This window comes from Pongo pygmaeus, chromosome 2 (assembly GCF_028885625.2).
Source record: "Pongo pygmaeus isolate AG05252 chromosome 2, NHGRI_mPonPyg2-v2.0_pri, whole genome shotgun sequence".
NCBI classification, from domain to species: domain Eukaryota; kingdom Metazoa; phylum Chordata; class Mammalia; order Primates; family Hominidae; genus Pongo; species Pongo pygmaeus.
In genome coordinates this window covers 72,785,484-72,929,365 of record NC_085930.1, presented here as the reverse complement: position 1 = coordinate 72,929,365, position 143,882 = coordinate 72,785,484, and the positions used below count along the sequence as shown (strand labels likewise).

General features: G+C 42.6%; 3 protein-coding genes and 1 pseudogene across 3 annotated transcripts; 3 read left to right on the top strand and 1 right to left on the bottom strand.

Annotated features, from left to right (window-relative positions):
* Positions 1-1,065: 1,065 nt before the first annotated feature.
* LOC129033631 (nucleolar transcription factor 1-like) lies at positions 1,066-3,912 on the bottom strand (annotated as a pseudogene).
* Positions 3,913-34,982: 31,070 nt separating this feature from the next.
* LOC129034004 (heterogeneous nuclear ribonucleoprotein H-like) lies at positions 34,983-36,446 on the top strand. The gene is made up of 2 exons (XM_054483326.2): positions 34,983-36,244; positions 36,295-36,446. Exons 1-2 carry the CDS (start codon positions 35,006-35,008, stop codon positions 36,412-36,414), a joined length of 1,359 nt encoding a protein of 452 aa, XP_054339301.1. The 5' UTR covers positions 34,983-35,005; the 3' UTR covers positions 36,415-36,446.
* A 7,166-nt stretch (positions 36,447-43,612) lies between these two features.
* Positions 43,613-102,190, top strand: ARL8B (ADP ribosylation factor like GTPase 8B). The gene is given in 8 exon segments (XM_054481537.2): positions 43,613-43,780; positions 43,782-43,943; positions 91,843-91,923; positions 93,480-93,553; positions 93,983-94,076; positions 95,336-95,403; positions 95,662-95,732; positions 99,926-102,190. Coding segments are annotated over 8 exon segments (732 nt in total). The 5' UTR covers positions 43,613-43,648; the 3' UTR covers positions 99,976-102,190.
* Positions 102,191-108,918: 6,728 nt separating this feature from the next.
* EDEM1 (ER degradation enhancing alpha-mannosidase like protein 1) lies at positions 108,919-141,166 on the top strand. Its single transcript, XM_054481997.2, has 12 exons — positions 108,919-109,628; positions 116,502-116,574; positions 120,833-120,936; positions 122,998-123,169; positions 124,211-124,394; positions 126,316-126,490; positions 128,410-128,530; positions 129,350-129,520; positions 131,414-131,487; positions 132,349-132,445; positions 134,526-134,729; positions 137,026-141,166. Exons 1-12 carry the CDS (start codon positions 109,120-109,122, stop codon positions 137,113-137,115), a joined length of 1,974 nt encoding a protein of 657 aa, XP_054337972.1. The 5' UTR covers positions 108,919-109,119; the 3' UTR covers positions 137,116-141,166.
* The last annotated feature ends 2,716 nt before the right edge of the window (positions 141,167-143,882 follow it).

The window sequence follows — 143,882 nt, the reverse complement described above, 5'->3', positions numbered from 1 at the left end:
GACGTGCACCTGTAATCCCAGCTACTCAGGAGGCTGGGGCAGGAGAATCACTTGAACCCAGGAGGTGGAGGTAGCAGAAAGCCAAGACTGCGCCACTGCACTCCAGCGTGGGCAACAGGGCGAGACTGTGTCTCAAAAATAAATAAATAAATAAAAATTTAAAAAAGAAAAAAATGATATGTGTACATGCATATGTGAGTATAGATGTATGTGCATGTATGTGTAGACGAAAAGCTATATAATAGTTTATCTCTATAATAGCACTCATCACTGTGTTTCAGGAGTCTGTTTAATTGACTCCCCACCAAACAATGAGGCCCTTAGGAGCACAGTTGTTGCCTTATTCACCTGGTATATATATATATATGTATATGTACTTATATATATATGTGTATGTATGTGTATATATGTGTGTGTGTATATATATATATATACTTGGTAGAAAATGTCTCATTGACAACTCAGAGCTTACAAAATATATACATACACCTATATAAAAAAAACTTCTGCCCTCTCCCCCATGAGTGGTTCTGGAGGGAGTAGCTGAGAGGGTCATCAGGACAGTGCCTATTTTCTCAAAGACACCTCCCTCCTCTCCCCACAGGTTCCCTGCTTCCAATTCTAATTCAGGGGTCTCAGTGGCAGGCCCCTTGGGGAAGAAAGGGGTCCTCCCCAAGCTTCCACCCCATCTTGCATTGGGCTGCAGGTGTGGAAGGGCTCGCTGAACTCTTTGTGGCAGCCCCACCCCCGTCCCCACTCCCCCATCCATTGTCCATGCTGGAACCGCAAGTGCGGAAGTGGGTAGGGTAGGCCCAGCTGGTCTGGGGCTGGCTCAGTCTGATGGTTGCACTCCCTGGAGGACCCCCAGGGCTAATGTCTCTGAGGTTGCAGAGTGCTGGCCTGGACTCCTCCAGCCTCCATCCCCATTTTGTTTAAAAAAGAAAGGAAGAAAGAAAGTGGGGGAGGCCAGAGGGAAAGGAATAGACATGGGGGAGAGACAAAGGTGGCCAGCTGGGGAGGGGAGCTCCTGGGCTCTCCCTGGCTGCCCCAGGGTGGGGCTGAGCCTCAGCTGGATTCAGGGTCTGAGGAGTCCCCTGAAGAGGAGGAGCTGGAGCTGCTGCCTATGGACTCATCTTCATCCTCATCATACTCCTCATTCACATCCCCTTCCTTGCTGCTGGACTCAGAGGAGTTCCTGCCATCCTCAGAGGAGTCCCCATTCTCATAGCCAGGCATGGTGGCATGTGCCTGTAGTCCCAGCTACTTGGGAGGCTGAGGTGGGAGGATCACTTGAGCCTGGGAGTTGAGGCTGCAGCGAGCCATGATTGCACCACTGCACTCCAGCCTGGGCGACAGAGAGAAACCCGGTCTCAAAACAAAAACAAAAACACATGTACACAAAACACCTTCTCATGAGTGTACCACAGCTGCTGGTTGGGGTGAGGGGTGGGCTTCTTGGAGATGTCTGACTTCTTGACATTCTTGATTAAGTTGGAATGATCCTTCCTGAAATGGGCCAGGTTTCACACTTTTTCTCCATCCTTGTCCTCATGGCCCTCGTTCTCTTTATCATCCTCCTAGGACTCTGACTTGGACTGCAGGATTGTTTGTCTGGACTCAGAGGAGTTCGAGTCCACAGCTTGGTCATGCTCTTACATTTATCAGAGATATACTCTTTCTAGGCTCTGCGGTCCTGGGGACAGAGACCCTTAACCCAGGCGTCCAGGTGCACCTTGTACACTTTCACTGCTCATTGGCCAACTTTTTGTAGTGCTCCTTCTGACTCCAGGAAATGGCTGCCAATTTCCATCCACCGTGAGCTCTGTCTGTGGCAGGTGTTTCAGCTCCCCATTGCATAGCAGTTCCTGGAAGAACTTCTGGTACTGGTTCACAAGGCTTCTTGCTTCCTCGCTGAAATTTCATCATCTTGGAAGAATCTGTAGCAGCTGGAAGTGCCCACATCTCACTCAGCTCTCTCTCATCACTTTCGGTCTTTGGCTCCCTTCTCAATTCACATCAGGTTCTCCTTGTGATTTCAGGTCACCTCCATGGCTGTCGAGGCCTTCAGCCAGTCATTCTTGAAGCAGGCCAGGTAGTTGCTGATGACGCTCTGTTGCCAGATCTCCTGTACTCTCTTGGGTGACTTGGGCGGCTTGCCGAGTTCCTGGCACTCCCTGCCTGGCTTGCTCTTGGGCCTTGTACTTGGCCTTCTCAGACAAGTCACTCCACCTTGGGGCCAGCATGCAGGCCGGCTCGCTCTCCAAGAACCCAGGCTGCTCCTCCTGCAGCTGCCACTGCTTTTCCAGGGGGCAGATGAGCATGGCCCACTGGGGGACAGAGATCCTTAACCCAGGGGTCCAGGTGCACCTTATATGCTTTTGCTGCTCATTGGCCAGCTTTTGTAGTGCTCCTTCTGAGTCCAGGAGATTGCTGCCAATTTCCATCCACCGAGAAGCCGCGTGGGCTTCTCAGAGGCTTCCTTACCCTCTTCCTGGGCTGGCTTCTGAAGGGGTGGGTTGCCCCTCCACACCTGTGGGTGATTCTCGTTAGGTGGAATGAGAGACTTGGAAAAGAAAGAGACGCAGAGAGAAAGTATAGAGAAAGAAAAAGGGGGCCCAGGGGACCGGCGTTCAGCATACAGAGGATCCACACCAGAACTGGCCTCCGAGTTCCCTTAGTATTTATTGATCATTATCGGGCGTGGCAGGATAATAGGATAATAGTGGAGAGAAGGTCAGAAGGTAAATGCGTGGACAAATGTCTCTGCATCATAAACAAGGTAAAGAAAAAAGTGCTGTGCTTTTGATGTGCATATACAAGAACATCTCAATGCCTTAAGGAGCAGTATTGCTGCCAGCATGTCCCACCTCCAGCCCTAAGGCGGTTTTCCCCATCTCAGTAGATGGAATATACAATTGGCTTTACACCGAGACATTCCATTGCCCAGGAAGAGCAGGAGACAGAAGCTTTCCTCTTATCTCAACTGCAAAGAGGCGTTCCTTCCTCTTTTACTAATCCTCCTCAGCACAGACCCTTTACGGTGTCGGGCTGGGGGATGGTCAGGTCTTTCCCTTCCCACAAGGCCATATTTCAGACTATCACATGGGGAGAAACCTTGGACAATACCTGGCTTTCCTAGACAGAGGTCCCTGCAGCATTCCGCAGTGTTTTGTGTCTCTGGGTACTTGTGATTAGGGAATGGTGATGACTCTTAACAAGCATGCTGCCTTCAAGCATTTGTTTAACAAAGCACACCCTGCACAGCCCTTAATCCATTTAACCCTGAGCTGACACAGCGCATGTTTCAGGGAGCACAGGGTTGGGGGTAGGGTTACAGATTAACAGCATCTCAAGGCAGAAGAATTTTTCTTAGTACAGAACAAAATGGAGTCTCCTATGTCTACTTCTTTCTACACAGACACAGTAACAATCTGATCTCTCTTTCTTTTCCCCACTGGCTTCTTGGAGGCCGGGCAGGTGGCGTGCTTCTTGTTGATGTTCAGCACCCTCTCCCCCCACAGGACCTGCTGCTGCTCCTCCTGGGGCAGTCTCCTGAGAAAAACGCAGCAGTTCCACCTCATAATCTTTTGTTTTCTGGTCGCACATAGGCATCCTTCTCCTTCCAGGAGAGCAGCTTCCACTGCTGGCCTCAAGGCATATCATGCGCTCAGTGCTGGGCACATCCTTTATGTTGGCCATGAGCTCTGCACAGTACAGTGAGTAGCTGTTCCAAGGTGGCTTGGTGGGTCGCCCATCAAATTTGTCCTTGAGCTGGTGTTCAGCCTTGGCAAGGGTAGACTTGGTGGGGCCCTCCTCAATGATGTTCGGCTCAGGGTGCTCCTCGATATAGGTCTGCATGATCTCCTTGTACTACTTCCACTGCTCCTGGAGCCTCATGAATCCATTTCAGCCGTTTTTTTTTTTTTTGTCTGAGAGCTGAGACTACTACTTCCCCAGAAAGTTCTTCACCTCCTTTGTAGGGGCATCTGGCCACACTTTAAAATACACCTTCTTGGCCAGGCACAGTGGATCATGCCTGTAAGCTCAGCACTTTGGGAGGCCAAGGTGGGTGGGTTGCTTGAGCCCAGGATTCAAGACCAGCCTGAGCAACATAGTGAAATCCTATCTCTACACAAAATGTTTAAAAATCAGCTGGGTGTGGTGGTGTGTGCCTGTAGTCCCAGCTACTTGGGAGGCTGAGGTGGGAGGACCACTTGAGCCTGGGAGATTGAGGCTACAGTGAGCTGTGATTGCACCACCATACTGCAGCCTGGGTGACAGAATGAGACCTCGTCTCAAAACAAAACCCCAAAAACACACATACACTAAAGTCCTTCTTCCGATGGGTGTACCACAGCTGCTGGGTGGGGGAGTTGAGCTTCTTGGGGATGTCTGGCTTCTTGGCATTCTTCATTAAGTTGGGATGATCCTTCCTGAAATGAGCCAGGTTTCACTCAAACTCTGTTTCTCCCTTGGAAAGTCCTGAATATATTTCATTTTCATCTTCTCAGGCAGCTCCTTTTATTTCTTGGATAGAATCTTTGTGAAGTCCAGGTTACTTATCTCAGGGTGGAGTTTTGCACACTTGGCCTGCTTCTCCATGAAGAAGTGGAAATAAGGGATCAGGGACTTCTTTGGGAAGTCTGGGTGTTGTTTGAGTTTTTTGTGTTTAACCTTTTTAAGGATTTTTAACATGTTTCTGGCATTGAGGATCAATTCTGTCAAAGTGCACAACTTCCTCACCTTGTCAGAAATTTTCACACATTTAGGCCAGGCACAGTGGCTCATGCCTGTAATCCCAGTACTTTGGAAGGCCAAGGTGGGAGGATTGCTTAAGGCTGGGAGTTTGAGACCAGCCTGGCCAACACCCATTTCTGACCCCAACTCTACAAAAAAAAATTTTTTTTTAATTAGCCCAGTGTGATGACTCACACCTGTGGGCCTAGCTACTCAAGAAACTGAGGCAGGAAAATTGCATGAGTCCAGGAGTTTGAGGCTGCAGTCAGCTATGATCATATCAGTCCACTCCAGCCTGGGTGATAGAATGAGATCCTGTCTAGAAAACAAAACAAAGCCAAAAAGAAGAAGAAGGAGAAGGAGACGAAGGAGAAAAAAGAAATCTCTACCCATTGAACTTGTCGTGTCTCCAGAAATCTTTAAATGCTACTTTGTCCCCATATGTGATTAGGTGGTTTTGAACTTGTAACTGCTATTGGTTGGAAGGTTATTCTTTATGCATTCCAGCAAAGTCAGCATGTCTTCCTGGGACCAGTGGTCTTGGCCTTTGAAGGCGGCCATTTCCAGGTCAGTGGGGGATGGGCTTCTCTGTTCATCCTCCAGCTGTCCAGCCACCTCCTTGGTTGTGCTGGCAGCAACCCAGGGTCAAAGTCACTTTGCCTTTAGAAGACATGCCAGTCCCTGCTCAGACAGGCTGAGAGATGAGGGGCTTTCTATCCCTTGCCACCTCCCAAAGGGGAGGGAGGGACGCAGGTCCACACTCTCAGAGAGATCCAGCCAAGACCCTATTAGACTTAATGGATCTGTGGATATGAGAGTGTGCCTCTCCTCTTTTTCCTAACTCTTACCCCAGCTCCTGCAGTCCAGCTCAACAGCATGTACCCTCCCCTTCCCACAGGAAAACTGCTCCCAGCTCCTGGTGTATAATACTCAGTGAATGTTTGTAGAATGAATGAATAAATCGCTCAATGTTTTTATGTGTTTATTGCCTTTTTTTTTTTTTAAGATGGAGTCTCCCTCTGTCACCCAGGCTGACTTGCAGTGGCGCCATCTCGTCTTACTGCAACCTCCGCCTCCGGGTTCATGTAATTCTCCTGACTTAGCCTCTCGAGTAGCTGGGACTATAGGCACCTACCACCATGCCTGGCTGTTTTTTTTTTTTTTTTTTTTTTTTTTTTTTGTATTTTTAGAAGAGATGGGGTTTCACCATCTTGCCCAGGATGGTCTTGAACTCCTGACTTCAAGTGACCTGCCCACATTGGCCTCCCATAGTGCTGGGATTACAGGCATGAGCCACCAGGCCTGACCTATTGTCTATTTTTATATCTTTTACGAAATGTTACTTCTGCCCTTTAAAAATTGGATTAGTTGTCTTTTTATTATTGAATTACTTATATATCCTAGATGTAAGTCCTTAGTCACGGGTATGTTTTGCAAATATTTTCTCCCAGTCTGTAGCTTGCCTCTGAATTTTCTTTTCTTTTCTTTTTTTTTTCTTTTTTTTTTGAGACAGAGTCTCTCTCTGTTGCCCAGGCTGGAGTACAAGGGCTCAATCTTGGCTCACTGCAACCTCCACCTCCTGAGTTCAAGCGATTTTTGTGCCTCAGCCTCACCAGTAGCTGGGACCACAGGCATGTGCCACCACACCTGGCTAACTTTTGTATTTTTTGAAGAGACAGGATTTCACCATGTTGGCTAGGCTGGTTTTGAACTCCTGGCTCAAGTGATCCACTTGCCTCGGTCTTCCAAAGTGCTGGGATTACAGGCGAGAGCCACCGCGCCCAGCCACCTGTGCATTTTCTTAATTGGCTTTTGATGAGCAGAAGTTTTTAGTTTAAAGAAATTTCAATTTATCAAATGTTTCTTTTGTGATTTTGCCTTCTGAAACATAGAAACTCTTGCTTACTCTTGAGTCCTGAAGATATTCTTCTATATTTGCCTCCAAAAGCTTTATGATTTTACCTTTTATTTACTAAAGGCAATGTTAGAGGTACACTGATAAATATTTGTATATTTATTTATTATTTATTTTTGAGGTTTTTTTGAGACAGAGTCTCACTCTGTTACCCAAGCTGGAGTGCTGTGGTGTGATCACAGCTCACTGTCTCTACAAAAAACATTTTTTTAAAGACATGCAAAATAAAAGAAATTATTTGTCTATCAATGAATCTGCTCTGTTTATCAGTGCAGATTATTGAGGGAAACTTTTATGAATGACTCAGTTTTACTCACCTCCTATTATACCCCATCAAAGCTGATAAGGAAACTGGAAAGGTAAGATCATTTGAATTAAAACATTTTTTTAAAATTTTTATTTACTTTTTATATATGTTTTAAGGCTAGTCAAGCAGAGCAATGGGAATGGAGAAGGAACAAAGATATCTGTAACTGGTTGTGATCGATTAGTTGTAAACACCATTGCACTCAGATCAGCCTTGAATTTATTTGGACCAGTGATCTCCAATCAGTAAAAAATGTTGAGTGCGTGCTCCTCATATATGCATATTCACTTATCTAGAAATTATATATAGACTACTCCACTCATTGTGAACTTTAAGAATATATGGAATTTATTTTCATTGCTTTTTGTTTGTTTGTTTGTTTTTTGAGATAGGGTTCCTGTTGCCCAGGCTGGAGTGCAATGGCATGATCACAGCTCCCTGCAGCCTTCAACTCCTGGGTTCAGGTGATTTCCCCACCTCAGCCTCCCAAGTAGCTGGGGCTATAGGCACAAGCTGCCATGCCTGGCTAATTTTTGTATTTTTTGCAGAGACAGGACTTCGCCACATTGCCCAGGCTGGTCTCAAACTCTTGGGCTCAAGTGAGCCTCCCACCTCAGCCTCCCAAAGCACTGGGATTATAGGCTTGAGCCACCACGCCTGACCTGGAATTTATTTTTTTAAATGGAATTTTAAAAGAATAAAATAAAGATAAAAATATTTAAAACTTATTTTAATTTATTGTTAAGGCTACAAAAGTTATTTCTTCTTCTCTGTAGCTTGTGTGGAATTCATCCTTTGAGTAAGAGAAGAATGAGCTTTGTGATTTTCTTGTTGTCATCTTGTGCTTATTTATCTTCAATCAGCAGCTTTGCTGTGGGAATCTTCAGAGGTTCATTTTTCTTTATATGAAAGTTAATTTCATTAAAATTGAAGAATAGAATCTGTAAATCCACATACATGGGAACACAGTAAAGTATGACCAAAGCAGATATCTAGCTGAGTTACCCCCAAAGTGAAGCCCACTGTAAAGTCTTCTTTGCAGATAGTTCATTTGGGAATATGGTCACAAGGAATAAAAATGCAGGTCAGGGGAGTGAAACAGAGAAGCAGGGAAAACCCATACAAGAACCTGTTCCCAAGTTGCCCCTCCATGACCCCAGCTAAGGGGGATTGGTGCTCCATCTCACTGGGATATTTTGGGGAGCCTCACAGGGTTCATTTCGGAAAATGTGTCTGTAGGACACAAAAGAAGCATTTATCCATCAGCTCCTGCGTCCCATTGGTCAAGAATAGCTTCAAGGGCATAAACACTCCTGCTCTTCTGGTTTACTCAAAGGGGATTCCCAAGTCCCAGAGCAGAAGAGTTAGATGTACAGTGAGGCCCATGTTAGTGCCAGTGTGATACTGGTCCCACAGCAGTAGCCGGAGCTGACACTTAGTGGGCCAAGAAAATCTTGAAGAGGTGTTCAAGAAGTGTCCGACACAGCAGATGAACAATAGCAGCAACAACAACAACAAAAAGATTGCATTTTCAATTCCTTAAGCATTGTGGAACTCTCTCTGAGTACCTCCTATATGACACATGCTATATGGTCATTTGGGTAGTGAGCAAGGGGAAAGCTTTGTTTATTTGTTATTTTCCATTTTTTTCTTTTTTTAACTTCTTTTTACTAAATATAAATAAAAGTTAGAATGACTTATTGCCTTATTCCAGTGGAAATTCTTCCATACCCATTGGGGGTTTAGACTACCAAGAAAAATATAATAGAGGAAGTAAGTTGCTTCTGTTGAAAAAAAAATTTAAGCGGTGCAATCCAAAGCCAAAACCATTAAGATTTTCTAGTGCTTGTTAACAATGTTTTAAAGCCCAATATTTGGAATGATTTATGTCTTTGCATTACCTTATTAGTATGGATGATGGGGTATTGGCAGAATAGAATCTAAACATTTATCATATACAGGAAATAATAGCTGCTATTCAAAAATGTGTGTAAAAGGCAAAACAATCTAGATCTTGTAAGTCTGGGCATCAAGCCAGACCATCAGAGGGCAATTTTCTTGGATTGTTTTGGTCCCTGAAGGAGCCCTTTTATTAAATTATGATTTGGCATGATCCTCATGGCTTGCATTGAAGGAACCAATAAGAAACAGCTGAAGCTAACTCGCTGTTACATTTTCTTTAGGGATGTTTTTGGAGCTATATACATTACATTAGCCAATACCCCTTGACTTTCTCCTGAGGACTGGTACACTGATATATAATTAGTTAAAATATATTTTAATCTTATATTCAATAGGCAAAGTTACTCTTTTTTTTTTTTTGAGACGGAGTCTCGCTCTGTCACCCAGGCTGGAGTGCAGTGGCATCATCATGCTCACTACAAACTCCGCCTCCTGGGTTCCAGCGATTCTCCTGCCTCAGCCTCCTGCGTAGCTGGGATTAGAGGTGCCCACCACCATGCCTGGCTAATTTTTGTATTTTTAGTAGAGATGGAGTTTCACCATGTTGGCCGGGCTGGCCTCGAACTCCTGACCTCAGGTGATCCGCCCACCTTGGCCTCCCAAAGTGCTGGGATTACAGGCATGAGCCACGGCGCCCAGTCAGTTACTCTTGAAAATAATTGTGTTTTCTATTTTCCTTTGTCCACCAGGAAGTTTAGTGTTTAGCTCGCCGCTACTTTTAATAAATGTGGAAGACTGAAGAGCATGCGTTTTAGTGTACTAATACTTTATTGGCTTTATCTTATTATTGGATCCTTATTTTTCCTACTCCATTATATTTTTAAGTAAGAAAGAAAATCTGATGAAATTGTATGCATTCTTTAAAAGCAGCCTCAAGTCTGTTTTGTAGTTAAACTAGGCATAATTAAAAAAATAAAAATACCATTTTGATGTCCTGAAATCCATATGAATAACATAAATCTGAGTGGTTATGACATATTTTAGAAATTTAAAATCACTGGAAAATCTAAAGCCACTAACATTTACATACAGTGATATTTTCTCTTTACTCTCAAACTTTTTTTTACATGTTGGAGCCAATTAAATAGCATTCCTTGATTCCCTTCCCAGTTCAAAACAATTGGTAAATAAGATATGGGAGACAAACAAATGGAGATGAAAATGTCATCTCTGTCACTGATAAAAGGGACTGGAAACATGACTTCAGAACTGTGATCCAAAGGGCTTGGTAACACTCCACTGCCATTAATAGATTTTCCCACCAGGGTCTGGTATAGATCGATTTCAGGTCTTCCCAACAGGGCAGAGCCTACCTGGGCAGCTGACCATCCAGCAAAGAGCAGGCCCTAGTTCACCCTCTCTTTGGGTTGCCAGATTCCAAAGAACACATCCCAGTAGGGGCTGAGCTGCACTGCTCATTCCTTCTCCCAAAGACACCAGTTAGAGAAGTTAGTCCTTTTCTGGGGTTGGGAGGAAAGAAGATCTGAGGCAGGAATGACAGCCGAGTGGGGTGTTTAATGGTTGTTGTTAGTATGGTGGGCAGGACAGGTCTTGGTTGGACTGTTGTATGCATTGTAAACTCTTCAGTATCCCTGAATGGTGGGCCTGTCACTTAACAACCAAAATCGCCTCCACGTATTTCCAAATGTACCTCAGTGCCCCAACAGGGTTGAGAACTTTGCTTTAGAGGAAGTTTCCTCATAGGAACAGGAGGTCTACGTCATATATGGGAAATGAGGGGGAAGAGGGTGACAGAGATGAAAGTTCCTTGCTAACAGTAACGTCTTTATTATTAACTTTCTGTGAGCTGTACATTTTTAAACGAATTCCTTAGAACGAGAGTGATGTAGCGGGGCACAGTGGCTCACATCTGTAATCCCTGCACTTTGGGAGGCCGAGGTGGGCGGATCACTTGAGGCCAGGTGGTCAAGACTAGTCTGGCCAACATAGGGAAACCCCATCTCTTCAAAAAATAAAAAAATAATAATAATTAGCTGGACATAGTGGCACACGCCTGTAGTCCCAGCTACTCAGGAGGCTGATGCATGAGAAGTGCTCTAACCCAGGAGGTGGAGGTTGCTGTGAGCCGAGATTGTGCCATTGCACTCTAGCTTGGGTAACAAAGCCGAGTCTGTCTCAAAAAAAAAAAAAAAAAAAAAAGAGTCACATAAGGTGGCCTCATTCTGGTCCTGCCTTGCATCCCCAACAAGAAAGGTCAGGGTGGCATGTAAGGAAGACAGTCAGCCACCAGATGCATTTCAGTGGCTTCTAACGGTTAGGATAGGTATTCCTTTACATGTGATCTCAGGGACTATCACATGGGAGCTGCAGTCGTTTGAACCCTGACAAAGTTCACAACAACTAAAGTGGAGGAAAAGGGCACACATAGAAAATGTCAAGGGGATGCTTGAAGGGCAGGGGGTGAGGCTGCCTCTAGACAAAAAATAAAGATAATATCTGCCCCATGTGTTCACAATTTTAGCCATACAGAGGGACTAAAAGGTTAACATTTCCAACTGCCATTTTCACTCTGAATCCATCACTCCTAGAGATCAAACAATCACTAGGAGGCAATGGGACTGCAAGGCTGGGGAAATGTACCATGCTACCTCTAATTCCCTTATATCCTTGAGATAACCTTGAGGTATCTCCAATCTTAAAAGGAATATCTGGCCACGTTTGCTGTGGATGACTTAAGGAAAACAGATTAACAGAGTGAAATATAACAACCAAAGTTGTGGTTTATAATTGACTTAGGGCTTTGGAGAGGGCAACACATCTGTCATTACTTTGCAAACACAAAGTGACTTACAAATAGAGCTGAAATCCCTGCTAATAATCACCTGCTGTTTATTTCCCTCTGACGATCTGCATTAGATCCACCTGTTGAAGGGAGCTCTCGTTTAAAACCTGTGTTCCACTGGATACCTAACTAACTAGAATCTCTAGGGGTGAATCCCTGAAACTTTCCAGTCTAATAGTTCCCTCAGGTGACCTGTGTGCACGTTGAAGACTGAGAGCCACTGTAATACAGGTAACTTTCTTAAAAGGGTGTACTCTGTGTGTATAGGACATAGGCATACCCTGTGCCTGAAGGACTTTAGAACAGCCATTCTTAAAAGGAGTGGAGTCTATGCCATTACCTAGAAAGCTGGAGTGGGATCAGGCTTTTATATCCAAGAACTTAAAGGACATGCTGGCAAGTGCTGTCATTTCCATCAGGGGACAGATTCCTACTGAGCCCACACAGGGGCAGTCCCTTTAAGGAGGGATTGGCCTCATGGGAGGATGTCTGCAGAGATGTCTGTGAAGGCTGGGTTCAAAGTTTATAGAGTGGGCTGGGTGCGGTGGCTCACGCCTATAATCCCAGCACTTTGGGAAACTGAGGCAAGAAGATCACTTGGGCCAGGAGTTCAAGAGAAGCCTGGGCAACATAGCAAGATTTTGTCTCTAAAACAATTAAAAATTGGCTGGGCGCAGTGGCTCACGCCTGTAATCCCAGCACTTTGGGAGGCCGAGGCGGGCGGATCATGAGGTCAGGAGTTTGAGACCAGCCTGGCCAACATAGTGAAACCCCGTCTCTACTAAAAATACAAAAATTAGTCAGGTGTGGTGGCATGTAAAAATACAAAAATTAGTTAGGTGTAGTCCCAGTTACTCTGGAGGCTAAGGCAGGAAAATCGCTTGAACCCAGGAGGTGGAGGTTGCAGTGAGCTGAGACCACACCATTGCACTCCAGCCTAGGTGACAGAGTGAGACTCTGTCTCAAAAAAAAAAAAAAATTAAAAATTAAAAAATTCACCGAGTGTGGTAGCCCTTGTCTGTAGTCCTAGCTACTCAGGAGGCTGAGACAGGGGAGGATTGCTTAAGCCCGGGAATTTGAGGCTGCAGGGAGGTATGATTATGCCCCTGCACTCTGGCCTGGGTGACAGAGTGAGACCCTGTCTCTAAAAAAAGATTGTGGGGTATAGTGAAGAGCTCTTTGGGTCCAGATTGCCATGAAAGGAAAGGAACAGACATGATCCCCCTTTGTTTCGAAGGGCCTACTGTCTAGAGCAGGGAATTGGGCAAGCAAGCACCCACTCCCACAGCCAGCAGCCCCACTTCATAGGCAAGCTGTGGCAGGGCTAGTATTTACCCATACACAAAGGTGTGGCTATATGGTTAGTCAACATACTTAAATACTTTTGTAATGGTTAAAAACTTTTGTAATGGTTGGTCAATAACCATTGCCTCAATCCTTTCTTTCTTGAGTGGCCCCTCTATCCTGGCTACTCACGTGTTTCCCTCCTCCCTATATCCTATGATCCAGTGATGAAAGGTTAGTGTCAGGCACAGTGGAGGTACCAGGACCCCACACCAGCACTATGGCTGGCTTGTCTTCTGATTGGTTGGCACCTGTGGTATACTGATGGTTAAATATTTTGGATCACACCTGTAATGAGTGGGTGACTAATTTCTGGCAATGACACTGAGTAGAAGTTTGGAACGTTAGAGCCCTAGTAAACCCTGGACTGGGGGGCCACCACTCTTCCTGGCGGAAGCCTAGCAGACATTCTTCCTGGATTCTGAGGTCCCCTCAGGATTCCTGACATACCTAGGTAGGGAGAACGTCCTGAGAGACAAATAAGACTCCCTTCTAATCCTAATATGTGGGGCTGTGAGCTGGTTCTAATTCAATAACAAAGACATAAAATTTCTACTAGCCCAGGGATCATGAGGCAATTCATACTGGTTAAATCAGCATAAGGAATTATTATTTTTATTAAATTACTGTGTATGCCACAGAAAAGTTGTGTTGCTGAAAACAGGTCATCAAGAACTGTTGTTTTCCTGGCCATTTGAACTTCAGACCACTAGGGTAGAAACTCTAAGGATTTTTTTTTATTTTTGTTTTTTTTCCGTTTTGTTCTCTGATATCACAAGCCTCTAGAACACTACCTGGCACGTAGTAGGTGCTCAATAAATGTTAGTTAAACAAAACTACAATTTCAAAGGATTCCAAGTTTGTTGTTTAATTTTAGCAGAAGCTAGAAGAAATTAGCAGGATATATTGAATTTGGCCAGGTGTGGTGGCTCAGACCTATAATCCCAACACTTTGGAAGTCTGAGTTGGGTGGATTGCTTGAGCTCAGGAGTTCGAGACCAGCCTGGGGAACATGGCAAAACCCCTTCTCTACCAAAAAAAAAAAAATTATCTGGGCGTGGTGGCACATGCCTATAGTCCCAGCCACAGGAGTATCGCTTGAGCCCAGGAGGCAGAAATTGCAGTGAAGTGAGATGGCACCACTGTACTCCAGCATGGGCAACAGAGCAAGACCTTGTCTCAAAAAAAAAAAAAAAAAAAAAAGTCAAATTTATTTTCTACTTAGAAGCATCCAGAATCCCTGCCTCTTGTAACGATAGAAACCTCTGTTGGAGCTTAAAAATTAGCGGTTTCAATTAGCCGGGCGTGGTGACGCATGCCTGTAATCCCAGCTACTCTGGAGGCTGAGGCAGGAGAATCGCTTGAACCCAGGAGGTGGAGGTTGCAGTGAGCCGAGATCATGCTATTGCACTCCAGCTGGGGCAAAAAGAGTGAAACTCTGTCTCAAAAAAAAAAAAAAAAAAATTAGTGGTTTCAATTTGCAACCTCTGCTATTGGAACGAACTGCAATTTACTAATTTATTAGGCAGCAGTACTCTAGAGATTTAACAAAAAATTAGCATGTCCGTTATTATTCCAGATTGGCAACTGAGCTCTGTGAGAGAGCTTCTCATTAAAGGCTCACTAAAATGATAGGCTCTGAGCACACCTCATCTAGAGCCAGGAAATGATCTCAAGGGATATAGATGGGGCAAAGGCCTTCAGACTTGATCTTCTGTTGTCAGATTTCTTCTCGGGATTTCACTTGTTTTTGCACTTTCTGTTTGCTTTTCTAAGCCTCATTAGACAGTTCCTTAAACATTCATTCCCAGCTGTCTATTTTTTCTCTTTTCTCTTTGAGCCCACAGTAACCAAACTCTCGAAGTAACACATCCAGAGAGAGCTGGAAGGTGGTTTGAAACCAGTGGATTTTAGTTGCATTAGGACAACCACATTAAATTAAAACAAACAAAAAGCATATCTTTCAGTGGTGATTCACCTGCACATTAACTAGGAAATGCTAATTGTAATGTTAATAGTTGTAATTTCTTGAGCACCTGCTATGTGCCAGCCTGGTACTTCACATACATAGATTAACTTTCACGTTGATAGTAACAGGGAAACTGCAGGGAGACTGAAGTTTATAGAGATCATCTTGCTCAGTGGAGTGAAACACAATCATAAATTGTTACATAAAGGTGCCTACATTATATTCAGTGCAAAATGGCAAGTTTCACAACAGTACATTATAGTTAACTTCATTTTAGAAAATCTCATTAATTTGAAGTATATATAAACACATATAGATGTATTCACATAATATATTTTTGTATATGAGAAAAATGTATGAAAGGAAATACCACCTCAGGAATTTACCCACTTGCTCTAAGCCTTGGGTTTTACATCTGTAGAGCAGGAGTATTAAAAGTATCCACCACAGGCCGAGAGTGGTGGCTCACGCCTGTAATTCCAGCACTTTGGGAGGTCGAGGTGGGCGGATCACGAGGTCAGGAGTTTGAGACCAGCCTGTCCAATGTGGTGAAACCCTGTCTTTATTTAAAAAATGCAAAAATTAGCCGGGTGTGGTGGTGTGCACCTATAGTCCCAGCTACTCAGGAGGCTGAGGCAGGAGAATTGCTTGAACTCAGGGGGCGGAGGTTGCAATAAGCCAAGATCATGCCACTGCACTCCAGCCTGGGCGACAGAGTGAAGCTCCGTCTCGGGGGGAAAAAATGTATCTACCACAAAGAAAGGATAAAAGCACAGTTCCTGACACAAAAATGAGTACTTGATCCATTTTTTGCTATTATTGTCATTATTTATATGAAGAGAAATTCATTAAATTGTCAACAGTGATTACCTCTGGGGAGTGATGCTAGAGGGTAAGGGAGGGAATGACAATTTGTGTTGTCTACATTATACACATCTGGGCTCTTCCATGCATTTACAACAATCAGACACCACTTCTATTACATGTTATAAAAGGCGTTTTATTTAAAAATACTTCTTGAGGCCAGGGGTGGTGATTCACACCTGTAATTCCAGCACTTTGGGAGGCTGAGGCGGGAAGATCGCTTGAGCCCAGGAGTTCAAGACCAGCCTGGGGAACATAGCAAGATCATGTCTGTATTTAAAAATAAAAATAAAAATCTCTTTTGAGGCTGGGCATGGTGGCTCATGCATGTAATTCCAGTACTTTGGGAGGCTGAGGCAGGAGGATTGCTTGAGCTCAGGAGTTCATGACCAGTCTGGGCAACATAGATGACCCTGTCCCTACTAAAAATTTAAAAAGTAAAAATAAAAACCCTTTCATGGGAGGTCAGGAGTTCAAGACCAGCCTGACCAACATAGTGAAACCCCATCTGTACTAAAAATACAAAATTAGCTGAGCGTGGTGGTGCATGACTGTAATCCCAGCTACTTGGGAGGCTGAGGCAGGAGAATCGCATGAACCCAGGAGGCGGAGGTTGCAGAGAGCCAAGATGGTGCCACTGCACTCCAGCCTGGGCAACAAGAGTGAGAGGGAAACTCCATCTCAAAAAAACAAAACAAAGCAAAACACCCTCTCGTATCAAAATTTATTTCCCCAAATGCCTTTATTTTCTCCTACAAGCAACCATTAAAATAATAATGAACTCCTAAAAAAAAAATCTGAAAGATCTATTCCAGTGTTTGTATTCCATAGCTTATTTTTGGCCCCAGAGCAGCGTGAAGAACCCGATGTTATCAACAGCGTTTTATTTGGACGCTCTGAATCCGTTTTCCACTAGCACATCGGCAGAGCAGACCGCCTGCCTCGGCCTTGTCAACGCCAAGGGTATTTTGGACGGATGTGTCTATCCTGAAAGCTTCCAGCCTGGCTTTGAACTTGACTTGGCAACGGATGAAAACCTCCGCGAGCATCCCCAGACAACCCCGCTGCGCGTCAGAGCGCTGCTCCCGCGTCCTCCTGCCAGCAGAAGCCCTTGCAGTGCGCCCCGCGGCCACCAGCTGGAACCAAAAGGCGGCGCGCAGGCGCGGAGCCCAAGGGGAGCCCAGGCTGGGGCGCGTGTCAGCTCCGCCTGACCTGCCACCTTCCCTAGGCAGCGGGGGGCTGGGGGGGGGGCGGTGGTGCGAGGAGTCACAGGCGACCCTTCCGAAGCTGGGCTGGAGTTCATTTACAGCTCGCTTTTCTAGGCCTCTTTATTCCATTATCAAAGATTGCTTTAGGGGGTTCATAAAATCAAACTGAAGCGTTGTCAAAGGAGAGGAGTCCAAATGTCTCAGACTGGAAACCAGCCATTCTTCCATTCATTGGGAGACATTTACAGGCCCCCTGCCAAGGGTCAGTCCTGGGACACTGGGGATGCCGCGTTGAGTAAGACAATCCCTACCTTCACACGGCCTCCTTTTAGTTAATAATGATACAGTAAGGGAGGGTTGGAATGGAAGCATTTTGTTCTGCTTTTGGCTGAAGCACAGAGACAGATGTCACATGTCAGCGAGATGTGTGAGATCCTCATGCAGGGCTTGCAAAAGGGTTGGCTTTGACATGCTGAGCCCTTCGCCCGCACTGACGGTATGAAAAGGGTCGAAAGAGGAACATTACAGGAAAAGACAGTATTTGGAAGGAGTTGATGATGAGTTGATCCTTTCTCCACCTTCCCCCCAACAGTGAGAAGGGTGGGGGGTGGGGAGGGGAGTGCCAGCCTGTCATTTTAAACCTAGAATAAGGGGCTATAAAGGAATCACTCACAGGGGCTGGGGACACAGTGGACTCCTGTCTGAGTAATCTAAAAGTTGCAGGCCAAACACAGTCGCTGCAATCCCAGCACTTTGAGAGACTGAGGCTGGAGAATTGCTTGAGGCCAGGAGTTGGAGACCAGCCTGCACAACACAGTGAGACCTTGTCTCTACAAAAAAATTTTAAAAAATAAAATTAGCCAGGCATGGTGGCACGCGCCTGTAGTCCTAGCTACTCTAGAGGCTGAGGCAAGAAGACTGCTTAAGCCCAAGAGCTCAGTCACTGTAGGTGTACAGTGAGCTACAATCATGCCACTGAAAGAGTTAAACTGTCTCTAAAAAAATAAAAAGACAAAATAAAATGTGTGGTACCAGGGCTGGCTAACTGTTCCGACTAACAAACAAAGAGACATTGCCATATTGGGGTCATCCTGTCCCCATGGTTTGTGGGGGAAGTGTTCCTTGTCCCAGGGGACCATATGTGGATGGCCTGCCAAAGAGAACTGAGGTGGAGCTGCCTTAGATCTTTTCCATGGAGACCTTCTGGTGGGGTGAGGTGAAGTCAGCAGAAATAAGATAAACTAGATACTCTGGGTTCTAAAGGAAATTCTTAAGCCACCAGCTGGAATAGAGAGACATTTGCCTGAATTCAGTGAATTACAGGTGAGATCTTTCCAATGCCGCATGAAAAAAAGAGCCAGCCATAAACATCTGCCAAGCCCAGCAAGTGCCAGCATCTATCATGGCAATGTTGGTCAACTCAACACTTTCCTGGTCCCCCTAACTACTCTCTAGCCTATACCCCACTCTCTACCTCCACTAGATCTGATGCTTCATGGGCAGGGTGACCATATGCCCCAGTTTGCCCAGGACACTTTTTTTTTTTTGAGACGGAGTCTTGCTCTGTCACCCAGGCTGGAGTGCAGTGGCGTGATATTGGCTCACTGCAACCTCCACTTCCTGGGTCCAAGGGATTCTCCTGCCTCAGCCTCCCAAGTAGCTGGGACTACAGGCATGCGCCACCGCAGCCAGCTAATTTTTTTTGTATTTTTGTAGAGACAGGGTTTCACCATGTTGGCCAGAGTGGTCTTGAACTCCTGAACTCAAGTGATCCACCTGCCTCGGCCTCCCAAAGTGCTGGGATTACAGGCGTAAGCCACCATATCCGGCCTGCCCAGGACACTTCTGATTTACATCTGCAGTCCTGAGGTAATTATTAATAGCACCCTCTTTCAATCTCAAGAGAGTCCCATTCTGGATGATAAATTACATGTTCATCCTCCACATGGAAGGCTAGGAGTAGCTGGTTAGGCAGGTGTAATGAGTTGAATCATATCCCCACAAAATGATATGTTGAAATCCTAATATCTAGTACCTCAGATTGTAACCTTATTTGAAATAAGGTCTTTATAGGGTCTTTATAGAGTCTAAGCAAATGACAAGGAAGTCATTAGGATGCACCCTAACCCAATATGATGTCGAAAAGGAGAAATTTGGATACAGAGACATGCACACAGGGAGAATGTCAGGTGAAGACAGAGATTGGGGTGATGCATGTACAAGCCAAGGAATGCCAAAGATTGCCAGCAAACTCCACAAGCTAAGGAAGAGGCATGGAACAGATGCTTCCTCACAGCCCTCAGAAGAACACAAGTGTGTTGCCCTCTTGATCTCGGACTTTAAGCCTCACAATGGTGAGACAATACATTTCTGTTGCTTAAGCCACCCAGATTGTGGTGCATTGTGACAGCAGCCCTAGCAAATGAATACATCAGGAAACAGAAGCAGCCATGCTTGCCCTTTGTCCCTTCCCAAATGTCCAGTCTGCAGCTGGCTCCAACTGAGGGCTAAGGGAAACATTTTACCTGAAATGCAATTGTTGGTTTCTTAAATGTCTTTTTTAAAATGATTTCTACTTTTATTTTAGATTCAAGGAGGTACATGTGCAGGTTTGTTACATGGGTACGTGCGTGATGCTGAGATTTGGGTTACAATTCATTGTGTCACCCAAGTGGTGAGCATAGCACTCAATAGTTAGTTTTTCAACTCTTGCCTTCCTCCCACCCTGTCTGGTAGTCCCCAGTGTCTATTGTTCCCATCTTTATGTCCATGAGTACCCAGTTAACTCCCACTTATAACTGAGAACACGTGGTGTTTGGTTTTCTGTTCCTGCATTAATTTCGTTAGGATAATGGCCTCCAGCTGCATCCATGTTGCTGCAAAGGATATGATTGTGTCCTTTTTATGGCTGCATTTTAGTTTTGTTTTTTTTTAGATGAAGTTTCACTCTTGTCATCCAGGCTGGAGTGCAGTGGCACAGTCTTGGCTCACTGCAACCTCCACCTCCTGGGTTCAAGCGATTCTTCTGCCTCAGCCTCCCGAGTAGCTGGGACTACAGGCACCTGCCGGCACACCTGGATTTTTGTGTTTTTAGTAGAGACCAGTTTTCACCATGTTGGCCAGGCTGGTCTCAGGTGATCCGCCCACCTCAGCCTCCCAAAGTGCTGGGATTACAGGTGTGATCCACCACGCCCGGCCTGCATTTTAATTTCAGAAGACTAGACTATTTGTTACTGAACCTGAAATGTGTGCAGTGATTTAAAGTGACAGCAGGATGTTTTGTTACCTAAGAGTGACCAGTGGGACGTCTGTTAGGAGTCAGTAGTTCTCCACACACCCAGCATCCAGTGAGACAAGCCATCACACTGAAGGAGGGGACATCAGCAGAGCAATGGTGGACAGGCTCAGGCTGGGGCTACTGCTTCTGGCACTGCTCCTACACACATAGATTCATTCAAATCATACAACTGTTACAACATTTTTCAAATAACTCCTCCCGGAACACTTCAGCAGCCACAAATCCAGCTAATGCCACTGCCAAGGTGATTGGCAGTGCCTTGGAGTCAACAGTCAGTCTCCTCCTAGTCTTGCTTTCTCTCGCCCACCTCTAATGTTAGGAGACTCAGGCCAAGAAACATCTATATGTCCCCATCTTCTAAACTCATTTTAAATGGCATCTGGAAGTCCAATGTGACAAGGAAAAAACAAATCTTCATCAAATCTACTAATCCCACACCTTCTTTTCTTGACATAAAAACTGTTGGGAGGCCAGGAGTGGTGGCTCACACCTGTAATGCTGACACTTTGGGAGGCTGAGGTGGGCAGATCACCTGAGGTCAGGAGTTCAAGACCAGCCTGGCCAACATGGTGAAACCCTGTCTCTACTTAAAATACAAAAATTAGCCGGGCATGGGGGCACATGCCTGTAATTCCAGCTACTCGGGAGGCTAAGGCAGGAGAATCACTCAAACCCAGGGGGTGGAGGTTGCAGTGAGCCAAGATGGTGTCACTGCACTCCAGCCTGGGCAACAGAGTGAGACTCTGTCTCAAAACAACAGTATCAACAACAAAAAACGCTAAATTTGATTGGCTTGAAGAATGTGTGAAGGGTTTGACAAGATGATGAATGCCAATAGTATATCTGCTGGAGTTTCATGTACAAGATGAAGACAGGCAAGGTCCAAAATTAGTTGAGACATGATTTCCTTGTATGTGGCTTAACAAATATGAACACTAAAACTCTGCCTTAAAAATAAGAATTGAGGCAGGGTGCAGTGGCTCATGCCTGTAATCCCAGCACCTTGGGAGGCTGAGGCAGGTGGATCACTTGAGGTCAGGAGTTCAAGAACAGCCTGACCAACATCGTGAAACCCCATCCTTACTAAAAAAATACAAAATTAGCTGGGTGTGGTGGCATGCACTTTTAATCTCAGCTACTCAGGAGGCTGAGGTAGGAGAATCGCTTGAACCCAGGAGGTGGAGGTTGCAGTGAGCTGGGATTGCTCCATTGTACTCCAGCCTGGGCAACAAGAGAGAAACTCTGTCTGAAAAAGAAAAAAAGAAAGAAAGAAAAAGAATTGAGGCCAGCCATGGTGGCTCATGCCTACAATTCCAGCACTTTGGGAGGCCGACATGGGCAGATCACTTGAGGCCAGGAGTTGGAGACCAGCCTGACCAACATGGTGAAATCCCCTCTCTACTAAAAATACAAAAATTAGCTGGGTGTGGTGGTGAATGTCTGTAATCCCAGCTACTCAGGAGGCTGAGGAAGGAGAATTGTTTGAACCTGGGAGGCGGAGTTTGCAGTGAGCTGAGATCATGCCACTCCACTCCAGCCTGGGCGACAGAATGAGAGTCTGTCTCAAAAACAAAAACAAAAACAAAAACAGGTATTGATTTTGTCTTATCTAGAGATAAAGGATGGGATGTGGAATAGAGATTCAATTTCCATTTGGTTCATGAAATCTGTAAGGCCATAAAACAGGTAAAATGAAAAGCTTCTTCCGTGATTCTCTTTATATGTACATCAGAAGGAACTTCCAGGTATTACTGTAAGTCCTCAATGTATTGTTTTCACAGTACTAATTTAATGCTTTTATACCTAGATGTTTTACGTTGTTAAGCTATCACTGTTATGTTGGGAACTAAACACTTTTTTTTTCTCCAAAGCTTTGGATTTGACATTGCATGTGACCTTTTATGTAGTAATTGACATGTGCCAGGGCAGTCATGGATTATTAATAGAATTTACCCCCAACTTCAAGCATCATGAGTAACTCTTGCTTATCCTCATAAAGTCAAATGGTAGGCATTTCCCATCATCTATTTTCATTCAACAAGAGCACCCAATTTATTTAGCTAAACTGTGTCCAAAGAGTAGAATTTTGTTGACCTCAAATAATTTCAAAATGCTGCTTTGTATTTCTGCATATGTTGAATACATTTTATAATTTAAAAAATCGTCTGTTTTGGCCAGGTGCAATGGCTCATGCCTGTAATTCCAGCACTTCAGAGGCCGAGGCAGGTGGATCACCTGAGGTCAGGAGTTTGAGACCAGCCTGGCCAACATGGCAAAACCCCATCTCTACTAAAAATACAAAAAAAAAAAAAAAAAAAGCCAGGCGTGGTGACGTGCACCTGTAATCCCAACTACTTGGGAGGCTGAGGCAGGAGAATCACTTGAACTGGGGAGGCGGAGGTTTTGGTGAGCCGAGATAGCACCATCGCACTCCAGCCTGGGTGACAAGAACAAAACTCAAGCTCAAAAAAAAAAAAATCTGTTTTGAAGATAAAATAACCAATCTTGACATTAAAGAGACAAAAATGAAGGCCAGGCACAGTGGATCATGCCTGTAATCTCAGCACTTTGGGAGGCCGAGGCAGGTGGATCACTTGAGGTTAAGAGTTCGAGACCAGCCTGGCTGACATAGCAAAACCCCATATCTACTAAAAATACAAAAATTAGCTGGGCATGGTGGCGCATGCCTGTAATCCCAGCTACTCGGGAGGCTGAGGGAGGAGAATCATTTGAGCCTGGGAGGTGGAGTTTGCAGTGAGCTGAGGTGGCACCACTGTACTCCAGCCTGGGTGGCAGAGCAAGACTCTGTCTAAGAAAGAAAGAAAAAGAAAGAAAGAAAGGAAAGAAAGGAAAGAGAAAGGAAGAGAAAGAAAGGGCAAAAATGAAAAATGTGAAGGAGCCAAAACTGTAAACCAAGTATTTGGGAGGTGAAAACTGGAAGCTGTCTTGCATTAAATTCAGAAAGAAATTAATATTCACTCTGTAAATATCTTTTAATAATGGATCAGAACAGCCACATTTAAAACATATTGTTTGGCTATCAGGCAATATTTTTACAAAGAACCTGGTCCCATGCCTAAAAGTGAGCTTGATTCTGCAGTAAATATTTTACAATTGCCTCTACACACAGAAATCTCTTAAAAAATAGACACTTCTGAAGTCTTGAGTGCATGGTCATGCTCAGAAGCTTAGATGTTGCAGTAACAAATATGGCCACAGTAGTATTGATAACCAATGTCATTTTCTCCCATCTCCAGAACCTACACGGAGACGAGATCGAACAGATCTGAAGCTACTGTGTATGTGAATGAATGCTCCTTTTGCTTCATACCGGAATGCTGCCAACCTAACTAACAGAGAGAGGCTCTCTAAAGGAAAAAGATATTTGGGAATAGAGCACTGGGATGGAAATATACATACCATAGTAAACTGTGTGTGTATTTAGAGAAGTAAAGGAAGAAAAAGGTTTTTAAAGGAAAGAAATGAAGAGGATTACATAATTGTTTTGAAAGAATCGTCCTTGGCTACAAAGATCAATAACAAGGTTGATGCCAGTCTGAGGTTGGACAGGCAGTTACTAGGCAGATGTCCTTGCAGGAGTATTTTTTGTGTCAGGTTGACATGGCCTTTGTGTGAGATTGTAGTTTTTGTAGAGTCTCTTTTATTATCAGGCATACAAGAATAAGAACCCTCTCTTCATGGTCTTTACTGGCTCTATTTGTCAGTGTTTTCTTAACATTGCTCTGTCATCCAGGCTGGAGTGAAGTGGTGCGATCTCGGCTCACTGAAACCTCCACCTCCCTGGTTCAACTGATTCTCCTGCTTCAGCCTCCCGAGTAGCTGAGACTATAGGCACCTGCCACCAAACCTGGCTAATTTTTGTATTTTTAGTAGGGATGGGGTTTCACCATGTTGGCCAGGCTAGTCTCAAACTCCTGACCTCAGATGATCTGCCCGCCTCGGCCTCCCAAAGTGCTATAATTACAGGCATGAGCCACTGCACCTGGCTGACACCATTTGATTCTGACCACTTTCACAATGTAGTCCATCTATTTTGGGTTGTATATCGTGGTTTTTCTTTTTCTATTTTTTAGAGATGGGGTCTTGCCATGTTGCCCAGGCTAGTCTTGAATTCCTGGTCTCAATGATACATCTGCCTCAGCCTCCCAAAATGCTGGGATTATAGGCATGAACCACCTTACCCAGCCAGTTTGTATGTTTATGCTTTGATTCAAAGTAACTTTGCATATTATCGAATTGATTTGCATTAAGCACAAATTGTAAATAAAAACAAATAAATGACTGAAAGAGAAAAAAGAAGTGACAGCAGGAAGGAAAGAACCCAGTGCGCAGAGAGCAGTGGAATCTTGGTGCAGCAATAAATAAATGTATTGTCTGTAGAGAAGCTAAACACAGCAATAAACCAATACAAGTTAGTCTGCATTTTTTCCTACATCCTCCAACCTTGGGTTCTCTTCTCTTTCTCCTTCTCCTCCTCCTCCTCCCTCCTCCCTCCTCCTCCCCCCTCCTTCCGCCTCCTCTTCCTTCTTCCTCCCCACCCCATCCTCTTCCTTCTTCCTCCCCCCCCCACTTCCTCTCCTCCTCTTCCCCCTAACCTCCTCCTCCCCCCTCCTCCCCCACTCCTCTTCCTCCTTTGATGGGGGTCTCACTATGTTGACCAGGCTGGTTTTGAACTTCTGGCCTCAAGCGATCCTCCCACCTCAGCCTCCTAAAGTGCTAGGATTACAGGCATGAGCTGCTGCACCCAGCCAGGTCTATTTTTTTTTTTTTGAGACAGAGTCTAGCCCTATGGTCCAGGCTGGAGTGCAGTGGTGCGATCTCGACTCACTGCAACCTCTGCCTCCTGGGTTCAAACAATTCTCCTGCTTCAACCTCTCAAGTTGCTGGGATTTCAGGCAAGTGCCACCAAGCCCAGCTAATTTTTGTATTTTTAGTAGAGACGGGGTTTCACTATGTTGGCCAGGCTGTTCTCGAACTCCTGACCTCGTGATCCACCCACTTCGGCCTCCCAAAATACTAGGATTACAGGTGTGAGCCCCACAGCCCTAATTTTTGTATTTTTAGTAGAGATAGGGTTTCACCATGTTGGCCAGGCTGGTCTTAAACTCCTGACCTCAAGCTATCCTCCCGCCTCCGCCTCCCAATGTTCTGGGATTACTGGCATGAGCCACTGTGCCCAGCCTCCAGGTCTACTTTTTATCACCACTATGCTGGCAATATTGAACACTGTCAGTGATAACACATTCCTCTCTGCCGGGGGTGCTGCTCCCACCACTCCCTACCTCTTTGGTACACCATTGCCCCAGAGAGGGTTTAAAGGACAAGGCAGTGGAAAATAGAAGAAGATAAAAAAAAACTATTGTCTAATCTAGCGGTTTTCAACTAGTGGTTATTTTGCCCCACCCTACCATCCCCTCTCCCCCTCCTGGGGGTATCTAGCAATGTCCGGATATATTTTTATTTGTCCCAACTAGGAGTGGGATGAGGTGCTACCAGCACCTAGTGGATACAAGCCAGGGATGTTGCTCAGCATCGCAGTGCACAGGATGGCTCCTAGCAACACATAATTGTCAGGCCCCAAATGCCAATAGTGCCAGGTCCAGAAAACCTGACCTTGACATTTTAATCACAGGATGCACACGAAGCACTCCTTAACTTTGAGTGAGAAGGGCCCAGGGTGGATTCCCAGGGCCTGTTCTTGTAGACTGTAAACTCTCAGAAGGAGGGGATTATGTAGGTCATTTTCTGGGTAGCACGCCTGTCAAGGGAACACAGAAAGGAAGGCTTATGCATTAGGCATTGGAATCTCAGATGCGAGGGGAAAGAACAGTATCATTTACACAGCCCCTTCTATGGGCAGAGCACTGTGCTGGGAGATTTTGTTCGTTGCTGCATTTGACTCTCCTGATAACCCTGAGAGGTACATATTGGTATTCCCATTTTAGGCTCAGGGAGGTGAAGCAGTATATCAAAGGTCAGAAGTGGGATAATTGAGATGCAAACGCTCACCTGCTTGATGTCAAAAATGCATGCATGCTTGCTTTTACCCATCAAACTACACCACTGATGGCTGGGTGCAGCGGCTCATACCTGTAATCCCAGTAGTCTGCGAGGGTGAGGTGGGAGGATTGCTTGAGCCCCGGAGTTCAAGACAAGCCTGGGCAACATAGTGAGACCCCTCATCTCTACAAAAAATAAACAAATTAGTATGTATGTACTAATTTTGTATGTACTAATTTTAGTATGTACGTATTAGTAGGTATGGTGGCTCTCACCTGTAGTCCCAGCTGCTTGGGAGGCTGAGGTGGGACATCTCTTGAGCCAGGGAGGTGGAGGCTGCAGAGAGCCAAGATCACACCACTGCACTCCAGCTTGGGTGACAGAGTGAGACCCTGTCTCAAAACAAAAAAACAAACAAACAAAAGCAAAACAAATAAACAAAAAAACCCTACACAATTGACCAGTAATTAGATCCAGCAAGAAGCAACCATGACCTTGATGAAGCTGGCCACTTGAATAAAAAGTTTCTATCCTGTACTTCTATGTTCCTTTTTTCTATTGTTCTCTATACTTTGTTGCATTTTCTTTCACTTTCCTAACTTTGTTTCTTTCATAGATAGACTTGTTTGTGTTTTGATTACTTAGATCTATTTTAGATAAGATCCTTACTAGTGCACTTGACAGGAACCCAGATCCAACTAACTAGAGAGAGAGATTGATGGTATCATTTTTTTTTTTTTTTTTTTGAGATGGAGTATCCCTCTGTCATCCAGACTGGAGTGCAGTGGCCCAATCTTGGCTCACTGCAAACTCTGCCCCCCACAGGGTTCAAGCGATTCTCCTGCCTCCTGCCTCCTGAGTAGCTGGGATTACAGGCGTGCGCCAACATGCCCGACTGATTTTTGTATTTTTCATGGAGACGGGGTTTCACTGTGTTGGCCAGGCTGATTTTGAACTCCTGTCCTCAAGCGATCCACCCACCTCGGCCTCCCAAAGTGCTGGGATTATAGGCATGAGCCACTGCACCCAGCCAATGGAGTATTTAAATGAAAAATTCAGAACAGCTTCAGGTCCAGATTAGTCAGGGCGTTCCACCAAAATAACACCAGAAACCTTTCTCCTCTGCTAAATGGTCGCGTAGGTGTTTCTAGTTACAATGATGACCCTTGTCTTAGTGTTTATGCCACTAGATGTTCCTTTGTTTCCTATAAATATTCAAAACCATAGACTATCAAAATTGAAAGAGAATTATCTCAGAGATGTGTGGGTGCAGCCAGGCACAGTGGTTCACCCTATAATCCCAGTACTTTGAGAAACTGAGGTGGGAGGATCATTTGAGCCCAGGAGTTTAAGACCAGCCTAGGCAACATAATGAGACCTTATCTCTACAAAAAAGTCAAAAAAGGAGCTGGGAGTCATGGCACACGCCTGCAGTCCCAGCTACTTAGGAAGCTGAGGTGGGAGGATTGCTTGATCCTGGGAAGTCAAGGCTGCAGTGAGCTGTGGTCGTGTCACTGCACTGCAGCCTGGGTGACACAGCAAGACCCTGTCTGATTTTGAACTTCTGTCCTCAAGCGATCCACCCACCTCATCATTAAAACAATTAAATTAAATTAAAAATAACAGAGATGAGTAGGTGGAATACAGGGAATTTTTAGATGAAACAATTCTTTATGACACTATAATTGTTGATACATAACGTTATACATTCGTCCAAACCCATCGAATATGCAATGCTGAGGCTGAACCCCATTGTAAACTATAGATTTTAGTTAATAATAAGGTAGCAATATTGGTTCCTCAGTTAAAACAAAGGTAATTTGGGAAGCTATGGGGGTGAGAGGAAGAATACATTGGAACCATCAGTACTATCTGCTCAATTTTCTGTAAACCTGAAACTTCTCTAAAAAATATAAAGCCTATTTTATTTTATTTTATTTTATTTTATTTTATTTTATTTTATTTTATTTTTGAGATGGAGTCTCACTCTGTTGCCCAGGCTGGAGTGCAGTGACACAATCTTGGCTCCCAGTAACCTCTGCCTCCTGGCTTCAAGCGATTCTCCTGCCTCAGCCTCCTGAGTAGCTGGGATTACAGGCATTCATCAACACACGCCCAGCTAATTTTTTTTTTTTTTTTTTTGAGACAGAGTCTCACTCTGTCACCCAGGCTGGAGTGCGGTGGCATGATCTTGGCTCGCTGCAACCTCCGCCTCCCGGGTTCAAGCAATTCTCCTGCCTCAGCCTCCCGAGTAGCTGGGATTATAGGCGTGTGCCACCATGCCTGGCTAATTTTTATATTTTTAGTAGAGACAGGGTTTCACCATGTTGCCCAAGCTGATCTTGAACTCCTGACCTCAGGTGATCTGCACACCTCAGCCTCCCAAAGTGCTGGTATCACAGGCGTGAACCACCATGCCTGACTTACAAAGGGTATTTATTTTTTATTTTTATTTTTTGAGACAGAGTCTTTCTCTGTCACCCAGGCTGAAGTGCAGTGGCACAATCTCGGCTCACTGCAGCCTCCTTCTGGGTTCAAGAGATTCTCCTGCTTTAGCCTCTTGAATAGCTGGGATTATACGCACATGCCACAACACCAAGCTAATTTTTGCATTTTTGGTAGAAATGGAGTTTTGACATGTTGGCCAGGCTGATCTTGAACTCCTGACCTCAGGTAATCCACCCGCCTCAGCCCCCAAAGTACTAGAATTACAGGCATGATCCACCATGCCCAGCCTATGAAGGCTATTATAAAGAGAGAATTCTCATCTCCACCATGCAGGAATCCCTTCCTCTTTATCTCATTTCAGTCAGGTTGCTATGAAATGGGAAGGTTTTAGAGATAAAACGTTCTTAAATTTTATCTTATCCAAACTCTTCAGTTCATAAATAAACTGAAGCCCAGAGAAAGGAAGCGACTTGCTGAAAGTCACAGCCATTTAGTTTTCAAAGCCAAGAATTTTTTTTGAGACAAAGTCTTGCCCTGTCACCCAGGCCGGAGTACAGTGGTGCGATCCTGGCTCACTGCAAACTCTGCGTCCTAAGCGCAAGCGATTCTCCTGCCTCAGCCTCTTGAGTAGCTGGGATTACAGGTGCATGCCACCATGCCTGGCTAAGTTTTGTTTTTTTGGAGAGACGGGGTTTCACCATGTTGGCCAGGCTGGTCTCAAACTCCTGACCCCCTGACCTCAGGTGATCCACCCACCTCAGCCTCCAAAAGTGCTGGGATTACAGGTGTGAATCATTGCACCCAACCTAAGAACTCTTTAATTCAAGACATGGCTTTTCTTCCAGCAGCATGGTCTTTTTATTTCCTGCACAGGACTCTTTGCACCACTCTACTTTGCACTGAGTATCTGTTTCCCACCTATGGAATTCTCATATGATTGGTTGTTCTTAAAATGGGGGTGACTAGCTCAATTATTTAAAAATTGAGCTAGTCACCCCCATTTTAAGAACAACCAATTCTTAAAATGGTTGTTAACTAATTCTTAAATGGTTAACAACCAATTCTTAAAATGGGGCCTCGTGGCTCATGCCTGGGATCACTTGAGCTCAGGGGTTTGAGGTTGCAATAAGCTATGATTGCACCACTGCACTCAAGCCTGGGCAACAGAGCAAGACCCTGTCTCTAAAAAGCAAAATAAAATAAATAAAAATAAAATAATGGGTGGGGCACAGTTTCTCATGCCTGTAATCCCAGCACTTTGGGAGGCCAAGGTAGGCAGACCACTTGAGGCCAGGAGTTCAAGACCAGCCGGACTAACATGTCTCTACTAAAACTACAAAAATTATCTGGGACTGGTGGGGCATGTCTCATAATCCTAGCTACTTGGGAGGCTGACGCATGCAAATCACTTGAACCTGGGAGGTGGAGGTTGCAGTGAGCTGAGATCGCAACACTGCACTCCAGCCTGGGTGACTGAATGAGACTCTGTCTCAAAATAAAAAAGAAAGAAAGAATGATGAATGTTCCTTCTAAAGAGAATGTCCTAATTGAGTCTTGCTTCCCTTTTCCTGCAGGCCAAAACTCTTCCTTTAAAAGATGGAACTGACATTCTGCTCCTTGCAGATTTTGGGGAGCACCTATAATGACATCCATGGCTAATGAAAAACTCTGGCTCTCTAATTGACTTGGCTCAATGCAGAAATGTCCTGTAGATAAGGCTCAGGTGCTGTCACTTTCAGATGTTACTAGGTTGATAATCAGGCCAGTGGGAACATATGCAATGTGTCACACTCATTTCATTCTTTGGAGTCAAAACAATGATCACCTTAGACAAATGCAAAGTTAATAAAACAAATGCCTGAGAGATGAGATTTCAGGTTCCCCATGCTGGCTCACTCATTTAAAATGATTTTAGTAATTTAAGTAGAAATGGTTACTGTCCTTAAGAAGATTATGACTTAGCTGGGTGCGGTGGCTCACGCCTGCAATCCCAGCACTTTGGAAGGCCGAGGTGGGTGGATCACGAGGTCAGGAGATTGAGACCATCCTGGCTAACACGGTGAAACCCTGTCTCTACTAAAAACACAAAAAATTAGCCGAGTGTGGTGGCATGCATCTGTAATCCCAGCTACTTGGGAGGCTGAGGCAGGAGAATTGCTTGAATCTGGGAGGTGGAAGTTGCGGCGAGCTGAGATCACACCACTGCACTCCAACCTGGGTAACAGAGTGAGACTCTGTCGCTAAATCAATCAATCAATCAATCAATAAAGATTATGACTTAAACTCACATCTCTAACTGTAGCATATCCCTTCTCTGTGCCTCAGCTTTTCAATAAGTAAAACTAGAATGGTCTTGAAGGAGTCATTCAGCTGTGATGCCACAGAATTCTACCTTTCTTACATAACAGACACAAAGCAAATACATGAGTCAATCTTATCTCTCACCCTTGTCCTTCCCCATCTACATTCCCAGGGCTCTGGGATTCCTGACCTTATAAAGGATGCATCAATGGGTCCATGTGTCTCAGCACGTGATCCTCAGTTCCCATTCCTGTAACTTAAATCTAGGCAAAGTTCAAAGGGAATAGCCACCCACATGACTTTGTACACTATTCCAGCGACTTCAGCAGAAAATACTTCCTCAGCTAAAACATCAGATAAGGGTGGTAACCTTACCCATATTTTACAGATGAGAAACTAAGCCCCTAAATTGTTGATCATATGTCCTAAGTCACTATGTTCCAGAAATAATGACTAGGATTTAGAGAATGTTAATGCTGTGCTAGGCTGTTTTTTTTTTTTTTTGTTTGTTTGTTTAGATAGAGTCTTGGCCGGGCACAGTGGCTCACGCCTGTAATCCCAACACTTTGGGAGGCTGAGGCGGGTGGATTACTTGAGGTCAGGAGTTCGAGACCAGCTGGCCAACATGACGAAACCCTGTCTCTACTAAAAATACAAAAATTAGCCAGACATGGCGGTGGGCACCGGTAATCCCAGCTGCTCGGGAGGCTGAGGCAGGAGAATTGCTTGAACCCGGGAGGTTGAGGTTGCAGTGAGCCAACATTGCACCACTGCACTCCAGCCTAATCAACAGAGTGAGACTCACGCTCAAAAAAAAAAAAAAAAAAAAAAAAGATGGAGTCTCACTCTGTAGCCCAGGCTGGAGTGCAGTGGTGCAATGTTGGCTCACTGCAACCTCAGCCTCCCAGGTTCAAGCGATTCTCCTGCCTTAGTCTCCCAAGGTAGCTAGGACTACAGGTATGTGCCACCATGCCCAGCTACTAATTTTTGTATTTTTAGTAGAGATGAGGTTTCACCATGTTGGCCAGGGTGGTCTTGAACTACTGACCTCAAGTGATCCACTCACCTGGGCCTCCGAAAGTGCTGAGATTACAGGTATGAGCCACCGAGCCCAGCCTGTGCTAGGCTATGTTCTAAGAGCTTGATGTGAACTCATTCATTTACTCTTCACAATAATCCTATTAGGCAGATAACAATATTTTCTCCCTTTATAGTAAATGGAGGCACAGAGAGGTTAAGCAACTTGTACAGTTCATACAGCTGCTAGGTAGAAAAGCTGGTATAAGGCCGGGCGTGGTGGCTCATGACTGTAATCCCAGCACTTTGGGATGCTGAGGCAGGTGGATTACTTGAGGCCAGGAGTTCAAGACCAGCCTGGCCAACATAGCAAAACCCGGTCTCTACTAAATATACAAAAAATTAGCCAGACATAGTGGCACGTGCCTCTGTAGGCCCAGCTACTTTGGACACTGAGGCACGAGAATTGCTTGAATCAGGGAGGCAGAAGTTGTAGTGAGCTGAGATCACGCCACTGAACTCCAGCCGGGAGAGAGGAGCAAGACTCTGTCTCAAAAAAAAAAAAAAAAAGAAGAAGAAGAAGAAAGAAAAGTAGGTATGAAAATCAGTCATTTTAACTACGTAGACCATATTCAGGATAACTTTATCATCCTGCTTTTTATTACTTTATTTAATGTAATTTTTAAAAAACTGCTGGCATGTCTGGAATTATAATTTTATTTTATTTACTCCTCATTCTAATAGTATGTTAGGTATTATCAGTAGTGGGGTGGTAAATATCTAACAATCAACTCTCTAGGGGACAGGAAATACTGATTTGTAGTGTTTGCCAATTTCTGTGGTGTAAATATTTCCACTGTGGCCAATTTCAAGCTACCAATGTGACATCAGTGAACACAGAGTTGAGATGTTCAGTAGCTCTCTATTACATGACATTTCCATTATACAGATGCACTACCCATAAATAGCTACAGGAACATAGATAATAGCAAGCTACAGCAAAATAACTAGGAAATGATGAGTTTTTAGTATTTATTGCCTGTATATACTTATTTATTTTAGAGACTGGTCTCCCTATGTTGCCCAGGCTGGTCTTGAACTCCTGGCTCAAGCAATCCTCCCACCTTGGCCTCCCAAAGTGCTGGGATTACAGGCGTGAGCCACTGCTCCTGGCTGCCTTTATTTTTATTTTTTATTTTATTTTTATTTATCTATTTATTTATTTTTTGAGACAGAGTCTCGCTCTGTCACTCAGGTTAGAATGCAGTGGCACGATCTCTGCTCACTGCAACCTCTGCCTCCCGGGGTCAAGCAATTCTCCTGCCTCAGCCTCTTGAGTAGCTGGGTTTACAGGCACCCGCCACCACACCCAGCTAATTTTTGTATTTTTAGTAGAGACGGGGTTTTACCATGTTGGCCAGGCTGGTCTCCAACTCCTGACCTTAGGTGATCTGCTCACCTCGGCCTCCCAGAGTGCTGGGATTACAAGTGTGAGCCACCGCGCCCAGCCTATTTTTATTTTTTATTATTATTATTTTTTGAGACAGAGCTTTGCTCTTGTCACCCAAACTGGAGTGCAATGGCAGTGTTCTTGGCTCACTGCAACCTCTGCCTCCCGGGTTCAAGTGATTCTCCTGCCTCAGCCTCCTGAGTAGCTGGAATTACATGCGCCGGCCCCTATGCCCAGCTAATTTTTGCACTTTTAGTAGAGATGGAATTTCGCCATGTTGTCCAGGCTAATCTCGAGCTCCTGACCTCGGGTGATCTGCCCGCCTCCACCTTCCAAAGGGCTGGGAATGCAGGTGTGAGCCATCGTGCCTGACCTGCCTTTATTTTTAATAAAATGTATTTAACTGTACGTTAAGTGAATAAAGGGAGCTACTGAGTAATGCTTACATGTTCTCATTTTTGTAAATAAGAGAAACTCTCCCTGGGCACGGCGGTAGGTCCCAGTAACTTGGGAGACTTAGGTAGGAGAACCCCTTAAGTCCAGGAGTTTTAGTGCAGTTTAGGCAATATAGCCTAATATAGACCCCGTCTTTAAACAAAATCATAAAGAAATAAGGGCCAGGCGCGGTGACTCACACCTATAATCCCAGTACTTTGGGAGGCCAATGCAGGCAGATCATGAGGTCAGGAGTTCAAGACCAGCCTGGCCAACATGGTGAAACGCCGTCTCTACTACAAATACAAAAATTAGCTGGGTGTGGTGGCGGGTGCCTGTAATCCCAGGTATTCAGGAGGCTGAGGCACAAGAATTGCCTGAACCCTGGAGGCGGGAGTTGCAGTGAGCTGAGATCCTACCACTGCACTCCAGCCTGGGCGACAGAGTGAGACATTGTCTCAAAAAAAAAAAAAAAAAGAAAGAAACAGAAACCTGGGCAACACACCAAGAAGCTCTCCCTACACAAAATTAAGAAATTAGCTGGGTATGGTGGTGCACACCTGTGGTCCCGGCTACTCAGGAGGCTGAGAGGGGAGGATGACAGGGGCCCAGGAGGTCAAGGCTGCAGTGAGCTGTGATGATGCCACTGCACTCCAGCATGGGGTGACAGAACAAGACCCTGTCGCAAAAACAAAACAAAACCAAAACCAAAACCAAAAAAAAAAAAAGAATAAAAAAACTCTTTACCCCTTTGTATTTGTTTGCTAGGGCTGCTGTAATGAAGTACCACTAATTGGGTGCCTTAAAACCACAGAAACTTATTGTCTCTCAGTTCTGAGGGTTAGAAGTCTAAAATCACATTTTCGTCTTAGCCACGCAGAAGCCGCGTGTCTAGTCTGTTTTGATGCCGGACCGTGTAAGAGACGATGATGTTGGGCACCGAAGGTGGAGAGGGATTCATGGTGAAGGTCCAGGGCTTGCCCTGGTCTTGCTTGGCCGATGAAGTGCAGAGGTTTTTTTCTGATTGCAAAATTCAAAATGGGGCTCAAGGTATTCGTTTCATCTACACCAGAGAAGGCAGACCAAGTGGCGAGGCTTTTGTTGAACTTGAATCAGAAGATGAAGTCAAATTGGCCCTGAAAAAAGACAGAGAAACTATGGGACACAGATATGTTGAAGTATTCAAGTCAAACAACGTTGAAATGGAATGGGTATTGAAGCATACTGGTCCAAATAGTCCTGACACGGCCAATGATGGCTTTGTATGGCTTAGAGGACTTCCCTCTGGATGTAGCAAGGAAGAAATTGTTCAGTTCTTCTCAGGGTTGGAAATCGTGCCAAATGGGATAACATTGCCGGTGGACTTCCAGGGGAGGAGTACAGGGGAGGCCTTCGTGCAGTTTGCTTCACAGGAAATAGCTGAAAAGGCTCTAAAGAAACACAAGGAAAGAATAGGGCACAGGTATATTGAAATCTTTAAGAGCAGTAGAGCTGAAGTTAGAACTCACTATGATCCACCACGAAAGCTTATGGCCATGCAGCGGCCAGGTCCCTATGACAGACCTGGGGCTGGCAGAGGGTATAACAGCATTGGCAGAGGAGCTGGCTTTGAGAGGATGAGGCGTGGTGCTTATGGTGGAGGCTATGGAGGCTATGACGATTACAATGGCTATAATGATGGCTATGGACTTGGGTCAGATAGATTTGGAAGAGACCTCAATTACTGTTTTTCAGGAATGTCTGATCACAGATATGGGGATGGTGGCTCTACTTTCCAGAGCACAACAGGACACTGTGTACACATGCGTGGATTACCTTACAGAGCTACTGAGAATGACATTTATAATTTTTTTTCACCACTCAATCCTGTGAGAGTACACATTGAAATTGGTCCTGATGGCAGAGTAACTGGTGAAGCAGATGTCGAGTTCACAACTCATGGAGATGCTGTGGCAGCTATGTCAAAAGACAAAGCAAATATGCAACACAGTTATGTAGAACTCTTCTTGAATTCTACAGCAGGAGCAAGCGGTGGTGCTTACGGTAGCCAAATGCTAGGAGGCATGGGTTTGTCAAACCAGTCCAGTTACGGGGGCCCAGCCAGCCAGCAGCTGAGTGGTGGTTATGGAGGCGGCTATGGTGGCCAGAGCAGCATGAGTGGATACGACCAAGTTTTACAGGAAAACTCCAGTGATTTTCAATCAAACATTGCATAGGTAACCAAGGAGCAATGAACAGCAGCTACTACAGTAGTGGAAGCCGTGCATCTATGGGCGTGAACGGAATGGGAGGGATGTCTAGCATGTCCAGTATGAGTGGTGGATGGGGAATGTAATTGATCGATCCTGATCACTGACTCTTGGTCAACTTTTTTTTTTTTTTAAAAAAAGAAAAAAACTTCAGTTTAACAGTTTTCTGCAATACAAGCCTGTGATTTATGCTTACTCTAAGTGGAAATCAGGATTGTTATGAAGACTTAAGGCCCAGTATTTTTGAATACAATACTCATCTAGGATGTAACAGTGAAGCTGAGTAAACTATAACTGTTAAACTTAAGTTTCAGCTTTTCTCAAGTTAGTTATAGGATGTACTTAAGCAGTAAGCGTATTTAGGTAAAAGCAGTTGAATTATGTTAAATGTTGCCCTTTGCCACGTTACATTGAACACTGTTTGGATGCATGTTGAAAGAAATGCTTTTTTTTTTTGTAAAACAATACAGGAGCTGTGTCTACTATTAAAAGTGAAACATTTCGGCATGTTTGTTAATTCTAGTTTCATTTAATAACCTGTAAGGCACGTAAGTTTAAGCTTTTTTTTTTTTTTTTAAGTTAATGGGAAAAATTTGAGACGCAATACCAATACTTAGGATTTTGATCTTGGTGTTTGTATGAAATTCTGAGGCCTTGATTTAAATCTTTCATTGTATTGTGATTTCCTTTTAGGTATATTGCTAAGTGAAACTTTTCAAATAAATCCTCCTTTTAAAAACTGCAAAAAAAAAAAAAAAAAAAAAGAAGTCTAAAATCACAGTGCCCCAGAGCCATGCTCTTTCTGAAGCTCTTGGGGAAAATCCTTCCTTTCCTCTTCTGGCTTCTGGTGGTTTGCTGGCAATCCTCATTGTTCTCTGACTTGCAGCTGTAACAACTCAATCTCTGCCTTGGTCATCCATGGTATTCTCTCTCGTGTGTCGGTATTTCTTCTCCTCTTCTTAAAAGGATGCCAATCATAGTGGATGGAGGACACACCCTATTCCAGTATGATCTCATCTTAACCAATTTCATCTGTAGTGACCCTGTTTCAAACAAGGCCACATGCTGAAGTACTGGGAGTTAGGACCTCAATATCTCCCCTCCCCTCCCCTCCCCTTCTGCCTTTCTCTCTTTCTTTTTCTTCCTTCCTTCCTTCCTTCTTCCCTCGCTCCCTCCCTCCCTCCTTCCCTCTCTCTTTCTCTCCTTTTCCCTCTCCCTCTCCATCTCTCTCCTGACCTCTGGTGATCCACTTGCCTTGGCCTCCCAAAGTGCTGGGATTATAGGCATGAGCCACCACACACCCGTCTTTCCCCTCTCCCTTCCCCTCCCCCTCCTCCCCTCCCTCACCTTCCTCTTCCCCTTCCGCTTCCCCTTCCCTTCCCTTTCTATTTTTTAATTAGAGACAGGGTCTCACTTTGTTGCCCTGGCTGGTCTTGAACTCTTCAGTGCAAGCCATCTCCCACCTTGGTCTCCCAAATCCTGCAAGGATTACAGGCATGAGCTACCACATACGGCCTTCAATATGTCTTTTTTTAAGGAGGGAAGGGGCACAATTCAACCCCTAAAACCCTCTTACAGTCAATTTGCCACAGTTGTGCCATAGTGAGCTGCTGCTGCTTCTTTTTTCTTTTTAAATAATCAATAGACACAGGAAAACGAACTAAAAATACCAGTTGGATCACTCTCCTGGCTTCCCATCACACTGAGAGTAAAATCCAAGGTAGGCCCACCATGCCAACTTTCAATCTGCTCCCTTCCTCCTTCTCCATCCACATCTGTTCCAATTCCCTGCTTTACTAATCTGTGCCAGCCACACCGACTGTCTTTCTCTGCCCAGAGCATTCTGAACTCCTTCTCCCAAACTGGGTGTTTGCTGTTCCTTCTGCCTGGAATGTGCTTCCACCAGATGTCTGCCTGGATCTCTTTCTCACTTTCTCTAAGTCTTCCCACCCAGGGCCACCTGACCTGAAGTAGAACAGAGTCCTCTCCTGTTCCTTCTCTTGTTCAGCTTTCTTTATAATGTTCAGTACTACATGCTATTATGTCTCAGATTTATTTGTTTATTTTATTTTTTTGAGACAGGGCCTCACTTTGTTACCCAGGCTGGAGCACAATCATGGCTCACTGAAGCCTCTGATCCCTTGGCTCAGGTGATCCTCCTGCCTCAGGTTCCCAAGAAGCTGTGACTACAGGCATGCGCACCACACCCGGCTAAGTTTTTAAATTTTTTTGTAGAGACAGGGTCTCGTTATCTTGTCCAGGCTGGTCTTGAACTCCTGGGCTCAGATGATCTCCCTGCCTCAGCCTCCCAAAGGGCTGGGATTATAGGAGTGAGCCACCAGGCCTCATTTCTTAATTTGTTTATTATAGTATATGTCTCCCCCACTGGATTGTAGGCTCCATGAGGGAAGGAATTTTTTTTTAATTTTAAAGCCTTAAAGATATTTTTAATTACTGTTAAGGTAAATTATATTGTGGCCAGGCACGGTGGCTCATGCCTGTAATCCCAGCACTTTGGGAGGCCGAGGCAGGCAGACCACTTGAGGCCAGGAGTTCGAGACCAGCCTGGCCAACATGGTGAAACTCCATCTCTACTAAAAATACAAAAATTAGCTGGGTGTGGTGGCATGTGCCTATACTTCCAGCTACTCAGCGGGCTGAGGCAGGAGAATCACTTGAACCTGGGAGGCAGAGGTTGCAGTGAGCTGAGATCGCACCACTGCACTCCAGCCTGGGTGACAGAGCAAGATTCTATCTCAAAAAAACAAAAAGTAATTGTATTTTAAACAGACAACCCATTTACATGTTTGAAAAGTCAAAGTTTGCCTCTAGGGGTATGTTGTAGAATAACTAAAATAGGCTGGGCACAGTGGCTCACGCCTGTATTCCCAGCACTTTGGGAGGCCCAGGTGGGCGGATCACTTGAGGTCAGGAGTTGGAGACCAGACTGGCCAACATGGTGAAACCCTGTCTCTACTAAAAATACAAAAAAATTAGCCAGGTGTGGTGGCACACGCCTGTAATCCCAGCTACTTGGGAGGCTGAGGCAAGAGAATTGCTTGAACCCGGGGAGTGGATGTTGCAGTGAGCTGAGATTGTACCACTGCCCTCCAGTCTGGGCAACAGAATGAGACTCTGTCTCCAAAAAAAAAAAAAAAAAACAATAAAATAAAATAGGATAAATAAATAAAAGAAAACGAGAAAAGTCAAAGTGGTCTAAAAGTTATCTAGACAAGTCTCATTTCCATTTCTGCCACCAGACATCCAGTTTTTCCTACCCCCATAGGAAACCATTTTTATTAGTTTCCCAGTATTTCTTTATGCAGATACCATACACATATGCTTATATATGTATATATGTATAAGCATATGCGTTATTATTTTCTCACCTTACATTCCAAATATCATTATGTACACAGTCTGAACCCTAATTTTTTTGTTTTTTTGAGACAGTCTTTTTTTTCTGGGAGAGGGAGTCTCGCTCTGTTGCTCAGGCTGGAGTGCAGTGGCATGATCTCAGCTCACTGCAAGCTCCGCCTCTCGGGTTCACGCCATTCTCCTGCCTCAGCCTCCCGAGTAGGTGGGACTACAGGCATCCGCCACCACGCACGGCTAATTTTTTGCATTTTTAGTAGAGATGGGTTTTCACCATGTTAGCCAGGATGGTCTCGATCTCCTGTCCTCGTGATCCACCTGCCTCAGCCTCCCAAAGTGCTGGGATTACAGGCATGAGCCACCATGCCCGGCCTTGAGACAGTCTTAATCTGTCACCCAGGCTGGAATGCAGTGGTGCAATCTCAGCTCATTGCAACCTCTGCTTCTTGGGTTCAAGGGATTCTCCTGCCTCAGCCTCATGAGTAGCTGGGATTACAGGCATGCACCACCACGCTTGGCTAACTTTTGTAATTTTAGTAGAGACGGGGTTTTGCCATGTTGGTCAGGCTGGTTTCGAACTCCCGGCCTCAAGTGATCTGCCCTCCCAAAGTGCTAAGACTACAGGTATGAGCCACCATGCACAGCCATGAACCTTGATTTTTTTGTTTCTTGAAAATATTTCCTGATCATCATTCCTCATCAGTTTACAGATAACTTTCTTCTTGTATTTTTTTTACAGCTGCATAGTATTCCTTTTTGGGGACACATCCTGGTTAATCAGTTCCCTATTGATAGACACTAATTGCTTCCCATTGTAAACTAAAAATAAAATCCTGGGCTGGACCCGGTGGGTCACGCCTGTAATCCCAGTACTTTGAGAGGCTAAGGCGGGCGGATAACGAGGTCAAGAGATCGAGACCATCCTGGCCAACATGGTGAAACCCCATCTCTACTAAAAATACAAAAATTAGCTGGGCTTGGTGGCTTGCCTGTAGTCCCAACTACTCGGGAGGCTGAGGGAGGAGAATTGCTTCAACCCAGGAGGCGGAGGTTGCAGTGAGCCGAGATTGCACCACTGTGCTCCAGCCTGGCAACAGAGGGAGACTTGTCTCAAAAAAAAAAAAAAAAAAAAAAATTCCTGGGCTGGGTGTGGGCATGGTGGCTCACGCCTGTAATCCCAATACTTTGAGAGACTGAAGCAGGAGGATCACTTGAGCCCAAGAATTCAAGGCTGCAATGAGCTATGATCTGCTATTGCACTCCAGCCTGGGCAACTGTGCTCGACTCTGTCTCAAAATCAAATAAACAAACAAAAAAACTAAGCCCCCTCAACTGACTAAACAGATCCTTCCTGGACAAAGAGATCCTAGGAAAATCTTTTTTTTTTTTCTTGAGATGGAGTCTCGCCCTGTCACCCAGGCTGGAGTGCAGTGGCGCCATCTCGGTTCACTGCAAGCTCCGCCTCCCGGGTTCATGCCATTCTCTTGCCTCACCTCCCGAGTAGCTGGGACTACAGGTGCCCGCCACCACGCCCGGCTAATTTTTTTGTATTTTTAGTAGAGACGGGGTTTCACCGTGTTAGCCAGGATGGTCTATGATCGCCTGACCTCGTGATCCGCACGTCTCCGCCTCCCAAAGTGCTGAGATTACAGGCGTGAGCCACCGCGCAAGGCCTATCCTAGGAAAATCTTAAAAACTGAGTTCCTTCTCTCGGCAAGATGGGAAGTCAGTCACACCTGGTTATACCTCCTCCCTTATGTCGTTTAGAAACCACAAACAACCGGCCGGGCGCGGTGGCTCACACCTGTAATCCCAGCACTTTGGGAGGCCGAGGCGGGTGGATCACGAGGTCAGGAGATCGAGACCATCTTGGCTAACACGGTGGAAACCCCGTCTCTACTAAAAATACAAAAAATTAGCCGGGAGTGGTGGCGGGCGCCTGTAGTCCCAGCTACTCGGGAGGCTGAGGCAGGAGAATGGCGTGAACCCAGGAGGCGCAGCTTGCAGTGAACCGAGATCGCATCACTGCACTCCATTATGAGCAAGAGAGGGAGACTCCGTCTAAAAAAGGAAAAAAAAGAAAGAAGCAACAAACGACCAACATTAACGTTAAAATAGAGATCACAAGACTGACAGAACAGACTCTTTGTGACAATTAGATACCAAATTATAAACAGGACCTAAGGCCATACTAGGCAAGGGTTAAATGACTAAGTGCAAGGTTTTTCTTTTTCTCTACCAGCTAAACCAGCACTGGCCTGGAGATAAACACTATTAAAACAGTTACAACTCTCTGGCAGATGCAGGCTAACTGACCTGTTCCACAAGCCTAACTATGGCTTTGATTAGACAAGAGACTGATTTCTGTAACTTTCTCCTGTTAAGAGACAACTAACCATGCATCCATGCATTGGTTTTGGTTCTGGCTGGCTTTTTCTTCTCTTTTTTTTTTTTTTTTTTTTGAGATGAAGTCCCGCTCTGTCACCCAGGCTGGCGTGCAGTGGCATGATCTCGGTCACTGCAACCTCCACCTCCTGGAGTCAAGCGATTCTCCTGCCTCAGCCTCCGGCATAGCTGGGATTACAGGCACGTGCCACCATGTCCGGCTAATTTTTGTATTTTTAGTAGAGACAGGGTTTCACCACGTTGGTCAGGCTGGTCTTGAACTCCCGACCTGAGGTGATCTGCCCGCCTTGGCCTCCCAAAGTGCTGGGATTACAGGCGTGAGCCACTGCACCCGGCCTGGGCTAATTTTTTGTATCTTTAGTAGAGACAGGGTTTCACCATGTTGGCCAGGCTGGTCTCAAACTCCTGACCTCGTGATCCACCCGCCTCAGCCTCTCAAAGTGTTGGGATTACAGGCCGTGAGCCACTGCGCCCAGCCCAGTTCTGGCTGGTTTTACAGAAGCCAAGCACTTGAATACTTTTCCCGTCCCTGATTCACTTTCTGATGTGGAGGGCCTGATTATAATACTTCTACTTTATTTATTTTTTAATTGTTGTTTTATGAGATGGGGGTCTCACTCTATCACCCAGGCTGAAGTGCAGTGGCATGATCTCGGCTCACTGCAACCTTCACCTCCTGGGTTCACACAATTCTCCCACCTCCGCTTCCCAAGCAGCTGAGGCTACAGGTGCATGCCACCACGTTCGGCTAATTTTGTATTTTTAGTAGACATGGGGCTTCACCATGTTAGTCAGGCTGGTCTCAAACTCCTGACCTCAGGTGATCTGCCCACCTTGGCCTCCCAAAGTGCTGGGATTACAGGCATGAGCCACCGCGCCCTGCCTGATTATAATACATTTAAAAGTTAAGTCGCCACCCCCAAATGAACACAGGTCATATGTAACATACAGATTTGTTCACTATGTGTGTAAGACCACCTTCATACATATTAATAGCTCCTTCCATAAGTTAAATATGTTTACTTGGCCAACCCCTCAATATAAATTCTTGTTGCACCCTTCCCTCTCTTAAAGTGCTTACTTTTGTTTTTTTTAGCCTGAGGCTGCACGTCCTGCCTACAGGTTATAATCCCCTTCTTAAGAAATAAAGCTCTCCTTTCTAAATTTATAAACGGTGTGATTTTTAAGTCAGCACTATCTTTTGCTATTACCAAAAATGTAGGACAGGAATTTTTATTCCACGCCAACTCTTCCAGAGTCTTGAAGTCTTCCTGCAGAGTAGATTGTTAATGAACAATTATAGAAAAAAATGAATGAATGAATGAATTAACGAATGTATAAGTGGATGAATGACGAATGAACCAACATGAATGAATGTAGAGAAAGCCTCAAGGGGGCCCGCGGGTACGCTGTGCTGCGGGGCATGCCCACCAGGTGGCGATGCCAGCGGCGGGAGAGCCTGGCCGGACTGGCCGTGCCGCTCTTGCCGTGGGTGCCGACGGCGCCGCCGGGACGGGCGTGGGGGGTAGGGCGAGTCATATGATCCGCTTGGCTTCCTGGGTCTGGCTGCTGCCGCCCGCCGGTGTCCGCCCGTGTCGTGCCGGGGCACCAAGGAGCCGTTGGAGGGTCCGGGCGGAGGCCCGCTCGTGTGGAAGTCGTCGACGCCGCCGCTCGTCCGTCCTCCTGTCCGTTCTCGCTCCCGGTCGCCATCATGCTGGCGCTCATCTCCCGCCTGCTGGACTGGTTCCGTTCGCTCTTCTGGAAGGAGGAGATGGAGCTGACGCTCGTGGGGCTGCAGTACTCGGGCAAGACCACCTTCGTCAATGTCATCGCGGTGAGCGCCCGCCCACTCACTCGCCCGGGGCTCCGCAGCCGGGAGTCCGGCCCGGCGCCTCTCCAAGGCCTGAGTTGGGGCTCCCCTCGGCGCGATGGGACTGATGGCGGGGGGCGGGCGAAGCTGGGCCTGTCATCTCCCGAGGGCCAGGATTTGGAATTTCCCGCGTGTTGGCGGCGCGGGGAGTAGCACTGAGATCGACAGCGGAAGGGTTAAGTCAGTGTAGACGTTTTCCAAGGGCTGTGTCCTCAACGCCGCGGGAGCTCGGAAAGAGTTAAATTGAGCTCGTCACATTTTTAAAGCTCTTGGGGATTGGGGTTTCCCTTGGGTTTGCCCAGTAGGGGCAGCCAGAGTTAAGTCCAGTCTGTCACTTTCCCAAAGGGTGGGATTTGGCAAATCCGTCAGCCGTATGAGAAAGCGTAAGCATTAAGAGCCTCTCTTAAGTTGCCACTTTGGACCAATAGCCCTATTGTGAAAGCGGGAGACCAGTGTGGGCGCCTTCCTGAATTCCGTGGGCCGCTGGTCCCATCTAATTCAGTTACTTGTTTTCACCCGTCCCCCAGGCGCGGAGACCAAGCTGATTGCTGAGCTCTAGCTAGCCCACAATACACAGTATTTATTAAGCTAAGAGTAAGAGAGTGGATAAGATGGATCTGCTGTTAGCATAAAGTTAACTACCCTGCGAAAGAGGAGTTGGTCTTTAAATGGTGTTTTTCACTTGAAGAGAAAAGAAGGTACTGGGCAGGAACATAGCTTAGCAGGCCCAGGGAATGGGTGGAAGGAAAATTGCACTGAGGACTTACATAGAATGTGGTGTTTGATCAGCAATGATTGAGTAGAAAGGTGATTATTTCGTTTTGCTTGTTTGGTTGGTTGGGAAATAAATAGGAGTGAAAGATTTCTCCTCGATCTTTATTTAGAGCCCAAGAGTTGTTGTGACTCAGTTTTAGCTGGTAGTGGCTTGTACACGCCAGGGGAGTTTTAGAACTGTTCTGAAGAGAGATGGCAGCAGTTCTTCCACCTTTTCGATGACTGTTGAAATCCTGAAGATTAGCTGTCCGACTGGTTAGGTTACACAAGATGATTCAAACACAGCTTTCATGTTTGAGAAAATAGGTAACTTGTGATTCTTAGTCCTTGCAGTAATAAAGCAACAGGAGTGAGTAAGTCTTGGAGAAAAAGAGATTAGCAGAAACCCTAAAGTCCTTTGAAGAATGATGTGTGTAAGGAAGATTTACCTGCTTGTTGTTCTGTTCCTTTTTAAATATTACTATTATTAATTTTTTTTTTCGAGACGGAGTCTCGCTTTGTCCCCCAGGCTGGAGTGCAGTGGCGAGATCTCAGCTCACTGCAACCTCCACCTCCCAGGTTCAAGCGATTTTCCTGCCTCCACCTCCTGAGTAGCTGGGATTACAGACGTCCTCCACCACACCCGGCTAATTACTTTTAGTAGAGATGGGTTTTGCTTTGTTGCTCAGGCTGGTCTCAAACTCCTGACCTCATGTGATCCGCCCGACTCGGCCTCCTAAAGTGCTGGGATTACAGGCGTGAGCCACCGCGCCTGGCCTTCTATTGTAATATTATGATTTTTTGCGCTTGGAATGACTATCTTTCCGCAGGAATAGAAGAGTGGAATGTGTATCTAATACCACTAATTTTTTTTTTTTTTTTTTTTCTGGTAGAGACAAGATCTTCCTATGTTGCCAGGCCAGCCTTGAACTCCTGGGCTCAAGCGAGCCTCCTGCCTCGGCCTCCCAAAGTGCTGGCATTACAGGCATGAGCCACCGTTCCTGGCCTAATACCACTAAAATTAATGAGGAAAGATGAACTTCGGGTTACATATTTATATTATAATTTTTTTCTTTTCTTTTTTGTAGACAGGGTCTTGTGCTTTCATCCAAACTGGAGTGCGGTGGTGCAGTCGTAGCTCACTGCAGCCTCCAACTCCTGGGCTCATGTGATCTTCCCTGTCTCAGCCTCCCAAGTAGCTGGGACTACAGGCATGTGCCACCACCATGGCTCGCTATTTATTTTTAATTTTTATTTTTTATAAAGATGGGCTCTTGCTGTGTTGCCAGGGCTGGTCTTGAGCTCCTGGCCTCAAGCAGTCTTCCTGCCTTGGCCTCCCAGCATACTGGGATTATAAGCCCGCTAGAGCTTTTATATAATATGGAAAAGATGAGGCATAAGCTTGAGTGAAGTTGAGCTCAGTTAACTGTAAATTTTTTCATATCCCCTTGAGATGAGAATTGGAGTCATCTTATAAAACTTCTTCCTTTGACAACATAGAATTAATGTATCATGTAGATAGGTGTATTAATACAGCCAGTTGTAGTTGTTGCAGTTAAGTTGTTATGCATGGGAACTCTAAAAAGTTGAGCAAATCTTTGAGAAACTTCTTGGTAATTTTCATGCTTCTGTTTTCAGTAGACAGTGTAGCTTAATGAGCATGACCTTTGAAGTCAGACAACCCTGGATTTGAAATCTGGCTCTGCCGCTTAGCAGCCTTATATCCTCTTTGAGTCCTTACTTTCCATGTATTAAATGGAGGTAATGATATGTTTCTTACAGAGTTGCTCTAGGGATTAAATGACATGAAAGATGTTAAGTGGCTAGCACTCATATTGACCCACAGAAGGGGATAGGTAAATGGTAACTGTTGTTACTTGTAATTGGGCATACCCGTTTAATGCAGAAACAATGGCTTGAAAAATACTGAGAAGGGACTCAACTGGTATCATTTTCTACTTTGAATCCCTGTATCTATCCAGATGTGGGCTGCAGTAGTGGATTTATGGATTGGGGAAAGTAATCACATCATGTGTTCCCCCCTGCCCCTCCCACCATTAGATTATTATATTTAACAACAACAAAACTTCTGCAAAGCTGTTGAAGTCAAAGTGAACCAGTGGCTCCACCATTACCACCATTATCTTTTTTTTTTGAGACGGAGTCCCGCTCTGTTGCCCAGGCTGGAGTGCAGTGGCGTGATCTTGGCTCACTGCAACCTCTGCCTCCTGGGTTCAAGCTATTCTCGTTCCTCAGCCTCCCGAGTAGCTGGGACTACAGGCGACTGCCACCATGCCCAGCTAATTTTTGTATTTTTAGTAGAGATGGGGTTTCACCATGTTGGGCAGGCTGTTCTCAAACTCCTGGTCTCAAGTAATGTGCCTGCCTTGGTCTCCCAAAGTGCTGGGATTACAGGCGTGAACCACTGTGCCCAGCCCACTGTTATCATTAGACTATTATTTTTAAAATTGTAATGGTGTGGGTAGCTTCAGTTAAGAAAAAAAAGTCACAAAGATAAGGTGATGGATGTGTTAATTAGCTTGATTTAGTCATTCCACACTGTAAACATGTATCAGAACATCTCATTATACTCCATAAATGTATACAATTATGATTTGTCAATTAAAAGTAATACTAATTTAAAAAAGAAAAAAAGATATCTGGGCTGTAATTGGCTGTGGCTTTTAAGATGCTGAAAGGGACCTCAGTAAATTTCATACTTTTTTTTTTTAACCTCAAGGCTTTAACCTAACCCCTGATTCTTATAGAATATATTGAGGATGTAGTGATTAAAATCCAAGTTAGTGATTAAAGATGATTTTACAGATTTTTAGGTAGAAACAATGTGTCCAAAATAGTAAGTTTAGCCTTTTAAAAAATCAGCTGCACTTTTTGTATTGTATATAAAATGTTTGCTTTATAGAATCAGAAATACAGATGTATTGAGTACTATGTGTCACTCTAGAAAGTTGACCATTTATTTATTCAAATTTAAGAAGCAACTTCTCAGGTATGAAAAGCTTCAGCTGAAGCTAATTTTCTTTTTGTAAAAATCAACATTTTGTAAACAAATTAAAATGTCACTACATGTGCCTTAAACGTTAAGGAAGATTTAACAGATGTCAATTTAACTTACTCAAAAGGTTCATGAGACTGAATTACTATTATATGTAGGGTTTGCTTTGAGTCTAAAGGATAATGCAGCTTAGTTACAGAATGCTCAGACTTAAAATGCCTTTCCTTAGGATTTTAAAACTGAAATGATACCTAATTTAATCTAATTTTATGTAGAGACACTTGATATATGTAGTATTCTCTTTTGTTTTGAACATTATAAAAAAGAAACACCCTAGTCTTTACTTTTCTGATTAGTGTCAGGGAATGAAGTATTTTCCATTGCTAACTGTTCTGGCAGTTATTGCACAATAAGTCATGTGCCTATATGTGTAATGTATATTGAGTAATCTTTATTTTTAACTGGGGCTCTTAGATATGTTATAGTTATTAAAAAATATCTAATAGGATTTACCAAAATAATATAGGATAAATCTTATGGATATTATGTATTTTTTAAATGGAAGTATAAAAATTTGTCTACACTTTTGCACATTGTTGATACCTGAAAGGTTAATCCAAGGAAGTTTATTACTGCTGAGAATTAGGAAAAGAAGATATTTGGGAAGACTGTAGAAATATGAACCTAGAATCATTTTTTAAAGAGTTTGTAGAAACCTTAATTAAGTAGTCTAATTTTACCCTCGTTTTTTTAGATGTGGCTAGCAGATCCAGTTAGGTTAAGTGGAATTCCTAAGGCAACAAAGCTAATTAGTAGCAGAGATAGAATTAGAATCTGGGGCCAGTGTACTTTCTACTTTTCCCACCTCTTTAGATACAGCTGAGGTTAGAACCATAGAACTTTGGATTGGGAGATCTTAATCCATTAAACATCTTTTTTGTATTTAATTTAATTTAAAAAATCAGCTGCAATTTTTGTATTGTATATAAAATGTTTGCTTTATAGAATCAGAAATACAGACGTAATGAGTACTATGTGTCAGTCTAGAGAGAGTATTTTAAATCCAGGCATCTTAAGCATATTGACTAACATTTGAGGACTATATATTTATCTATGAACATGAATTAGGAGAAGGAATGATAATCTATGGAAAGTAAGAGTGGAATATTATGTTTGGATATTTAAATAACTGGCTAACAGGCATTATTGAGTTGTTGAACTACCTTTAATATCTTTAAAAAGCAGAGGGAGATCAAGACCATCCTGGCTAACACGGTGAAACCCCATCTCTACTAAAAATACAAAAAATTAGCTGGGTGTGGTGGTGGGCGCCTGTAGTCCCAGCTACTCGGGAGGCTGAGGTAGGAGAATGGCGTGAACCCTGGAGGCAGAGCTTGCAGTGAGCCGAGATTGTGCCACTGCACTCCAGCCTGGGCAACAGAGCGAGACTCCATCTCAAAAAAAAAAAAAAAAAAGCAGAGGGCCAGGTGCAATGGCTCAAGCCTGTAATCCCAGCACTTTGGGAGGCCAAGACGGCCGGATCACGAGGTCAGGAGTTTGAGACCAGCCTGACCAACATGGTGAAACCCCATCTGTACTAAAAATATAAAAATTAGCCTGGCGTTACTCAGGAGGCTGAGGCAGCAGAATTGCTTGAACCTGGGAGGCGGAGGTTGCATTGAGCCGAAATTGGGTGACTGCGCTCCAGCCTGGGCAACAGAGTAAAAATCCGTCTCAAAAAGAAAAAAAAAAAAAAAGCAGAAATAATTTTGTATTTGGTTGTATTGCTTATTATTTAATGTCTTTGGAGGTAAGAATGGCAAAAACCATTTTTAAAGAAAATGGGCTGTGGTTCAAGTCTAGATGTTTTACACATCTGAAACTTGACTGGAAAAGCTAGTCTTCCAATAAGGTGGTCTTCAAGTATAGATTCCGAGTTGTGGAAAATGAGGCATCTTACAAAGGAACATCTCTACCTTCCATAAAGTTCTCTACCCTTCATCCCCTCTCCAATTATTTGTTTTTCCTTGCAGACCAAGAATCTTGAAAGCCAAATGTTCTCATTAAGAAGCTGTTAGAGTGCAATAATGCATTCTAAATGACTGTCTTAGAAGATATTTCACAAGTTAATGGATTTTTTAAGTTTTTCAAAGATGTAGTAAGTGGATGGTTACTGAACATGGATACAAAATACATTGAACCTATAAAAAAGTTACTCAAATATTATTAAAAAAATTTTTTTCTGAAATTTTTTTTTGTGTTATCAAAACAATACAGGCTCATTAGCGGAGATGTGAAAAGAATGGTATAAGGTAGAAGAAGCCACTTATTTCTACCATGCAAGATTAACTACTGTCAACATTAAAAGCATTTCGTTTTTGTCTTCTTAATGTGTACATCCAGATGTCTTTTAAAAAGTTCTGAGATAATATTACTTATAATGCTTTATATTCTGGTTTAATTGTTACAGTGTATGCATTTTTCTATCTAAAACATTTTTCATGTCTTCATAGTTTATCCCATTGTGGTATGTCTTGTGGATATACCATAACATATTTGGTAATTCCCTCATTGGACATTTGAGCAATTTCCTATGTTTTCCTGTTGTACTCAATTTGATCTGCACTTCCTGAGGATGTATTCCAGTGTTGGTATTTCTGGGTCAAAAACACATTTTATGTCGTGTGGCCAAATTGCTTTCCAGAAAGTGTACACTCCCACTGAGAAGGTCTGAACAGTTTTTTTTTTTTTTTTTTCCAGACAGAGTCTCGCTCTTGTTTCCCAGGCTGGAGTGCAGTGGCGTGATCTTGGCACACTGCAACCTCCACCTCTCGGGTTCAAGCAATTCTCCTGCCTCAGCTTCCCAAGTAGCTGGGATTACGGGTGTTTGCCACCTCGCCCAGCTAATACTGAACAGATTTCATATATAAATTTGTACTTTGGTTAAGCACTTTGTCCTCTGGTATTTTTTAAGACAAACATAGTTTTGTTGATGAAGTAGAGCGGTATTTTAAAATTATCCTAATGATACTGCTCTGTTTGTGTTTAATATATTTTAAGAAGTTCCTTTTTATATTTCAGCATCTGCCAAGACTGATAACTATAGAGAACATAATTCTTTCTGAGACAAGTTCTTGCTCTGTTGCCCATGCTGGAGTGTAGTGGCATGATCATGGCTTATTGCAGCCTCCACCTCCTGGGCCCTGGCTCAAGAGATCCTCCCACCGTAGCCTCCCAAGTAGTAGGGACCACAGGCGTATGTCACTACGCCTGGCTAATTTTTTTAAAAAAGATTTTTGCTGCTGGCTGTGGTGGCTCATGCTTGTAATCTCAGCATTTAGGGAGGCAGAGGCAGGATGATTACTTGAAGCCAGGAGTTGAAGACCAGCCTGGGCAACATAGTGAGGCCACATTCTCCACATTCTCTCTCTCTCTCTTTTTTTTTTTTTCAGACAAAGTCTTGCTCTGTCGCCCAGGCTGTAGTATAGTGGCATGATCTTGGCTCACTGCAACCTCTGCCTCCTGGGTTCAAGTGATTCTCCTGCCTCAGCCTCCCAAGTAGCTGCCACCACACCCAGCTAGTTTTTGTATTTTTAGTAGAGACAGGGTTTCACCATGTTGGCAAGGCTGACCTCGAACTCCTGACCTCAGGTGATCTGCCTGCCTTGGCCTCCCAAAGTACTGGGATTACAGGTGTGAGCCACTGCACCTGACCAAGGCCATATTCTCTTAAAAAAATATTTTTTTTTTTTGTAGAGACTGGATCTCACTATGTTGCCCAGGCTGGTCCCGGAACTCCTGGGCTCAAGAGATTCTCCTGCCTCAGCCTCCCAAAGTGCTGAGATTACAGGCAGGAGCCGCCACGCCTGCCCCTGAGAACACAGTTCTTTTTTGTTGAGCTTCCCAGGCAAGCCATGTAAATATAAATATAGCTCATCCCCTTTACTTATCATGCTGCTATTTTGTTTTAGAAGTATTGCTAGATTGCATATTCCTAACCCTGATGTATTTCAGTATAATCCTTATCTAATCTTGGACCTATTATAGTGGGATGCTGCTTGCTTGTGTGTGTGTGTGTGTGTGTGTGTGTGTGTGTGTGTGTTCTTTTTTTTTGGCGAGGGGATGGAATCTTGCTTTGTTGTCCAGGCTGAAGGGCAGTGGTGTGATCTCGGCTGACTGTAACCTCTGCCTCCTGGGTTCAGGTGATTGTCCTGCCTCAGCCTCTCCCCAGTAGCTGGGATTACAGGTGTGCGCCACTACGCCTGGCTATTTTTTGTATTTTTAGTAGAGATGGGGTTTAGCTATATTGGCCAGGCGGGTCTTGAACTTCTGACATCAAGTGATCCGCCTGCCTCGGCCCAGGCATGAGCCACCACACCCGGCCTATGAACCTATATTCTTACTTCAGTATGCAAAATGTAGCATAATGTTAAGAATGAGGTTGCTTAAAATCTAAGTTAGACCCATAGTTAGGCCTGCCTTTTCTTCACTCTTTTCTTTTTTTTCTTTTTCTTTCTCTTTTTTTTTGAGACGGAGTCTCACTCTGTCATCCACGTTGGGAGTGCAGTGGCATGGGGATTCAAGTGATTATCCTGCCTCAGTCTCCTGAGTAGCTAGGACTACAGGCACCCGCCACCATGCCCAGCTAATTTTTGTATTTTTAGTAGAGACGAGGTTTCACCATGTGGTCCAGGCTGGTCTCAAACTCCTGTGATCTGTCCGCCTTGGCCTCCCAAAGTGCTGGGATTACAGGTTTGAGCCACCGTGCCGGGCCACCATTTTCTTGAAAGCTCATTTTGTCCGGAGAATGTTTTAAGCCAATACATGGACTTCATCATTTGTAAATAGTTCTTATCAGAGGAAAATCTAGGAAAAGAAAGGAAACCTACGTTTCTCTCCTTCATAATTTAGCTATTTCGTTTCTAGCTTTTGGCTTTATTTCAATAAAAAAATTAAATTTTTTTTTTTTTTTTTTGGAGACAGAGTCTCACTCTGTCACCCAGGCTGGAGTGCAGTGGTGCGATCTCGGCTCACTGCAACCTCTGCCTCCCGAGTTCAAGCGATTCTCCTGCCTCAGCCTCCTGAGTAGCTGGGATTACAGGCGCACGCCACCATGCCCAGATAATTTTTGTATTTTTAGTAGAGACGGGGTTTCACGATGTTGGCCACACTGGTCTTGAACTCCTGACCTCAGGTGATCCACCCACGTTGGCCTCCCAAAGTGCTGGGATTACAGGTGTGAGCCACTGCACCCAGCCTACCCATTTCTTAAAAATATTAAATTGATGTTACAGGTTTTCATTAACCCTTATACGGATATTTTGGTTACTGCCATTATTTTCTACTCTTAAGTGACCGAAATGTTTAACTTTGGTTTTTGTCATTTTTTTCAGAGTTCCAGTAATTTCAGAAATGAAATGATTTGACTAGTTTTAACCTTTGAATTTTTCTGTCATCCTTTCCTTTTTTTGAGACAGGGTCTCACCCTGTCGTCCAGGCTGGAGTAAAGTGGCATAATCATGGTTCACAGCTGCCTCAACCTCTTGGGTTCAAGCAGTCCTCTGCCTCAGCTTCCTGAGTAGCTGGGGCTACAGGCATGTGCCATCATGCCCAGCTAATTTTAAAAAATTGTTTTTTGTAGAGATGGAATCTTGCTGTATTGCCCAGGCTGATCTTGAACTCCTGGGCTCAAGATTTCCTCCTTCCTTGGCCTCCCAGTGTTGGAGTACAGGCATGAGCCACTGTGCCTAAGTCCTACCGTCCTTTCTGTAGTAGATATTGTCCTAAGTTAGGATTGATCGTATTCCCTATCATTGTTATTATTGTTATTTTTGAGACAGAGTCTCACTCTGTCTCCCAGGCTGGAGTGCAGTGGCGCGATCTCGGCTCACTGCAACCTCCGCCTCCCTGGTTCAAGCAATTCTCCTGCCTCAGCCTCAGGCTCTCCCAACCATGCCCGCCTAATTTTTTTGTATTTTTAGTAGAGATAGGGTTTCACTATGTTGGCCAGGCTGGCCTTGAACTCCTTACCTTAGGTGATCCACCCGCCTCGGCCTCCCAAAGTGCTGGGATTACAGGCGTGAGCCACTGCGCCCAGCCCCTCTCATTATTTTTAACCATCAGAAATTATCTTGTTCTCTTGTTTCTAATAGTCTTTGTCCCTTTTCACAGAGGCAAGACTTTATCATATTTTACAATGCTGTACCCCAGTGCTAAGAACAGTCCCTGCCACATGACAAGCTCTTTAAATACTGAATGAATGAATGAATGAATAATAGCAAAGTATACCTACTCTATGCATGTTTAAACGGTGTGCAAGGCATTGTGATAGATAACTTATAAATGTACCAGACAAGGTCATTTATGGTCGGGTATGTGCCATGTATAGGAGAGGAATATTAAGTGCCTTAAGATTGATACAAAATGCTATTGGAATTCTCCCCGACCCACCCCATTAAGACATTGGAGGAGTTTTATTTAGTAAGGCTGTTTGCTGAGTTTTGGTTGGACAGTGGCAGGAATGGCTTTTGAGCTGGGTTGTAAGAGTAGAGGAATTTCATTTATTCAACAAATATGTCAAGCAGTGTTTTGGGCAGCATAAATATGATGGGGAGCAAAGCAGACAATGTTCTTGCCCTTGTGGAACTGCCGGTATCGTGGGGAAAAAAAGATATCTAAGCAGGAACAGTGGGAAAAGCAAAGGCACAGCTGAGGGAAAGAAATTTTTTTGTTGGTTTAGGCATAACCTTAGTGAAGGAAAAAGAAACAAAGGCTGGGAAAGTAGATTGAATCAGCTCCCACAGGGCATTGACTGAGTATGACATTAGCCATGGAGAGCCACTGAAGGTTTTTATTCAGAGGAATAAGATAAGACCTGTGTTTCTGAAGGATTAATTTAGCAGCAATATAGAGACCATCCGCAAGGAAATTGGTTACAAGATTATTACAGAGGTCTGGTTGAGAGACATTGAGGGAGACAGTTGGGGAGGAGGGGAAAGATACACATTATTATGGAAGTAGGATGAGTACAATTTAGCAATTAAGTCAGAGGTACAGGACAAAGGGGAATTTGCAAAGACCCTTTTAAAGATTTGATTGAATGGTGGGGAATATGGTTGTACCATCAGCAAACAGCAGTTACAGGGTGGGGAAGAAAGAATGGGTTTAGAAGAAAAAGGGATGATTTGAGTATAAATTGTATTACAGGCTGGGCGTGGTGGCTCATGCCAGTAACCCCAGCACTTTGGGAGGCTGAGAAGGATTTGGATCGTTTGAGCCCAGGAGTTCAAGGCCAGCTTGGGCAACATAGTGAAACTCTGGTCTCTACAAAAAATAAAAAAATAAAAAAAAATTAGCTGGATGTGCTGCTGCGTGTCTGTGGTCCCAGCTACCGGGGAGGCATAGGTAGTAAGGGGATGGCTTGGGTCCAGGAGGCTGCAGTGAGCCATGATGGTGCCACTGCATTCCAGCCTGAGTGACAGAGTGAGACCAGGTCTCCCCTGCACTGCATACCACACCCCACCCCCCTGGAAAAAAAAGTATTACATAATTAATGATATAAAGGGATTGCTGGTTGGAAATGACAGGCTATGAATGCCATATTTAAGTGCAGTGGCACAAAAACTGAGAATTAACATTTCATCCAATTCCTAATTTTGTCTTCAGGAGTAGTAAGAGATACAGGAAGTAGTTGAGATCCATTCCTAGTTTCTCTTCAAAAAGAGTGAGTTGTAGGATCTTTTATTTCTACTGATTGCTGTCACTTACTGTACCCTGCTGATTACTCGTTTTGCCAATGTTTCGGACACAAGGACTAGGCAGAATGTTCTCCACTCCTCAGGATTGCTGTTGGGCTATCTTGATTTATTTGTGGTATTTATGTACATGAATCTGTGGCCAGAATGCAGTCTACCCAGAAGAGGTCTTTAATAGCTGGGATGAAGGCTATATATTCAGAGTGGGTCAGATTCATTTGCAGGCTGGGAAGCCTTTGCTGTCTAATTCGAAGAGTAATTTTTCTGTTTCTGGAAAGTGCCTGGCTTAGGTTTGTATAGTGACTTTCTACTGAAGAGAAAATTTTCTAGGTGTGATTTGTGTGCTTTAAATCTAAAGAATATTTGATTTCTTGACATTTAAGTTGGGATTTTTCTTTGGTGCCAGGTAAACACGTAGATAGTGTGAGAGCATCATTTTTCTTCTACTCAGATTACATTACTGATCATTTTACTGTGTGGTTGAAAAGACAAAGTGTGATCCTTCGTCCTCATAGGCCAGGTAGGTTCTTTGATATCTGCTTAGAGACTCATTTAGAGCAGTCTGATAATGGATTTATAGTGCTCACAGATAGCAGTTCATTTTGGAACATGTGGACATTACCATAAAACAAGTTAGGAAATGGCTGTTCCACCTTCACTGTGTCATTCTTTTTGTTGAGATGGAGTCTCGCTCTGTCTCCCAGGCTGGAGTACAGTGGCATGATCTCAGCTCACTTCAACCTCCGCCTCCCAGGTTCATGCGATTCTCGTGCCTTCATCTCCCAGAGTAGATGGGACTGCCGGCACACACCACCACGCTTGGCTAATCTTTGTATTTTTGGTAGAGACGGGGTTTCGCCATGTTGGCCAGGCTGGTTTCAAACTCTTGACCTCAGCTGATCTGCCCACCTCAGCCTCCCAAAGTGTTGGGATTACAGCCATGAGCCACCGCGCCTGGCCTACTATGTTATTCTTTATAGGCTAGTTAACATAGAGTTAGTTTCTAGACATCCTATTTTATGTAATCATCCTTTCCTCCCATTTCCAATACAAAGAACATTCAGTAAAAATTATTTCATTTAATTAATGAAACACATCTGATCTTTTTTTTTTTTTTTTGAGAGAGTCTCACTGTGTTGCCCAGACTGGAGTGCAGTGGTGCAGTCTTGGCTCACTGCAGCCTCTGCCTTCTGGATTCAAGTAATTCTCTGCCTCAGCCTCCCTAAGTGCTGAGATTGCAGGCGTGAGCCATTGTTCCTGGCTCACTTAATTATTACTATTATTATTATTTTCTTGAGACGGATTCTCGCTCTGTCGCCCAGGCTGGAGTGCAGTAGTGCAATCTCGGCTCACTGCAACCTCCACCTCCCAGGTTCAAACGATTCTCCTGCCTCAGCCACCCAAGTAGCTGAGATTACAGGTGCACGCCACCATGCTCAGCTAATTTTTGTATTTTTAGTAGAGATGGAGTTTCACCATATTGTCCAGGCTGGTCTCAAACTCTTGACGTTATGATCTGCCCGCCTCGGCCTCCCAAAGTGCTAGGATTACAGGCGTGAGCCACCACGCCCGGCCTATTACTATTATTATTATTATTATTATTATTATTATTGTTATTTTGAGACAGGGTCTCACTGTCGCCCAGGCTGGAGTGCAGTGGCACGATGTTGGCTCACTGCAACCTCCGCCTCCCAGGTTCATGCGATTCTCCTGTCTCAGCCTCTTGAGTAGCTGGGATTACAGGCGCATGCTGCCCCGCGTGGCTAATTTTTTTGTATTTTAGTAGAGACGGGTTTTCACCGTGTTGCCCAGGCTGATGTCAAACTCCTGAGCTCAGGCAGTCCACCCGTCTCGGCCTGCCAAAGTGCTGGGATTACAGGTGTGAGCCATCACGCCTGGCCTATTATTATTACTATTATTATTATTATTATTATTATAATATATATATTTTTGAGATGGGGTCTTGTTCTCTTGCACAGGCTGGAGTGTAGTGGCGTGATCTTGGCTCACTGCAACCTCTGCCTCCTGGGTACAAGTGAACTTGATTATTTTGTAAAATGTTTTCACATAAGGCATTATATTATTCTTTTGGCCCTCTTGCTTTAAGTGGACATTTATTGATTTATGTAAGATAAAGAAAGATTAAGTGACCCAGTTAATTGTCATTTGGGTCTGAAATTCAATTCCAATTCAGTCTGAAGTGTCTTGTTCCATAAAGTAGATGAGTTATAAGGAATCTGGGTTCCATTTTTACAAATCCTTTAGGGTCTTGCTTTGACTCCTGATAAATCTAATTCTTCCGCCTCCTGTCACTGAAATTAGTTTGGAAACTGGGCATGACCTTATGGTGTTCCATGTGCATTTTGTGCTTTCTTTGGCTCTTTGTGCCAAGTGTTTTAAGTCTACTCTACTGGCTGTTAGTACTACCCTATGTTATCTTTCCTAGGAACACTTAACAAATTTTAGTATTTATTCTGGCAGGATTTGGAAAGGGGATTTAAATTAGCTAGTGAAATTACAGCAGAATGGCTGTGGGCAGAAGGATAGAGGAAGTAGGCCTTTGAAGTAAATGTTAGATTGTGGTAATGATGGAGAATGAGACGCCCAAGATACCAATTGATTTTCTTTGCCTGCGATGCTTGTTTTTGTCTGCTGGTACTCCTTTCCCCCTAGATGGCACTGTCTTACTCATCGTTCAGTTCCCAGGTCTGTAAAACTTTGCCCTAACTCTTCTCACAGCACTTGATCAAAATTATATTTATTTGTGCAAATTATCTGTTCATTGGTCTCTACCTTCAGACTACAACCTCCCTTTCAATATTTATGGCCTTTAAATGAAGCAGTGTGCCTACTGCTCTGTAATTGTTGACTTAAATAGAGTAAAGCAGTATAGGGTCATGTTTAAGTATGTGGGATCAGGCAGGCCTAAATTTAAATTCTGGATATGCCACAATTCTGTGACCTCCTCAAAGCTTCAGTTTCCTCATTGGGGATTTGGGCATGAGAATACTTGCCCCATGAGCTCATGGTGAGGTAAGACAGTTGGCACAGTGACTGGCATAGAATGAGTACTCCTTAGGTGGTAGGCTGATGTGATACTCGGGGGTTAGGGCAGGATCGTGTGCTCTACTAGATGCTAGATGAAGTGGAACCCCCTCACCTTTCACGTGAGCACTGAGTGGGAATTCAATTTGAGAAGGTAACGAAAGGTTCCTGAGTTTCAGAGTAGAAGTGTACTGGGCACAAGGGACCAGTTTTTAATTTTCTCTCTCCTTTTTTTTTATTTGAGATAGAGTCTCACTCTATCACCCAGGCTGGAGTGCAGTAGTTCGACCTTGGCTCACTGCAACCTCTGCTTCCTGGGTTCAAGCAATTCTCCTGCCTCAGCCTCCCAAGTAGCTGGGACTACAGGCATGCACCACCATGCCTGGGTAATTTTTGTATTTTTAGTAGAGACAGGGTTTCACCATGTTGGTCAGGCTGGTCTCCAACTCCTTATCTCAAATGATCCACCCGCCTTGGCCTCCCAAAGTGCTGGGATTACAGGCGTGAGCCACCATGCCCAGCCCTTTTTTTAATTTTTAAAAACTTTTTATTTTTTGTGGCGACAGGATCTCACTATGTTGCCCAGGCTGGTTCAAACTCCTGGCCTCAATTAATCTCCCACCTCAGCCTCCCAAAGTGCTAGGATTACAGGCACGAGCCACTGTGCCTAACCTGGTTTCTGATTCTGATTCTTCTTTTTAAATCTTCTTTCTTTGCTCACTATTATTATTTTTTAATGGTTTCTGATTCTTGAAGGTTTTCTGTCATTCTGAGAGAGAAACTAAAATGACAGGTTTTTGTTGTAGTTGTTGGGGATTTTTTTTTTTTTTTTTTTTTTTTGGTGCCATAACCCATCCTAGATGTGCTAGGATGTTAGGGGAAACTTGGTGAAAAATTTACTGGTTTATTTGGGTTTTTCTTCTGCTGATAAATTTGGTTGTAGTTAATAGTTTTGGCTTGGTAGAAGAGGTGGTGATTGCTCCAAGGTTTTTTTTTGTTTGTTTGTTTGTTTGTTTTTACCACAGTAGAAGACTAGCAGAGCATCTATTTACAACCTCTCAATTTATCGTGGAGTTTGTATTTTGTTGTTCAGCAGTCTAACATTGGCTTCAAGCTTTTGTACAAATAATGACTCTCGTTCATTTGCCAACAAATAACTGCCAAATGCCTGAGGCATTACACTAAAGTGGAAAATCACTTTTAGGGCTTTTAAGTTTAAACTTAGGTTCAAATTCCAGTTTTGCCACTATTTAGCTGTGTGTATGTGACCTTGTGACCTTGACCTCAAGTTTTCTTTTCTGTAATACGAGGCCAGAGTAAAATGAGTAATGTTGAGCTATTATCATTATTATTTTTAAATAGTATAAGCCAATTACATATAGCTTAGCTAATAAGGATGTGTTATTGATACAGTCATCACATGTGATTGAAAAACATTCCTGTCACTCCAACTTCTTACTGCCCTTACTGCACCTGCCACATTCCCCACCCTAATGATAGTAAGTGGAATTTTAGGCAGCTACTGAATAAATAATGATTTTACTATCTAGAAGGCACTGCAGTTTGGAACCTGAGAAGTGTACAGTGACTCAGTATTTTATGACTGTCCATCATTTTAAGAGTTGAGTTTCACTGTGAAACAATGTCGAAAGCACTGACTGGGCTAATGGAGTGGCTTTACAATGCTTACTGTTTCTTCAGTAATACCCAGAGAGAGCTGCAGTGTGGAAGAGCCAGTGAAAGAATGTATTCAGCCCATGGCATTCTCTGCAGCCACACCACTGTACTGCCAGGATCACTTGAGAAACAGATGTCTCTACTGATATATAAGTAGACAGCTAAAAGATTCCATACACTGTAGTTTAAAATGATTTTAGGGAATTATTAATAATATTCTTAAAAATTGTTACTGAATTTTTTTACAGTAGAGGGGAACACAAGACAATCCATATGATACTATTAGTTTGGGAGATGAAGTTGCAAAATTGTGAGGCAGAAAAATGTTAAAAGTAGGCACTAAAGGACTAAGAAGTTAAAATCTTGGCTTTAATGTATCCAATGACAGGTGCCATGGTCACTTTCTTAGAGGTAGGTCATTTCTTAGAGTAGGTCATTTTCTTGCCTCTACTATGCCTAGGCTAGCAGTCTTTAAAGATAGTCTTTAATGGGAGGATTGCCTATTTATCTTATGATATACCTGTGGAACAGAATTTTAGGGGCTTCATTTATCTTCCAGGTAGAAAAGAGCTGATAAGGGGTTATGGAGACGTTGTCACCTGGCATTATATGCTATAATCCTTGGCCACATTTATAAGTTTTTTTATTCTAATACAAAGGATCTGAGTGTCATTAGGAGCCTTGCAGACAAGTGTTTCTGGGTAACTTCTCAGTAACATCTTTGACATTTGTTTAGTTGCAGACCTAAATGGCCACTGATGAATGCTGCAGTTTCAGTAAGCAGTGAAGTTTATTTCGCTGGAAGTAGAATGAGGCAGACCCAGAATATTGTAGAGTGCTTGTCATCAGCTGTATTTCTTCATGGCCCAGAAAAACTCCTGTGTAATTTCCCTTAGAGAAATGGAATTGAACAGGAAGCAGAAGTAGTTATTGGATGATGTTGGACCTGGGAATTCTGAATGAGTCAGTTCAATTCCTGCAGGGTATCCTGTCTGAAAGAAATTAGGGCAGTATGCAGTGCAAGGCTTGCAGGGCTCCTAGGTCTTTCTGTTATATTCTTTTGGGGGTAGCAATGGTCAGGATAGCTTCTCACTACACAAGATGTGATTAGTTTTGTTTTGTTTTTTTTTTTTTTTTGAGACGGAGTCTCGCTGTGTCGCCCAGGCTGGAGTGCAGTGGCGCGATCTCCGCTCACTGTAAGCTCTGCCTCCAAGATGTGATTAGTTTTTGTTCCTCACTTTGGGGAGCATGTGTGGCAGTGTTTAAAAATAATGCTCTCCTGTTGGTTCATAGGGAACAAAGCCTTCTGATATGGTTTTGCTGGGTCCTCACCCAAATTTCATCTTGAATTGTAGCTCCCATAATTCTCACATGTTGTGGGAGGGACCTGGTGGGAGATAACTGAATCATGGGGACTATTTTCCCCATACTGTTTTGAGGTAGTGAATAAGTCTCACAAGATCTGATGGTTTTGTGGTAAGGGGAAACGTCTTTTGCTTGGCTCTCACTTCTCTCTAGCCCACCCCCATGTCAGAAGCCCCTTTACTCTTTGTTCATCTTGTGCCATGATTGTGAGGCCTCCCTAGCCATGTGGAACTGTGAGTCAATTAAACCTCTTTCCTTTATAAATTACCAGTCTCGGGTATGTCTTTATTAGCAGCATGAGAACAGACTAATACACCTTCTTATTTTTTTTTTTTTTTTTTTTGGCAAAATTTCAACACGTTAGTCTTTAACTCGCTAGTGGATGTTGGAGCAGTTTCCAGATTGCTTAAAACTGAACTAGGGGTACAGTCCATAGGGAAAATATGCCCTGAGGGGCTGTATGTGTGCAGCCGTATGTATGGAGCTGTGATTTGTTGTAATCTGAAAATTCTAGGCTATAATAATGGTTCCTGGGGCTCAAAGAAACCATGACGGGTTACTACCAATAACATTCTGGTGGCATGTTGGTTCACGCCTGTGAGAAACACACATTTACCCATCCAAACCCAAAGAATGGACTTGGAGACATGAAGAACAGCGGAAGTGAGACTTTTAATGGTGGTCTTGCAAGATCTGGTGTCTGGTAGGCTGTCACACCGGGGACAGTTACAACAGGTAATTTATCTCCTAGCACGCAAGTCCCTCCCCCGGCTCCTCATTGGTTGAGTACTATGGGGTTACAGTCTTCCTGGACATTGCCTAAATTTTATTATCCCCCTTATAAGGTTATACCTTAGTCCCTTTCCCCACTTCAGTTTCGATTTCCCAATAATGAAACTTTCTCCCCTTTTAGGAGGCTGACCCCTTCTCTACATTCTGTTCACTTATCATGACCTTCTAGGTGCATGAGCTGTGTGGTTTGTTATATCCACAGGCTGGCTTCCAGTACTTAGATTTATTATGCCTTGAAAATGGACCACTTAAAATGTTTTCTCACAAATTTCCTTCCTTTTCTATTTACTTCCTTTGGTCTCATTTTCATCTAAACCCTTTTGGTCCTCAAATTGCTTTAGAAGTCGTTTACTTTCTTCCTTATAGGAGAGTGAGTTTATTTTGGTTTCTAATAGTAGCAGGTTATTTTGCTGGTAACTTATTGGCATTGTTTATTAATAGCTGTTTTAATTAGTCTCTGTGCTAGTCCCCTCACACACAAGTAATACTACATCGCACTGCTAAGACTCCTGCTACAATTATGAGAGATGTAAGGATTGAAGCCACCATGCCTTTCCATTTTCCAAACCAACCTTTTAGCCAACCCGTAAATGGGTTGTTAATTCCAGCATTTTCTGCCTGTTCGTTGGCTAGAGTTGTCAGTCCTTGTAAAGCTTTTGTGATGGTCCCATCTGGGGCAGTATTGTTGGGAATGAAAGTATAACGTTTCCCACCCAGCATAACACTTACACCCCCTTTTTCTGGTATTATGTCTAGTGCAAGCCTGTTTTTCCAGGCCATTGGGCTGGTGGCATCTAACTGGCTAGCCATCCCTTTTTGAGGGTGTCCCGAGTATAATTGATGAATCTTTGTTGATTATAATAGATGTAGTTAATCTAGTTCACATTCTTATTAATAATTGACCACAGAAGAGTGCTGACTCAAATCCAGCAGCTATTTGGTTTTGGGCCTTAAATTTATTTGGCACCCCCCTAGGGACTCCTATTGAGTCAACATATATATTGGGATTAAAAGAGTTTGTCAAATCTCTCTGCTTTCAGTGGCCATGTGTGTTTTCAGGTATCTTATGGAATGCCAGGGTGAAGGGAATGGCCAATTAGACTAAAGCACAAGTCCTGGTCCAGTTGGATGGTAACAAGTTGTGGAGGTTCCTTTTCCCACAATACCACCGGACGTTAGCCTGGGGTATATGGAGAGCCGAGTGATTGCCATCGCCTGACTTACCAGTGATGTTTAGGTTGTGGGTACAAGTTGAGAGTTTTCCCACGGGCTTATTGAACTCTGCCCCCTGTCTAGAGAGACAAGAGGAGTGGTTCATATTCCCTAGAGAGAATGAGGGGATTGCTTTGGGATCTGACCTCTGCAATGTGGGAAAGAGCAGTGACAGACACTTACAAGTCTTGTTTCCTCATGCATCCTTGTCCTGGTATAGAGTCAACATGCAATCCATTTCTTCAGGATCAGTATCCTATCCTAGGGGAAATGGAACCACCTGTGCCTGAGGTCCTCCCGTAGCACATGCATAGCAGTCACTCTTGTTGAAGGCTTGTACCGAAAATTTGATCCATTTGACCCAGGCGTTTACATCCCTGCACCCTGTCTCAATTTCTAAGGTTTGCCTTAAATCCTTTACCTCAATTATTTTTACCCTTTTAGGGTTGTTATTTGGCAGACTAAAGTGTTTATTAGGGTCTGGAGTTGGAGTAGTTCCAGGCAAATGCGAGGTTGAGTTTTTTATTAATTTGAGAACAAATCACCCTATGGGGTCTTTCCCTGTGATGTCTGCCCCTAACGTATATACCTGAAACGCTACTTTTGGTTCTTGGCCTAGAGTGGCTGGATTGCTAATGGCAATGAGTATAGGATTGCGTTCTAAATTTTGGCAGTTATTTGGCAAGGAGCCCTTGGACAGATGTAGTTTATTCTTTAAGTGTCTTCAGCTCGGAGTTACCCACCCCGTGTTTACTGTCCAACCCTGAATTGGGTGGTTCACCATACATCATCCCAGCTGGGGCATGGTAATGCCATGCTGTAATCTGTATCTGGTTCAGGGCAAAGATGTTTATTCACCTGTGAGAGCTATCTCTGAGTTTCAAAATTCCCACAAAGTGAGACCTGGCAGGCATCAAATCTTATAGTCTGGGGTGCTACCATCTTGGTTACATAGATTACAAACCTGATTGGGTAGGGAGGAGTTGCCTGCCAGTTTCCATTTTGACCTTCTGCTCTTTGGGTAGTAGGCCATCTCAGCCACATTAACTTCCAGAAATGGGGCCAGCCCATGTTTTCTTTTTAGATTTTTCTCAGAGTTAACTTTAAGGGTTCCTCCGGTGACCTGTGCACTTTCCACTGGTCTTTTTCCTTCCCTTCCGAGGTCTCTTTTACCAGTCCCTTGACTTGAGTACAGTGAGTCCACCCCTGTTCAGCCGTTTGCACGGCCATCTTAGTGGTCAGGAGCACTTCATAGGGACCTTCTCAGCTTGGGTGGAGCTTGTCTTCTTGACAAGTCTTAATCAGCACCAAGTCACCAGGGTGGAAGTGGTGAACTGCAAACTCAAGAGGCAGAGTTTGAGTCAGAAGTCCTTTTAACCTAAGGGATGATAGGGTAGAGTATATGGCCAGTATATAATTTCTTAAGAATTGGTCCTTGGTTTCCAAAGTAGGAAGATCTGTAGCTCTGCCCAAATATGGGAGTCCATATAATAACTTGTAGGGGGACAATCCCAAGTCTTTTCTTGGGGCTGTCCTAATTCTGAGGAGTGCTATTGGGAGACATTTCATTCAAGGCATTTTAGTTTCTAAGATTAGTTTGGTGATATGCTTTTTGAGAGTTTGATTCATTCTTTCTACCTTTCCAGAGGAAGGGGGATACCAAGGAGTGTGATAATCACATCTAATTTGTAAACCTTCCATAATTCCCCTTAATACCCTTGAGGTAAAGTGGCTCCCATTGTCTGAATTAATATTTTCCACCAGGCCAAATCTAGGTACATTCTGTTCTAATTTTATTTTGACCACATTCCCAGCAGTGGCTGTTGTGGCTAGTAGTGATCCACCTAGCCAGAAAGGTGATCTCTGATCACCAGTAGATACTTTAGTTTTCCTACTTTGGGCATTTCTGTGAAATTTATTTGAATGCTTTGAAATGGTCTTAGTCTGGGAGGTCTTCCTCCTGTGGCCTGTTTTCTAATCACCTTTTTGTTTATCCTTTGACAAGTTACACAGCTTCCACGTACTTGTTTAGCAAAAGTGTAAACTTCCCTATACACTCATCATTCCTATGTATTGTATTACACAGAGCCTGGGGTCCCCATTGACTCCCTTTGTGTAATACAGACATTAGTTCTTTCATCAGGGGTTTACTTATTTCTCTCCCATCAGGAAGTACCCATTTCCCGTTTTTAGTTTGTGTGACCCCTATCCTAATTCTTCCTTCCCCTTTCTGGTAAACTGGGGCCTTAATACTACCTTAGGGATGTCTGGGATCAGGCTAAATAGTCTAATTTTTTCCTCCAGGGAGGCTTGCATAGCAGCTTTATCTGCAAGCTTGTTTCCTACAGCTTCTATAGTGTTACCTTTCTGATGACCATTTACGTGAACTATGGCAACCTCTGCTGGAAGCTGGAGTCTTTCTAAAACCTGTTTGACCAGTTCCCCATGTACCAATTCTTTTCCCCTGCTATTTATTAGGCCCTGCACTGTCCAGATTTTTCCAAAAGTGTGTACCACCCCATAGGCATTATTTAGAATTAGTAAATGTAGTGCCTTCTTGGCCTTCAAGGAGCTTTAGAGCCTGGTTAAAAGCATATAATTCACAGGTTTGGGCCAACCAACCATTAGGTAATCTACCTTTCTCACATAAGGAGTGTTTATTTCCATCAATGACAGCATAACTGTTATGTCTCTTGCCATCTATCACTCGGGACAACCCGTCCACAAACAGCCTTATCCCATCATGTTGTGGAGCTTCCCTAAGGTCAGGTTTAGCTTTGATTTTGTATTCAATGATATCTAAGCAGTTATGGTCTGATGGCTCTTTGTTTTCCTCTCCTTTGTATAGGAAACTGGCTGGATTCAGGCAAGTATTTGTTGTTATGACCAAATCTTTTTTTTCTAGTAATATGGCTTCATATTTTAGAATCTGAGAATCCAGTAACCATCTCCCAGCTTTTTGATTTAATATATTCCTGACCTGGTGTGGGGTGCTTACTATTAGGGCCCCACCAAAGGATAGCTTTTGACTCTCCTCTACCAGCAGGGCTGTGGCAGCTACTGCTTGCACACATTTGGGCTACCCCCAAGAGAGACAGGATCAAGAAGCTTGGAGACAAAAGCAATATGTTGCCTCTTCCCTCCCCAGGTTTGAGTGAGCACCGCAAGGGGCATGCCCTGGTCTACTGTTACAAACAGATGGAATGGTTTCTCTAAAGATGGGAGGACTAGGGCCGGGGCTGTAATGAGGGCCTGCTTTAGTTCTTTCACTGCCTGAATTTCTTCTGTGGACCATTGCAAGGAATCAGGTTCCTCCTCTGGTAGTTTCAGATACAGAATCTTTGTCTTTTGAGCATATGAGTTAATCTATAACCTACAATAGCCAATTAAACCGAAAAATTTTCAGAGTTCTCTCTTTGTCTTAGGAAAAGGTAGACCCTCTATTCCTGATATTCTCTCTGGGTTTATTCTCTTTCCTTCACTAATCAGGTGTCTTAAATATTTGACTTTTTCTACAGACTGCAATTTGTTTTTAGAGACTTGCAATCCCCTCTCTCCTAGGAAATTATTATAGTGGTTTCTGATACCTTGGCTCTCCTCTCCCCAGAAATTAAAAGATCATTTACATATTGTAATAACTGGGTTCCCCTGGAAGGTTGGAATTCCTCTAGGACTTTTTCTAAGACTTGACCAAATAAGTTTGGGGCTTCCATGAAGCCTTCTTGCAGCACAGTACAGTGGTATTGTTTTCTCCCAGTTATAGGATTTTCCCATTCAAAGGCAAAGAGGTCCCTACTCCTAAGGTCTAGGGGACATGCCCAGAATGCATGTTTTAGATATACCACACTGAACCACTTATGTTCATAGGGTATCTTACTAAGGAGGGTGTAGGGGTTGGGCACCACAGGGTGTCAGGTCTGGAGAATTCGATTTATAGTCCTTAGATTTTGCACCAATCTATACGACCCATCAGGCTTTTTGACTGGGAGAATTGCAGTATTGTATGGTGACATGCAGGGTTCTAATAGTCCATCTTTAATTAATCCCTCTATTACTGGTTGGAGCCTTTTTCTCCCTTCAATAGAAATGGGATATTGTTTTCTGCAAACTACTTCTCCTGGTTGTTTTAGTTCAGTCTGTAAGGGTGTGATTTTTAACCCTCCCCTGTTGCCTTTTTCTAACTGACACATGGGGATTATTTTGTCTTTCTTCCTCCTCTGTTAGGAGGCCCATTATTACTTTCATTTGTCCTGCCTGTATTCCTAATTCTAAACCCAATCTCACAATCAGGTCTCCACCCAGGAGGTTAGTTCCTGCTTTGGGAACATATAAGAGTGACCTCTCAATTTGTTCTGGTCCCAATCTAATTAACATTTTCTTGAATATTGGAACCTGAAATCTCTCCCTTTTAATCCCTGATACTGTCAATTTTTCCTTGGTTCGGTACCCCTTGGTGAATTAGGGAGGAGCAAGCCGCCCCAGTGTCAACCAAAAATGTCCCTTCTTTTTCCTCAGATCCCACCTTCAAATTTATCAAGGGTTCGTAGTGGGACCTACTCAGAAGGAACCTCTGACCCCACTAGTCTTCATTAATGGTCATGAGGGGGATTACCTTTTCTTCCTCTTTTTTTTTTTTATTTATACTTTAAGTTCTAGGGTACATGTGCACAACATGCAGGTTTGTTACATATGTATACATGTGCCATGTTGGTGTGCTGCACCCACTAACTCGTCATTTACATTAGGTATATCTCCTAATGCTATCCCTCCCCCCTCCCCCCACCCCACAACAGGCCCCGGTATGTGATGTTCCCCACCCTGTGTCCAAGTGTTCTCATTGTTCAATTCCCACCTATGAGTGAGAATATGCAGTGTTTAATTTTCTGTCCTTGGCGATAGTTTGCTCAGAATGATGGTTTCCAGCTTCATCCATGTCCCTGCAAAGGACATGAACTCATCCTTTTTTATGGCTGCATAGTATTCCATGGTGTATATGTGCCACATTTTCTTAATCCAGTCTATCATTGTTGGACATTTGGGTTGGTTCCAAGTCTTTGCTATTGTGTTCTTCTTTTTTCTATTCAGGACATTCTCTTAAAATGCCCTGGCTTTCCACACTCGTAACATCCACTCTTAGTCTTAGAAGTTTTTTGCGTTTCCCTTCTTTCTCTATGTCGGAATCTATCATTCCCTTCTCTCCTTTGAGGGGGATTTTGATTTAACGTTTTTCTGACTACCTCTTCCACAGTGGAAACCATGATTTTTGCTTTTTGTTTCTGCTTTTCTTCCTCTCTCCTTACAAAGACCTTCTGAGCTTCCCTGAATAATTCCTTAATCAGTTTTTTATTCTATTCATCAATCTTGTCTAATTTTTTTATAATGTCAGGCCAGCTCTATGTTACAAAGTTAGCCTTCAAAAGGCCTTGCCCTACTGGGTCCTCCGGATCTAATTTTCTCATGTGGTTTTTGAGCCTCTGCAGGAATGCGGAGGGAGTTTTCTCTTTTTCTTGTTGAATCTCGAATGCCTTTGAGACATTTTGTGTCCTAGGAGTGGACTCTTTGATCCCTTTAATTATTCTCTGAGGTCCTGCATTTGGGCTTGGTCCCTGGGATTATTATTATCCCATTTGGGATCAACATTTGGAAATTTTTGTTTAGCTGGCAAGACTTCTTGCCCAGGAGGGTGTTGCCTCTCCCAGATGGCCATAGCTGCTCTCCTAATCATTCCCCTTTCTTCTCCTGTGAATAGGCTATTCATGATAGATATCATTTCAGCCCAGGTGTAAAAGCTGGGTCCTATGAATTGGTCCAGCTGGTCTGCTAAACTGAGGGCATCTTCTAGGAGTGATTTCATTTCCTTCTTGAAATTCCTAACTTCAGTACTTGTAAGAGGAGCATTTACAAAGCCAATATCTCCGTGTCCCATGGGAGCTTCCCTAAGAGGGAACATTGCTAGATGCCTGCTGTGTGGAAGGGATAGGGAAGTTCTCAGTATCCCTCTTACACTGTTCTAATTCTTTTCTTAAATTTGGATAAGGATTTAAAGGAGCAGTTGGTTTGGCTCTCCTGTGGTCTCCAGGTCTATCTTCCTCTAACCCTCCTGCTGCCCCTTGATTTTCCTGTCCACTATTTTGTGAGATGTATGGAGGGGGCACGCATGATAGGTGGTTCCAGGGCCTTTCACTGGCTGAGGGCTTTTTATTAGGTTCTTTTTCTTCTTCTTTGAGGGGGAACATGGGGGCTAATTTTTTGATCCAGCAGAGAGTGTAACCTACCTCTTCTTGTGAGGATGGAGTTTTATCATTCACATAGAGAATTAAAGCTTGGCACACCCAATCCTCATCTGAGCCAAACTTAGGCCAAAAAAGATCGAAGGCTTATGAATAGGGTCTTTGGGCCAGATAAAACAGCGATGCCTTATCTTTTGCTTTTCCTTTTCCCTGGTTCAAGGGTTGTCCCTTCAAACCTTCAGCATTCTCCCCAAAGGACTATCTGGGTGAATGTCAGAGGGAGTCTCTTTGGCTCCCTCTTTGCTTTGTACCCTAGGTCTGGGATTTCTGTTTCCTATTTTTGATCAGCCTCTGTGCCTGAGCTTTCTTCCCTGACCTACGCTACTAGAGGTTTCTTGCACACCCTGAGAATCGGTTTTTCCGTCTCTGGCTGTTTGCCTCGCAGGAGAACGGGACCATGGATTGGGACTCCGCACTTGCTTCATATCTAAGATACATCTCAGTTGCACACACTTGACCTCTGAAAATGCCCAACCACTAAGGCAGTCCTTACAGTCTAATTTTCCTACCTGGGCTGGTGCACAAGGTTGCCTGGTTGCTGCAGTGCGTGCTTTTCTCCCTGTGTCGTCTCTGCTGCCTCCGGAATAACAGTCTTGGGTTTGTCTATGGCCTCTGCTGGGTGCTGGAATACCCAGACAGAGCAGGCCATCTAAATTGATGGGATGTGTCTCCCCCTTGACCGGAGTTCCACTCCATGCAGGTACAGAGATCCTGGTTGGGCCCCCAGGTTTGTGAGAAACACACATTCACCCACGTAAACCCAAAGAATGGACTCGGAGACACCATCCCGTGTGTGGTAGGCAGGCACACCCGTGACAGTTAAGACAGGCAATTTATCTCCTAGCACACAAGTCCCTCCCCTAGTTCTTCATTGGTTGAGTACTATGGAGTTACAATCTTCCCAGACATTGCATAAGTTTTATTATCACCCTTAGAAGGTTATACCCTGGTCCCCTTCCCCACTTAAGTTTCGATTTCCCAATAACGAAACTTTCTTTCCTTTTATGGGCTGACCCCTCTTCTACAGACTGTTCACTTATCATGACCTTCTAGGTGCGTGAGCCGTGCAGTTTGTTACATCCGCAGGCTGGCTGCCAGTCCTTAGGTTTATTATGACTTGAAAATGGACCATTTAAAATGTTTTCTCACACCCCTAATCCCTACCACATTTGGTTGGACAAACTTGACAATTTAGACCATTCAGCAAATGATAGATGTTTTAGTCAAGGTCTTGACCCCAATTGCACAAATCCTTTAGTTTGTAGAACTTTGCTGTGGATTGGCATGAATATTCTAGCTGCAGTGATATATCCCTCTTGCTTGCTGTTAAGTATCTTATATCATTGTACTTGTTTTAGGACAGTGTGTTAGTCCTTTTGAATATTGTGAGCTACTTTTTGGTATGAGGATAATGCAGGGCTCATAAAATGAGTTTGGAAATGTTCGTGCCCCTTCTGTTTTTGGAGATTATGTAGAATTCGTGTTATTCTTTAATGTTTGGTAGAATTAGGGCTGGGCACAGCGGCTTACGCTTGTAATCCCAGCACTTCGGGAGGCTGAGGCAGGGGGATCACCTGAGGTTGAGAGTTCAAGACCAGCCTGACTAACATGGTGAAACCCCATCTCTACTAAAAATACAAAAATTAGCCAGGCGTGGTAGCACACGCCTGTAATCCCAGCTACTCGGGAGGCTGAGGTAGGAGAATTGCTTGAACCAAGGAGGCAGAGGTTGCAGTGAGCCGAGATCGTGCCGCTGTACTCCAGCCTTGGTGACAGAGCGAGACTCCATGTCTAAATAAATAAATAAATAAATACATACATAAATAAATAAATAAAGTTTGGAGCCAGGCATGGTGGCTCACATCTGTAATCCCAGCACTTTGGTAGGCCAAGGTGGGCAGATCACTTGAGGTCAGGAGTTCAAGACCAGCCTGGCCAACATGGTGAAACCCTGTCTCTACTAAAAATACAAAAATTACCCAGGCATAGTGGTGCATGCCTGTAGTCCCAGCTACTTGGGAGGCTGAGGCAGGAGAATTGCTTGAACCCAGGAAGCAGAGGTTGAAGTGAGCCAAGATCGCTCCACTGTACTCCAGCCTGGGTGATAGAGCGAGACTCTGTCTCAAAATAAAATAAAATAAAATAAAATAAAATAGTTGGTAGAATTCAGCAGGAAAATAATTCTAGTCCCGGGATTTCTTTTTAAGAAGCTTTTAAGTTAGTGATTCAATTTCTTCAGTAGAGAGAGGGCCGTGTTTTCTTCCAGTGTGTTTGGTAGTTTGTGATTTTCAAGAAATAGGTTCATTTCATCAAAGTTGTTGAATTTATGAGCATAGCGTGTTTATAATATTCTCTTATTTATCTTTTTTAATGTCGGTGGAGTCTATAGTGATGTCCTTACTGATATTGGTGATTTTTATTTATTTTCCTTTGTTTATCAATTTTAATTATCTTTTTAGAGAATCAGCTTTTGTTTCATTGATTTGCTTCAAAGTTTTTCTGTGTTCAGTATTATTTACTGCTGTTACCATTTCCCTCTGCTTGTTTTAGATTTATTTTGCTCTTTTTCTGATTTCTTAAATAGGGGGCTTAGATTGTTAATTTGAGACATTTCTTCTTTTCTAATATAAGCATTTGAAGCTCGGCATAGTGAAGTGTGCCTGTAGTCCCAGCTACTTGGGAGGATGAGGTAGAAGAATTGCTTGAACTCAGGAGTCTGAGGCTGCAGTGAGCTGTGATTATGTCATTGCCCTCCAGCCTGAGCGACAGAGCAAGACCCTGTCTCTAAAATATATAAGCATTTGAGTCTATAAATTTTCTTCTGAGCACTGATTAGCTGCATTATACAAATTCTGACATGTTTCTCATTTAGTTCAACGTGTTTTTATTTTCCCTTGAGGCTTCCTTCTATGACCAATAGATTATATAGCCAAGTATTTGGTTATTTCCAGATAGCTTTATATTAATTATTTCTAGTTTAATTCCATTATGGTGAAAGAACATACTTTGTATGATTTTTGTATGACTTGAATCCTTTTACATTTGCGAAGCTTTTCTCCCCCCACCCCCCCCCCCTTGGAGATAGAGTCTTGCTCTCTTCCTCCAGGCTGGGCTGCAGTGGTGTGTGATCACGGCTGGCTGCACCCTCAACCTCCCAGGCTCAAGCAGTCCACCCACCTCAGCCTCAGCCTCCTGAGTACCTGGGACCACAGGCTCGCATGACCATGTCTGGCTAATTTTTATAATTTTTTTGTAGAGACCGAGTCTTGCCGTGTAACTTAGGCCCGTCTTGAATCCTAAGCTCAAGTCATCCTCCCACCTTGGCCTCCCAAAGTATCGAGACTACAGGCATGAGCCATTGTGCCCAGCCAAAGCTTTGATTTGTGGCTCAGAATATGGTTGAGTGAATGTTCTCATGTGCATTTGAAAAGAATGTGTATTCTTTTTTAATGAAATGTTCTATAACTGTGAAGTAGATCCAGTTGGTTGTTGTGGTAAGTTCTACATCCTTGCTGGTTTTCTCCCTATCAATTAACATGAGAGGAATGTTGAAATCTCTTAATTATAATTGTGGGTTTATTTCAATTCTATCAACTTTTGCTTTATGTGTTTTGAAGTTTTGTTAGGTGCATACTTATTTAGGATGTTATACCTTCTTCTTGGTGAATTCATCCTTTTATTATGTAAATGTCCCTCTTTATCTTTGGTATATTTTCTTGCTTTGAAGTCGTTTTTTTCTTCTGATATTAAAATAATTATTTCAGCTTTCTGTGATAAGTGGTTGCATGGTGTTTGTCTTTCTATCTTTTTGCTTCTAACTTACCTCTCCCTAAATTATATTATACTTAAAGTGGGTTTCTCTTCTTTCCTCTTTTCTTTCTTCTTTCTACTTGCTCTGTTGCCAGGCTGGAATTCAGTGATGTGATCAGGGCTCACTGCCACCTCCAACTCCTGGACTCAAGCAATCCTCCCACCTCAGCCTTTTGAGTAGCTTGGGACTAAGGGCGTGTGCCACCACACCTACCTAATTTTTAAATTTTTTGTAGAGATAGATTCTTGCTAGGTTGCTCAGGCTGGTCTCGAACTCCTAGCCTCAAGTGATCCTCCTTCCTAGGCCTCTGAAAATGTTGGGATTACAGGCATGAGCCACTGTGCCTGGACAAAATCTGGGTTTATTGAAGACAACATATGGTTTGGTCTTTTTAAAAAAATACATTTTGACAGTGTCTGTCTTTTCATTGATGTGTTTAGACCATTGCCTTTTAATGTAATTATTGATATTTTAAGACTTAGTTTAAACATAGTATTTAGTTCAAATAATCATTTAATTATTTGTTTTCTGTTCAGTGCTTTTGGTTTTGTTCTTATTTTACCTTTCCTGATTTCAGCAGAGTGTTTTTATATTAATTTTAATTTCTCTATTGGGGTTTTGACTGTTCCTTGTAGTGGTTCTTCTAGAGTTTACAAGTATGCATTTCCCAGTCCACTTAGAATTAATGTATATCACTTAATGTAGAATGTAGAAACCTTAGCAACATAGAGGCCCCTTTACCTTCTCCCCTTTATATTGTAGTCATTATCAGTATTACACTGATAGGACTTGGCTGTGTCCCCACCCAAATCTCGTCTTTGAAGTCCCACATTTCGCGTGTGTCATGGGAGGAACCTGGTGGGAGGTGATTAAATTATGGGGCGGATCTTTCCCACACTGTTTTCCTGATAGTGAATGAATCTCATGAGATCTAATGGTTTTAAAAAAGGGAGTTTCTCTACACAAGCTCTCTCTTTGCCTGCTGCCATCCATGTAAGAGTGACTTGCTCCTGCTTGCCTTCCACCGTGATTGTGAGGCTTCCCCAGCCACATGGAACTGTTAAATTCGTTAAACCTCTTTCTTTTGTAAATTGCCCAGTCTTGGATATGTGTTTATCAGCAGCATGAAAATGGACTAATATGTACACCTACCTAAATTGAAAACCACACCAATGTCAAATTTTACCTTTTCTTTGAAAAAAAAATTTTTTCCTTTCAGCCGTCAAACATTTTAAAGTATTTAAGGGGAGAAGAGTTTATTATATTTACCCAGGTATTTACCATTTCTTTTGATTTCTCTTCATTTTTGAAGTCCCAGCTTTCCCTCTGGTAGTTTCTCTTATGCCTGGAGAACTTCCTTTAACATTTCTTTTAGAGCACGTCTGCTGGCTACAGATTTTAGTTTAGTTTAGTTTTCCTTCATCTGAGAATGTCTTTATAACCTTAATTCCTAAAAGATATTTTTGCTAAATATAGAATTTCAGACTGATAGTCTTTTTTCTTTTTTTTTTTCCCCTCCAGCACTTCAGAAGAGGCTTTGATTGTTTCTGATGGGAAATTTGTAGTCATTTAAATTGCTATTCTCTAATGTCATACATCATTTCTCTTTGGCTGCTTTCAAGATATTTTCTTGTCTTTGGCTATAGCAGTTTAATTGTGATATATCTGGATGTGGATTTCTTTCTGCTTACCCTGCTTAGTGTTTGTACTGTAATTTTGTCTTTGGAAATTTTGGAAATTTTCAGTCATTTTTTTCAAGTATTTTTTCCTGAATTACTCTATGTTTTATTCCAGGACTTTGACATGACTGTTAGTCCTTTTTATATTGTCCCCCAGATCCTGTTCATTTCACAGTTTTGTTCATTTTTTTAAAAAAATTTTTATTGTGGTAAAATAACTTTTTTTTTTTTTTTTGAGGCAGGGTCTCACTGTGTTGCCCAGGCTGGAGTGCACTGGTACGATCTTGGCTCAGTGCAACCTCTGCCTTCCAGGTTCAAGTGATTCTCGTGCCTCAGCCTCCCGAGTAGCTGGGACTATAGGCATCCGCTACCATGCCCAGCTAATTTTTGTTTTTTGGTAGAGATGGGGCTTCACTATGTTGGCCAGGTTGTGTCTTCAACATTTTTAAGTGTTCAGTGATGTTAAATACCTTCATATTGAATGCAACCATTACTGCTATCCATCTCCAGGAACTCTTTTTATCTTGTAGAACTGAAACTCTGTACTCATTAAACAGTAACTCCTCATTCACCCCACCGCCACCCTAGCAGCCACTATTCTACATTCTGTCTCTGATTAGTCTTGCTCTGTTGCCCAGGCTGGAGTGCAGTGGCGCAATCTTGGCTCACTGTAACCTCTGCCTCCCGGGTTCACGCGATTCTCCTGTCTCAGCCTTCTGAGTAGCTGGGATTACAGGGGCATGCCACCATGCCCGGTGGATTTTTGTGGTGGTTTTTGTTTGTTTGTTTGTTTTTAAAGTAGACTTGTGTTTTCACCATGTTGGCCAGGCTGGTCTCGAACTCCTGACCTCAAGTGATCCTCCTACTTTAGCCTCCCAAAGTGCTGGGATTACAGGCATGAGCTACTGCGCTTGGCCCAAGTTACTATCCTTTCATTTCAACCTGCAGAATTCCCTTTATTTTATCTTACAGGTCAGGTCTAGTAGTAATTTCCTCAGCTTTTGTTTATCTGGGAATGTCTTAATTTTTCTCCAACTTTTGAAGGACATTTTAGCTGAAAATAAGATCCTCGGTTAACAGTTTTTGTTTTTTCATTTAGCACTTTGAATATATTAGCCCATTGCCTTCTGAATTCTGAAGTTTCTGATAAGAAATCTGCTGCTACTATTGATTATTTATATTTGATGAATTGCCTCTCTCTTGCTGCTTTCAAGATTATGTCTGTCTTTGTCTTTTAATAGCTTGTTTATAATTTGTCTTGGTATAGATCTCTTTAAGTTCATCCTACTTGGAGTTTGATGAGCTTCTTTGATGTTTATGTTCATGTCTTTCACCAAATTTGGGGAGTTTTGGGTCATTATTTCTTCAAATTAGGTCTCTGCCTCCTATTTGTCTTCTTTTAGGACTTCCACAGTGTGCACGTTGGCTTTCTTGATGGTATCCCATAGGTCCCTTGGGCTCTGTTCACTTTTCTTCATTTTTTTTTTTTCTTTCTCTGACTCAGACTGAATACTTGCATTTGTCCTATCCTCAGGTTTGTTGATTCCCCGCGCCCCCCCACCCCCGCCTGGTCAAATCAGCCTTTGTGTTCCTCTAGTGAATTTTTCATTTGCTTTATTGTACTCTTCAACTCTGAACACTTTCTTTTTGGCATCATTTTCAGTTTTCTACCTCTTTATTGGTATTTCTATTTTGTTCGTACATAGTTTTCTTGCATTTTTCTCTGTTTTTTTTTTTGTTGTTGTTGTTGTTCTTTGAGTACCTTTAAGATAATTTTTTTGTGTGTGTGTTTTTTGTTTTTGAGACAGGGTCTTGCTCTGTCACCTAGGCTGGAGTGCAGTGGCGCCATCTCAGCTCACTGCAACCTCTGCCTCCTAGGTTCAAGCGATTCTTGAGCCTCAGCACCCCGAGTAGCCGAGACTGCAGGTGCACACCACCATGCCCATCTAATTTTTTAATTTTTGTTAGAGATGGGGTTTCACTATGTTGGCCAAGGCTGGTCTTAAACTCCTGATCTCAAGTGATCTGCCTGCCTCAGCCTCCCAAAGTGCTGGGATTATAGGCATCAGCCCCTGCACTTGGCCTAAGATAATTGTTTACTGGTCTTCCTCAGGGTCAGTTTCTGTTAATTTTTTTTCCTTTGAATGGACCATACTTCCCTGTCTCTTTTATGCTTTGTGATTTTTTTTGTTGAAAACTGGAAATTTGAATCTAATAATGTTGTAACCCTGGAAATCAGTCTCTCCCTCTTCCCCAGAGTTTACTGCCTTTTTTTTTTTTTCCAATTGTTCGTTTGTTTGTTTGGTTTTTTTTTTTGAGACGGAGTCTCACTCTGTCACCCAGGTTGGAGTGCAGTGGCATGATCCTGTCTCACTGCAACCTCTGCCTCCCAAATTCAAGCGATTCTCTTGCCTCAGCCTACAAGTAGCTGGGATTACAGGCATACACCACCATGCCCAGTGAATTTTTGTATTTTCAGTAGAGATGGGGTTTTGCCATGTTGGCCATGCTGGTCTCCAACTCCTGACCTCAAGTGATCCACCTGCCTTGGCCTCCCAAAGTGCTTTTATTATAGGCCTGAGCCACCATGCCCAGCCTCAAATGGGATTTCAGGCATGTGCCACCGCACCCAGCTAATTTTTGTGTTTTTAGTAGAGATGGAGTTTCACCATGTTGGCCAGGCTGGTCTTGAAATCCTGACCTCAAGTGATCCCTGTTCCCCCTCCCCGCCCCCAGCCTCCCAAAATGCTAGGATTACCGACATGAGCCAGCCACTGTGCCCACCCATGATTCTTCATATGTTCAGTTATTTTGGATACTTTTGGATTCTTCTTTTATTCTTCTTCATTTTTCAGTTGTTTTGGATACTTTGAGTACTGCGACACTCTAGGTTTTGTTTAAATCCTGTGGAGAATATTGATTTGTTAATTTTATTTTGTTACAGCAGGCAGTTAACTCACTTTGGGCCACAAGATCCAACCCACCTTCTATGGGCTTTGGTTCTAATACGGTGTTAGTTTTCAAAGCCTTGTTGGTGCTGTTTGGGTCATTTCTGTCTATGTGCCACACAGGGGTCAACCAGGAACTTGGGTGATGGTCTACCTTATAGTTTAGTTCTCAAAGCCTTTGATGTGCTGTTTGGGATCAGATCCATATGTCACAGCTTGGGAATGAGCCCAGGAGTTCATACACAACTTTATCAGATGTATTACTCTAGTTCGCTCCCTTCTGAGTTTCCTTGATACTGTCTTAGTCTCCCATCTCCCACTTCCTGGTCCTGAGCCTGGAAAGCTTGAGGCTCCTGCCTTTCCCTCAGTTGAATCTGTCTCAGGGGCCACAAGGTAGGAGAAGGAATCGCAAAAAAACAAAAAAACAAACAAAAAAAAAACTCCAAAACAACACAAGTTCTTTCTCCATACCACTCTACTCCCTCCCCTCCCCAAAGCACTTTATTTAGACCACAGTTTTCTGGTCAGAGAGGATGTTCTTCTCCGTAAGTACAGCTGGTCCATAGCTGCCTTAAGTGTGCACAGCTTCCAGGCTTGGTTTTGTCTGGGTGCAATGGCAAGAGAGAGGGTGGAAATAATGGATTTCTCCCACTCTGTATTCCTCACACTCCCAACCTTATCGCCCCCCATATACACACACATACCTTATACCAGAAAGATAAATCTCCTCTTGGAGCTTTATCTCTTCATGGCTGGTATACGTTTCTAGAAATTGGGCTGCCTTTGTATCCAGACTGGCAGATAGGGAGAAAACAAGCAAAAGTAGGAAAGAGCACCAGATTGATTGTGCTTCAAGTTCTAGTTCCATTCTCAAATCTATCTGCTACCATTGACTTTTCAGAGTCCTCAGATGGCTTTTTTTTTTTTTTTAATCTATTTTGAGATGGAATCTTGTTCTGTTGCTCAGGCTGGAGTACAATGGAGCGATCTCAGCTCACTGCAACCTCCGCCTCCTGGGTTCAAATGATTGTCCTGCCTCAGCCTCCAAAGTAGCTAGGATCACAGGTGCTCACCACTTTGCCACCACTCCCGGCTCATTTCTGTATTTTTAGTAGAGGTGGGGTTTCACTATGTTGGCCAGGCTGGTCTCGAACTTATGACCTCAAGTAATCTTCCCACCTTGGCCTCCCAAAGTACTGGGATTACAGGTGTGAGCCACGCGCCCAGCCTGGGGCATGCATTCTGTCCAGGGTTTTAGTTGTATTCAGTGGAAGGAACAGGTAATGGTATTCAATGGAAGGAACAGGTAATGTCACATTTCATGGACCCTGGGTGATGGTAGCAAACATTGAATGCTTTCCCTGTACCAAGCGTTGTTCAAAATGCTGTATGTGTTTTAATTCATTTTACTTTTAAACAGCTCTGTGAGGTAGAGACTGTGGTTATCTCCATTTTATATTTGGGCAAAGTAAGGCATTACAAAGTTAAGGAATGTGTAAGAAGGGCACACTGATAGGCAAGAGGTAACGTCAGAGTTGTTACCTAGTATGACTGTCGCCAGGGTCCGTTATAACCACCAGAATAACACTGCCTGTATATCATTGTGTTTTAACATTTATTACCTGAAAAAATGAATAGGGTCTCTTACGGTAATTCTAGAGCCACTGAAACTCTTTATGTTATACTGAAATGGTTGTTTATCAGTTATGTAACTATTTTAGTAGACTTTATAAATGACATTTAAAATTTTATTTTATTAGTCCCTTGATTCTGTCTTACTTTAATACGTCTCGATAAAGATTAGGCTTTTTAATGAATACGAATAAATTTTAATGAATACGAAATTCATTCTGTTGTTTATGGCTTACAAATTTGTAGTATATGCTGAAGTCTTCCTCCGTAAGGGATTTATTTGTTTTTCTAAAACTGAAGGACAGCAATGCATGGTGGCTCATGCCTGTAACCCCAGCACTTTGGGAGGCCAAGGCTGGAGGATCACTTGAGCGCAGGAGTTCGAGACCAGCCTGGGCAACATGGCAAAACCCTACCTGCGGGCATGCATCACCACGCCTGGCTCAAATTTTGTATTTTTGGTACAAAATACAAAATTTTGTACACAAAATTTTGGTACAAAATATAAAAGTGAGCCAAATGTAGTAGTGTGTGCCTGTAGTCCCAGTTACTTGGGAGGCTGAGGAGGGAGGATCACCTGAGCCCGGGAGGTTGAGGCTGCAGTGAGCCATGATCACATCAGTGTACTCCAGCTTGGGTGACAGAGTGACTCTGTCTCAAAAAAAAAAAAAAAAAAAGCCAGGTGCAGTGGCTCACGCCTGTAATCCCAGCACTTTGGGAGGCCAAGGCAGGTGGATCACCTGAAGTTGGGAGTTGGAGACCAGCCTGACCAATATGGAGAAACCCTGTCTCTACTGAAAATGCAAAATTGGCTGGGTGTGGTGGCGCATGCCTGTAATTCCAGCTACTTGGGAGGCTGAGGAAGGAGAATCCCTTGAACCTGGGAGGCGGAGTTTGGGGTGAGCCGAGATCATGCCGTTGCACTCTAGCCTGGGCAACAAGAGTGAAACTCCGTCTCAAAAAAGAAAAAAAAGACTGAAGGATTTTTGTTACGTACATATCTTACTAAGATCATTTGGGTAGCTCTAGAAATCCCCCTTTTTAAGTTCAGTAATAGAAACCTAGAAAAATAGATTTAGAAAAACTTTTTTACAGTTTTTTTTTTGAACAAGCAGCATTTGTACTCATAGAAGGGCACACAATGACAAGTCTTTTTCTCATTTTAGTTCCCAAAATACCCAGTTTTCCCGAGAAAGAAGAAAATAAACTTCTAAATAAAGTTATTTTCTTAATTTTAAAAAGTTTTTATGTTAGAAACGCAAACATTCAAAAAGTAGTACAAATGTTTAGAGACCAACCAGGACAATAGTATCAAGGCCTGAAAATGTGACTGGTATACTAATAACCTCAACACTCATGCTCCCTACTTTAGAACCTCACGCAGCCTGCATGTGAACGGTAATCATCTTTTTATATAAAAATGCAGGTGTTTATTAAGGATTATGGCGGACCTTTGATTTTCACGGGAAATATATCCAGATAACTTTAGTGACTTCACAAGTTGACAAAAAGTGTTATTTGCTTGAGCTCTCTAGCACTAAGATTTCTTTTAGTGTCCCTTTTTATGTTGCTGTTGGCTCATCAATGTTTCTGAATATTTGAGTGAAACTGCTGGGTGGTTGACAACGGATACTCACTAGCAAACTAATCACAGACAAGCAAGTTGAATTTTTATTCAGCAGTTTTTTGGATATGGATTTAGTAGCACCATTATTAGACTGCTGTTAATGAAAGGTATAATGATCATATGAAATAATCTTTAGAGACCTTTTAAAATGACTGTTTTTCAGGAATAGAGGTAAGCAAGAATGAGTTTTCAGGCTCCTAATTGAAATTGTGGTTTGGAGAACATTTTAATCCTCAAGAGTTGTCTTTGTAAAGGAAGTTGCTGCAGAGTAGCTCCCTTTGTATTAGCAGGCAGTAGAGTTAGTTGTTTCAGGTGAGTTAGAATTTTAAGAATTGGAACGACAGCAGTAATTAGTAGTTGGAGAGTTCCTATGCCATTATGCTTTATAGAAAGTTATCTAGATGTGATATGACCAGTTGATCCCCTGTAATAAAAACAATTAATAAATTATCTAGAGAATTTTTATCCGCTGTATTAAATTTTCATAGCATAATGCTGAAGAAAATGTAATGAGTTTTTCACTGAGTTTCGTTGTTCCCATTCAAAAAGAACTATTTAAAAATCCATTTTGCTACTATTTGGGATGTTATATATCCTGACAGGATAAATAAAACTTGCCACTAGTGCTTTTTTTTTTTTTTTTTTTTTTGAGACAGGGTCTGGCTTTGTCCCCCAGGTGTCTGTCCTCCAGGGTAGAGTGCAGTGGCACCATCTCAGCTCACTCTAACCTCTGCCTTCCAGGCTCAAGCCATCTTCCCACCTCAGCCTTCCAAGCAGCTTGGGACTGCAGGCATGCCCCACCACACCTGGCAAATGTTTGTATTCTTTGTAGAGACGGGGTCTTGCTTTGTTGCCCAGGCTGGTTTCAAGCAATCCACCCCCTTCGGCCTCCCATGGCCTGGGATTACAGGCGTGAGACACTGTACCGGCCTTTACCACTAGTTATCTTGAAAAAATAAATGATTCAGCCCCTGTCCCCTAAGGCAAATCTGATTGTTTGCCAGATTACCATAAACTCAACAACATCAAAAAAAGACAAAACAAAAACCCAGCAATATTAACACTGAAACTTGCAGTCTTGCCTTAAGGTGTGGTCCTCAGTCTGAAGTGTATCAAGAGCCCCACTGACATCAGAGAGGCAATGCTTGAGTGGTTTGCAAAAAACAGTACAGCAGTTAAGAGTTAAATATTTCATCTTAAGGGTTTGAGTGGGTCTGTTTGTCTCATAGATGAGGCAAAGGCCTCATCTAAAGGCCAGCTGTTCGGGAGCAGGAAAGAAGAAAAGAAGCAAAGCCGGCAGTAAACACTTGAGGTTTGAGTTAGTATAGGCACTTAGGAGAAGTGGCAGTAAGGAGAAAGGAGACAACACCTCTGCATTGTGATTGAGTAAGAGGGTTTAGAGTTCTCTGTATCTAATATAATCAAAAGTGACATAGCTAGGACTGAAATTTAGATTTCTTGACTCATTTTCAAGTAGCACAGTGGGTAGCCACTCTACAGAAACATTCCTATTGTTACGTGTTGATTTAAGTTAGTCCTTAGGGCCTTAAATGTCACTACTTCAAGAAAGGCCTTCTTGGATACTCAGTCACCTCATACAGTCTCCTCTGTTTTGCATAGCTTATATTTATTGGGTGATATTTGTATGTTTGTTTCCTAGTTTCTCTCCTTTTTATTGTTGAATTACTGACTGATGGCTAAGTGAGTACATAGAGGCAGAGACAAGTAGCTTTAAAGAGTTTATAAGACCACAGGAAAAAGTGAACAGCAATAGGTGTTTATAAATCAGTTTGGCATAGATTTGTTATCTGTGTATGCTGTCAAGGTACACAAAATGCAGCTGTGTAAATCGGCTGCTAATCACTGGACTGGATCATTTGTGTAGCAGTCTTTTACAATTGGCCTGTCTACCTTAGAATAACTAGAGCCAGAGTTCATAAATGCATAGTATGAGAGCTATAGCCACTTCTTCATCTATGCAGATGCCACAGATGAAAGAGAATGTCACTCATTGAACTCAGGTTGGAGCCACAGTCAGTCCATTTGGATTAGTAAGCTAGATGAAACGTTGTCATGCAGGCCACAGTCTACACAGGGTGCCTGTTCTTAGAAGAATCTAAGGTTGCCTTTATCTTTCTGGCTAGTGTTTTTGGAAGAGTTAGATTTGTTTGAGTCTGTATTGTTGTACATTGTGTCAGTTTTTAAATGACAATCTTGGAATGTTACGACTTTGTAGAAGGTTTTATTTGATTTGCTTCAGAAAAATAATTTCTGAGTTTTTGGTTTATCTGGGATGTTGGCCCATGGGGAGAATTTGGGCCATCAGGTAAAAGAAGCCTTACTTAATTATATCCCTAAGGAATTTTGAAGTATTAGTTTAAAATTTTTGCATGCTACTTAATTCACTGTGATAATTACAGAAGAGCACTTTCTTTAGAAACAAATATAAATCCATTGAAGTTTTGAGAAACTTTTATTCTTTAGTAATAACACTTAACTGCCCAAATGAATCTTTTATTTTTACTATGGATTCAGAGGAACATGGGCAGGTCTGTTCCATGGGTATATTGTGTGATGCTGAGGTTTAGGCTTCTACTGATCTTGTCACCCAAATAGTGAGCATAGTACCCAATAGATAGTTTTTCAGTCCTTACTCTCTCCCCACTTTTTGCAGTCTCCCATGTTTGTTGGGCCTCTGTTTATGTCTGTGTGTACTCAGTGTTTAGCTCCCACTTTTTATTTTTATTTTTTTGAGACAGAGTCTTGCTGTGTCACCCAGGCTGGAGTGCAGTGGCGTGATTTCAGCTCACTGCAACCTCCGCTTCCCTGGTTGAAGTGATTCTCCTACCTCTGCCTCTGAAGTAGCTGTGACTACAGGTGTGTGCCACCACACCCAGCTAATTTTTTATTTTTAATAGAGACAAGGTTTCCTATTTTGGCCAGGCTGGTCTCGAACTCTTGACCTCAGGTGATCCGCCCGCCTCAGCCTCAAAGTGCTGTGATTACAGGTTTGAGCCACCACGCCTGACCAGCTCCCATTATAAGTAAGAATATGCAGTTTTTGGTTTTCTGCTTCTGTATTAATATCGCTGAATCTTTTAACATGTCCTTTTTAACTAAAGTCCTTTGGGAAGGAGTTATGTCTGTGGTTGGAAGTAAATCCAAATTTGCATATCAAACAGATCAAATTATTGATCTTTGCAAAATTAAGGATTGTCCATAGTGTTCTGAAATTGGGAGAAAATGAACATTGTATATATGATTCTTGAAATGTTACTGTAGTGAATGATTATGAACATATTTTCTAGCACTTTAAAAAGAGTGCTGCCAGGTGCCATGGCTCATGCCTGTAACCCCAGCACTTTGGGAGGCCGAGGTGGGTGGATAACCTGAGGTCAGGACTTCGAGACCAGCCTAGCCAACATGGCGAAACCCCGTCTCTACTAAAAATACAAAAATTAGCTCGGTATGGTGGCACGCACGTGTAATCCCAGCTACTTGGGAGGCTGAGGCAGGAGAATCGCTTGAACCCAGGAGGCAGAGGTTGCAGTGAGCCGAGATCGTGCCATTGCACTTCAGCCCGGGAGACAGGAGCAAAACTCCGTCTTGGGAGAAAAAAAAAGAGAGTGCTGTAAAGGGAATATCATATTTGAATATCATGTATGTGTTTGCAATAAATACTGTAAAAAAGAGGAAAATAAAGAATAGAATATTATTATACTTTGTCCCTCGGTATATGCAGGGGATTGGTTCCAGGACCCCCTCTGTATATCAAAATCTGTACGTATTCAAGTCCCGCAGTCGGCCCTGCACATATGAAAAATTGTTCCCCACCCCCCATATATTAGGTGTTTGAATCCCATGAATACTGTATTTTTGATCCGCATTTGGTTGGAAAAAATCCATATGTAAGTGGACCCATATGCACTTCAAACCTATGTAGTTCAAGGGTTAACTTTAGTTATAACTCTTATACTTTTTCCTCAACTAATTGTCAGAATTCTTTATGATTGATTCTGTTCATGAATTTTACTATTATTATTATTGTAGTAGGTAATAGGTGGTAGTGGCATGACTAATTTATCTTCTGTTTTGAGATGCACTTGATATAATAAAGAATAAGGTAGTATTTGATTAGTTCTGTTTAAAATTTGTTTTATTTGGAAATCATTTAAAATTTATAGAAAAGTTGCAGAAATATATGCATTGCAAACAGCACTCATACCCCTTTCTAGGATCAAACTGTGGTTAACATTTTACCTCATTTGCTTTCTGATGTGTATTTGTATCACCTTACAGCATTCAATTTTCTGAAACATTGGAGGGTGAGGCCCTTGTTTTCTAAGTATGTAGTTTCTAAGATTAGGGATATTCTTTTACATGAGTATAGTTAAGTTACCAACTTTAGTACATTTAAAAGTTGATACATCATAGATTTTATCTATTCCGTTTTTGTCAGTTGACCCAACAATATCATTTGTTGCCATTTTTGTCCTTCAGTACAGGATCCAGCTAGGATCAGGTACCTTTTGGATGCAGTCTAGGATCATGTACTGCTTTTAATTGTCATGTCTCTTTAGCCTCCGTTAATCTGAAACATTTCTACAGCTTTTCTTTTTCTGGCATTGACATTTTTGAAAAATTCACACATAATCCTTCTTTTAAATAGAGTGTTCCTCATTTTGGGTTTGTCTGATGATTAGATTCTGTTATATATTCTCAGCTGGAATACTACATAGGGGATATTGTGTCCTTCTAATGGTGTGGTGTCTGTAGGCACATGATGTTAATCTGAGCATCATTGAGATATTAATTTTGATCACACAAAGTGTTGCCTGATTTCTCCATTGTATAATACTAGTTTTTCCCATCTTGCAGCTAATGATCAGTTTCTGGGGATATACTTTCAGACTGTGAAACTTCTTGCTCTTCATCAAAATTTCCCCCTAGATGAGTATCTTATTACCTTCCTTTTAAGTGCTTTGCTAGCCAAAAAAAAAAATTGTTTGTAATTCTTTTTCTTACTAATGTAAATTGAAATAAAAAATTCTACTTACTACAGAAATACAGAAAGCATAATACTAATTTGAAAAATGAGTATTGGTAATTATAGTGACTTCATATATGAATTAAAAGTTCTTAGAAGGAAAAATGACTAATTTGGGTATTTAGTTGGTCATATCCTCTTGCTTGCCCAGTGTGTGAATTTTGGAATTAAACAATTGAGTCCTAGTGTGTTTTGTTTTAAAAAGAAAGAAAAGACCACTTGCTTAGCATGTGAAAAGTAGCTTCTTCTGTACTGTACCAAAAGAAAAAATCTGGTATGAGGCTTTGTCATGCTCCATACTTCATTCTGTCTTCACAAAGTGGCTTGATAACCACAACCTTAAAAAATGATTCTTAGAGAAAAAAAACCGTGAGACATTTGTTAAAGTAGGTATTTTTCTATTTGTCTTTTCAAGTTTATTGTATTGGATTGGACCGCTGCTATAGATGGACAGGTCAAGCAAAGAGAAACTTCATTTCCCATGTTGTTGTTAATAGCTTGCTTTCTGCATATCTTCATTTAAAAGAACAATTGTGAAATCTAACCTAATCCATTTAGTACTACCTACTTTGAAAGCACTAGAACATATGAAGAGGATTTCACTGTGTTCTTTCCAGTGTCAGATATCACTGTTTACAAGCAGTCAGTGCACAATACATCTCTGGTATATTAACCTGTTTACAAAGAATAGTTGCACCCGCCCCCTCACCCGTTTCTATTGTTTTAAGATATCTTTTTTTTTTTTTTTTTTTTTTTTTTTGAGACGGAGTCTTGCTTTGTCACCAGACTGGAGTGTAGTGGTGTGATCTCGGCTCACTGCAACCTCTGCTTCCTGGGTTCAAGCAATTCTCCTGCCTCAGCCTCCCAAGTAGCTGGGATTACAGGCACGCGCCACCATGCCCAGCTAATTTTTGTATTTTTAGTACAGACGGGGTTTCACTATGTTGGCCCAGATGGTCTCGATCTCTTGACCTCGTGATCTGCCCGCCTCGGCCTCCCAAAGTGCTGGGAGTACAGGCGTGAGCCACCGCGCCTGGCTGGTATCTTTCGGTTTTTTTTTTTTTGGTAATGCTCTGTGGCCCAGGCTGGAGTGCAGTGGTGTCATCTCAGCTCACTGCAACCTCCACCTCCTGGGTTCAAGTGATTGCGTCAGTTTCTGGAGTAGCTGGGACTACAGGCACGCCCCACCATGCCTGGCTAATTTTTTATATTTTAGTAGAGGTGGGGTTTCACCATGTTGCCCAGACTGGTCTTGAACTCCTGACCTCAGGCAATCCACCTGCTTTGGCCTCCCAAAGTGCTGGGATTACAGGTGTGAGCCACCGCGCCCGGCTGTCTTAAGATATCTTTAGTAAAGTGTCCTTTCATTACTGGAGGTTCACCACCTCATGACTTCAGTCTTCCTGCTGTTAACTTTGGTTGCTCTCTGTACGTTCTTCACCATTTTCCATTTGTCTCATTTCTGAGATCTCTAGTAGAAAATGTAGGTGAGTGCTGCAAAGTGGAGTTGGCACTGATAGAACTTTCTGGGAGAAGGTCTGCTTTAGCCTTTGGTATGCTAATGAATTTGGGAAAAGCCACATTTTTCTGCTGTTGTAGCATTCATCTCCTTGCTTACCTGTATTTTAAATGAACGGCCTATGAATAGAACATAAAACCATAAATGTTAGGGCTGGAAATGACTGGAGATACTCTTCCAATTTCCTTTTTCTAGATAAGGAAGCTGAATCCCAAGGTCACGTGACTTGCATCTAGTTAGTAAGTAGCATAATTGTTAATAAGATTCCCTGACTTTGAGAATAGTCTTCTTTTCACCATCTTATTTTGCTTCAGATTTGTTTTGTTCAACCAAGTTCCAGGTACACTGCCTTGCAACTTTGGCTTATAGGAGGGTAAGCATTGTGACAGTGACAGCTCCATCTGCCATCACAAAATCACAGCGAGTGCCACGTGTGATCATGGCATTTAAGAAGGCAGGCATGAAAGCATACAGTAGTCTCTCTTATCCATGGTTTTGCTTTCCAGTTTCAGTTACCTATGATCAACCTCTGAAATAATAATGACTCTAAAGCAGAAGAGTACTGTGCCTAATTTATAAATTAAGCTTTATCATAGGTATGTATATATTGGAAAAAACATAGTGTACATATGGTTAGGTTCTATCTGTGATGACAGGCATCCACTGGGGTTCTTGGAACGTATCCCCCAAGGATAAGGAGGGACTACTTACTTTTATTTCTCTACTCTTCCCCCACCAAGTCAGATTAACTCACAGTTATCCAGATCTTAAGAACAATGTGACTTTAGGCAAGTGACTTAATCTGACTTTGCCTTGTTTTTCTCATCTGAGAAATGAAGATAATGCTACTCATTTCATTGGGTTGTTATAAGGATTAAACTATGCTGATGAATATTAAGTGCTTAGTATTATGTGTTTGTTAAATTTGTTAAAATAAGTAGAATGATACACCACTAAGTAGTATTTTCTAAACATCTGTTTCCCAAACCTGTAGTCTTAATTAAGCAGCCTCTTGACAGCTCAGATATAAATTCTCAGGTATCTAGTGCCCAACTGCCAACTGAGTGGTTATAGTTGTTCAACACAAGCTTCAAAAAGTGATGATTAAGATTGGACACTAGGAAAGAAGTAGAAAATGCTTCCAGGTCCATAAAGGAATGATTGCACAAAATTCATGCATCAAAGTTAAGCACTTTATTGGCAGAAGAGATCCAGCATTTTCCTCCTTTATGGCCTATGTTTTTTTTGAGACATGCTCTCACTCTATTGTCTAGGCTGGAGTACAGTGGCACAATGTTGTCTTAAAGTCATATTGTTCTTAAGATCTCAACCTCCACCTCCCAGGCTCAAGTAATCCTCCCACCTCAGCCTCCCTAGTAGCTGGGACCACAGGTGCATATAACCATGCCTGGCTAATTTTTGTATTTGTGGAGAGAAGGTTTTGCCATGTGTCACCCAGGCTAGTCTTGAACTCCTGGGCCGCAGCAACCTGCCTGTCTCAGCCTCCCAAAGTGCTGGAATTACAAGCTTGAGCCACTATGCCTGGCTCTAATAACTCTTAGTTTGTTCAACAAATATTTATTGAATATCTTGCTGTACTCAAGAATTTTGGAGTAAAAACTCAAGGACTTTGATTAGCTAATTTTCGGTTTTTGCATGTTAGCAGTAGCAGCTGAATTACAGGAAAGTTGTTAGTGTCAGCCAAGGTAAAGAAAAGAGATAAATGAACCCCTGAGAAAGCTCGAGGGTACCCCAGTTTACTGCAGCCCCCTACATTATTTTATTATGAAGTGGTGCTGTAGTTGATGTTCATAATCATAAAACTTTACCTCCAACAGGGAGGGCCCTTGAGTGTTATCTAATTTAGTTTTCTTGTTTTGCAATAGATAAAATGACCCTGAAACATTGAGAACACATTAAATCATGTTCTATAGGTTGTTTGTGGGAAGTTAGCTGAGTGTGTATTGCCTTTTAGAAAGCTTTCTATGCAAGCTAGTTGTAAAGTTTGGTACCTAAAAATTTTAGCTACTATTTTTCCTGCCTCTTTATTATGTAAAACACTTAATGATATGAAATAAATGAGCATTATCTCACGTAGATCTCTCCTCAGAGATTAAAGCCTATCACAATAAATATAATTACAATGAAAATATTTAAGAAAAATATAATCATGATTTAGCCGTGTGACCTTGGGACTCTACTGCCTGTTCTATGAAATGGTAATGATAATTGTCCCTCCCTATATGATGACTAGTTTTTAAAAAATTTTGGTAAAATACACAAAACACAAAGTATCATCTTAATCATTTTTAAGTGTGCAATTCAGTAGTGTTAAGTACATTCACATTGTGTAAACTTCACCACTGTCCACTTCTAGGAATTTGTTCTTTTCGAACTGAAATTCCATACCCATTAAGGAAATTAATATCTTCTGTCTTTATGAATTTGACTATTTTAGGTACCTCATAAAGTGAAATACAGTGTTTGTGTGTGTGTGTGTGTGTGTGTGTGTGTGTGTGAGAGAGAGAGAGAGAGAGAGACTTCTGGCTCATTTCACTTAGCAAAATGTCTTCATTTCTTTTGAGTGTATATTCAGAAGTTGAATTGCTGGATCATATGATAATTCTGTTTTTAGGTTTTTCAGGAACTGCTATACCATTTTTCATAGCAGCTATACCATTTTGCCTTCCTGCCAGCAGTATACAAGAGTTCCTATTTCTCTGCATTCTTTCCAGTGCTTACTTTGTTTTTTTTTTTTTTTTTTTCCTCTTAATAGTAGCCATCCTACTGGATGTTAGGCGGTATCTCTTTGTGGGTTTGATTTGCATTTCCCTAATGATTAGTGAGTCGAACATCTTTTCATGAGTTTATTGGCCATTTATCTTTTATCATGGCTTAGTTTTGATATAACTAGTTTTGATACAATGACTAGATTTTCACATATAATCACATGTGAAAGTCCTGAGAATTATAATGTCTTAATATAAGTGAAAGTTGTGATTATGGTTGTGTTAACATTTTTTTCTGAAGTTAATAAGACTCCACTGAACAGTTAAAAGAGGCACAATTCGAGTTCTGTAGAGGAAGTTATTTGTACAGTTGGAATTCGTTGTGCTCAAGATTTAAGACAATTTTGGAATACATGTGTATGTGGCTAGCATAAGGCCATAGCAAACAATACTCGTGACATTGAGATAAGAAACCAAAAAGAGAACAAAATTGATTACATAAAAGGAAAAACTTCTGTATGACAAAATATTTTATAAGCCTTATTAAAAGACAGACTTGGAAGTGCTATTTAGCAGTGAATTTTAATAGTTACTGTCAGAATAATTTAAATGCTGAAAGTTTTATTTCTGATTTCATCTACTTTGTGAAAATGTACATCTAGGTGAACACATTTAAAAATTTTCATATGTATTTGTAATATAAAATTTTTTTAGCATAAGGAAATGTGTAAAAAATTACATTAGTTTCAAAAATATCTTTTTTAGATGGGAGAATATGTCTTTGTTGGGACAAAATAATGCATCTCTTCAAGAATTATGACCATAAGGAACATGTTCTTAAAGTAGATTGTTACCAATGGTAAAAAAATATTTACTAAAATGTTTACAAATGCAATGTTGATATTAGAAGTTTATGCAGTGTCATTATAAATGATTAGCCTAACTTCAAATGTTTTATTTTGTTCAGTCAGGTCAATTCAGTGAAGATATGATACCCACAGTGGGCTTCAACATGAGGAAGGTAACTAAAGGTAACGTCACAATAAAGGTAAGTTATTTCTTGCCATACGCAATTTAAATTGTTAGCATAGACCCCTAGAAATTTTTCTGTTTAATTTCTGTGTTTTTACTGAAAATTTGCAGTTTTTCAGTAATGAATGTGCATGTTTCAAAAGAATAGGTTTTTTTGTTGTTGTTTTTGTTTTTTGTTTTTTTTTGGAAACAGAGTTTTGCTCTTTCACCCAGGCTGGAGTGCAGTGGCGCGATCTCTACACACTGCAACCTCTGCCTCCCGGTTCAAGTGATTCTCCTGCCTCAGCCTCCAAAATAGCTAAGATTACAGGCTTGTGCCACCACACCCAGCTAATTTTTTGTACTTTTAGTAGAGACAGGGTTTCACCATGTCGGTTAGGCTCGTCTTAAGTCCTAACCTCAAATGATCTGCCTGCTACGGCCTCCCCAAAGTGCTGGGATTACAGGCGTGAGCCACCACGCCTGGCCAAGAATAGATTTTTAATCTATTTTGTTTTTCAAAAATCAAATCTATGGCCTGAGCCTTAATGTCCATTTTGCCCAATTATTGTGGTTCACAGAAGCTGTTCACTTTCTCTGTGGCTCATCTAATGAAGTTCCAGATTTAGTCAAGTGCATGTTTCTTTATGCTTGTTACCAGTTCTTGCCTCTTGAAGATAAATACTGTGACTTGATACTTTAATGTAGCCCAGTGTCTAGTGTGATGCCCTACGGAGTAGACACAATAATAAAATGATTATGGATGGTGGCTTTCATGTGGATAAAATAATTTTATTTTATTTTATTTTTTTGAGATGGAGTTTCACTCTTGTTACCCAGGCTTAGAGTGCAATGGTGTGATCTCAGCTCACTGCAACCTCTGACTCCCAGGTTCAAGTGGTTCTCCTGCCTCAGCCTCCCGAGTATATTACAGGCACCTGCCACCACACCTGGCTAATTTTTTGTATTTTTAGTAGAGGTGAGGTTTCACTATGTTGGCCAGGCTGGTCTCGAACTCCTGACCCCAAGTGATCCACCCGCCTTGGCCTCCCAAAGTGCTGGGATTATAGGTGTGAGCCACCACGCCCGACCAAAATAATTTTATACAAGAAAAACACCTATGTGGAAATGTTGGCTACTTATTTACAGGATAATTTTAAAAGGTTAGGCATTAATGTAGAACAAATCAGACAATTAAGACTTAATAGATTCTGAATTGTTGTTTCCTGTCTGGCATTCAAATCTGGAAGGTGCATGGTCTTGTAGCTTTTAAATTGTTGTCATAAAGACATATGTTTTCAATAATAGAAGTATGTTAGTTAACAGGCAAACTGTTGCACATAAACCAAATCTTTGCTCAAGCAAAATTTTAGATGTATTGTAAATGTATTAAATACGGACTTCAAGTTTAGAAGTGGCCCCAAGAATTCCCATATTAAGAGCTTGTTTGAGGTCAAGTTTTTCAGGAGCACTTTGCCTCTAACATTGTAGAAATAAATATATCTTCCTGATCTTTCTTTTCTTCTGTTACTTCTTCTTTCAATCATTCATTTAAAATATCTTTATTAAGAATTGCCTTGTTTTGATTTAAAGATCTGGGACATAGGAGGACAACCCCGATTTCGAAGCATGTGGGAGCGGTATTGCAGAGGAGTCAATGCTATTGTGTAAGTGGTTTTTTTTTGTTTGTTTGTTTGCTTTTAAATCAATTTAGGCATGAAAGAAGAAAGTTTATTTTAGTATTTCCAGAGGCTCAATTTTTATCTCAGGCAGTGAAAATCTTTCTTAGCTAATATCCTAGTGTAATTCCATTAGCATGGGATTTAAAAAAAATTAATCATAGAATAAGATCTTTATGTTTTTTGTTTATGGAGCTAAGAGCTAAGGGGTATACATGTTTTACTATCATGTATTAGTCTCTAAAAACAGCCTAGTTAAAAAGTATTAAAGGGTACTGAGCCTTTCCTTACGACATAGTTTATTTTGGTTAACAATTTCAATAATGTAAATCTTACGAAAATTAAAAATCAATAATACTAGTTGTCATCATCAAGACATACAGAGAAGGTATGTTGAGATCACTTCATTTTTTTAAGTTACATGATAGATGCTGCAGATCGTGAAAAGATAGAAGCTTCCCGAAATGAGCTACATAATCTTCTAGATAAACCACAGTTACAAGGAATTCCAGTAAGTATGGAATACTTGTTATCTTACATTGTAATTATATAATGATATTAATTATGGTAATTATGCAGTGATATTAATTATGTTTGAAATCAGTAACATGTGTTTGTTTTTAAAATCTGGAAAACTTGCTTACCATGTATCTGCCATATACTGGACATTGTGCTAAATATGAATCTCATAACCACATATCTACTAAACTATGCAGCAGGAGCAGTGTGTAGGCCCAGGGATATAGTGATGAACAGAAATCAGTAGAAACATACTCCTTGCCGTCATGGACCTTATGGTTTAGTGGGAAAGGTAGATACTCTGAAAACATGTGAATAATGCAGCTTTAAGTGCTAGGAAGAAAGGTGCAAGGGGATATGAGAGTTGTAATTTAGAGGGGAGATGTGATCTAGTTTGAGGGAAGAAGGAGGGATTCACGAGGAGGTAATGCTTGAGCTGAGATCCAAGGGATGCATACGAATGTGAGGTATATGACAGTTGGAGGGGAAGAGAGTTCCAGGCAAAGGCCTTTGGGTGGGAGGAAGTGGGAAACTGAGAAGAGGCCAGTCTCTAGAATACATTTAGGAATTTGCATTTGAATTAGGAATGCTCAACCAGTAAGTATATAATGCAAATCCAAAAAATTTCCAAAATTTGAAACACTTCTGGTCCCAGGTATTTTGGATAAGAGATACTAAACCTGTATTAAGAATAGCAGAATGCTGCCAGGCGCGGTGGCTCAGGCCTGTAATCCCAGCACTTTGGGAGGCCGAGATGGGCGGATCACCAGGTCAGGAGATTGAGACCGTCCTGGCTAACACAGTGAAACCCCGTCTCTACTACAAAAAATCAGCTGGGCATGGTGGCGGGCGCCTGTAGTCCCAGCTACGGCAGGAGAATGGTGTGAACCCGGGAGGCGGAGCTTGCAGTGAGCCGAGTGGCCGCTGCACTCCAGCCTGGGCGACAGAGCGAGACTCTGTCTCAAAAAAAAAAAAAAAAAGAATAGCAGAATGCATACATAGCATAGACTCAGAATATTTTAAATAGAAGTTGGCAGCCACATACTGAATTAAGGGCACCTGCATTGTAGGAGTTAAGTGAATACCAGTGTGAGCAATGAAATGAATGAGATAGGCCACCAGTTACACAAATATGCCTTAATATTGTGGAATGTGTTAACATCTTATTTTTGTGTCTTCACATATCAAGATGATAAACTTCTGTGACTTTTTCTTACATAAAAGTGTGCTCTTAATATCTTTTCTTTTTAGGTGCTAGTGCTTGGAAACAAGAGAGATCTTCCTAATGCCTTGGATGAGAAACAGCTAATTGAAAAAATGTATGTCTTGAATATGCTATTTTAATAATTTGCTTCTAAATTACCATATTTTGCCCACTTGTTATGTTATTCCTAATGATCATAGCCATTTTTTTTAGGTAGATAAACTTGGCCTATCAGAGAAGCGAATCCTAACATTTTAGGATTGCTACAATGATTTCTTCAGTACAGTAATAAAACTAATGAGTAAAATTGAACAAAGTGATAAGTATGACAGCTGTTCTAAGCACAAACTTATCCTTTTAATTCTTCTCATAGGAATCTGTCTGCTATTCAGGATAGAGAAATTTGCTGCTATTCAATTTCTTGCAAAGAAAAGGATAATATAGGTAAGAAATGACTGGTAATTTTGGAAGAAATGGGTATCATTGGAAGGAATGTCTATGCTTCTTACAGCTTATTGTCTCGATTTCTCATTAAGTGACTTCCTTTTCAGAATACTGTTGCTTTTGCCTGAGAAAAAAGGATAGACATACCTTTTGACAATAAATATAGTGAATCTTCACTTAACATCATTGATGGTGGCTTCTTTGAAATTGCAATGTTATCTCTCTCTCTCTCATATAAATATATATATAATATAATATATGTAATATGTATTATGTATTATATGTAATATATAATATATAAAAATATATATTATATATAACATATGAATATATATAATAATATTATATGTATATATATTTTTTGAGACAGTCTCACTCCTTCACCCAGGCTTGAGTGCAGTGGCATGATCTCGGCTTACTGCAACCTCTGCCTCCTGGGTTAAAGCGATTCTTGTGCCTTAGTCTCCTGAGTAGCTGGGACTACAGACGTGCACCACCACGCCTGGCTAATTTTTGTATTTTCAGTAGCGACAGGGTTTCTATGTTGCCCAGGCTGGTATTGAACTCCTGACCTTAAATGATCCAACTGCCTCGGCCCCCCAAAGTGTTGAGATTACAGGTGTGAGCCCGGCCTATATGTTATCAAACTCTTGAACAGCAAAAAATTTTTTAAAAAGAGGAAATTGCACTTTTAAGTGAAATGACATACAGTAGGCCCTCATTTCGTTCAGCGTTACAATGTTAATGAGAAAAAAAAATAGTTTTGTTATACACCATTTCACTTAAAGTGGCAGTTTCCAAGAACCTATCAATGATGTTAAGTGAGGACTTAATGTATAACATCCTGAATCTTCTTTGTGCTATTTAAAGAAGAGAATGCAATAAAGTCGTGAGGTTAAGATTATGTGATACCAATTTATTGTGTTAATTTTTGCAGAGCTAGTATCTAGCTGTGCTTTATAACAAAATGGCATTTTTGAAATAAGAGTTTACAAAAATTAGTCTACAGGCACTACAACAATTTTTCAGTTATTGAACCAGTATATTACTGCAATATGTTAGCACTCTATTGGAATTATAAGCCCAAAATACCCTTCATTTACTCAATGCCCATATTAACTTCTTAGAAATGCCCATATTAACTTCTTAGAACTGCCATAACAAAGTACCACAAACAAGGTGGCTTAGAACAGCAGAAACTTAAGTCATTCAAAATTCTAGAGGCTAGAAGTCCAAAATCAAGTTGTCAGCAGGGTCATGTTCTCTCTGAAGGCTGTAGAAGATCCCTCCTTGCCTCTCTCTAGCTTGTGGTGGTTCCTTCACTTGTAGATGTACCACTCCATTCTCTGCCTCACATTCATGCTTCTCCCCTATAGTTGTCTCTGTGTCAGTGTATTATCTTTTCCTAAGGACTCAAGTCACTGGATTAGGGCCCACCTAATCCAGTATGACCTTATCTTAACTAATAACTTGCAGAGACCCTATTTCCAGTAAAAGTCATATTCTGAGGTTCTGGATGGACATGACTTTTTAGGGGGACATTAAACATTCTAGCATAGTATCGTTACAGAATAAGTATGTATGGCTCAACTTTAGTTTCTTAACTAATTTGGTTTGAGATGATTTGATAAATGAATGTATTGGAACAAAATGTAATAAATAGTACCAGAATAGTATATTTATAAAGTTTACGCTGATATTTTTTCTTTAGCTTTTGTATTCCAGTCTATCCTTCCCTAACTCACCTTCCACCCCACCTGCAAACACGGCTTTATTTATTTTTATTTTTTTAAGATGGAGTCTCTCTCTGTCGCCGTGGCTGGAGTGCAGTGGCAAGATCTTAGCTCACAGCAACCTCCACTTCCTGGGTTCAAGTGATTCTTGTGCCTCAGCCTCCTGAGTAGCTGGGATTACAGTTGCCCACTACCACGCCTGGCTAATTTTTGTATTTTTAGTAGAGACAGGGTTTCACCATGTTGGCCATGCTGGTCTTGAACTTCTGACCTCAGGTGATGCACCTGCCTCAGCCTCCCAAAGTGCTTGGATTACAGGCATGAGCCACCACGCCCAGCCACAAACATGCTTTATTCAGTTTAAAGTGTGGATAGTTCTGGCTAATTTTGGGCTTCGTTTAAAGACCATCCAGGGCAGTCTCAGCCTTAGTAACAGCTGATAGACACAAATTTTCCTTTATAAATGGATAGAATAATTAACTTGTTACATTGGGAGCATTTATTTGAGAACAGACTTGTCAAGCACTTGTGGTTACTTAGACTTTATTTAAAAGTTTTTTCTCTATATGGCAGGGAAAACTCTTTTTAAAATTTAAGATATGCCCCATGAGAGCATTTATTTCTACATCAGTGGTTCTCAATGGGGAGCTTTTCCCCCAGGAGACTTGACAATGTCTGGAGACATTCTTGGTTGTCATAACTAGGAGGGTGATGCTGGCATTTAGTGGGTAGATATCAGAAATGTAGCTAAACATACTATAGCCTCCACAGCAAAGAATTATCCAGCATAAAATGTCAGTTGTGGCAAGGTTGAGAAATCCTGTTCTACACTAACCGTAATTTTTAGTCCATTGTGCTATTTTGTAAATCCATTACTCCCTATATGTTTTCTATTTTTCCATTGTTACAAACTAGTTGGATACTTTCCTGAAAAAAAAAAAAATCTCTTGGGCTCATATATGGAAGTACAGTAGAGCTGTGAGGACTTCTTTCGCTATTTGAGGCTGATCTTTATAGTTTGCTAAATGGCTCAGTAGTAATTTTAGAACTCCTGGCTCACTTAAAGTGTTATCAAGCCCAAGGAAACTGATCCAGTCTAATAAGATTCGAAATAAGTATTTTGTAAATCAGTTCATCTGAGTATATTATTTCTATTGTCTTTTTGCCTATTCATAAAGATCCATTTGTCTTTAGGATATGAACTTCTATCAGTATCCACAAAGGCTTTGTGTAATTTTTTAGTGAATTTCTTTTTGTTTGTTTTGTTTTTGTTTTGAGATGGAGTTTCACTCTTGTGGCCCAGCTGGAGTGGAATGGCGCGATTTTGGCTCACTGCAACCTCCGCGTCCTGGGTTCAAGCGATTCTCCTGCCTCAGCCTCCCAAGTAGCTGGGATTACAGGCACCCGCTGCCGTGCTCGGCTAATTTTTGTATTTTTAGTAGAGATGGGGTTTCACCATGTTGGCCAGGCTGGTCTCAAACTGCTGACCTCAGGTGATCCACCTGCCTCGGCCTCCCAAAGTGCTGGGATTACAGGTGTGAGCCACCGTGCCCGGCCGTGAATTTCTTAAATATTTAAATTTGGTTATTTCACTTCAGATTTACCTTTCTCCCATTCAGTTCAAATGAGTGTGGCTTTGCTTTTATTGTGCACTATTGTCCCTATTTTAAGGTGCAGAGGTGCTTCTTCAGTAGTTGGGTGAAATCATTGTTTCCACAGTGGTGAACAGGTCACGTTTGTTATAGCTCAGCCTTGTGTTGTTTCATTAATGCATGTTAGCTGGGAAACTGGTAGTGAATTTACCCTCATCTTTCAGGCTTGGAGAATAGAGTGGTGCTTCTAATAGACTCTCATGTACCCTTCTGAAGAAGTGAGGACAAGAATTATCCAGCCCCATATGTCAAAAGGGCATGGTGTGAACCCTGCACCAGCCTTGGCAGTGACAGCCTCCTCTCCCATCCCTCTGCTTTAGTCACATTGTATCACTCACAATCCATCCAGAGCTCCACAATGTTTCATGCCTTTTAACATTCTTTTGCCGTTTTTTTTTTTTAACCTGGAGTTTTGTGGGGTGGCCCCCAAGCCCCAATAATTACTGCATCTTTTCTGTGTGTTATACTTAAAAGCGCCTTGAGGGCAGACAGGAGTTCTTCCCTTTCTTTTTTTTGCCTTCCTGGCAATTTGCATGCAACACCTGATTGATTGTGTGGGCAACACATAAAAGATGGCACCAGCCGTCCTACACACAACTTAATTTTTAAATCAGAAAACCCTTCAGTCTCTGATAATTCCTCATATTCTCTTTTAAGTTCAGGTAATGGAGTATGGTAATACAGATGCAGAAAAGCAGAAGAGGTCAGGCATAGTATGTGCCTTGAATTAGCTGCATTTTAAATATTGTCTCTGTTTGATGTTTACCTTTTTAACTTTAATGTCTTCGCTTTTCCCCTCTATCTTTAGATATCACACTTCAGTGGCTTATTCAGCATTCAAAATCTAGAAGAAGCTGAAGCATCTCCTGAAGTCTTCCAGTCCTTCTTGGCTATAATCCTAGAATTATTGTCCGTTCCTCTGAAGTAATTCCCAGAATACGGTCCTTCCTAAACCCAAGAAATTGCCTTTTTCAGAGTTTCTTTCTCATGTGCACTGCTGAAGATGAGTATCCCTAATCCTTCATAAAGAATCAGCTAGAGTTGTCATGATAAAGTCAGCACACACAAAAAGGCTTCTTACACATACCTGTCTTAAACCATGTGTAGAGCTTTAAAAAAAAAAAACAAAAAAAAAACCCATATACTTTTGACCATCTTAAATCAAGAAAATTGCATATTTCCATTCTGGTCTTTCTGGGCCAGATTTTTATATTGGTTTTCAGTAAATGTCTATCTATAATATTTCATTATAGAGTCTAGTAGCTTAATACTGACACTGACTTGATACAGCATGAAGTTTCTAGTGCCACACACAGTATTTAGAAAACCTTTAAGTGTGAATGACTCATGTGGGATATATGTAAACATAATGTTTATTTTATCTCACAAATGCATGTGAAATGTATAATTACATCTTAGGAATCCAAAATGGTCTGCAGAGAGTGAGCGGAGGCACCAGATCAATGTTGGTTCTTTACACTGGTGAGATTCTACCTGATGAATATTAAAGATATTCTGCTTTCTGAGAACTCTTTTTCACCAGATGGCAGTTGGGATATGGGAGGAACTAAAGCATCCTGTTTTGTATCTGTCCAGATCATTATTTCTATCTCTTGTTTTTTCTTCCTGATTCAGGATACTTTTTTAAGGGGTTGAGAATTGAAGATTTTCCAAAAGCGTTCATGAATTTAGAGCATTCCACCCAATATAATAAAACCTGTTAAGAATGTCAGTCTTTGTTCAAACATCTGTTTGTTCTATCTCCAGTCATTAAATCAGTGCTGCTGCATGACACTCTTAACTCCTGACTTTTTATATCCAGTCATAAAGTTGACTTTCAGCACAAAAGATACTTATAAACAAATAAAAAATTTTTATTTTTCTCTCTTATTGATGTAAGGTTTGGCACTCTTTTGTCTGGTGCCATTAGACATCTTGATTATTGTGACAACTCTAGACCTGCCTGCTTTATCTAATGTAATCATGCTCGACGTCTACAGGTTGTTTAATAATCAGTCACACAGAGAACTGAGGAACTGATGCTGTTTGTTTGCTTCTATGATACAGAGATGTCTAAAAACTTCAAATGGACATGTTTTGTAGTTTAGCGACTTCCGTATACATAAAGGGACATATTAATACTGGTTCATTTGTAAATTATTATTCATATAGACAACTGTAGTAGATAAAACTCTATGGTACACCTGCTTATGTGTTGCCTCACACTGTGTGTGATTTTGTTTCTTTTGTTAAGCAGCACTTATGTAGACTGCATTTCCAAATGTGTTGAGCACTCAGAGTGTAGTCAACAGTAAGTTCTTTTAATGCATATCAGTTTTAATTTATAGACTGCCATGGCCTTAAAAATATTCTGTACAATATACTGCACTGTGTTGCACAGACACTACTTGCTTTTCTCCATTCATATTTTTATGAGTAGAATCTGGGCTTTTAAATTTCTCTTCTTATTCTTTGAAGCATGTTGCATACTTCCCTGGTGGGATGGAGGTTCTGTAAATGAAGGGACATTTAAACTTGCTACTGTTGTTCAACACCATTAATGGTCAGCGTGAACCATTACAAAGAATGTGGCAACTTGCTTGTGCCTAAAAGGAGGAATTGGAACTAGAATGTGTGACTCTGTGGGGACTGCATAGGTTTGTTGACCTATAGCTAAACCTTAATGTGTTTGTGTGTCTATACATTGCTTTCAGCATTTCAAGACATCCAGACGCTATTACCAACATTTTCCTGTGCATTAACCTCTGCATGTGAAAGCTTTTAACAGTTACTGAACTATGTAAATATGTGAATTTTTTTATTTAGGTGGATGCATTTTTTGTCTGTTTACTGCTTTTCTCAGCTTTATTCAATAAACTTGCATTTTAAGGGTTGTATTGGCAATTTTAACTTAAAATGTGCATCATGATGGAAGGTGCAGACTTTTTTGGAAGGGGATAGAAAGTTTCCAAGAGGAGGGTCTATAGACCATTTGTCGGAAATCAGCTCAGCCCTCAAAGAATTGGGTCTGTGGGCTAGTTAAAATAGAAATAAACTTTTAAAATATCCACAATTGATATTGTGATTTTTTGGGGGCGGGGGAAATGCTACTACTTGTTAACGGTCACAATACACCAAATTTAGGACTTTAAGTGGCAAGTGCTAGTAAAACATTTTATGATCCAGTTTTTAAAAATCAAACCAAGACCCTGCTAAGCAAATGAAGTTGCAAGACATGCCTATTTACTGACTTCAGTTCAGAATGAAAATATTTTAAGTACCAAACATGCTGGTTTTCCCACAAAGGCACATTTTTAGCATAAAGCTTTTTGCTAGTTTGGTATCATCTGCCCATTAAATAAGTCAATACTTATCAAAGCTATTGGAGAAATAATTTTGTATATTTTTATTTGTTGAGAAAAGTTCAATTAGCATTTTCTCCATATCCATACTATAATTCTGTATAGCCAACCCTTAGTGGCCAATTGGATGTATGATTTAGCATTTATTTCCCTAGAACATCATGTTTATGTATGTTTTTTTTTTTTTTCACTGCATTAGTGGAGCCATGTAGTCAATCATCAAGTTTCATCCACTTCTCACCATTCTCCTACCAAAGGGAGGAGTGTGTGAGAGTTGGGGATGAGGATGGGGGAACATTTAGGATATACATTTAGCTGAATTCTAAATGTGTATCTGCTTTTAAAAACTTCTAAACTTACAAAGTTGGTCTTTGATTCTGTCAAGTAAATTGGGTGTTTGAGGAACCAACTGCTTTGTCTATTTGCTCCATGTAGGATTGAGTTACACTGATAACCTGTTGATTTGGTAATTCCAGCTGCTCCAAGGGTCTGGTGGGTTCAGAACTGGAATGGAAGCTTAAACATAATGTAGCGGGCATCATGCTGTAACATCCAGTTGGCCAAATGCTTTACTCTAAAAATGTGCCACAGTGGGGAAAGCACAATGTTTAATGTTTAAAATGTTTTTGTTGTGTTACAAACTTTTAAGGTTATGCCCTCAACTATGCATAGCAGTGAAGAGACTTGAAAAGGAAGACAGTAAAGCCTTACAGACTTCCCTTAAGTTTGCTGCTCTATAAGTATGCAGCCTGCTGCAGGTGTTTCCTGTTGGTTAGTAAATAACCTCCACACATTGGCTGTTTAAAATTCAGCTATTAATAAAAATGTGTAGTTTTGTCATTGCTCCTCTTGGGTGTTCTTAGGGAAACCAAAGCAGATCATTGTCATGGTAGACGGACTGCAATAGGACGCTTTTAAAAATCTAAGCCAAAGCAGTAGTCATTTATTATTCCATTCTATTAACCAGCCCTCTCTTCAGTAAGATAATTCTATTTTGAAATCCCAAGGCATCTGGCATTTAGGTAATGCAGATTTCCCAGTAGGAATCAGGAGGGGGAAAAGATACTTTAGCTTCATTTTACTGGGGCTTACAGTAGGGATGTAGGAAAAGAGTTGTTAGCTTACGATGCTATTATAGCTTAATTCTGTGGAGAGTACTTGGTTGGCATTTGGGAGAATGGGTTCTTTCCTTGGCCATTAACTGATTGTGTGACTGGTGAGTTGCAGAACCCCCTCAAGGCTCCTTAAGTTTTCCCATCTATAAAATGAAGAGGAGAGGATCTCTAACCATAACTTCTGCCACTGACAGGCTGATTCTAGCAGCCTAGAAATTTGCTTGGTGGTTAAAAAGAGAAGAGATACAAAAACACCGATTTGTCCTAGTGAATATGTTAATATTACATGTTCCTTCAATAGAAGGTAATTCAAAAATACAGAAATATTTACATGTTACAACTTTAAATTTTAGCACAAAAGCTGGAGATGGCAGACATTTTACAGAATGATACAGTAAATTTATTTTGTTTGAAGGAAATTCTGTAAATATACAGGCTTATATGTTGAAAGGCATTTACAAATTTTAGAACATTTTCCCCAGACTGCAGAAAATGTTTGGTATGCACTCTGGAAAAATATATACCTACTACCAATTTGAGGGTAGGTGGTTTAGAGCTAAGATTTAATCCTTTATAACTGCTGTGTTGCTAGGTTTTTGGGGTTTTTTTTGTTTGTTTTTTGAGATGGAGTCTCACTCTGTTGCCCACGCTGAAGTGCAGTGGCGCGATCTCAGCTCACTGCAACCTCCGCCTCTCGGGTTCACGCCATTCTCCTGCCTCAGCCTCCCAAGTAGCTGGGACTATGGGCGCCTGCCACCCCGCCCAGCTAATTTTTTATATTTTTAGTAGAGACGGGGTTTCACCATGTTAGCCAGGATGGTCTCGATCTCCTGAACTTGTGATCCGCCCACCTCAGCTTCCCAGAGTGCTGGTATTACAGGTGTGAGCCACCATGCCTGGCCAGCTGGGTTCTGCTAGAATTTATCTAGAGCTTTGGAGAAACCTGGAATGGTTAGAAAATACTACTCTTCAAAGTAAAGGGGCTGGAGGACCAACAAAACCATTGTGTCCCCTTTTGGACATGGGAAGTAGAACATTAACCACTTGCTAATTATAGCATCTCCCTTAACCAATTCTTATCTCATCTACAATTGTGACCTACCCTCAGTGTTGTACAATGTGTATCACACAATGTGCTAGCTTGTTTCTGTGGCTTAAGAGAATTCACCATTTCTATCTACTACCCAATACATGAATTAGATAACTCTTTCATTTGTATATTTTATTCTGTAAGAAAAATTCAAATTGCTGTTATTTGTCATACTGTTAGCTAATTTATGAAAGCGCTAGCCCTCTCATTCAAAGAAGGGTTAAGGATTTATAGAATTCCTACATTGTCTGGAAGCATCAGTAACCTAAAGGCTAGAGCATGGTATGGGCATGTGCATGATGAATATTTTTGATGTATAGTTCATATATTTGTTTCAGTGGTTTGGTATTGGAACTGCTAGAAGGAGATCTCACTATCTTTTTTTCCTTTTTGAGATAGTCTTGCTCTGTCATCAGGCTGGAGTTCAGTGGCGCGATCTCGACTCGCTGCAACCTCCGCCTCCTGGGTTCAAGCAATTCTACCTCAGCCTCCCAAGTAGCTGGGACTACAGGCATGTGCCACCATGCCAAGCTGATTTTTGTATTTTTAGTAGAGATGGGGTTTCACCATGTTGGCCAGGCTGGTCTTGAACTCTGACCTCAAGTGATCCACCCGCCTCGGCCTCCCAAAGTGCTGGGATTACAGGCGTGAGCCACCGCGCCTGGCGACTTGTGCTAATGTTAAACAAAAATTATGGGGGGTCATTTTTTGTGGACTGAGTTTCTATACTAGGTCCTAGCAGACCAAAGTAGTTACATATATTAAATGCCACACAGTTACATGGAAACTTTACAGACCAGTTTTTCCTGAAAACAGAAAATCCCAGTCTGTCTGAATCAGAATAATAAGGAAGTCCCTTCTTGTTTAACCCTTAAAAGAAAGTAACCCGATGTTAACCAATCAGTTATTTTTCATTGTTTTGTTTCCTTGCTCTCATCTTACAAAACCCACTATTCTGCTGTTTCTCATTGGGAGCTTTCATTCTGTTTTGTAGAATGGAGGCTGCCCCATTCATAAGTTATGAATAAACGCCAGTTAGATCTGTAAGTAAATTTGTTGTAATTTTTTTCTGACACTAGGAATTGCCAAATGACCCTTCACATGGGAAGTACTAGTTTTTGTTTTTACCAATCCCTGTCCCCTATGCCTTTTTAAAAAAGAGATGAAGTCTCACTGTTACCCAGGTAATTGCATTGGCTATTTACAGCCATGATCATAGGAAACGCATCTTCAAACTACTGGCTCAAGGGATCTTCCTGCCTCAGCCTCTCGAGTACCCTGTATCTTGCTAACAGAGCATGTTGCCAAACTTGGATTTCTGCCCATCAAATAAGTTTGAACTGTAATTATATACTTCTTTTTTTAGGCCTTCAGCTTTGCAAAACCTCTGCTTTTGAAATGCTTTTTTTTTTTTTTTTTGAGACGCAGTGTCACTCTGTTGCCCAGAATGGAGTGTGGTGGGGCTATCTCAGCTCACTGCAACCTCTGCCTCCTGGATTCAAGTGATTCTCATGCCTCAGCCTCCTGAGCATCTGGGATTACGGGCGCCCACCACCATGCCTGGGTAATTGTTGTATTTTTAGTAGAGATGGGGTTTCATCATTTTGGCCAGGTTGGTCTTGAACTCCTGACCTTAAGTGATCTGCCTGCCCTGGCCTCCCAAAGTTCTGGGGTTACAGGTGTGAGCCACCACGCCCAGCCGGGTGCTAGTTTTAAAAGTTTCAGAGTTGAAAAGTATTAACAATAGGTCTTACTATGTAGCACGGTTGTAAGTACTTTATATATATATGATGTAATCACAACTGTGATGAACATTGTCCTCATCACTCATCCATTTTATGGATGAGGAAACAAGTCCAGAAAAGTAACTTCCCAAGGTCACTCTTAGGGCAGAGCTATGATTTGAACACCTGACTTCTGAATGTGAGTTCTTAGTTGTCATCTCTTTGCATTCCCCAGAGTAAAGCCATTTTTACATTGAAAAAGTGCCTCCTTTCCTTTTTTATGAGTCCCTGATGCTCTTGTGAGATTACCGGAAAACCTGTCACAAATCAAACTGTTTATCTTAAAGAGTTGATTTTCAACACTGGAGTTTTCTGATTAGGTATGGGTGTTGTTCCAATCTTATCAGTTACATTTACCTTAAGGAGAGTCCTAAGCGAAAGGACTAGCACAAAATAACCCATTTCTTTCATTTCAGTTTCATTCCAGAAGGAAACACTTTCTGAACCTAGACCCTAATGCCTAGGCTATGCCTTGCAGGGCACTAATGTCAAAACTATTGCTTTTGGGTGGCTTGGAAAGAGCAGAGGGACCTGTCTGCTCAAGGGCCAACTATTTGAAGTGCAAATTGCCTTAAAGTGTTGTAACTCTCTTTCTGCCTAGTCAACAGGCTCTGAGAATTGAGCCCCCAACCTGATTTCTTCCATTATGGCTTGTGGAATAAGCCTTACAGTTTCCTATGAAGATTAAATAAGCACACATGTCAAAGTGTTTTGAAAACCATCAGTTTTACTATGAAAAGCATCTTTCAGGAGTTGGATGGTTTTCTCTGGTTATTAAAAGATTTATTTTTATAAGAGTTTTTCTCTCACATCAAGACAGGAGCTGTCCTCAATGTGGCCTGCAGTTAACCAGATAAAATTTAAGTTAAAATTTGCAATAAAGTAGCCCCGGAAGGAAACATACAACATGCAACTGAATATTCACATTCAGTTTGCAAGTTCCAGGAAGGCAGTAGTTCAGGATCAAGGGCTGGAGCTGGGCTGCCAGCACAGTCCCTAGGCATCCTTCACAGAGGGGAAAAAGCAGAAGCTGTGTAGTCTAAAGACCCTGGCTCAAGCTGTCTTCGTAATCTTTTTGCTGCTTGGGCTGCTCTCGATGTCTCAATGTTGGGAAAGAACAAGGCTCAGCCAACAGTAAGGACCTTCCTATGTGCCAGCTACCATGTGCTGTAATCAAGTGTTTTCTTAGTTCCCCTTACACCTCCTCTGTATTTCAAAAAGTCCTCTACCCTGAAAATGTGATGAGAGTGCCACATGACAACTTATCTTCTTATGCACTCCCTTGGTCGACCATTCAGCCAATATCAGATTTGGGGGTCTAGTCAGGTCTTGCTTCCCAAGCTTTTCAGAAACCCTGATGAAACAGGCATAGGGTCTAAACTTAGGGAGGGCAAACCTTACAGCCAACTCCAAATGCAGCAAGCAAAATAAATAAACGTCTAAACCATTGAATCTTTATGTGAAAGCCATAGCCCTTTACAGCTAACATTTGCAACCTTCTTAATTATTATAGGAAGTAGATACAGAGGGGTAAAATGATTTAACTGGGAATCTACCCCACACCTCAAAGGTTAGGTCACTAATTGCGGGTGCACAGGAGAGATGGTAGGATGGGAGGGACAGGAGAAGACATGTTTAGATATATCTGGTAAATAATTTGGTGGTGGTGGGAGCCTTTATTCCCACCCCCAACCTGCCCCCCCCTTTTAAAAAAATCCTATTTCCGAGACAAAAGCAATATAACATAGCTTAGTATTTCCTGAAACTGCTAGTTTCTAAGAACTGCCCAAGAGTACTTACACGCATATTCCCGAGACCGTTGGAGTTGTTCGATAGGTCTAGGGAGGGATCTGGGGATATGTGTTTTACAAGCACCTTGAGCGATTCTTCAAATTTGGGTGTTTAAATCAAAAGAGCAGAATTCATGATACTGTTTTGTGCACTCCTTGAGCTAAAAGGTAGTATCCCACCCCCTCCATAAACAGACACCTAAGTTATAAAACTTCTGCGCTCGATATGCAAAAACAGCTCCTTTTATACAGAAACGATCCTTTCCTTCTTTTCCTTATATATCTTTTAACTGTCATCACTCCTAACCTAGACCTAGAGTGGCTTTTTCCGGTCCTAGCTCTGCCGGACACACGCTCTGCCCAGAGACCCGATCTACCCAACGCCAGGCGGTCTGGGGCCACGTCTGTGTCCAGCGTCCGGCGGGCGCTGCCGTGCCGCTCTCCCATTGGCTGGAAGTTCCCTCGCGGGCCGGCGCGGCTCCTGCTCGCCACAACAACCCGTCGGGCTACGGACCGCCCAGTGGGGCGGGGCTTGGGAGTCGGGGCGGGGCCCGGGCGAGGGGCGGGGCCTCGGGGCGTCGCGGACGCCCTGGCGGCCTACGGCGTGGCAGGGAGTCCTGGGCCGCGCCCCGCGAGGCCGGGCCCAGGCCGGGCCAATCCCGGGCCACTAGGCGGGCGAACGTGGGGCCTGGCCGGCCCGCCGGAGAGCCTGGGGGTTGGGGACAATGGGCTAGTTCCTGGTGCGTCACGGAGGAGTTCCTTAAAGGGGAAGTGAGCCGGGCTACGGGAAGAGCGCGGGGTGCGGTGGTCGGCGGGGAGGCCCCCGCGCTTTAAAATAATGCCCGCGGCGCCCGCGCGACCATGCAATGGCGAGCGCTCGTCCTGGGGCTGGTGCTCCTCCGGCTTGGCCTCCATGGAGTATTGTGGCTCGTCTTCGGGCTGGGGCCCAGCATGGGCTTCTACCAGCGCTTTCCGCTCAGCTTCGGCTTCCAGCGTCTGAGGAACCCCGACGGCCCCGCGTCGCCCGCCTCGGGGCCCGTGGGCCGGCCTGGGGGGCTATCCGGGCCGTCGTGGCTGCAGCCGCCGGGGACCGGGGCAGCGCAGAGCCCGCTCAAGGCTCCGCGGCGTCCTGGGCCGGGGATGTGCGGCCCAGCCCACTGGGGCTACGTGCTGGGCGGCCGGGGCCGCGGCCCGGACGAGTACGAGAAGCGCTACAGCGGCGCCTTCCCTCCGCAGCTGCGTGCCCAGATGCGCGACCTGGCACGGGGCATGTTCGTCTTTGGCTACGACAACTACATGGCTCACGCCTTCCCCCAGGACGAGCTCAACCCCATCCACTGCCGCGGCCGTGGGCCCGATCGCGGGGACCCGTGAGTATCCCCGCCGCCCGGGGCCGTGCGCTCACGCGCTTCCTTCCGCCCCCGCGCCGGGGTGCAGCCCTCTGTCCTCCGGGGCCCCCGAGGGCGCCAGGGCCCTTAGGGTCCCAGGCAGCGCTCCCGCGCCGTGTCCCGTCTGAGTCCCTGTGAAGACCCTCGAGCTTGAGGGTGCGGGGTGGGCGGGTGGCCTTCCTCTCCTGATTCTCCCGGAATCTCCAAACTTAAGAACTGCTGTCCAGCTCAGTGTCTTACACATGAGGAAACTGAGGTCCAGGACCAGAAGGGACAGTGGCAGTGCCAAGGGCTGGCTTGGAGGGCTTTCCACTTCCATCCGAGCCCCTCCTCCGGATGAGCATAAACTCTAAATGAAATCTCCATACTCCCCGTGTAAACGCAGCCTCAGAACAAGCCCTTACCTCGCACCCCCACCTCTATCAGATTGCCACACCCACGTCTTTTCTAGGTAAAAAGCCAAGAGTTGACTTCTCCAAAGCCGTCCATTGAGTTTGAGGCAGAACGGGGTTACAGCCTCTCCTTCACAGGGGCTGCTTCTTAGGCTAAGGATAGTTAGGTGGTGGGGAGGGAAGCTATGTGGCCCACTTTTGGGGTCTAGACACTAGAGGTGAAATTCATTGGATGCCGAACTGACTGTCAACGTCATTGCCCTGTACGATCTGTCCTATAAATCCCCCGCCTCTGGTGGCGTGGTTGTCAGGGAAGGTCAGCCAGTCCTCCCTGTTCACCAGCCTTGTTTGCAAAGGCTGAGCTCCAAGGGTCACCACTGTTCACATCAAAGTCCAAGAGGGCAGTACACCCAGCTAAGGACCTCTTACCTGTAGGGAAGGAATGTGCATTGCCATAGACCCTGTTAGTCCAAATAGGTGACTCCCCTCTCCTGGATGGGAGTGGAGGAGGAGTTGGTTTGCTCAGTGTCTTGACACCGTCTGGGGCAAGCATTTTCCTTCACCTGGAGGAAAGCAGTGGAGTCCAGTCCTTAGGTTCTGATAAGGAAGCCTATAGACTAAACGGACTTGGGTTTTTAAAATGGTGTGGTTATCTAAACATTTATGTTTTAAATTGCAGTTTGAGAGCATGATTTCTACCGAAGCAAGGGGACATCCCAAGCTAAATTCAAAAGACTGAGCCTTTTCAAAATTCTAGGAAACTGATGAGTTTTTCTTGCTTAACCATAGCGTTTATACGTATAAGTGTATTTTCTATCTCAATTTTTTTGAGAAAAAATATTAAATTTTGAAAAAAAAAGTATTTGGCCTTTACAGATTTTTTGTTTGTTGAGAGGGAGTCTCGCTTTGTCGCCCAGGCTGGAGTGCAGTGGCGCGATCTCCGCTCACTGCAGCCTCCGCCTCCCGAGTTAAAGTGATTCTCCTACCTCAGCCTCCCGAGTAGCTGGGACTACAGGCTCGTGCCACCACGCCCGGCTAATTTTTTGTATTTTTAGTAGAGACAGGGTTTTCACCGTATTAGCCAGGATGGTCTCATCTCCTGACCTCGTGATCCACCCGCCTGGGCCTCCCAAAGTGTGGGGATTACAGGCGTGAGCCACCGCTCCCGGCCATGGCCTTTCCAGATTTTAAGAAATGAATGAATTATTTGGCTCACTTAACTAGAGGGGACTTTATACCTATAAATGTATTTTCTTTCTTAGTTTTTTTGGGGGGAGGAATAAACTTCATTTAATTGTGGTCTTTTTTTTGTTGTCAGCCTACATCATGCTTTGATGTTTTTTCTTTTTAAATCAACATCATTAAAGTTTGAAAAATATCATAAAATCCCACCAGTTATTTTAAATTTATCTTTGCCACTAGTTCCTGCCCATATGTCTATGCATGTTTTACATAGTTGCAATCATAGTATGTGTACATATTTCGGATCTTAATTTGTGCTTTTCCACTAGTGCTCTTGGTATTACAAGAAGGGAGAGAGCACTTTCAATAAGTGCCTTTATTCTTGCTCACAGACTGTTTCTCAGATTACCTTTTATCAGGTGGACTGAAGTTGAAAACAGTTTACTTTCGTTTGAGAATATGATGGTTTGGAGAGTGAGTTGATGACATTTTAATGTTTTTCTTAGTAAACCTTAAAAGCGCTTCTGGAGAACCTTAAGAATCCCTTCCCAGCAAAGTGAGGTGGTGGTTGATTTAACTTGCTGGTCTTCGTGGTGTCATGTGTGCCGTTGGCCTTTATTTCAGGATGAAGGCTGCTGATGAGTGTTTTGGTTTGGTTATGCATTGGTTTGGTTATGCGTAAGTTAAGGTCAGGTTGCTTTGAGACAGATGTGTTATTGGAAAGAGGGTGTTAGAAGTATTGAGGAGGTGGGGATGGCATTAGGGAAGGGTTGTGCCCTGAGCTAGGTAGGCCCGTTGGTTGGTAAACCTTTGTTGTCTTTGAGGAGGCCAAAGAAGCCTTGCATAGACGCCTCACAGTTGCCACTTACAAAGAGTGGAAAACTTAATGTTTTGTACTCTCCTTCCTTTAACTCCTCTGAGGCTTTGCTTTTTTTTTTTTTAATATTTAGAAAAATTTTATTTTTAATTTTTGTGGGTACATATTAGGTGTATATATTTATAGGGTACATGAGATATTTTGGCACAGGCATGCAATTTGTAATAATCACATCATGGAAAATTGGGTATCCAGCCCCTCAAGCATTTTTCTTTTGTGTTACAAACAATCCAATTATACTCTTTTAGTTATTTTAAAATGTACAATTAAATTATTATTGACTGTAGTCCTCCTGTTACGCTATCGAATACTAGGCCTTGAGGAAAGTTTAAAACCAGAGTATTGTCATGCTGGCTTTGAAACAGGAGGGTACTTCACATCCCCAAACTAAATGATCTGTAATAAAAATTTTTCATATTTTTTGTTTGTTTGTTTAATTGACAGGGTCTTGTTCTGTCACTCAGGCTGGAGTGCAGTGGCATAATCATTGCTCACTGCAGCCTTGAACTGCTGGGCTCAAGCAGTCCTCCTGCCTCAGCCTCCCGAATAGCTGGGACTAGAGGTGTGCCCCACCATGCTCAGCTAATTTTTTAAAAAAAATTTTTCTGTAGAAGTGGGGTCTCACTTTGTTGCCCAGGATGGTCTCAAACCCCTGGTCTCAAGCAGTCTTCCCGCCTTGGCCTCCCAAAGTGCTGAGATTATAGGTGTGAGCCACCAAGCCCAGTCAAAAATCTTTCAGATTTTAAAAAATCAAATGTATTCTAATGACTCATTTAACAAGAGTGAATTTGCCATTAGAGTATTATATAAAAAGTACACATAGAAAATATCGGTGCTAAACACTCTTACCGTTTCTCTGTAGTCATATGTGCTCCAAACTTCTCTTGCCTCAAGTACATGTGACTTGTTCTTGGGGAAGTGTCAGGTAAGGAGTTAACATGAAGTGAATAAAACTTGAACACTCTAAAAAGAGCAGATCTGTCTACAGATAACTATGCAAAGTCAGTTCTTCTCACATCCTCAATTTAGGTTGGAGGATCCAAATTTAAAGTTTCTTTGAGTAAATGTGGATATTACATTTTTGTAATCCTGTGAATGGTTAACTGTAGTTCTGGCTTTTGGGCATGTGACCAATCTCAATTTCTTCTCAACTGTATTGCTATTAAAACAACAAAGCAAATCTCAAATTAAGCCAAACAAATATTGGCCCCTCCAATGCTTAGGTACTCCTAGCTCAAGGTGGCCTCCTCTGCATTCCTCTTTCTTTGGAAAGTCCTGCCCTCTTTCAGAGTCAGGCTCGTCTTGTTTCCGTGATGCCATCTAACTGTTTGAAGATGATTTTCCTTTATTTGCTCAGTTCTCCTTTTGATTCCTTTCCTTTGAGCTGCGATTCCACATTTTAACCTTATTTGAGAATTGAGTACTGTTGTGTATTCACCTGCATTTCCCTTTGTCTTGTCTCTCCAGATTATCAATCCCTTGAACGCAGGGACTGTTTCTTATGTTATCTCTGTGCCTACACCACACCAGGTAGATTTCTGAACAGCTGTTACAGGTTAAGTATACGTGGGAATTTTTAAAAACACATATGTTTGATTTTGTTAGCTACATAATCAAAAATTTTCTATCAAAGGCCATGGTTTTCTCCATCTTTTCTGTTTTGAGGTGAACTTTAAAAATTTACAGTGGGGTGAATGCCATGAACATTTGTACCTGGTGAAGTAAGTGGAGCATTTAGTCGTGCGGTTCAGCCAGCTGGTTACAGGGAAAGGTATTGAGTTCTTGCTTGATGAACTTAAAGGTATCAGGTTAGGCTAGACATTGACAAGAATATCTACAAAGAACAAATCCAGAGTCTTACCTGCATAGTGGGCTGGCATAAATGGAGTCATAATAATTTCATGCTGTTAGGCCAGGAGAGTTTTATGGTGTTTATTTTTTTTCCTTCATCCTCACTCCCACTTCCCCCTTATTTTGGCACATTTTGAAAGAGGATGTAGCAATTATTTGGTAAGAAAAAATTAAAAGTGTTCTAATGAATAAATACCCCAGATCTTGGAGAGGATTTGTCTGACTAGAGTGGAGAGAAGGAACCCCACAGTTACTGCAAGTAATTTTTTTTTTTTTTTTCACTGCGGCAACTCATTAATTTTTAGTGACTGGGCATTGTAAAAGAAATATTTTAAAACTGGGTCTATTTTAGTTATAGATTAGAAGGCAGAGCACAATAAAACATGGAAAGGAGTTCAGTGCTCACAGTGAGTACCTTCCTTCCATGGGCCTGTGCAGGTGGAGAGAATGACACATGCCGCAGATCTGGGTGTGACTCAGGAGAGGGGAGTTACATGTGGTTCTCCTGATTACCATCTAGCTTGGATGCTACATGATGAGGGAGCTATTTTCTGATGAGGTGGGCTGTTAAAGCCCACTCTGTTTCTAAGCAGCAGAGCAACATAGTGAAATATTTACACATAGCAGAACATTCTTGAATTGGCAGAATTGGGCATAAGGATCTCCCTCTCTCCTTTGAGCCCCTCCTGCAACCCTTGCACTTTTTGTACCCTTTTTGGCTGTCACTTGTGCTTGAGAGGCATATTTGAATCCATAGCTCTCGCTTTGAAGGGACCTTTTGCTATTGTATAAGTTTATTTCCAGAAAATCAACAAATAGAAAAAACAGGTACAATTTTCCAGCCAAGCAGTTTTCTGACTTCCCAGCTTATAGTAAATGAGATAGCCCTAGTTCCTAGTCTATAGCCCCCATATATATCTTGTTTCAAAAAAAGTATCTAAAATTTTTTTTTTTTTTTTTGAGACGGAGTTTCACTCTTGTCACCCAGACTGGAGTGCAATGGCATGATCTCGGCTCTCCGCAACCTCCGCCTCCTGAGTTCAAGTAATTCCTCTGCCTCAGCCTCCCTAGTAGCTGGGATTACAGGTGCCTGCCACCACACCCAGCTAATTTTTGTATTTTTAGTAGAGACAGGGTCTTGCCATGTTGGCCAGGCTGGTCTTGAACTCCTGACCTTGGATGATCCACCCACCTTGGCCTCCCAAAGTGCTGGGATTATAGGCGTGAGCCACCATGCCCAGCCTAAAATTTTACTATAAATTCTTTGCTTTAGGTTAGGTGGCATAACAGCGTAAAACAAGGCAACTGGAGGGTTCAAATAAAATCAGACATTGGAGCTGTTATGCCTCTTTCACATAAGCCCCATTTCCCCCAGCTTGAGGCACAGGCCTTGCAGAGAGCACAGCAAGCCATCACAACACGAGAGGTGCTGTACACCAGAAGCTTCTCTCACTGGAAAGTGAGATAAGGACCCATTAGGGTGATCCAAGGAGCAGATAAAGTGCTTTGGGATATGATGGAAGACTGCAGATATCAATGAATCTTGCTGGAAATAAAACTGGAGTTTTTTGCTTTGGTTGCTAATAAAATCTTTAAACGGTTGTCTTATGTCTTCTCTTACTATCATTTTTTCCAAGCTTCTGCACTTATTTTCTGGATTTTTGGGAATGGGACAAATAAATAAATGAAGTCCCCAGAATTTCTCAAACTGTCCTTTATTTTACTAGTTCTTCATCCCTATTCTCCCAGATGTATTAGTTTTTTTGGTGTTGACTTTTTTTTTAAGTGTTACAAAGACATACCACAGTGCCTGAGGAGCTTCACCCTCATCATCCTGAACTTGGTTTCTTAAGGTTGTTTCAGAATGGAAGATTGGTGTAGATTATGGGGTGAGAGGTGTGTGGCAGAAACGTTTATGTAGCTCCAGTTAAGAAGGGAGAAAGGCCTCAATTCTGCCTTGGTTCATGTTAAATGATATCTCAGAATTAATGGAAATAATGGAGACCCTTTGGATGAGTTATTAATGAAGAAATGGTGTAAAGAAGTTAATTTATACCCCCAACCATAGGACAGATGAGTAATATTGACACTGTCAATTAATGTATTTACTTCTTTTTGTGTGTAATATAGGCTGTGGTGTCTAATTTCTGTATTAAAGTATTACAGGTGGGTCGTATGACAGGGGCTCTCCTTTAGTTCCTAATGATTGTTAAATCAGAGCTTTTTAAAGTTGGACAGGACCAAGGAGATTGTCTATGGTGATAAACCTGAATCTCAGAGAGGAGATGACTCACTGCCTCCTGACTTCCTATGAGCATTCTTTCCACTCTGGTACAAGTGTGCCTCCACAGTTCTGTGACTCTGTTCTACTTATGGACACCATAGAAAGTGTAACTTTGAGGGTAGAAAGACCTTTGCCGTATTAATTCACCCATAATTAGTTCCTGAATAAATAAGAGTTGCTGGCAATTATAGTTTCTGATGGGTGTTTAGTTTTATTGTCTTCTCTTTTGAAATAAAGTCTTTTTGTTTAATTTTAATTTTCTTTTTCAGTTCAAATCTGAACATCAATGATGTACTGGGGAACTACTCATTGACTCTTGTTGATGCATTGGATACACTTGCAGTAAGTGTTCACCTTTTTTTAAAAAAATGAATTAAGATGTTTTGGAGTTGATTATCCCTAGTTCCCTCCAGCAGTGGGAATTCCGGGGAGCCTGATAAGTCAAAATGTATCATTAGCTTTGATAACTGTTATTTATTTTAATGACCTTTATGGGGAGAACAAGAAAAGTGTTGAAAGTTAAATGAGGGGAAATGTGATTCCATTAAAAAAAGGAGAAGAAATGTATGATTGATTTTAGGGAAGCTATTTTTTTTTAACCAGTTTCTATATTATTCCCTAAAAGAACCCATATTGATAATTACAGTCGTTGCTATTCCAGGAGTAAAAGAGAGAAGATCTAAGGGTTGGCAGGTACCCTGAAATATCATCTAGCCACTGGCTCCCCCAAGAGCAAGTTGGAGCCCTAGCGCCAGTCCTTATGTGGGGCTCCCTAGAAACCCTTCTCTTTTATTTGCTACTTCCTGTTTTGTGGACACTCCATGCCTGAGCTGCCAGTGTGGGTGCTGGCATTACCACCTCATCCTGTGGTTTTGCTCATTGACTCTGGAGAACTAGAGACCTTTGAGCAGATACGCAGAAGCACCTTGAAGGCAGTGTGGCACTCAGTACATGGTGCCATGTCTGTGTGCTTCATCTGCCTCACCTTTTGCCATTAAAACAGTTTCCAGGGGACTGTATTCCAGCATAGTGTTGTTTTAAAATCTTCTTAGTAAAGGTGATTTTACAGCCTCTTTGCTTTCCTTCATTGTCCAGCAAGTCTTTACCATGAGAAATATCTTATTGCAATCTAGCCCAAATGTTGTACTTCTATTTATTCTTGTTTCTTTTAACATGCCATAGAAGAGTTTAAAGCCATCTGTTAGGAGTTAGAATTGGGGCCGGGCGCAGTGGCTCACGCCTGTAATCCCAGCACTTAGAGCGGTTGAGGTGGGAGGATCACCTGAGGTCAGGAGTTTGAGACCAGCCTGACCAACATGGTGAAACCCCTTCTCTACTAAAAGTACAAAAATTAGCTGGGCATGGTGGCGGGTGCCTGTAGTCCCAGCTATTCAAGAGGCTGAGGCAGGAGAAATGCTTGAACCCAGGAGGCAGAGGTTGCAGTGAGCTGAGATTGTGCCACTGCACTCCAGCTTGGGCAACAGAGTGAGACTCCATCTCTGGAGACACACACACACACAAAAGAATTCGGTAATGTGCTAGCCACGTTTGCATTATGATTGTCTAGTATCTTGCTAGTAGTAGAATTACCAGAACTTGGAAAGAGCTTGAGAGATCATTCTACATCCTCATTTTATAAATAAGTAGTAGAAATAGGACTAGGCCCTTGGTCTAATAGGAAATCTGGGGTACTGATTTAGTATAATTTAAATTACAAAGCAACTTAGTTTCCCAATATCTCCTTCTGAAGTTATTGCTGTTCTGTTTCAGTCATTTACCATCACTGATCAAAATGTGCCCAGACAAGTATATTCGACCTTAGAGCTAATTTGTTGATGATACCAGAGGCTGACTCAGCCTACAAGGGTTGCTTAAAGGAAACATCCTAAGACTCATGTATAGCTCATGAAAGCTTACTCCTTCTCCCTGAGAGCTTTGTCTTCTTCTTCTTCTTTTTTTTTTTGAGAGAGTCTCACTCTGTCGCCAGGCTGGAGCGCAGTGGCGTGATCTTGGCTCACTTCAACCTTCAACTCCTGGGTTCAAGTGATTCGCTTGCCTCAGCCTCCCGAGTAGCTGGCTTTTTTTTTTTTTGCCCCATTTTGTTTTTTTATCCCTCTACCTTGCCTGCTATTCTGTTGTTCACCATACTGTCCCCCACACTTAATGGTGTCGGGTGCATAGTAGCAGTGCAAATGTTTGTTCAAAAAATGAATTCTGACTAATGAAGCATTTCCCAACACAGATTCCAAAGATACTTACTCCCTGAAAGAAGAGTTCTGTTTCTAAATGAACTTGAGAAATTCTGTATGTCCGGTTCCACTGTTAGAGAGCCACAGTGCCCATCAGCATTTTAAAGACTCTGAGAAGTCCTACAGTCAAACAAACAAACCCATTTAGCTCCTCTGTCCCATTCAGCCATTTTCAAACATGAGTGTGTGATTTCAGAACATAGTTACTCAGGGTTCTGTAGCTATCTGACCATAATAATAAACTACAATAAGTAAGAGTCGTTGACTTCCTTCACCATCCTCACTTGATTTGAGCTCCTGTCAGCACCTGCAGCTTCACCAGATAGTGTTGCTGGTAAACATCTGTAAGGAAACAGACCCATCGCTGTGGTTTTCATTGTAGAATATCCGGCCTTTAGTCCTTCAGGCTTATTTTTCAGGTGTTACTTCTGTTGAAGTTTTCTTTTTCTTTTGCTAACATTTAAACAGGTTTTAACAGATGTGCTAGGGAAACATTGTGAAGATAGCAGTCCCCTGACCATTGGATGCAACTTGGAGCATTATTGCATCATCTTCTAAAAAGAAAGAACTGAAAGCTAGAAATGTCTGTACTTACTCTGTAGGTTACAGCAAAATAACGATGAGGTGGAAAAAATGTAGTTAGGCACAGCTTGGTTGTATACATTTTAGGGAGACATGAGACAATCAGTATGTGTAAGATGTACATTGGTTCAGTCCAGAAAAGTGGGACAACTTGATGTGCTGGGAGTAGGGTGAGGGGGCACTTCCAAGTCATAGGCAGATAAAAGACAAATGGTTACATTTCTTTTTTCTTTTTTTTTTTGAGACAGAATCTTGCTCTGTTGCCCAGGCTGGAGTGCAGTGGTGAGATCTCAGCTCACTGCACCCTCCACCTTCCCAGGGGTTCAAGCAATTCTTGTGCCTCAGCCTCCCAAGTAGCTGGGATTACAAGCATGTGCCACCACGCCTGGCTAATTTTTTGTATTTTTAGTAGAGACGAGGTTTTGCCATGTTGGCCAGGCTGGTTTTGAACTCTTGGCCTCAAGTGATCTGCTCGCCTTGGCCTCCCTAAATATGGGCTTACAGACCTGAGCCACCGTGTCCAGCTGGTTGACTCTCTGATTAGCCTTTCACTGAATATACAGTTTACCTGTGACAAAGGTAGAGGAATAGTCAGTTATGCCTTTGTCTGGCTTAGTGAATCTGCAGTTTTACATAAACAGTAGGGCAGAGGAAGCAATCAGATATGCATTTTTCTTAGGTGAGCAGAGGGATTACTGAGTTCTGTCCTTTGTTTGTACCTGTGAAGATAAACTGTCAATTTACATTGCCTGGGTGAAATTCAGCAGAATTGTTTTGTGGGGAAGATCTTGAGGCCCACAAGGAATTTCCTTGTAGGTAAATTGTAAGGGACATATATAGCTTTTTTTTTTTTTTTTTTTTTAAATCTTTGTAGCTATCTTATTTAGGAATAAAATGGGAAGCAGGTTTGCCTGATGCAGTTCCCAGCTTGACTTTTCCCTTTGGCATAGTGATTTTGGGGTCCCAGAAATTTATTTTTCTTTCACAGTATGTCCTTATGATGTCATTATAGTCTCAGGGTTGTCATAAAATTTTGAGTGGAATGAAATAATTTTGATTCAGGTTAATCTATAAAGTTTGATGCCCAACTGTGCTTCACATAGGAGAGAGTAGCTTAGTGTGACATCGTATCTACATACCCAAAATAGGAATCATAATTCTAGATCACTTTTTAAAAAGGACATAAAGCTGATTATTCATATGTTTTGTTGCCTTTAAATCAGTCACTGGTTTTATCCTGTGCTCCAAAAGATACTACCACTATTTCTCAAAGTGTTTAGGCATCTGGATAACAAGCAACAAGTTCATTCAATTTTCCACATGTTTTGGTCTCCTGGGAGCCAAGCACCCAAGCTGCTGATTTATTTGAGGAGCAGAGAGAAAGACATATTTTTGTTTCTTCAGTTTTCTGATTTATTTGTATACCTGCCAGAAGTTTTAGAAACCACAATGCCTGGCATGTTAAATAAGATCATAGTGAAGTTTGCTGGAGAGTGGAGTTGGGAAGATGAGGAGTGCCAATGATTTTACAAGGAATTATTTTCACAGTTTTGTCCCTTGGAGACAGGATTCTTGAGTTGGAGGAAATGGGCCTGCCATGTGCTGGGAATATATTCTAAGAAATAGCTGCTTTTCTATCTCCTGTGTTTCTACTTCTATGGTAGCAAAACCACATACAGACATTTAGGTGACGTGACTGGGCTGCTGTGATGATATAGCCTCAGTTTCATTTCAAGTTGCTGTAATGACCTGTGTTCCTCTTTTTAAAGATAATGGGAAATTCATCCGAGTTCCAGAAAGCAGTCAAGTTAGTGATCAACACAGTTTCATTTGACAAAGATTCCACCGTCCAAGTCTTTGAGGCCACGATAAGGTAAAATAATGAATATTCATAAAATGAATTGGAGACTTCTTTTTATGTGTTTAAAGAAAAAAATACCTGTGAGGGTCTTTTCACCGCAAGATCCAGGCAGGGAGTCCATATGGGCTTTATGGGTGCAGTGTGCATTTTTCATGTTCATATCTATCAAAACTGGAACAATTATTTCAAAGTAATCACATTCTGGACTGAAGGGAAAGATTCATTTGTATTTTGTTTTGTTTTTATAGATTAAAGTCTTTTTTTTTTTTTTTGAAATGGAGTCTCTGCCACCTAGGCTGGAGGGCAGTGGTGCAGTCTTGGCTCACTGCAATCTCCACCTCCCAGGTTCAAGGCATTCTTATGTCTCAGCCTCCTGAGTAGCTGGGATTACAGGCACTCACCACCACACCTAAGTTTTGTGTTTTTAGTAGAGATGAGATTTCACCATGTTGGCCAGGCTGGTCTCGGAACTCCTGACCTCAAGTGATCCGCCTGCCTTGGCCTCCCAAAGTGCTGGGATAGTAGGCATGAGCCACCATGCCTGGGCACATTTATGTTTTAATGGGGGTGTAAAATAGGTGTCTGTCTAGTACAGAATTTCATGGTTTCCCTTTATAGTCTGATTTCATTTCCTTCTTTCACCGTGTCCTAGGACAACCCCTACATATTTCTGAAGGAAATGAGAGTTTCCCATCTTACCACCCACAGAAAATCACTGCTTACCATTTTAGTATATTTCTTTGTTAGGTATATCTCTCACTTCTATTTCTCTCTCTCTCTCTCTCTTTTTCTCTCTCTCTCTGTTTAGTGGATTGGGATCATGCTGTATACCTAGTATATTGTATATTGCTTTCTTTGATACATTGTGGTTATTTTCCTGTTTACATCTTTTGAAAATTGTGTTAACTGCATAACATTCCAGTTCACATATGTAATTCTTATTTAAAATTAAATTGGTGAAAACCTTTGTTCTGACATATGTCACAGTCTACTTCAGATCTTTGGAATGGGACTTTATGGGTCTACAAGGACTTAGGTGTAAGCTGGTAGCCTGTTGCCTCTTAGTAGGTCATTTTTTCCTCCTCCTTTTCACCTTGCCTCTTTACCAGATATTATGGTGTTAGGGAAGTTGCTTGATAGCCAAAACAACAAAAATTACTTAGTATTTGTTGTCTTACCTTTCTCTGTTTTTGTTTTTTTTTTTAATTTGAATTAAATTAGATTTTTTTCTTCATTTTAGAGTAGGGTCTTGTTCTGTTGCCCAGGCTGAAGTGCAGTGGTGCTATCACGGCTCACTGCAGCCTTGAACTCCTGGGCTCAAGCGATCCTCCCACCTCAGCCTCTCAAATAGCTGGGACTACAGGCAAATGTCACCATGCCCAGCTTCTGTTTTTTTATGAGTGTTTTCTCCAAATGAAATAAATCAAGAGTAATTCAATAATACTAATAGGTAATATTTATTCTGAGAACAATTAGTACACTCTTTTTTTTTTTTTAAGAGACGGGGTCCTGCTCTGTTACCCAGGCTAAAGTGTAGTGGCGTGATCGTAGCAGCCTTCAATTTCTAGGTTCAAGAGATCGTCCTGCCTCAGCCTCCCAAGTAGCTCGGACTACTGGTGTGTGCCACTACATCTGGCTAATTTTTTTTTATTTTTAATAGAGACAGGGTCTTGCTTTGTTGCCCAGGCTAGTCTTGAACTCCTGGCCTCAAGAGATGCATCTCCCTTGGCAAAGTGCTGGGACTACAGGCATGAGCCACCGCACCCAGCCAACTCCCTTTTCTTAATGCCCTAAGATTTAGATTACCAAAATTGTTAATATTTTAAATAGCATTGTTTTTGGTAGTCTTGGATAAATGATTCCCTTTCTCTCTTTTAGTAATATGGTTAACAAAAATCAATCGTGTATTATTAGAGCTAGAAAGGAATTCAAGAGGCCATTAAGTCAGGTCTCTCTGACGTCAGGCAGTTCTGAGTCTATGTGGATATGAACATACTTCTATCTTTCTGAATTGGATTATGTGCATTTACAAGCAACATGATTGTATTATCTTTTTGTTCTTCCTGTCATTAGGGTCCTGGGAAGCCTCCTTTCTGCTCACAGAATAATAACTGACTCCAAGCAGCCCTTTGGTGACATGACAATTAAGGACTATGATAATGAGTTGTTATACATGGCCCATGACCTGGCGGTGCGGCTCCTCCCTGCTTTTGAAAACACCAAGACAGGGATTCCATATCCTCGGGTGGGTAGACTGGTTCGACCCTTTGTGTTTGACAATTCATTATCTTCCTGAATTAAAATTCTTTGCTTATTAATTTATTTGGGAGAAGGAATGGAATGGAGGTAGACGAGAAAAGCAGTGTCCTTAGAAGAATTTGGCCTTAAATATGATGTAAATATTTTAAAATTCATTCAGCATTTACTGAGCATCCACTGTATGAAAGGCAAACAATGATATATATGACTTATTCCTTCCCCTTAAAGAGTTGATGTTCTGTGAAGTTCAGTATTCTTAAGTCCATTTACATGTGTGATTTATATTCTCTGCTACAAAGCAGTGTGGGGAGTTTGTCTTCATCTCTGACTTGGGTCTATTTTCCCAGAGATCCTCACATGGGTATTGCGGGAGCTCAGTGAGTGTTCTTTTCAATGCTTCACGTGGATCTTTCAAATAAAGGCTGCACAGACCAGCAAGTTAGCTGCTGATTTAAATGCCAGGATCTGGAATTAGATTATATATTTGTGACATCTGATTTGCCAAGCCCAGAACTCCTCTGGGAATGGAGTCAGCCTTTTAGGTAACTGACTGAGAACTGCCAGAGCACAGAGCCTTCATGATGAAACTGGCTGTCATATTCTGGTAGTGCCTCCTTTCTCTCCCAGTTTGAGGTTTGTTTAGGTGCTGAGCAGGAGTGAGTTCATAGTGATTCATTTAAAATTCAGAAGAAATTCTATAGTTTGTTTTTGTCTCTAACCCTAAAGCCTGGTGCCTATGTTACCATGAAGAAAACCTGCTGGAAAGAGAAGGTTTAGTGAAGTGTTATAGCCATTCCCTGAAGACTTGCTCATATTAATAAAGCAAGGCTCTGCTGTTGTTATTGTCTTGTTTGTGTCTTTTAAATTTAATTCCCGTATTCACCTCAGATGTATCTTGGAAGGCAGAGGGCTGACTCTCACTGTGGTAAGCTTGGTTTATTAGCTGAGTGTAGTCTCTGAGACCCGGCTTTTCAGCCCTGTGGATTCCTTGAGTTTTGTCACAGTCTTTGTCTGTTCCCATCCCCAGGTGAATCTAAAGACAGGAGTTCCTCCTGACACCAATAATGAGACATGCACAGCGGGAGCCGGTTCCCTCCTGGTGGAATTCGGGATTCTGAGTCGGCTCCTGGGGGACTCCACATTTGAGTGGGTGGCCAGACGAGCAGTGAAAGCCCTTTGGAACCTCCGGAGCAATGATACAGGATTACTAGGTGTGGCACCTTTACTTGCCATTGGGACTGCACACTGCTTGGTCCCCTTTTCCTTTCATCTTCTCTGGGCTCTGCCCCCTTTTTACTCTTCAACTCAATTGACAACTCAGCAAGAATTGTGTCAGCTGTATCTAATTTCTTTATGTGACCCTTTGCAGAGAGGCTGCATGGTCTGATGGAAAAGCATTAAGCTTTTGTGTTTGAGGGCTCCCTTCTGATTCGGATCCCCTGGCATATTCCACTTGAAAATTATTGTTAATGGAAATGCCGTAAAAAGAACTGCCTCTGAGGCAGATTTTATTGCTTCAATATAAGGTTCTAAATATAAGAATTTAGAGTTACTGATGGAGCAGCTTTTTCCTTTTAAAAAATCTGGGCCTGTGGTAGTAGATGGAAAGTCCAGATTAAACCTGTATGAAGTGGGGTTTTTTCCCTTGAGAATGTTTGGTCAAGATGTTACTTAAAAATTATTATGGAAAATTTCAGAATATAGTAGAGAGAAAGTATGATGAATAATGACCCCTATGTACTCATCATTTATCTTCACTAATTATCAGTATTTTGGTAACTGAAGGTGTTATTTTATTTATTTATTTATTTTGAGATAGGGTCTCACTGTGTCACCCAGGCTGGAGTTCAGTGGTGCGATCTTGGCTCACTGCGGCCTCCACCTGCCGGGTTCAGTGATCCTCCCGCCTCAGCCTCCCAAGTAGCTGAGACGACCGGCGTGTGCCACCATGTCCAGCTAATTTTGTTTATTTTATGTAGAGACAGGGTCTCATTATGTTGCCTGACTAGTCTCAAACTCCTGAGCGCAAGCAATTCTCCCACCTTGGCCTCACAAAGTACTGGAATTACAGGTGTAAGCCACTGTGCCCAGCCTAGGTGTTATTTTAACTCATGTCACTGTCTTAAGTTGTGAAATTTATGTATACATTTGTTGTATTTAACAACAGCAATAGAAATAAAGAAGTCACTCAAATTGTCAGCCTATCACCAAATAGTTGACCAGTGTCACTCCCGATTGTCAACTTTTTAGGTTTCTATAGACCCTTTCAGCCTGGCCTGTGTAACTTTTATATATTTTTCATTATAATATAAACAAATATTTTGATTCTGCCTGACATTTGGCAGATCATTTGTTTCCAAGTTATTGCCTTGCATTCATGATGACCACTTTTGTTGTTGTTTTTATTATTAAGAAAAAATTATCTTTTCCCTTTTCTTTTTTTTTTTTTCTCTTTTGAGACAGGGTCTCCCTCTGTCACCCAGGCTGGACGGCAGTGGCACAATCTCTGCTCACTGCAACCTCTGCCTCCCAGGCTCAAGTGATCCCTGGGATCAAGTGAACCCCCCATCTCAGCCTCGTGAGTAGCTGGCACTACAGGCACCTGCCATCGCACCCAGCAAATTTTTTGTGTTTTTGGTAGAGACAGAGTTTCACCATGTTGCCCAGGCTGGTCTCGAGCTCCTGAGCTCAAGCGATCCGCCTGCCTCGGCTTCCCAAAGTGCTGGGATTGTAAGTGTGAGCCATCATGCCTGGCTACTTTTTCTTTTTAAAATCATCTTTTTTTTGGATAAATTCCCAGGAATGGCAGTACTGGGTTAAAGTCTGTGAAAAACTCTTGGGTTTTGAAATGCATTGTCAATCTGGAAAAGCAAAATGAGAAACCTATTTTTATTTTGCATTAAATGTTTATCCCCATGTTTGTGTCAGTAAACGCTATATATTTAGAAAGATGTCTAGGCTAAGTTAGTGATAAGACTGATAAAAATGTTAGGTCCAAGCAACCACTCCTTCTCCTGTATGCCAAGGATAAAGGTGCTGAGGAGCAGTGTGGTTGGAGTAGGAGGCCTGTCTCCATCTATGTCCTCCCTGATGAGACAGCTGGGACCTCAAGTGCCTTGTTTATTTTTGTAGGCAATGTTGTGAACATTCAGACGGGCCATTGGGTTGGAAAGCAGAGTGGCCTGGGTGCCGGGCTGGACTCCTTCTATGAATACCTCTTGAAATCTTACATTCTCTTTGGAGAAAAAGAAGACCTAGAAATGTTTAATGCTGCATATCAGAGTATTCAGAACTACTTAAGAAGAGGGTATGTCTCCCTAACATCTCTTCTGTTGCCTTGTAAAGCAAATAGAAAGCATTATGAAGCGTTTGTATTTTTTTAACATACAATCACAGGGTCTGTTTATCTCTGCCCTCACCTTACCACCTCTCCTAGTTTGTCAGTCATCTGGGGGCAAAGAGCTGTGTTAGCTTTCTGTCGCTGCATAGCATAGTACCCCAGAACCTAGTGGCTTAAAACAACAAGCATTATCTCATGAAGTTTCTTAGCGACAGTAATCCGGGAGCAGCTGAGCCAGTCATTCTGGCCCAGGATCTCTCCTGAGGTTGTTGTCAAGCTAGTGGCCAGGGCCACAGCCATGCCAAGGCCCGATGGTGCTGGGAGATCCCCTTTCAGGCTCACTTTGGTTGCTGGCAGTCTTCAGTTCCTCTTTGGCTGTTGGCTGGAGGGCTCAGTTCTTTGCCAAGGGGCTTCTTTGTAGGTAGCTCATGGCTACTGGCTTCCCCCAGAGTGAGTGATCTGAGAGAAAAAGAAAGAGGCCAAAATGGCAGCCACAGTGCTTTCATGACTAATCTGGGAATGATATACCAATACTTTTGCCAGACCATTAGTCACCCAGATCAAAATGATACATTCAGTGTGGGAGGGGGCTATGCAAGGGTGTGACTCACAGGAATAGAGGTTCTTGGGGGCCGTCTTAGAGACTTGCTGCTACTACAGGGGCTGACACATCCCAGTGTTTAACTGTGGCTTTAATTGCAGATAGGTCTGCAATGCAGGACAATGTTTTGTTTCTAATACTTTCCAAAGAATTGTTAGGATTAGTCTTTATACTTGGTGATAGAAAGGACAGCTACCACATTTTTTTTTCTCTCCGAGTTTGTTTAAAACATTATTCACCATTTTCTGTTGTGTGTCTCCAGGATGACAGGAGAGAGAGAGAGCCATTTGAAGCTACAGTGGCTTCTACGTAGTGTCACTCTCTTTCCCAGATCTTTCTTTCTTTCTTTTTTTTTTTTGAGTCAGAGTCTTGCTCTGTCACCCAGGCTGGAGTACAGTGGTACGATGTTGGCTCACAGCAACCTCTGCCTCCTGGGTTCAAGCGATTCTCCTGCCTCAGCCTCCTGAGTAGCTGGGATTACAGCCGTGTGCCACCTTGCCTGGCTGATTTTTGTATTTTTAGTAGAGATGGGGTTTCACCATGTTGGTCAGGCTGGTCTCAAACTCCTGACCTCGTGATCCGCCCGCCTCAGCCTCCCAAAGTGCTGGAATTACAGGCGTGAGCCACCACACGTGGGCCCCAGATCTTTCTTTGTATGTATTTCTATGTTAAGTGTCCAGTTTCAGTGCGAGTTATAGCTACTGAGCTTCCTGCTTGGATTTTCTTGGGTCCATTTCTACATTGCTGTTGTAGGAACCATTTGTATGTGCTATGTTTCAGTAAGGGGCCTTTTGGGTGGAATTTATTTATTTTTGCTTTTCAAAGCTGCAAACTAAATTGAGCAGTAATCCCCAAGGGTCTTGCTCTGATGCATTTCTCCAGGCCCAAGCTGTAGGACATTACTAGAGAAGAGACTCTTTGTACCAAAAGAACCAAGCTTTTCTGCTCAGGTGAAATCCAGCATAGGCCCATACTATATACTGAATTCTCTTATGTGGCAGGGCTCTTAAACCCAAAGCTCAAAGTGCTTTCTGCAGAATACTGTGAAATCCTGACATACTATAATGGCTGCATTAGGAACTTTGATCCTGTGGTAAATATTATCTTCTGCTAGAGTCTAATGTAGATAATTAAAGGCAGTCTGTCTCCAAAGGTTTAAGGAATGAGTTAGGAGAAAAAATTAATGTTAATTCCATTTAAATGAAACCACCAGTGGCTGCTGGAGAGGTAGAGATCTGTCAGTGAGCTTTCTTTTCACCATTGAATGTGCTGCTTGGGTTTGCAGGCGGGAAGCCTGCAATGAAGGAGAAGGAGACCCTCCACTCTATGTCAACGTGAACATGTTCAGTGGGCAGCTGATGAACACCTGGATTGACTCTCTGCAGGCCTTTTTCCCTGGACTGCAGGTATTTTGCCATCAGATTTCCTAAGAATAACCAATCACCAGAAAGGGCTTCTCCCTCCTTTTCTTTCTTTTTTAATAACCTGAGCATTCTCTGTCTCCTTTGGATTTGGGAGGTCACTAAAACTATATGTCTTCATCTCTCTGTTTGTGAAATTAGTCTCCAGAATATTGAACAGAGCCATTCCACACAAGTGCGAAACCATGTTTGAGAAGTGACTGTGTGTGATTTTTATTTTTGTTTGTTTTTGTTTTGAGATGAAGTCTTGCTCTGTTGCCCAGGCTGGAGTGCAGTGGCGCAATCTTGGCTCACTGCAACCTCCACCTCCTGGGTTCAAGAGATTCTCCTGCCTCAGCCTCCAGGGTAGCTGGGATTACAGGCGCCTGCCACCACACCCGGCTAATTTTTTGTACTTTTAGTAGAGACGGGTTTTCACTATGTTGTCCAGGCTGGTCTCGAACTCCAGGCCTTAGGTGATCTGCCCACCTCAGCCTCCCAAAGTGCTGGGATTACTGGCATGAGGCATTGTGCTGGGCTGTGTGTGATTTTTGGATAATCCATCGCTCAGTTGTTTATTCCTTGTTCATTAGTACACGTAATCTCTTTTTCTGTGTGCAGTTCACATCAATTTGGCATTAGTGGCCAGATAGGGAGGGCATTTATTTGTCTGGGTTGTCACTTTTGGGTTGGTTTTGTCTTTAACCCTATGTGTAGGTCAAGTAAGAACTCAGGGGCAGAGGAGAGCCCAGGCAGGCCCTTTGTGCCATGTCTTGTCACTCTAGGAATGGTATCTCAGCCTGATGACCTGTGTCCTCTCCTTAGGTGCTGATAGGAGATGTGGAAGATGCCATCTGCCTTCATGCCTTCTACTATGCTATATGGAAACGATATGGTGCCCTCCCTGAGAGATATAACTGGCAGCTGCAGGCCCCTGACGTTCTCTTCTACCCACTGAGACCAGAGTTAGTGGAATCCACGTATCTCCTCTACCAGGTACTAGAGTTGTGTGTTGTTTTTTTTTTTCCTTTCACTGCCTCCCCTGACCCCAGCAGTTCGTTCTTAATGAACATTTGCTGAGTGATTTATGGTTATGTTGTTTCATAGTGACTCTGATTGAGTTACCCCCTATCCGTAGTCTTGTTAGTGTTCAGTGTCATTCGTAACTTCACAGGACAGAGAAGGCATCTGCAGTCAAATATGTTTTTAACCTCATATTCTACAAAGCTGAATCATGTTTTTACCGTAGGACTTATGTCTCACATCTTTAAGTATTCATGAGGAAGATTTTGTACTAAGGTGTTTTCCAAATGTATTTGATCAGAAGACCCGTTTTTAGGATGCAATTCTGCATCAGTGTACTGTGGAGCCCCGGTCTGTGTAACAACTATTCAGACAAAAAGAAAATTGATTTTCTTGGTTGTAAAGGAAATCATCTGGGATTCATCTGGATGCCTGTTTTTGTTTACTGTTTGTGTGTGTGTGTGTGTGTGTATATATATATATATAAAAAATAGTGTTCATCCTTTGTGAAATTACTTCAGTGGCAGAGGGAATGTGACTTTAACTGTGAAATGTCTTCTTCCTGACAGTTGAAGCCAGATATTTATACTTCTGTTCATGCCATACATATATACACACTGAGAGTCCTCGTCCATTCACATGCACAGCAGCACGAGTGGTTAACTCACCAAGAAACTGGCCTTGGTGAAATTCAGTAGGCCTGTAACAGATGCCCACTGTGGGCCAGCCCTAGCAGCAGAGCCTGAGTTTTAGAAACTCTGGTAGTGGGGATTTTTAGAAACTCTGGTAGTGGAGCTAACACTAAGATTTGAATTTATTTATTCAACAATTTTTTTATACCAAATCCTTGCCATTTGCTTCAGATGAAAAAAGGGGAAAGAAATCCTGTGAAACTGGTAGTAGTCCTCATGCCTAAAAAGGGACCTCATGAGTTTTAGGTAACCTCTCAAAAAAGGGAAAAGATAATAGCCACCTGTTTGGCCTTTCTGAGCCCAGTAGAAAGGCTGTACACGGAGGATGGCGTGCCAGTTACTGGCTGATTTCTCCTCTTAAGCTTAGTCCTGTAGCCTGTGAGCTTACTCCTCTTTGTTTCTGTCACTGCTTCTTTCATGTTTTCCGCTTCTCCTTCACGTTGACAGAGATGTCTTGCACTCTACAGCTTTACCCTCCGAAGCCACACCCTGTGCACTTTTAATCCGGAGACTGCTAACCTTGTTGTTTGTTGCTGCAATCTGGCACTAGGCATGAATTAAAGATCCCCAACTTTTAAACTGTTTGTTGGATAAAGGCTTATCTTCCCAGAGAAGTTTTTTTCTCTAGTAAAACCATCTAAGAGTATGTGTGAGAAGAGTAGGCAACTGAGGACTGATTTCTCAGGGTGATTAGAGAGGAAAGGGTGGCGGCCTCCTTTTACACTTTGGAAAGTCTTGTTCCCATCAGCCTTTCCTCATGGTGCCATAAGCGGAATGGTGGCAAGGTTCTCTTTCCTGTGCCTGTGTCTTAAGTTTCTGGAGAGTTCTGAGGCAAGATAGAAATTGGATTTGTTCTCAGATATGGTGCTGTCAGGGTGGGCATTGTTTTGTTTCTAATCATGATGGCAACCAAAGTAGATTATTGTTCTACCCTGGAACAGATGGTCTTACCCCTGGCTAAAGTTAAACAAGTCACAGGTACGCTTTGATGTGAACTGACGGAATACCTTAGTCCTCTAACCGTTGTGACCCTGCAAGATAAATGACCTGGGCCCTGTTTCTTCCTTTGGCTGGCGACTCGTCTCCACGGGGAAGCCCTGCAGTCACCATGATGTTTGTTGATGGCATGTCTTCCAAGCCCATGCTGGATCACATTCTCTCGTGTTCTCTCTAGGCAACCAAGAATCCCTTCTACCTCCATGTAGGAATGGATATTCTGCAGAGTCTGGAAAAGTACACAAAAGTCAAGTCAGTTTTCTAAGTTCCTACCTTTTTCTGTCAGCCACTTTTAATTTATTTCAAATTGTTTTGGGGAAATATCCTAGTTTGCATTTTAATTTATAGAACCAGGTCATTAATGTTACATTTACAGGGAAATTGCTTACCTTTTGGTGTAGTAGAACCTTTCCATTGTGGTGAGAACTGTCCTTTTTTTTCCATGAGGTTCTAGCAGATTATGGGTGTTCATTCTAACTTCTTTCCCCTAGTTATATAATAACATATATGCTAAAATGTTTAGGGAGTACAGAAAATATAAAGCAGTAGAATATTATCACTGTAATCTCCACATACAGAGAAAACTGTAGTCAGTATTGAAATGTATGTACTTATAATCTTTTAAATATATCTTATATATGATGTGTGTATATATGTATATGTAAGAAACATACTCTATATTTCAATTTTGTGACATGCTTTTTTTTTTACCTGCTATATCATAAGTTTTTTTTTTAAAGTACTATCTTAAATAATAAGTCAATACTCAAATAATAAGTCAATTCTACAAGGATTAGGACTAGAAATTTAAATTAGTCCTTTTAAATTTGTTGCCAGTCATTTTCTTGGTGCCGTGTTATGCTTCTGGCCAGCACCCCGCCACCACGCCCACACCCTGTAACTCACCTGATAATTTAGCAGCCAAAAGCACTTGCTAAGTAAATTTGCAAACAACCCAGGCTATAAAAAAGGAGAGCCCTTCAATGTAAGCATAGTTTCATATGGTGCTGGATGACTGGTTGATTATTCTGATAAGAGAATGTTTCTGCTTCTTAAGTGGATCAGCAGATGGGAATGAAGAGAGGCAGGACTGACCGGATGATTGTTTTGTAGGTGTGGGTACGCCACGCTGCATCACGTCATTGACAAGTCCACAGAAGACCGGATGGAGAGCTTCTTTCTCAGTGAGACCTGTAAATACTTGTATCTGGTATGTGTGTTGCAAGATGAACCCAGGAATGTTTAGTATTGCTTAGAGCAAGCATTCGCATAGTCTTCCATCTGACAGATACTTACTGGGCACAGCTACATGCTGGACATTGTGCATTCCCAGGATACAAACGCTGTCAGAACCAAAGGATATTACTATCTTCTTTCATGGTTTCCAACCTTGTTGAAAAGTCATTTGTCAAGTAAACCAAGAACTGAACTTATGATTACAAACTGGGAAATGCTGGTAACGATTGATACAGAACCAGCGTTAGTTGCGGTGGTCGGGGAAGACGCCTCTGAGGAAGAGAGCTGTGTTCATAATGGCTTCTCACTTCTCTTGATGTATGTGATCTTGGCCAGGACCTGCAGCTCAGCCTTGTCTCTGTCCATACACACATCCTCAGGCACATGACTGTGTGTGTGTGTGTGTGTGTGTGTGTGTATATATATAGAGAGAATTTCTGGACCTGGATGAAACCTTTGGTATTACCTAATGTTCATATGTTCATTATTTCCCTCACAAGAACTACAGCCTACACAGAGGTCAGGCGACTTGCTTGAAGTATGGCGGTGGCTGTGGCAGAGCTGAAGTGTGAACTGTGGTCCTGACTCCCTGTCTGGTGCTGTTTCCACCTCACTGCTCTGCCTCGTGCATACAGCCACTCTTGTGCCCCCTGCCACTTTCCTCAGTATGGCCACATAGAAACAGAGGGCAGGATTTCCAGGTTAGAAGGTAGCATGGCAACTGAGAACTTGGGCAGAGGGTCAGAGATAGAAGCAGCTGTGATAAATTGTGTTTATCTAATTCCGTGGTTCCTAGGCCTGGGGCTAGCTGGGTCCAAATCACCCTGGGGCCCTTGCTAAGATGACAGCCATGTTAAGTCAGAATCTTCAGAATAAGCGGGCTCAGAAATCTGTCATTTTGACAAGTGCCTCCAGTGGTTTCACATGAGCCAGGTTTTGGAGCTGCTGGTCTAATCCATTAAGACGGTGCTCTTCTGTGTCTGGTGTCTTTTCACAGATGACTGCAGAGGTATGTCTGCCAGCAGCCCATGTGGTCTGTCCAGTGGGAAGACAGCTGTCCTGCTGTCGATTCCTGTGTGTGCAGTGGTTCTTGCTCTCCGTGCAGGTGGCTCCGTTCTGCTAAATCAGGCTGCTCAGAGCAGCCTAGCTGCATGTTTCCATCCAGCAGCCAGTGGTGTCAGAAGGACGTTAACAGGGCGAGTTTTAGAGTAAAAGGCAGGTGACCCTGTAGGGTGTGCTAGCTGAAAGAACCTGGAGTCTGGGGAGAGGAAAACCTGTGGTCTGCCCTGTTCTTCTCTTGTTACTGTGTAAACATTGACAAGCTGCACTGAATCTCATTTTTCCTCATCTTGAAATAGTTTAGGTGACCAATAAAGTTTCAGAGAGTTTCTAGGTATTCATTCATTCAACATTCACAGAACGCTTACCTTCTCCTGCACTGTTGCATCCCATATTGGGTTAGATGTTCTTTCTAGATGCTCTTTCATTCCGTGTCACATGCACCATTGAGGGAAAGGACTGTGCCTTGTGGCCATTGCGTCTTCAGAGCCCAACCCTTGTTGTGCAAGAAGTGAAGTGAATGTTGGCAGATGTGTTGGGCTCTGTGCTAGGCCCTGGGGATATGGTGGTGGATAAAACTTAGTCCCTCCCTGTCAGCGTTTACAGTTCAGGGTCTAGGTGTGTGTGAGGTTGGGTGTAGTTCTAGAATTCCAGCAGGAGAACTCTTAGGTAGCACATGGAAATCATCCAGCGAACTTTTATAGACTACCTGTGCTTGGGCCTTAGCCTTGGAATTTCTGAGTCTCTGCATCTGGGCAGGATATGTGTAGGGGAGAGGCAGGTCTAGGTATCTGAGTTTAGATGAAGCAGATGATTCTGCCTTGCAGCCTGGGTTGGGCACCACAGTTGTCAGTCAATTCGTTTTCACCCAGTTGTCACTGAGAAGCATGAGGCCCAAGCAAATTCTACTCCCTGGGTAGCTGGGACATGCCCCCATGATTCAGTTCCAAGTGTGCTACAATTATTGGTTGTATCTTTTTCTCCGTTCCCTCTAGCTGTTTGATGAAGACAATCCAGTACACAAGTCTGGAACCAGATACATGTTCACAACAGAGGGACACATTGTATCTGTGGATGAGCATCTTCGGGAATTGCCATGGAAGGAATTCTTCTCTGAAGAGGGAGGGCAGGACCAAGGGGGAAAGTCTGTGCACAGGCCGAAACCTCACGAGTTAAAAGTCATCAACTCCAGCTCCAACGTGAGTTGTTTTTTCCAGGGGTGATTTGCATATAGAGGAAGAGAAAAGACCATGAATTGCTTAGTTGTTCAGACTTCCGGACAGAAAATTGATGGTGTACGCAGATTGGGAGATTTGAAAACACCTCCTAAAGACACCATTTACATAGATGTTGTCAGGGTGTAGGGAAACCACAAGAGCAGCGGTGGCATCATCACTGCTGGCTGCAGGTGCCGGTGGGGAGAGTGGCTACAGGATCCTGGAAACGGGGAGTCTTGTGGGAGGAGCGACCACTCAGCAGGAGCCACGACGCAGATCTGACTTTTGAGGCCTTGCCTGGAGGGAGCCGGCAGAGTCAACATGTGACCCCTTCCCGCTCCCCCAATTGCCTGCTGGAGCATCTTGGCTGCCTGGGGCAGAAGCTGGAGGCCGAGCGAGCCTGTTGATATGATCCATCAGTGGACCTGGAGGGACAAATGGAAGACCTTCAGCAAAATCATTTACCAGCAGCAGAAGGGAAAAAAAAGCAGTGATAGTCACAGTGGTCCCAATGAAGATGCTTTTTGAAGTGCAGCAAACACCCACATTCATTTAAAGTAGGGCTTTACTCCACATGCCTAGATTGTCCTGAGAAGCAGCAGGAAAAATTTGGAAATGGAAGTCCTTGCATCCCTAGTGAAAGTGTCAGGTAGTTGTGTTCATTTGAATCAAATAGGATGATTTGGAAGTGAGGATAGGGAAATGTAGATCAGTCAAAATTTCAAATCTTGTTATCCCCCAGGGCCTTGGTGGTCAGGAGTTCGTCAGCCTCCCCACAGATGGGTTGCCTTGGCATTAGGGGCGCCCTCTCATTGCAGACTGTGCTTCAGTGCTTTTCCATTAATGCCCCTTCACCATCAGTCTATGAAATAAATCAATAGGCCAGAGTGTAGATAACCACCCCCGCCCCCATTTCCATCAGTCATGGAACGCTGATTGAGTGGACAAAGCATAATCGGGAGGAAGGGGAAGGAGAGTGAGAGGGGGAAGAGTTAATAACAGCCAGCACTTGCAAACACATACCAGGGTTAACCTTTGCACCATTCTAAACGCTTACGTACGTTAATCCGTTTACTTCTAACAACAGCCCTGTGAGGGGTGGGTACTTTTAACATCTCCATTTTACAGATGAAGAAAGGGAGGCACAGAGAGGTTCAGGTCCCACGGTGGAGCCAGGATTTGGACCCAGGCAGTGTCTTCTCTTTTAGGAAGGAGACATCTCTGACCTGCCACACTCACTAATAGATCTGATCACATGATTCCAGGCACCAGGGATTCAGGCCCTCAGAAGGGCTCCCAGTTCTGGATAGGGGCATGGCCTAGTAGGGAATCCACTTCCATCCTAGGCGTTTGTCTGTAGTGCTGTTGAAACACAGAGGGTAGGGAGTAATCTCCAAAGAAAATCAAGGCAGGATTCCCTGAGGAGGTCACTTGCTGGAGATCCTTGAAGGATGAAAAGGGGTATCCCAGAAAGGATGTTCAGGCAGAAGCAGTAGCACCTGCAGAAGCACAGAGATGTGGGCTGGTGGGGGCAGTTGGGACAAATGGAAGGACCTGCCAGTCTTGATCTTGCCGGGGATGAGGAGCAGAGTGTAGTAAGTTCAACTATAGGGCATGGGGAAAATGTTTCTTTGGAGATGAAGCAGATAATGAATGTATTTAGACAACTGCTTCCAGGGATGTCACAGTGGGTTAGTTCTCAAGATGTGTATCTCCTTTGAGGAAGAAAAGTGGTGGGGGTGGGGGGGTTTTAATTAAAAAAGAAATAGTAGTCTTAAGCATTTAGAGTTTAGTTGTGAATGAGAAAAACATAGCTCAGAAAAACACAGTATTTTCAAATAGCAGGAATGTTTTCTGAAATTCTGGGTGGACTAAGGACCCCAGGGATGTGGCTTTCAGTCCTGGCCACTAAGCAGTTGCTGTGATGCCTTTTAGCCTCCTTGGATCTGCCATTTCTTTATAAAGTGAGTGAGGATATTCAATTATGTCAGTGGTCTTCACCTGAGGGTGATTTTGCTCCTCAGGGAACACTGGAACAGCGTCTGGAGATGTTTTTGATTTTCACAACTGAGGCATAGGAGTTGCCACTGGCACCTAGTGGGAGAGGCAAGGGGTGCTGCTGACCGTCCTACAGTGTACAGGCAGCTTCCACAACAGTTACTTACTTCCAAACGTCAGTAGTTCACAGGCTGAGAAACCCTGGATTAAGTCATCCAGTCACATTTCCTGAGAGAGCAACATATGAGTTTTTAATTTTCCCTCGTTTTTGTCTTTCTAGTGCAATCGTGTACCTGATGAGAGGAGGTACTCCCTGCCCTTGAAGAGCATCTACATGCGACAGATTGACCAGATGGTTGGTTTGATTTGATCTGCTGTGAGGCCTCGTCTTGAACCAGACCTTAACAACCAAACCCAGACCATGCCAAAGTCCAGTCTGAAATGGAAGGGGACAGAAGTCTTGACGTCCATGATGGTGTAGGAATTTCTGTGCAGCACCTCACCACATCTGGTTAATCCTTGCACACTTCAGTGTTTCTCTCCTGTTCAATAAAATGCCCTGTTAAGGATATAATTTGAAGTGAGAAGATACATGGAAATTGCCCTCTTATGACATGTTGATGTTATAAGCACAATAGACGGGGCATCTTTGGATTGATGTTCACAGCTTTATACTTTAGAACCTAAGTCTCTTCACTTTGCTGGCACCTGCTATACTGGAGTATTGCTATGTCTTTAAAAAAATTTTTTTATTGTATTTTATTTTTTCGAGACAGGGTCTTGATATTTTTTTGAGACAGGGTTACCTGGGCTCAAGTGATCCTTCTGCCTCAGCCTCCTGAGTAGCTGGGATTACAGGTGAGCACCACTGTACCTGGCTAGCTACTTCTTTGTTAGAGGATTGAGAATGAAATTTCTGCAAAAGGGCCCGTGGTTTATTTGGTATCCTTACTTAATTGCATTGAAAATGTCATCCTTTCTGTTGTTAGATAATTGGGCTCTTCCCCTGATACCAACCATGATTTTGGATCACATGGGAGAAAAAATCATCCAGTTTTTCATGTTTGCCTCAAGTAATCTTTACAGTGTTACAAATTATTTGCTTAAGAATAATGGTCTTAACCAGAATTCTTAACAGACAGTCTCTTAAGTTATTATGTTATGGTCTAAGAGGTTAACTGACAGATCTTTTGGATGGTATTTTGCATTTTGAATATGAACTTACCTGAGGAACTCCCATAGTTCCAGAATCAGGTGCCTTTCAGGGAGAGAACAATACCTAAGATTGTCTGAGCTTCCATCTTTCTCATATTTCCTAAGCAAGGATTCTCAGTTCTGACCATATTTGGGTTAGAGTTCTGTTTTGTTTTTGTTTCCTGTGTCTAGTGCCAATTAGCTAAATCAGGAAGAAAGAAATGATCACATGACTTTTAGCATCCTTGAGCCATTTCTCTGTGTAATATAGGCTTTAGATTAGTGCCTTATATTGGTTTTGGTTTGGGGCACTGGATGTCGCAGCTACTGCTATGGTTTCAGGAGGCCTGTTTAGCCACATGGTGAGACCATGGTGAAAGGGGGATGGAAATTGCTTGGCCAGTCTTTGCCTTTCAACCTGTAAAAGTAAGCATGTAGAAGGAGGAAGTTGTGCTAAAATGCCTTCTTTCTTTTTTTGCTATTATTTTCTTAGCCAGAACATCTCTCTTTGAACTCACACTGATACACACCTGCTACTCTTACACAGTGCAGCAGGGTTGACTCTTAGTCTGGCTTCCATGAAGCGTCATGGGTGGAAACGCATTCTAGTAAAAAGGGTAGGAAATCCCTAAAACTTCCAGCCTCACATCCCACAGTTCTCACCTGTCACTGTTTTCCCACCTCTAAGGATTTCATGTACATCTTTTCAAAGCTAGAAATAAACACTGTCTAAGTTTATGTTGCATTTTTAGTCAAAAGGGAGAAATCTTATTCCTTCTTGAAAATTTTAAGTGTTATGGTTTTATATAGTTCCGTTCTTTGAGATTTTTGAAGAGTATTTTCAGTAATAAACGTGCCATCTCTCTCTCTTAAACATTTATTACACCAATTGTTTTAAAATAGAAAAAATAAAATGCTTCTGTTTTACCTTTTTTCATTTCAGAAGCATTATTCTGTTTATTAGCAGTGTCCCATCTACTGAATAGAAAACTTTGAGAATAATATATGTATATTTTAAATGTTTTCACTGACTCATTAAAAATGTTAAATACACACACACACACGCATGCATGCACACACACGAGCATACTTGTACCTTTGTCTCTGGGCAAACAGGTGGGACTGTTAGTGACCCATTTGGGAAAATAGAGCATCTCAGAGAAGGAGGTGAGTTCTTCGTGCCTGTGATTTCTCTTGGCACTCGCCTCCTCTCCCGCTCTGGCTTTTGTGGCGGCAGTGGTGGGTAAGCACTCCAGTGTTCTCTTAATGAGGCGCTTTGCCTGTCACTCGAGCAAGCCTGGGTGTTCCTTCCTCCTCATGCTCCTGGAATAGGGAATAGGGATCTCATGCTTGCAGACTACAGAATGCTGCAGATGCTTCCCAGGGGCCACAGGCTGTCAGGAAATGTGTTTTATGTTAAGTCACAAACCCACGTGACTTCTGGGTACTGGAATTAATACCAGTGGGTGAGACTGAGGGTGAGTGAGTTAGTACATATTATTCCTGGTTGTTGAGCTTCCAGACTACCCAGTCCAAAGTTTGATGCTATGTAGTCAGTGGTTTGTGGGGCAGGATGCCAGAAGGTTCTTTGAGCCAGCTTCAAAGGTTACTTGTTTTTTTTTTTTGAAAGTCAGAATGTTAACAACTGTGATATATCCTGCAGGGCTTTTGCAGTTTCTTCTGTTCTGTGTTCTGAAATACTGGGTAGAGAATGGCTGAGGAGGAGATTACCAGAGAAGTTGCTTTGCTCGGTGCTTTGCCCCAGGATTGCCTCAAATCTGAGTGGACTTCATCCTTTGCGGCAGCTCTGAGCCTGTCCCATCTTCCTATTCCCACGTGTAGCTAGTGTCTAGTGTCAGCTTTGCTCAATGTGGTGGAAACATTTTGCAGAACTGTTGTAGAAAGCTGCCTTATAGTTGGCTTGACGAAGCGTAATTCTCTTATAACAAACTTTCAGATCATTACAGGGGAGGCTTAGCTACTTCAGTTGATGTGACCGAGGAATCCCTTCTAGAAGAATAGGTGGCAAGGAAGGGTTTGCTAGCTCTCCATTTGCACTGGCCATTGTGAAAAACCAGCTTCTGTATTCAAATCTTCCCTTCATTAAAAAAAATTTTTTTTTGCAGCCCTTGTGCCGGAACTTACTCATTGTAACTGAATCCTCAGGGCTTTTCTTGTTTTAGATCATGGACTGTGCACGTGACACTTAAATAATTTTCTGTGTATTTAAAGAAAAATGCACCAGGATGGTGTCTGTGCACATGACTATTAGAGGAGCATCTGTAGGAAGTACCTGGTTTGGTCAGTGCAGTTGTGCAATCTGAGGGCCTTGTTTCCTCCTCCGCTTCCCCCTTCTCCCCACCAAAGGAAAATATCCCTCTTAATGATTTCTTAGTTCAGTTTACTGAATGATTACCACCTGTAATTCCTCTTTAGGTTGTGTAGACTCAACATGAGACATTCGTTTCTGCTTTCTGGAGGGCACCAGAGGCCTTTCTCTTTTTTAAATTTTTTTTGTCTGTTGACATAAAAATCTTTTTTCAAATTTAGTGCTGGTGAAAAGGTAGGGCTGAGTGATTACCGTAGCCACAGGGTGGCTGAGCAGGAACTTTAGAAGAAAATCCTGAGCTTTCCTGTCCATTCCCAGCATCCAGCTCCTATTCTAGTGCCTCTTCCCTGCAGGGCAGGGACCCCTTGGGAAAGCGAGGAGGTGGGACGGGCTAGGCCCTGTGTCCCAGGTTTCACAGGGCTCAGGGTTATGCTCCCGCTTGAATCTGGACGTGAATCTGGTAAAAATGTCAGGTACCTGTGGAACTCCCTGATTCTATACCCTCTTCCTTCTTTCTGCAAGGCAGAGGAATAGTAATAGTATTTTTAAAGATTATTTTGTTTTAGTTTTAAATAGCAAAACACAAGCTGCATTTTTATTTATTTTGCGTAAGAAAGGTAAATCTTTTTACAAAAAAAGTATAGAGTTGGAAACTCTGGGAAAACTTACGGAAATACACAAATGCTTCTCTCTCTGTAATGTGCAATATGCTTTGCAACTGTAGATGATATTTTATGTTTAATCTGTAAATAAGAAATGTATTTAAATTAAAAGGGATCTTTTTGTAAAAGGACCAAATGTTCTTTTATAAATGTAATAAGGAATATCTTGCTCTTTAAAATTTATTAGGATTTTTATGAGTAATTTTTATTAAAAGATTTCTTTTTTTGAGCTGTCATCTTGTTTCTCTTTTACATTCTCATGTAGACACACTACATGCAAGACAAATGGGAGAAAAATCTCTAAAGGAAATGCCCATCTGGATGAATAAAACCTTGCTTTTTATAGCTAAGCCCTAAGTAATACCTCCCCCATGGAATTCCACTACATTTTTGTATGTCACACTCTTCCATTAAATGCCCCTCACATGCGGGTCAGAACTGCTTTTCATGACTTTTGTCCCAGCCCTGACCTTCCCCTCTGCATCAGCCTCCTTTCTCTTGGCCACTGAGTTCATTGTCTATTCTTATTGCCAATTGGCTGAGTATATCTGGGATCTAAAACCAGTTCTCTACATTATCTAAGCAAGGCGCTTCATTTCTCCTCATCTCTGAGAGCAGTGGCCCATGGGAAGCGTGTGGGTGGAGGGTTCTGGAGGGCTGGCCTACTTCCCTGTGTTGCCACCGGGGACCATGGTGGGATCTTGAGGAAGAGACCTGCTTCTGCTCTGTGACATCTGTGTCCCAGCTTTGGTCACAGACAATTCTGATGCATTTTTTTTTTTTTCTTTGAGACAGTCTCACTCTGTCACCCAGGCGGGAGTGCAGTGGCACGATCTCGGCTCACTTCAACCTCTGCCTCCTGGGTTCAACTGATTCTCCTGCCTCAGCCTCCCTGAGTAGCTGGGACTACAGGCATGTGTCAGGACGCCAGGCTCATTTTTGTATTTTTAGTAGCGACGGGGTTTCACCATGTTGGCCAGGCTGGTCTCAAACGCCTCACCTCAGGTGATCCGCCCATCTTGGCCTCCCAAAGTGCTGGGGTTATAGGCATGAGCCACCACACCTGATGGGCCTTTTTAAAGGCCTCGAAGCATGACAGGGCAAAGGAGAGACTCTCAAGGCTGGAAGCACCTTGCTCACATTGAGCTCTACTATTGTGAGGGGTGGTGGGGTTGTGTTTGTGAAGTCTCGTGGGTTTGTGATCTTGACAAAACCAAGCAAGTCCAGTGGGCCAAGGGACCAAATGAAGAGCCACAGAGTTCTTGCCTTCCTGCCTTTCCCACTCCAGGCTGCCTCAGTAGTGGGCGCACCAGGCCCTTGCCATCTGTGGAGCAAGTGGAGCCCAGCAGTCCTGTGTGAACGCTGTAGTCAGTGTCGGGTGGAGTATGGGGACTTTGGGCCGCACCGTGCTGGGTACAATTCCAACTCTACCCCTAACTTAGCTGTGTGCCTTGGGCAAGTTACAGACTTGATGGCCTCAGTTTTCCTATCTAGTAAATGGGTTGATAATAATAGCCCATACTCATAGGATAGTTGTGAGGACTGGGTGGATTAATATGTGTAAGGCACTTAACGTGTTTCCTATAATTATGGTCCAGTTGGATTTGACATCCAGACCTAGGGCTTAAACAGGGATGCTGGAGGAAGAATAAGAACATGGACTGGCCATGGGGAGGCTGGGCTGGCCTCCTGGCTTTGTCCTGGATGTGTGGCTTGGGTCAAGGCACTCACCTTCAACACAGTTTCCTCACTTTTAAAATCAGAGATGATAGCACATCAACTCCTAGGGTTCCTGTGATGGCAAAATGAATTAGAAGCTACATTTGTCAGCGTATGAGGTGGCAGCTGCTAAAATGTTTACAGGTTATGTCTCTTTGTCCCTTAAAGTTTTTTTTTTTCCTTCTTAAAGTTTAATCAAGGAAGTATGCTAATGTCTCCCTAACTCAGAAACCCAGACCAGGAGGTGCAGAGTGGTTGGGTGTGGTGGTACCTGTGCCCCAGTACACCTGGTCTTTGTGCTTAAGTGTCTGGCACGGTCTGCTAGTCAGTGGCCTATAGAATGAACAGTCCCTCCCTACTCTGGCTCTGTGTGTGTGTGTGTGTGTGTGTCTGTTTATGTGCTTGTGTCACTCACGTGCATGTGTGTATGGTTTAAAAGCCTGTTACATTCAAACCTCACCCAAGTCCTGTGCAGTAAATTCTATGATTCCATTTCTCCAGCAGAGGACACTGGAAAGTAAACAATCTTGCTTCCTGTCACAGCTGAACCAACTGGAAGCAACAGCCTGAGGCTCTCTTTTAGATGCTGTCAACCTTAAATGATGAAATTCAGAAAATATGATTAAGTATATTAGATATATGATAAGAGTTTATTAGAGCCCAAAGCTGGGAATAACCGGTTACCCAGGGAACACAGACTGCAGAAAAATGGGGTCAGTGCTCCCAAGTTAGAAGTTAAGGTCTTGCTTACATAGGTAGAAGACAAAGATATCTAGTAGAATTAAAACATATTCCGTACAAGGATGGTTTACGAGTTACAACAGTTTTAATTTGTTACAGTTTTGTTTCTTTTCTGTACAGCTTGTTTTCATGTCCTTTCCAATTTAAGAGTCCATTTAACATTCCTTCTTGAGAGTGTGATAGTCATGAAGGCTTTGTGTGAGAAAGGTAAGAGGGAAGTTAATCTATAGTGAAGATCAACAGTGAAGAGGGAAGGAGTCTTCCCTGGTGCCCTTTAGTCACTTCTTAACAATGTAGGTAAGGAAGAAGGCTAATCTATAGTCAGAAAAATAAAGGTTACAGATGCCTGAACTCAGGTCCCATAATCACATTTCCTTAAGGCTTGAAATATTTAAAAGTTCCAACAGCTTAAATTTTGAATTACTTATTTTCATGGTGCCATTGTGAATGGTTTGGTTCTAGCCCCCGTATGAAGAGAAGGGATGTCGCTGT

Bases quoted from the DNA above. Each gene is read 5' to 3' on its own strand.
- LOC129034004 (XM_054483326.2), top strand. From the start codon at position 35,006: ATGATGTTGGGCACCGAAGGTGGAGAGGGATTCATGGTGAAGGTCCAG. The intron at 36,245-36,294 runs GACCAAGTTTTA...AAACATTGCATA, and splicing joins AGAGCAGCATGAGTGGATAC to GGTAACCAAGGAGCAATGAA.
- EDEM1 (XM_054481997.2), top strand. From the start codon at position 109,120: ATGCAATGGCGAGCGCTCGTCCTGGGGCTGGTGCTCCTCCGGCTTGGC. The intron at 126,491-128,409 runs GTATGTCTCCCT...TTGGGTTTGCAG, and splicing joins CAGAACTACTTAAGAAGAGG to GCGGGAAGCCTGCAATGAAG. The intron at 134,730-137,025 runs GTGAGTTGTTTT...TTGTCTTTCTAG, and splicing joins TCATCAACTCCAGCTCCAAC to TGCAATCGTGTACCTGATGA.